This window comes from Bacillus rossius, chromosome 1 (genome assembly GCF_032445375.1).
Source record: "Bacillus rossius redtenbacheri isolate Brsri chromosome 1, Brsri_v3, whole genome shotgun sequence".
Classification (NCBI taxonomy): domain Eukaryota; kingdom Metazoa; phylum Arthropoda; class Insecta; order Phasmatodea; family Bacillidae; genus Bacillus; species Bacillus rossius.
This window is the reverse complement of record NC_086330.1, coordinates 38620999-38765177: the sequence shown is the minus strand read 5'-3', so window position 1 is coordinate 38765177 and position 144179 is coordinate 38620999. Positions and strand designations below refer to the sequence as shown.

Sequence of the window (144179 nt, the reverse complement as noted above, 5' to 3'; positions counted from 1 at the left end):
AGTAAAATTATTTTTTAGTCAATTTATCCTAAATTTTTATACATGTGGTTAGTCATTTATTTCAGCAAATTTAGTTCAAATGCTAACATAGAATACTATTGTTTTTATTGTTTATTTTCAAATTGCTGAAAAATTTGTAAATAAAATGTTTCAAAATTCAACATAATTTAGTTACTTGTAAATTCATCCCAGTATGTCAGAATTTTTGTATGATTAGTAAATAAAAAAGGCAACTGTTCTGAAAATATTAAGAAAAGTATTAGTTCTTTTACCTGCATTATTACTTAAATTCCCTGTGTTTATTTGGTTATTTCTGAACACAATTAAAAGTTTTACAACACCCTGACGGAAAAAAAGTTAACTCAGCTAGTTTAATATGCAAAAATTCTCGTGAGTTCAAAACACACTGGCATAAACGCATGCATAAACTGATTATGTAATTATTATGAAATTAAATATAAATTTTGAAATGATTATATTGAACTAAGATTATTTTACATGATTCGTTTCATAATGTTTGCTGTGTTTGCAGTTGTGCGTCGCTATCGTGTGTGCCGTGGCTTCCATTGCCTTGGCCCGACCCGAGCCCCCGGTCAACCAGTACTTGCCGTCTGCGGGCAACTACGCCACCACCAGGGAGGACTCCTTCGCCCCGCCCCCAGCTGCGCTGTCCTCCACCTACGGCGCCCCTGCTAGCGCGTACTCCTCCCCTTCCACCACCTACGGCGCCCCTGCTAGCGCGTACTCCTCCCCTTCCTCCACCTACGGCGCCCCTGCTAGCGCGTACTCCTCCCCTTCCTCCACCTACGGCGCCCCTGCTAGCGCGTACTCCTCTCCTTCCTCCACCTACGGCGCCCCTGCTAGCGCGTACTCCTCCCCTTCTACCACCTACGGAGCTCCTGCCGCGGCCTCCAGGTCGACTTCCAGCTTCTCCAGAGGTTCCAGCAAGTCTCTCTCCAGGGCTGGAGGTCTCTCGCGCTCCTATGGCGCCCCAGATGTCGCCAGAACCAATGCCATCTTCGGCAATGCTCTAGCGTCCACGTACGGCGCTCCTGCTGCCCAGTATGCGGCGCCCTCGCCCGTGTATGGAGTCCCTGGATATGCTAGATACAACCCTGCTGAAGACGACATGTCTGTGAGTTCTCAATCAGCATATGATATACTATATATCTTTCAGAATGGTTAAATGTTTATAATACTCAGTATTTAGGTACTTCACAGTTCAAGAACTTTCAAACATACTATATTCTATAGAAACAGCGTACAGTATAAATATCCTGTAAGTTCTGGGAAGCAAAGTGTTTAGAATGCTGTTATCCAATGAAAAGAATCATTAATTTAGAGCATTGTTAAAACCAATTATGCATTTCTCTTTCTTGAGTTAAAAATAATTACTTCGATGAATGGGAGAGTATACTTTAACACATCTAGCGTTACTTTATCACATATTCTGTGACGTGTGTTAAGTGATGAAAAACCAAACTAAAATTTACTTTAGTAACCTTAAATTATATGAAACAGCCTCCTTAAAATTATTTTAAAACTGATCATTTCCAAGCAAACGCAATTTACAGATGCAAAATTGGTCCTTCAGTATGTCTTTCTCGATACTTCTCAAAATTTTAATAGATTTATCGTCTTAGTAACCTAGTTGATAAATCCACAACTTGGGTCAAATCCATTTTAAAAAGGTGGTTTAGTTAATAATGATGCTTTTTTTGTTCTTCTCAAAAAGTTTTAATATTATGCTCTGTTTATGGCATGTTAAAATACACTTGAATTTATTTCTTACAAAATATTGCCAGATCCTTTAACAAACTGAACTTATGTAATATTTCGAACAAAATTTTTAGATTCTGCGAAGTATAGCACATAAACTATCAAAGCGAATATTTGAATTTTTTCTCATTTAAAAGAAAAATTACTTTAAAATGTTTTTGCTTACCACTGTCGAAATAGTACATCAAATTTGTCGAAAATTCTTAGTCAGCGAAAAAATTATAAAAAATCATTGCTACAGATAAATTTAAAGATCCTGCATCAACAAGTTTCGTGATGAAGTAGAATAAAATCTTTGATGATGATACACGATGTGAATCTGAATCAACATCCCAAAGAACGTTGAGTATTTCATTAAAAACTTTGTGAATGTAATATTGTCAGTTCAAAAGTGTCAGGATACACTTACTCCCTTTATAATGCTAAATTATTTTGACAAATATATTTATGTACGTTGTAGTCGTAAAATATAATTCAAAGAGATATTTAAGTGAGTGTTTTTACTCAGTATAGGCTATATGTTCCCACGTTCCTACCAGTAATGTTGTTGCAGTGAGCGATGGGCCGTTGTTGTTCCCAGGAGCCGGCCAACTACCAGTTCTCGTACGGAGTGCAGGACGCCGAGTCGGGCAGCGAGTTCGGCCACCTGGAGAGCAGGCAGGGGGACGCCACCTGGGGCTCGTACAACGTGCTGCTGCCCGACGGCCGCAAGCAGATCGTGGAGTACGAGGCCGACCAGGCGGGCTTCCGCCCCATGATCCGCTACGAGGAGCCCCTGGCCGGCTACGGCCGGGGGGCGGGCGGTCCCTACTAGAGCCCTTGCTGCCGAGCTGCGGGCACGGCGAATAACTATTCTCGAACGAACACGATAAACGAGTCTTATTGGGACAACTGTCAGTTTATTTGTATAATTTTTTAAAATTACAAAATATATATGTACTAAAACTAATGATGACCCACATAGATGGTCTAGTTTGTAATAGCTAAGCTAATTTCTTAAACTTATTTCTGTGCCTAAATTATAATATTCTAAACTGTCAGATATTGCACGACTTTCCAAAATTTATGGAGGGGGAAACGATTGTCATTGAAAGGGCCGTTTTTGTATAATAATTTTATTCACTATATATTTAATGTATATTTGGTGTGAATGTATTGAATATTAATATTTATTGAGTTGAATTGTCGAGAAAATATTGAATGTGTACATTTTTTACCGTGTGTTTCAGAACTATATTTGATACAATCCTAATGTATGTAATGCAGTTTGTATGATGTTGTGAACTTGAAATTTTTTAATAAAATACTGCAAATAGATATGATTCTTTAAAAATTAAATTTTTACATTATGCTTCCAGCAGTGCAACATATAGTGAAAATCCTTCGTGCATGTAGGATTAATACCTGAAGAGATATAACACAGGATATTCTCACGTATAATGATATGCCTTTCAGTTTATAGTGAAACATTTTCTTAAAATATTTATTAGTTAAATCAATTTAACATATTACAGCACCTAATATCAAACAGCCTTAGTTTAAAAGAATGTTATTAAATCTAGAGTGGTTGAACGTCTTAAGTCCCTGACCGTTGGATTGGTCGTAATGATCGAGGCAACAGAGGTCTTTTCCGCTGGCCTTCATATTCACCTGACTTAATGCCGAGCGATTTGGGGGGAGGGGGGCTTTTATAAAGACCCTGTCTACGTTCCGCTGCTACCAAATTAAATTAAGAAATTAAAGCAAGAAGATCTGTTTTAAAACTCAGAAAACAAAATGTCACTACAGAATTTTTTAAAAGTATGTATTGTTTTTGTCAGAAAATATTTAAAAGGTAACATATCAAGTCACATGCAGGAAATATAAATAATGGATAAAAATGAAATATTAGTGATTTGCTTTATGATTGTGAATTTTTTTCGAAACATGAACATTATTCAAACACTCTCCAAAATCTTATTCATAGTTTACTTAATCTTGAACATCGTGGCGAGTAAAATTATTGAAAACCAATGTTTGATTATTAAAGTTCAGGTTAGATTTAAACAGGAATGTTGAGAGGGAAAATTAGCAGTGGTTTATTTTTAAAAATGGCAAATATGTTTTTATTTTTTTTTTTAATTTTAAATAAATAATATAGTAAATTTTATTTGACTAATATATGGTTTTTAATCGATGATTTTATAGCTCAGTCCCTTAACAATAAACTCTAAAGTTGCAATATACGTGCTTATGTACTCAAAGAATATATAAAATCACCTGACAAACACATTTGAATTGTAATATAAATATGTTTTCATACTTTATGGTTGTGCTCACGTTTTCCGTCTTCCACCACACTGTACGTGTCAATTTGCTCGTTATTGCAAAAGATTATATAATATATATATATTCAGTTGTTTAATAGACAATTGTAGTTATAATCATATATATTTAATACAAGGGATTTACAGTGGTTTATTCTATCGCATTACTTGAAAATAAAACTGACTAATCCCTACCTAATTCAATAATTCCATTGATTTTGTCTTTCCTTCGATGAAAATATAATAAACGAAGCGCAATAAAGCAGTTGGATCATTGTTTAAAACCATATGGTCGTTAGAAGCACTTTATTTGGGAAACCCATTCTTAAAGGAGTTCAGTTACACAACGCTTTGATTGTTGACTAAAAGACTTTCGCGCCTGGTTATCATGCAACCCTTGATGCACGGAGAGTCCACCTCGTGCATACCTATCTGGAAACGTTTGTTGTTCTTACTATAGAAATGGTGTTAAAATATTTGCAAATTTAAGCCTTTTTACCCAACAGTAATGAACCCTGTGGCTATGCAGTTTATGCAGGACGTCTATCCTTATGCCATATGCTTTGAGATTATATATGATATAATACAGAAATTGTAACTTCCACAGAATAGGCTATGTATTGCTTTGAAACAACACTTTAACTGTGTTCAAAATCAAAATTTGATTAGGAGTAATTAATACAAGTTAACGTGAAGGTAAATAATTTTAGCATTCGAATATGAAGTGGCGTATAGATATCATTATACATTATGTAAATAAAAGAAAGTTCCAGTTATAAAATTTAATAGTATCTTCTCTAAGAGTTGTAGAGTTTGGGTTCAAGGTCATCATTAAAATTTAACTCAAACATTTTAGATAAGATCATGCACGAATACTGATTTGTTAAAAATGGCGACTCCTGAGCGTAAAGCTTTTTGTGTTTCGCAATTTTCTAAGAGTGAATCTGTAATTTCAGTCCAACGTACGTTTCGTTTAATGTTTAATTGTGAAAGTCACTGACCGTTGGATTGGTCGTAATGGTCGAAACGACAGAGCTCTTTTTAGCTGGCATTCACGTTCACCTGACATAATGCCATGCGATTTTTTTTCCTTTGGGGCTTTATAAAAGATAGTGTCTGCGTTCCGCCGCTACCTAGTGATTTTCCAGAGTTGCACAGAATTGAAGTGGCTATTGCTTCCATTTCTTTGGACGTGTTAACTAAAGTGTGGGAAGAATTGGACTTTATATTGGATGTGTGCCGTATAACTAAAGGTGCACATATTGAATATTTTTGAGAATAACCAGGCTAGTTGCTTTCAACTTGATGTATGATTTGTTGTAAAAAGTCTAAATTTAACTTTTATAATATACTATTAAAACTGGGACATCCTTTTATGGGCATACTGTATCTAAAGCGACTGTATTTTGAAACAATATACAAACTATAACAAAATGTCAACTAAGGTAGCTATTTCATACGTTTATACCTCCAGCTGGAAAACCTGTTCATAAAGGAAAATATTATATATATATATCCTTACTAGTCCTTTATAATATTATAAATACGAATGTGAGTTTGTTTGTTTGTTATGCTTTCAAGCGGAAACTACACAACCTATTGTCGTGAAATTTTGTGCGCATATTTTTAAGGGTATTCTAAAGAACATAGGATACTTTTAATAAGTTTAAAAAAAATTGAAGGGCAAACAAATTGATATTGGTATGTATGATCGTCCGACTGAGAGTTTGAGTAAGTTAAATGAAACTTAACGCCATCTGAGGTTTCAATAATTCAATAAGTAAATTAGATAGTTAACCAATCTAATACTGTAATACCAGCGGTCAATTCACTATTCAATTTTATTTTTCTGTCACCGCCAAGCAATACTTAAACTTTTTTTTAATTTTTGAAGTTAGGTGTATGTTTATTTTCTTCGGTGATGATTGTTTGGACGTTGACGCTGAAGGTTATTTACTTTTAAGAGAATTTTGTAATTTACAATAAAATGATGTGGATCTTATTACCCAAGTTTTCCCGGATTTGCAACTAAATTTGAATAGTGATCAGTGGTTGTGCGCAAGAGCAATATTGGTGCCAAAAAATATATCGTTAATAAAATCAACACTTATATTTTTAAAGAGGTGCAAGGGGAAATGAAGGTGTATTTGTCAATAGATACAATAATCACTTGAACTTTCGGGTGAACCCTCACATAAACTTCAAAAAAAAACTAAATGTATAAGTCATGCTTATGCGAAATCTTGATGATCCTCGACTGTGTAATGGAACGAGGCTTCGGATCATGCATTGGGGCGGAATATACTTTGTGCCACCATTTAAACAGGTGTCGGAAAAGGGGAAAGTTTTATCATAACTCGTATTTCCAATATATACCAAATGATCTACAGTTCCAATTCAAAAGAGTTCAGTTTCCCATCAGGCTTAGTTTTGCTGTTACCATCAACAAAGCGCAAGGGCAAACATTGCAGGTAGCAGGGGTGCATTTGGAAAAAAACGTGTTTTTCCCATAGCCAACTATATGTAACCTGTTCGCATGTGTCCAATGCCCGAAATTTACACATGTTTTCACCGGACAGAAAAACATATAACACAGTATACAGGAGCATCCTAGAATAATACTCGGACTTAAGCTCGTTTAAAGAAAAATTAATTTACTATACGTTAATACTTTGAACTTTTTTAAATGTTATTAATTAAAATTATTTTTTTGTAATAGTGAAACACATTTCAATAAAGCATGTTTTCAGTTTTTTAAGCTAAATTATATGTTAGAATTTTTTAATACTGATGATCACAGTCACGCTATAAAAAAAACAATTACCATATTATTTTATTTGCAATGATCTTTGATACTTATTTAAGGATATCAACGCAAGCAAAATCTCGGGTAAAAGCTAGTGTACCTATATATACATATATATGTATACGTTTATTTTCTAAAAAAAAAACTGAAAACAATTATAAAAAGAGGTCGTCTAAGTTGCCACTTTTATACAACTATATAAACTTGTGCACTAAGGGACATGTTATATATTGTTTTGAACAATAAATATTATGTTCTTTAACACAATTTGGAATTATTTTCATCTAAGACTAAGCCTTTTTGTATGCTTCGGAAATCTCGCTGCACAATTGGGACTCGCAATGTCATGGTTTATTAGATTTGCTTTTTTAAAAATTACTTTTAATATATATTTCCATGCACAATCTATTGTGAATATTAAAACGAATTGCTATAGTACATAAGGAAGTGACGTCGATGCAGTGACACGGACAAAAAAAAAGAGTTACCACCTCGCAATGAACTTCGTGTTCACTTCTTCCGTGCTGTTCCGCTGTTGGTAATTATCTACAATTTATTTGCGATCAGTTAAAGCCCAACGTTACAGATAACAGTTATAACGAAACACGCACCTTATTGAATAGTTTCAACGGGCCTGTCGAAAAACTGTCAAAATTTGACCACTAAAATATAATAAAAATAGTTAATTAAATACAAATTATTGTTTATTGTTATTGTTTAAATGATACTAAAAAAATTGGTTGTCTGTAAGTCGGTTTACGGACGATAGTTTAACGTGACTACGTCATAACAAAACAGTGATGAAATGATTGCATACTTTTATGAATAAAATTGAATCATTTTTACTGAATCATCACTATTTTGTATGGATACAAAGAAGGAGTGAAATTAAATCTACAATTTAAATGATAAATTTACTTTTATTTGTACTCATTAATTCAAATATGCATGTTTATCACTTTAACGAAGAGATTATTTTAACTATAACTTTTATACATGTTTGCTATTTAACTTCTATAATCTGTGTTATTCTGTTAAGGATAGGACGATGATAGGAAAAGTAGGAAACGAATGGGAGTGTTTCAAGTTTAATGTGCCTCGAAAAAGTCAAATCGATGGTTGTTACGATCGAGTGGAAGAGATATAGATGCGGCGCAAGCGTACAATGAGCGTAACGGGACACAGCGTAACGGGGCAATGTGCGTAACGGGACACTTTTTCGTGCGTGCAACCGGCGTTCATCGATTTATTAGACGTTGTCACATCAAAAATAACACAAACTACCTCGTATACTGTACTAACTGATGTACCCGCGCTTCATTACGGCGGTCTACAGAACACTCTCGCACTGCTCGTTACATATGCCCTTCCTCGTGGGTACGCCATTGCCGCGCTTTGAACAAAAAAAAAGTAACTGATTATAATTTTGATAATCACACCAGGAAACAAAAGTTATTAAAAATAAAATTAACCGGAAGAAATATAGATCAAAGACGCAATATGGTTTTTAAAATTTTCAAATTTGCATTTATTTTACAAATTCCTTTTCGATATTATGGCAATTACTATAATTACAGAAAGACTGAATTACGATTTGAAAGCGAATGAGGCGTCAACATTGACCCGTTTCCATGGAGACGAAGAAAGCCTCGCCAACAAAACTACAGCCGTTGTCATGGAAACGAAGGAAGAATCAACAATGCAACGACCGTTGCCATGTAGACCGTCGGGAAAACGTGGTCCAAAATCGTTGGGGAAAAAAATTAAACTAAAAATAAGAGCTAGTATTTCAGTACTCGTCATTGATGTGTAAACATCTAACATCGGTAACGAACAAATTCATATGTTCTCATGTTGTTCATGCTACAAATAATAAAATAATACATAATTCGAAAACGAAATTTAAGGTATAATTCTTTAAAGTTATTCCGAGCGTGATAAATATATGATCAAAAATATTCGTTTTTCAAGTACATGCCAAAATTTATAGATGCAAATCACACATTTACTTTCCGCATCCACCACTAGAATTCTCTGCCTGAATCGTAAGCGTTGCTTGCCATCATCATGCACAAATAGTGGCACGACTCAGACAAAAGACTTGAAAAAATAGTAAACCCCGTCTTTGGATCTAGATTTCAACCAGGAATTTTATTTAAATACTGTTCATCTTGTTAAAATACACTAACAATTAATACTTTATTGTGTCCGCACTCGTTAGGAGTTATACTTCTAAGGCATTACTAAAATATTAACCTGAAACATTTTAATACACATATTATAACACTAAGCATATGTTTGTATATTTTTTTTTATGCTTAAACGACTGAAATCAGTCTTTAAATACTTTCTACAAACATACATTAACCTTATCGAGCTGGTTCCACATTATTATTACATAATATTTTATTATTGTGTTCTTAAAATGTTTCCCAGTGACGAAGTATGAACCACGTCAAAAATACACCTTTACGCATTACAAGCGCGCGCTCTGGCGCTGTGCTACAGAGGCTGATACCATATTGCACACAGAATATGTATTATAATATTATAATAATCGTAAAACCAGTGCTCTTATGTATTTTAAAACTTCTATTTACTTTTTATTATGGCTATTTTAGTTTGCCAAATATATTTCAGGGTAGTTTCACTATCAGACAATTTCGTTTGGCACACCAAAACGTTTCGTATGTCCCCTATTGTTTACGAAAGTGACTTTATAAAGGTTTATATATTTCTACATCTGGGTTCACCATTCTTGTGACACATTTCCCTTCATTGACTTCCAAAAAAATCTCCTCTTACGAAGGCATTCCTCTAATATCGAATCCTTCGAGTAATAAGTATTCGATGGTATTGGCCGGATCCCTAGTTGGAATGCATCGTTACGCACAAGAGTCACGCATTCGTGCGGCAAGCGCCCACTAGCGCCGCCCGCGGAGAGTTCAGAAGCTCGTCGACGCGACCTTGAGGCTGGTGCGGGGGTGTCCCGCTTGGGGCGCCACCCTGGGAAGGGGAAGGGGGGGCAGGGTAAGGACTGCGTGACGCGCATGCGCGGCGAAGAGGTCGCGCCGGGCGGTGGGCAGCGACCTCGGACGCTCCCTTCGATCATTTTCTTTTTTCGGCGCGAGGGGAAACGCCGACGCGGGGTCCGTTGGTCAACACTCGCCCCTCGTCCTCGGCACACGGACGCCTTCACCGTGGCGTCATGCTGGCAGCTCGCCAGGTGGCTTCGAGGGTACAGGTCGCACCCGCCGTCAGGGGCCGACGGAGTGGCTGAGTCACGCCCTGGCACACGGACCCAGTGGCCGGGCACGCGGCCAGGGGGAGGTCCACCCTCCCTTCAAGGACTTACAAACAAGCCTATATTACCTACACAAGGTTATTCTGATCCCTAGTGGACTACAATTATTTCCTCCCCGTTACAGCCCGGCATGCCTCATACACAGAAGCTATAGGAGTTGTGTTTCCAAGCAGTCGTTTTATTTTTACGTGTTACTGTAAGCATGTCTTTCACTCAAACTTGACACGTGTGTTAAACGTCGGAGATCTTAAAGTCTATCTACTATTTCGTGAGATTTTTATGTAATAATCAATTTTTCTTTTAGAATTCAATAGTATAAAATAACATAATGAACATGCTGGATTCCCTCCTTCACGAAACCCTGGCTACGGCCTTGCAGTGGCACGACAATGTTTGTACCGCTATCGCTAAAATTGCGTAATTACTCGCCAGTAATGTAAAAACTTCTAACCTCGGTAGCAAGCAAATTCATGTTTTCTCATGTTTTTCATGTTGGAAATAAAATTATTGACCAGAAATACTAAAATACTGTCCATCTTGTAAATATTCATTAAAAAGATAATAATATACGGTATACGCACCTTATAGAAGTTATATTTCTATGACATTACTAAAATATTAACTTGATACATTTTAATACACGTATTATAACACTACATATATGTCTGCATATTTGTTTTTGCTAAAACGACTGAAATCAGTCTGTAAATAATTACTACAAACGAAGCTCGAATTTATTGAGCTTATTCAACAGTAATATATAATTTTATTTTAAAAAAGTAAAAATAACATTCAGTGACGAGATTCTAACCACGTGCCATGAGGATAACAAGCGCGCTTTACCGCTGTGATACAGAGCCCGTTTACGTATTACAAGGAGAATATGTATTATAATTATTGTAATGCCAGTTTTATCAGGTACTTTAAATTTTGATATTTCTTTTTCATATGACTATTTCAGCTTACCAATTATATTCCGGGGTAGTTTCACTATCATAAAGTTTCATTTGGCAACCCAATTGTTATACCCTAATGTTTACGAGAAGTGACTACATATAAGTTTATGTTGTTACACATTTGTCTGCCATCTTTGTGTCACATTTCCATTCATCGACTTTGATTCCATTTACACGAAATTACTCCCACCAAATGCCGTATACCAAGAGTTAATATGTTTACACATCTAAAACTTGTACACTCGTACAATGGCTTGAATACTATAGAACGTACTTGATGTATGTTATGTTGCCTAAATACGGTAGAGAGTATATATACAGATTAGGGATTATTTGCAAACTTATGAACTTTTTTATTTTATTGGCACGCGAATTGGATTTTGAATTACTAAGCAGCAGTTTAAAATTAAATATAATACCAATAGAAGCATTAAAAATTTACATTATTTTAAGAAATTATCAGTCATAATAGAATAATTATCTTATATATAAAATTCTCGTGTCACAGTTTTCGTTGCCATACTCCTCCGAAACGGCTTGACCGATTTTGATGAAATTTTTTGTGCTTATCCGGTATCTATGAGAATCGGCCAACATCTATTTTTCATCCCCCTAAATGTTAGGGGTAGTCCACCCCTAACATTTTTTTTTTAATTTTTTGGACAAAATTTTTAATTTTATTTTTTTTATAATGTGGCATTAAAAAATACATACAACCCTAAATTTTCACCCTTCTATCACCAACCCCTAATTTTTAATAGAATTTTATATTTTTCAACCCCGGTCGATAGCTGATCGATTAACACTTGATCAACCTTCCCCACCTACAGCGATTTCATTACCTGGATGAACACATAGACCACATATTAATATGAAATTCCATCCCTAAGGGAGTGAAAAAGTTATAAGTTCATTTTATAACAGAAAAAATCATAGGTCATAGACATACAAATAGTGAGTGAGTGTCATTTCTTTATGTCTACCACACGATCATACACATAGTAAGGTCTGGCAAATTCATATTTTTCTCCTTGGTGAGACCAGCCCGCTTAGTGAAGCTCGCAGCGGCTAGCAAAATAAAGGCGCTTATAACAGTTTTGTTCTAAACTTCGTCAATAGATAGAGTTGCCTTGAATTTTAAACGCACCATCGTTTGATGCGTTTGTCATGTCTTTAATTTTCGTTGGTTTGTGCCGTATGCGTTCCTATACCATTCATCCGATTGCGATGAAATTTTGGTGATTTGTTATGCGCATGCCCGTGAAGGTTTCTGAGACGGTATAACTATTTTTCTATAGTTGTAGCATGAATAGTTTTAAAAAATGTGTTTATTTCATTTTATATAGCGGCATTTCGTCTGTTTTTGTTGTATAAGTGCGCACGCATGACACAATTTATTTAAATATAAAAGAGAGACAGACATAGAGTGATATATATAGAGTGAAAGAGAGACAGATAGATAAGTTGAGATAGAGCGAGGTATAGAGAATGAAATGGGTTAGATAAAGAGATATACCTATAGATGTAAAGAGCTATATAGAGACTTATATATAGAAGATATAGAGATAGTGGGAAGTATATATGTAGATATAAAGAGATAAATAGAGATAGAGAGATACATAGATGTAGATAGAGATAAATATGTATAGAGAGATGGATAGATGATTTGTATATGTGGAACTACTTCAAACATATTACAAAACAAAACTGAATGAGGCATTGAAATGCATGCCGAGCATTAACTAGATAATTGAATCTTTTCAATATTAGTACTCTCTTATTTTTAAGCTTCTTTAGAGTCTAGACTACAATCAGACCACCAATTTTTCGTTATATACAGGTAAATAACTATACACTGGCAGAACGTCTGTCGGGATCTGAAAGTGATATATATTGTTTTGCAAACTTGACATTCAAATTAAGAATACAATTACTAACTATATTCGATTTCGATAAGGTCCTCTTCACCCTGTGTTCAGCCCGGGCAAAGCCGGGTACTGCAGCTAGAAATTCCCTAGAAATAATTTATATGGCAAAACAACGTTTGCCGGGTCAGCTAGTTATAGTATAAAGTATCGATAAGTAAATAGTATATCTATATTTTTCTAACACGTGGCTAGTGGTTAGCTCTTGCAGTCTCTGAATAATTGAAAATGAATAAAAAGCCTTGAGAGCTTAAAAATAACTTATTTTGTAACAGCGAATAATAATTACAATTGACGATGCAATTGTTAGTTATGATCACTGAAATTTGTTCTTGATGATGGACATGACAAGACGGTTGGTATTTTTGCGAACCAATACATGGTTCGGTACCATAAAATACGGTACTTATTATGCCAACCAGTCGGCGCGCCCAACACAACTTCAGAGGCCTCGTCAGCGCGTGCTGTGCCACGCCCCTCCGAAGCGCAGTGGTTGGACACATGTTTCCCGTCCCGGAGGAAGTCTGAGTTCGATCCCCAGGGTCGGCCGGCCTGATCTCGAGTCTTGCCACTGTGCGCCGACTTCATTCAATTACTCATTGTGTTTCTGGTTTGAGGTCACGATGGGTCCCGATGTTCCGGCAAGCCTCGATGAAGCCATCTTCATCCGGCTGAGTGTTTACTGTACATAGAGCCCTTTCACAGACACTTGAACGTCGAAACAAAAAATATTCAATAATGAACTTGAACAATGAAGTACACAAGAACATACTAAATACTATCACGTGTAGGAAATACGTAGCTGGGAGACGGCCCGAGAGTACCCAGCAGCTGTGTCCACCAGGAGCGGCGGTCAGCCGGACGAGTGTGTCGCAGTGGAGTTTAACAAACATGCTTACTTGCATGTTTGGTGTATGATAACGAAGCTGTCTCAGCAGTGAACTATTATTTAACAATTATGTGCATCATGCATTGAAAATATATTTTTTTTTATTTAAAAAGTGCACAATTATATAGTAAAAACACACTGATTCCATTAGAAATTTCTGTACAAATGTTCACATTTGTAATTTAATTTAAATAATTTTTTTTTCAAGAAATAACTCTTTATCTTTTTTTATCGTAACTAAAGATGCAGCGCTTTGACATCGCTACGCTAACGCTTTACCGAGGGTGAGGAGTGGGGGCGCATAGTTCCCCCCCCCCTTCCACCCATCACTCATCGATCGCCCTACTCCTGAGCGTTGCAATTTTCGTTACGCCCAGACTTACCCTACCTGCTGTAAAGAAGTTTCGCTTTAAAAAAAATACGAGCATGTGATCAAGGATGCAGTCACCCGACCTGATTGTTGAAGCCGGCGATGTCCGCTGCACCCGCAGGTTACTGTGGTTTCAGTGCGTTGAAATCACCCGTGCGGATGTGAGCTGTAAAGCCGTGTGGGATAGCCGCTCGTGCGCGAGGGGCAGTGGAGCGACGGGCGCGCCTCCAGCCGTTCATCAGGCGAGGCCCTGTGGTAAACGGGTTCCCGGTTGCGAACAGCACGAGCTCTCCCGGCCAGCGAGAAGTGAAGGATGGGGCGCCGGCCGGTGGCGAAACAGGTGCGGGACGATGCGCTCGTAACTCACAATCTCCGTGTGCGGCCGCTCTGGATGCCTCCTCGGCTCCCCCCCCCCCCCCCTTCCACTTTCCTCTTCTACCAATTACACCTGTCTGCTCGAGTGAACAGCTCTCTAATTCACGTGACTGGCATCGGTAGCCGAGAGGAAAACTCCGGACCGATAGGTAATGGCACCTAATGCCTCTCTGCGCACAGCTGGGCTCATATATATAAATGATGGTGTGGTCAGCCAACCTCATCGATACGTGCATTTGAAAAAGCACACACACTTAAACAATTTAAAATAATGATTAAATGCTGGTGTTGGACCGCGGTCAACGATACTTCTGTGGTTAGTTTCGTCGTGGGCCCGTTTATATGGTAATAAGGTATAAAGTGATTTATATCACTGTGTAACGAACTTAAACTTTATTATTTTATGGTGGCTAATTTATTGTAACGGTTTCAAGTTGTACTTTTAGGCGATCAAAATAGTTTATTTTTCCTTTACATGATCGCCTTTTGAGACTGGCCTTGCGCATGTGATCAAATATAATTTTTCTACTTTATTATTTAACGGGTTTATCACTGAACAAATATTTGTTGTTGCATTTGTTAATATGTATCATGCTCTCGGAAATAAGATGACTTGGTATTTTCACCTTTAAACTATTCACGCAAGTCTAATGCGCTTATAGTTACTAAGTTACGATATAAGTAGTAGGCATTTTAATTATAAAATTAGGCCAAGGCCAAGTGATTATTTTAACTTGTGTTGTACCATATTTTTGTCTTGCACGAATGTTAAGATTATTTGATAACTTTTTTTGATACTTTTACCCTATAATTTCTCTTCTCCTTTGTAGCTTTGCTTGATTTTTTACCAGATTTGGACGACATTCTGGTCATAATGTTTCATAGTTGTTCAAGTTGTTTTAACTATGTTTTATTTAAAAAAAAAACTATTTAATTATGTCCGCAGGCTTTCACGGCCATTTTCTGAAGTAGCTTGGCTTCTGGGTTGTAGCCGCGTCCTTGGCGAATAATTCACCGACGTTTCCGTAGACATTACAGTTTCCTGATTATGGCGAATGCAATGTTGACCGAAAAGCCGGTGAATTATTCGCCAAGGACGCGGCTACAACCCAGAAGTCAAGTTACTAAAAAACTATTTTATTGTCACATAATATATCCTCGTCGGGTATCGCACTTCGGATGGTTGCGAGACGCTATGTGTAAATAAGGCAACCATTTCATAATCATGTGGGACTAAGCGTTATTTAATATGTATTTTTTCCACTTAAAATTAGTGAGTTTAGAGTGTAATGCAATATAAGTCAAATTTTATTACGATCACATACCAATTATTTATGGCCTACCATTGTCTGCGAGTATAATTTCCAATATCCCTTTATTTCGTGACAGTTGAACAACTTAAAAGCCTAAGTTGTATAAAGGTTATATGCTAGAAGTTTCTTTAGCACCTTTAAAGTAACTCACTAGGGAGGATTACAAAAATTTCCATAATGTAGAGAGAATTGTTAAACTAACATAATAAGGTAAAATTGTTCCTCTTTGAGTATCCAGTTTCTATCAAATTTTTATCATTAATATTTTTTAAATCAAATATATTTTGGAGACGGTACAAATTTAATAAAAAAAACATTCAACTGCATACTTTATTTTAATTTCTTACATTAAAATACAATTGTAAATGTTACACGGAACAATTGCCCTTCGGAACAATGTTTCACATTGTTTTGTACATATTTTCAATATCCAATATATTTTGGTAATTATACATCCCTACATCACAAACACAACCAATTCCTTTATTTATTTTAATATTTTATTCTAAAATACAACTGGATACTCAATAAGGAGCAATTACTCATAAGAACAACATATCTGCGTGGCATTAGTGCTGAACTCGGGCCCCGATATACCAACGCGCCAGTTTCTGAGAGGCGGGAGAATTTGAGGTGCAACAAAAAAATTATATTACTATGCGTAGCATGTTATCCTGTTCCATTAAAACTGTCAGATATAATTTAAATTCAGTTTTTGTGCCTTACAGCACCTATAAACGAATTATGACATAAAATAACAACAAAAACACACGATATACACATCAATGCGACAAAACACGAAACAACACAACACAACACACAGATAGATAAAGATTGATAAAGTTCAGTTAACCAATTGGTTACTTTGGTTTTCACAAAAATCTTAAACCGAAACTAAAATGGTGTATACAAAATAAATATGTTGATTACAAAAGTTTTACCAATGAATATTTGTAGATTATTCAAAAGGAGTTATAATTTTGTACACATTTTATAGCTTCTAATAGTTTTAAAAGTGTCACTAATTCTGTACTTGCAAGTTTAAATTCTTAATCTAAACCGAGTAATTATGTCTGCACCAACAAAAATATTAATAAAATGAAATGTTTATAATAAAAAGTACATCACTGACCGAACGTCTAAAAAAATATAAAATGCAAATAGGTTATATATCAATGTATCATATTCAAAATAATTTAAATGCCTCAAATTTTCCAATATTAACTAAAGAACTTTTTCTGCATACTTTCTTTTCAAATTAAAATCATTTAATGCAGAGAAAGTTTTAAATTTAATAAGACCTAAATATCTTCATGTGTTGCTAATAGTATTATCTACATGTTGGTGAAAAAAATCTTGGCATCCAATACAACTCGAAGGTCTTAAAAGAGGACACCGTGTTTAATGTCATTACTTACTATGTGATAATTCTGATTAATTAAATTAGTTTTTTTGACTGAAGGTTATACAATAAATGCTATCGTATTTCAGAGACGTTTGTTAACTTGAAAATCAGATCCGGACAGCTGAAATATCTCGTTGAATAGTTTCACAAAAATATTTCCCAATTATATTTTTTTTCCATCAATTCTGATTACAGTTGGAATATAATTTATTAAATATTAAAAAGTAGTTGAGTTAAACTACTACTTTGCGAAACACCTAATACCATGAAATTGCATTTGCAAATTTGACTGCAAAGAGTCTATAGGTTAGATAATTAAAACATATATACCACTCATTGCTTGACGAGGCCTAAAATTGACAATTTTTTAAACATAAGATTATGTTGGAAAGTATCAATGGCTTTGCTCATGTAGAAATAAATAGAATATTTTATTCACACCTGTATTTATACTGGTACACCCACACACACACTAAAGACGATATTCCTGATTGAAAACTATGTGGTTTTACAGAAATAATATTTTTAGGAATACAATTCATGTGCCAAAACCTGCTACCACTCACTGACTGATACACAATTAAAATATTTTTGTACAAAAGCAAAACATTTTTAAAAGTTTTAAATTTTTTTGAGCTTTATTTATAACATGTTGGAATGATAATGCTACAGTTACTAAAAACTAAAACGCAACAAAACTACAAAAAATATTTTTGCAAAACTCCGTTCCCCCGGAGAAACCCCCGGAATGGCCACCGCATGGGGAGCCCAAGAAAAGAAACGGGCTCCCCATTTGGAAGCCACCTGGAAGGTTTTTTTCTGTTCCACCCACCGTTTCTTTGGTAGCCTGACTTGTTACAAGGGATTGTATTCCTACCAGAGAAAATGCCACCATTTTGTCTGGGCAATCCGCCTTGGAGGAGCCGGGGCGCGAACCCGGGTCCTACAAGTCACAAGGCAGGCGCTCTACCCCAGAACCAGAGTGGTAGAGCGGATACTTGCAGTCTTCTTAACACTGACATGATGTTATTCCACGAGTTTACTGTAGTTTCGTGTGTCATTAACACGTGCAGTACGTGCAATAACATCTAACCTCGGTAACGAACAAATTTATGTGTTCTTATGTTGTTCGTTCAGCATGAATTATGTAAATTCATAACAATGAAATATAATTTGTATAACTTGTCTGCAAGTTTTTTTAGTTGATTTCCTGAAAACAAACTTACAGTCCAGCTGTACAATAATTACAAAGAAATATAGACTAGTAAAAAAAATATGCAAGACCTTGCTTGCACTGTCGAAGGTAAAGTTATTTTGAAAGAAATGTTAGATATAAGAGTGTGTTTAGTTAAAATATGTGTGTGCTTACAAGCATGAAGTTATTGTATAAACATTTTATTTATTTGGTTTTAAAGCCACACAAAAGTTAACTTTTTTATATTACTTTTGGCTTTCTTTTGCTTTACCGTGCTTAACGTGCACAGCTAATCCCTGGAAAGCTATACAAACAACTGTTTGCAAATAACTAAATATTAGAGGTACTGGGGCAACACGAAGCATAAATGGTAACACTATTTTGTAGTATACAGTTATTGTCATGTGAATGTACAAATTAACAAATATGCAAGTTTACATGAATATTTCTGTTCCATTCACAAAGAAAATTTACGGTGCCTAACGGCAAACAGAATAAATCAACGATGAAACTTAACAGATAAAAATTTAAAAAACAACGGCTTTACAGAGATGCACAGGTGAACCCAGCGATGTGAAGAAACAGTGATGACAGCACAGACAAACACCGTAAGCAACAGTTGAGCGAAAAAACAGATATTTTGAAAACCACAACGATGATAGCGCAGACTAACACAGTATATGATTCCTAAGAGAACAGTTGCGACATTTCGGGAAAGAGATCTTAAGGCACAAACAGACTGATGTTTGCCATGACATACAGTTTAATTAGTAATGACGTTTGTCCGAAACTACATCTTGAATTAATTTACCTATTATTTAAAATGTTGTTTGTCAGTGGAAATTTTATTTAATGAACTATACTGAATTTGTTGATATTCACATAGATACTGACTTTCTTTAAACCGATTTGTGTTGTGTTTGTTTTATGTGTATATTTGTTTACACTTCTGTTAACAAGGCACAGGTATTAGTGCAGAGAAGCTTATTTAAAAGAGGAACGTGTTTGTGCAACAATAAGTGTCAAGAGCGTAGCAAAAAAAAATTTGTTGTCTGTAAAGTTGGTTTACGGACGATAGTTTAACGTGACAATGTCATAACAAAACATTGATGAAATGATTGCATATTTTTATGAATAAAATTGAATCATTTTTATTTTAATAATAAAAGAATAAATACTGGAATTTATACTAGTAATCAGATTTTTAAACAACAAGAATAATTAACCTTTATTGACGAAATTGTTGTTGTAATAAGCAATGAAAACCACATTAACTTTTCACTTCACTTTATAAACAGTCGACGAAACAGTTCACGTGTAGATGACTAGTAATTAATTTTAAAAACTTGCGTTTAGCTATAAAGTTTAAATATAATTATGAACAAGTTTTCATATAAATAAACTATAATCAAATATCTATCATCAATTATATGAATCACCATATTTTTTTAGTCAATTGTAAAATAACCTATTATTACTGCACTCGCTGAAAGATGCTACTTTTTTTAATAATAAAAGAATAAAAACTTTAAATTATACTAGTAATCAGATTTTAAAATGCAACAATAATTAACGTTTATTGACGAAATTGCTGTTGTAATAAGCAATGAAAACCACATCAACTTTTCGTTTAAATATAATTATGAACAAGTTTTCATATAAAATACTGTAATCAAATTTCTAACATAACCTATTATTACTGCACTCGCCAACAGATGCTACTTTTTTTAATAATAAAAGAATAAATACTTGAAATTATACTAGTAATCAGATTTTAAAATGCAAGAATAATTAACCTTTATTGCCGAAATTGTTGTTGTAATAAGCAATAAAAACCACAAATTAAAATTCGTCGAGAATATTTTAAGATTTATGTCTTCCAGTGCTCAAAATTATATGCAATTGTGGCCCTGGGCACGAAATTTTATTTATAATTCATTAATAATAACGCCCCTCGCGATAAACAAAGGAAAATATGTATTAACGAGTGCCTGGTTCCCGTGGTAGCTGATAGAATGCGCGATTCGTTCTGTTTGCGTCTGTCACGGTAGATAACGGCACCATAGGGGAATAATATCATTTCGTTTTTATAATACGGTTTTATAACAAATACGCATCCCAAATACACCAAACTTATTTATAATGTTATACAATTTTTTTTAAACATTCTGCTAAAGATCCCGAGTGTAATTTGAATTATTATGTGTAACTGTAAAACACCATTGTTCGTTAAAAAGTATTTGAATATTCAACATTACTTTTAAATAACCGTACCGATTGTACTGAAAATCGGTGGACAATCGTTAAATTACATAATATTAATAATTCAAACGACGAAAACATGATTGAAAAGTCAAATCGATCGTTGTTCCAATCGAGTGGAAGATATATGTGGCGCATGCGTACAATGAGCGTAACAGGACACATCCGTGGTGGAACAATGTGCGTTACGGGACACTTTTTCGTGCGTGCAGCCGGCGTTCATCGATTTATTAGACGTTGTCACGTCAAAAATAGAACAAAAATTTTGAGAAAAAATAAGAATTTTTTTTTTTAACCTAAGGTAATTATTTTATTTTCGAAAATACATTTAAATGGGAAATTTTAGTATATACTTATAATTGCATTACTGTTAAAAATATTAGGCCTTTTACCAAATCCATTATAAATCCATTTAAAAATCGTTTAACAATGTGGAGTATACTGTAACTCATGTTTTATTTCAGTAGTTATAAAAGCCGTGTAGAACTGCAACAACCATTTATTAAAATTAAGTAAGGAAATAGACAAACAGCCTGGTCCTTTGAAAACAAAAAACCTTTAGTGTTTATTTGCATCATGTGTTGTTTTTTAAAAACTGGTAGTAAGTAAGCATGAGTTCGCACAGTGTTATGATGATTGCGGGTAGATAGATGTAAACTGGGGAAAGGGGCGGTTACAGATGATCCGCTGAGAGCGCCAGCTGCCTGGAGTCGGGGCCTGGTTCAACACGGCGTTGTGGTCTCGACGGCTTCCCACGGTCCTGGCCCCTGGGCTTGGGCAACAGCTGCGCCTCAGGAGCCCGGGAGCGGCGCGATGAGTGGACCGTGGACGTCCCCGCAAGGACGTGGGAACGCAACCCCCTCCACTCTTCACAGGCGGGATCGCGCTCGGCCGCTCCACTTTCGGAACGCACGCTCCACGCTCGCGGGTGAAAGTGGTGATGAGCGTCCCGTGGCCCCGCCCTGCGTTATTGTAATTACGTGTCTTTGGTTGCCTCACACTCCGAGGGTGTGGTCGGCAGAGGAGGAGCATCAGCTAGAAGGCAAGTCCGTCTGCAATTAGCAGACACCCCCTTCAGCGCAACTGCGATTCACCTTCCGATACGTCGCGACGAATGAAGTCGGAGGGGTTGTGACGTGACCGAAGACGTCACTAGCGCAGCCATGTCTGTTAGACGAGTTGGACGACTCGAGTGTCTTATCAGATATTATACATATAGGACGGGTTGTTATAAAAAAATAAGTTGGATGTTGGATGCGATCAGCCGAATCAAAATATTGCCCAGCTGAAACGTAAATGACATTCGTTTCCGTCATAACAATTCTTTTAAAATGGCGAAAAGCACATGGCTGATAAAAGAAGTCATAAAAGTTAAATAACTAAAATAATGTTAATATTAATGTCGCAGGGTAAAATATATTATGCATAAAAATGGAATTATGTTTCTGCACCTTTAAAAATTCTCTGAAAATATATAACATCAGGTAAAGAATAATTTTGTGTTTTCAATTTATTCATGATAAAAAAATTATAGAACAAAATAATAACGTGTTCAAAAATTACGTCCAGCAGTGTGATGCATTATTTAATTTCATAATTGATAAAAATTTAAGTTTGATAGTGTGACATAATTTAAAACTTATTTTAAGTCATCTGTCCAAATATATTTGATGGAAAATATTTGAATCAATTTTACATCCAATACTACCCCTCTAACTGTATAGACAAATATTTGACAGCGAAAACAGGGCCTTTACCACCCGATAACCCCCCTCCCCCCAACATAACTAAAATTTATTGCGGGTTACACTGTTAAATATCTTCACCTTTAATTTACGAAGAACGCTGGTTACAAATTATCCAGGGATATTCGTAAATTTACGGACAATGAGTTCGCTTACTCTGGACATGAATCCAATAGAATATTCTTCGTTTATTAACAAAAAAATTCAAAAACTTGTTAAGTCTACGGAAAGAATGCTCTTCTTTTGTTCACGCGTGTGTTTTGTCTTTGTTTATAACGAAACATGCAACTAGGACGTCAAAGTACGGTGTAGTTTCTAATAGTATTCTGATATTTTTTTTAATTACGATTAACTCTTAATTTAATGTGATTTCTAACAGTACGCCTCAAGCCAAAGCCCAAACGTCCAGTAATGCTGGGAGATTAGCCATGCAGGGAAGGTTCGCATGCATCATGTTCTCTGCTCGGGGATTGGCTAGACATGGCAGCGACCTCGTTAAATCTGTCACCGAAAATATCCGAACTTCGCCGCTCGCTCGTGCAACTTCGCGGTTATTATAAAAATCTTCTTTTTTTCTAATCTTTTCAATTTTACGGTTTCAGTGTATTGCAAAAGTTCTTCGCCTAGCCTTACCTAATCAAACTCTTAGTTGTGGTCTCCTAGACGTGCGAAAACTTAATTTAAGAAGAAAAAAAGTTTAAAACGAATTTTTTTGAGTCTTTTATGCCATATACCTAATCTAACCTACATTTTACAACAGATAAAAAATAAATAAATTATATAATATCTGAAGATGCACGAAAGCGTACTGACTCGGAGTCAATGAATATTATCTTCTGCTCCTGGCATTTTTTTTCTTACACTGCGAGTACTGTTATATCTAGTCTGAATTCACACAACGTACACATCGCTTGCGAACGTATGTCTGAAAGTAAAAACATTGGCATTGCATGTTGCCATTCTGATCCTCATGAAACGTGCATGACGTGCGTTGGGATAGATAGTAGCTCAACTCTCAACTTTAATTTGCTTTCTCGCTCGCGCTTCTTCTCCTGCACTGGTTAAGTAAGTGAGTGCAGAGGCCATTTTTCACATGAATCATTGCCAATTTTCCCTTTTCAACGAAAAAAAGAGAACTCTACTGAAATTAAGTTAAAATTCAGTATATTATATTACTTAAATTTTTTATACTGCCGTTTTTAACGTTTTAAAAAGTTTAATTTTGTACGTTTGACATTTAATATTTCAATATTATTTCATTTTTTTACAAAAATTTTATTAGTAGTATTGTACACTACTATCGATAAAAGCTCGTTCTATTAATTGAACTTGTTTAATTTTTTTCTAATGCTTCGAGTTTATGTAAGTAGTTACGCGTTTGCATGAACGCGCTGTAGCAAGTCACGGACGTAGGTACGTGATTATCCCTGAGTGGAGGTTGTGGGCGAGTGGTTTGTCGAAGGTCGTAGGCGGAATTGTGAATACGTTAACGTGATTGTGACGCGCGGATGTATTTATTGTGACGCGTGGATGTAATTGGACGCCTGGTCGGGATCGTAACGCATGGACGGTATTGTGAAGCGTGGACGGGAGTGTGGCGCATGGACGGGATTGTAGCGCATGGATTATATGGATACTGGTGGACGGGATTGTGACGCGCGGACAGAATCGTGACGCGTGGACGGGATTGCGACACCTGCGTGTCGGTCGTGCAACGTGAGGTGCGCTGCCCGGTTGCGTGGTCGCCAGGCGCACCGCCAAGACTACAACCAGATGCTCTGCCCCAGTTGTGAAATAAACCTGTTGAAACACCGCCTTGGCATTCAGATGTTGTATAAGATGCCAATCTTCACGGGGGAAAAAATAACTCAATTATGTACAGCAAACCTTTCAGGGTATGAATCTACATAATGCGTGTCTGTTTTAAAACTTAAAATTAACTCTGGTTAGAAAATGGTTAACGAACCAAACCGTAGATGTATTAAAGCTAATGCTAGAATTTCGTTTGACAGGTTGAAAGGAACTGGCTACGAAGAATCGTAAGAAGAATTTATAAAGTGAGGTATATAAATAAATATATTGAAAAACCAATTGTAAAAGTTCATAAAAACAAAACAAAAATAATTTTTCACTATCCAATTGGGAAATATGGATAAATGTTCCTTCTCGTTTTGACTTCAATTATTAATACAGCGAAGATTTCACGCATCAGTTACTTAACTTTTCACCTCCGACAGTCAATTCATGACACTTTTTTATTATTATCTAACTGTACGTCTCTTTGCCAGCGGAGTCATCGTAGGCATACACACACCACCGCAGTACGTGTCAGGGATACCAACTTTAAAATGGGTCATGACCCAGACCCTGCAGCAAGGGACTTTTAAATCAATTGCCTGTGGTTATTCTAGTATACAGTGGGAATCCCACAATCTGGAAGTCTGGATGTAACTCAAACCCGCGTCCAATGGAAATGTGAGTCCTGTATCTCGCCACTACGCCAACTCGCTCAGTGTGCCAATAAAACTAAAATATATTAATGTATAAGTTTTACGACTTTTACCTACAATATGCTTCGTTCTCTTTCTTTTACTTCAAGCATTGGATTTTTTTGGCTAAAAAAATATTTTTTAACGTCCAGAAAAATAATGGTATGTATCCTGATTATTTCCCGACTCATGCAAACATTAATTACGCTGTTTTTAAACTAATATATCACTGTTTAGTAGAATAAAGAAGGAATTAAAATTGGTGTGAGAGTTTTTACGAACTTTTAGAAATTATTACTATTCTATACAGAAAAATTAAGTACAAATCAGTAAAAACTGCTCCAACGGAATCTGTACTGACTCTCAGTGACAGGGTTTACTGTTTCATCAGCAATATGGCGAAGGAAGTTTCGGTGGTCACCTCTCTATTTGAAACCACTCATTCGTATAGAATGAGTCAAAATTCAACCAGCTTACTTCGATTGCAGATTCATCATGAGAAAATAAATTTAAGCATAGTATGATTTATGGTCTAAAGTGCTTACCTTACCTGGGATATTATTTCGAAGTTGAATCCAAACAAAATATTTTATTGCAAAAAATATAGGTTGAGTATTTCAGATGTAACACTAGGCGTTGTTCGACTGAACAAACTTTTACAACCACTACAAAATTTGGCACTATTGTAAAATTATTTATTTAAATTAATTGGGTGTAGCAATATATCAGATTTTTTCCATTTTATTTCAATGAAATTACTGCACGCAGCAACACGTTTTTCAATTATTGAAAAAAACTTATTTTTTAAAAAACATCAAGATTCTTAGCGTACCATCTTATATATTTTCTATACTTTTTCAATGAAAAAAATTGTTAAGCACAAATTGTTGGGTGAAGACATTTACTAACAAACAGACAACAAACACATATTTATTGGATTTCTTTAGTTACTGCAGACCACTCGTGCGCGGTCGACTTCTGCGTTTTGGTGTCGATACATTACTCATCCACAAACTGTGAACGTAAACAATATGGCTATAAAGAGTATAATATGTATTAAAGGGACAACATAATCAAATCGAAGATAACCACTAAAACATTGTTCCAGAGTTTATCTTCACTAGTCCAGTTTACCTGAACATGTACGTTACTATTAACCTATAAACATTACTACAAATTATTATATAGATATTACTTAAAACGCATAGCTACTCGGGATATTTATAAAATGAAAAATATTGAAAATTATTTGAATGGGTTTTAATCAAAATATATCAAAGTCTTTGCGAATTAAACTGGAATTTAAAAATCGTTCAACACTTCTTAAAAGAAAACTGGCTTTGAAATTATTTATGATTGTCTCTATTGTTGAAGTCGGGTGTAAACGTTAACACCGCCGGGTGTTCTGGCGGCCGTCGTCGTCGGTTGAGGTGTCGCGCTGCGGACCTCGGGGAGGGTTGTTGGTTCAGTGGCTCAGCGCCCCTCCGGGACCCGGGGCGGCACTGCGAGACCGCTCGTCGCTCGAGGGGTCGGACCAGCGAAGACACGTCACCTCTTACTCGCCCGGTCACTCGCCGAGCGAGTGTTGCTCGCCGGACCGACACACGAGACCTCTGACGTCCCGTCGACTGGAATCCCTGGTGCGGCTGTCGACTCCTCCTGCACTGTTATAAAACACAGTGAATTTCCGAGCTTTTAAACAAAGTAATGACCTTAAATAAACGATGAATTATTCGTAATTTAAAATAACTGAGCCTTGCAGCTTCTTGGCTCCGTGCACCGCTGCCAACAAGGTAAACAGGAACTTTCTTTCTGTTGAGTTACCAAGGTTTTGAATGTTTATGTCGTATACCAAGATTAATTTTTGTGGATTCGTGCTCAATGTAAGTGATTTACGAAAATAACTGTAAATTAACGATGATATCTGGATATTTTGTAAGCTTCGTTCTTCGTAAAATTAAGTTGAACATTTGAACAGTGCAATCTGTTTGGTTCCACTCGTCCGATTACTCGCTGAGCGAGAGTTACTCGCTTGTTAGTGACTTGAACCAGCTACGTCAGCTGTCTCGACATCCCCGTGCCAACCCCGCCGTCACCTCAGTGGTTTTTATTTTGACACTGGGCTCAAACCCATGACCCTCTTCGATCGGTGACGTCATCTTTCGAGCGGCGAGGCTTCGTGGCTTAGGCAGAGCTCCTCTCGATGCCCCTTGTAGCCGCAGTGCTGTCTCTTGCCACGACGGCAGGCGTCTCCCTTTCCCTCTGCAACATCTGCGGCTGTATGTACCGTCGCGTCGTAGAATCAACGGTCTTTTTCAACGAGGATATTCCTTATTCTCCTCCCTGATGTTCTGCGGGTTGCTTAACCACCGGGCATGAGCTGGGGTTCCCGCGCCGTTCGAAGCACAGCGGGTTGCGTCTTATCAGGCTTGAATCGCAACCTATTGTTCCCTCCTGGAGTAAACAGTTACGGGGTAGTGTAGTGGAGAACATTCGTCACAACTATGATATTGCAAATACGGACACCCTGTGAATACTTTTCTTTCAGCAGTACGGGTATTTGGAAAATTATTATCAGAAAATGTTACGTTTTGGGAACTCATGTTAAATTTTATTTAAGAAATCAGAATATATTATTACTTTTATTACCTAATTAAAATTAATTCACACACTCGTGACATGGGACTTCAAAGACCACATTGATGGAAGTTAACTTAAAGGTTGTGTTTATAAACTTTGCTAGAAGCTCAAGAGTGCAACGACTCAGCGATCAGCAAACGCAAACTCTGCAGTTTATAAAACATGCAAGTCACAAGACATCGCCAACCTACTACTTAATCTGTAAAATTGTTAAACATTTTCTTCTGCGGGCTTCAGTTCAAAATTAATGTTTTTTTTTCACGAAAACGTATTAAATTTTAAATAATTTGTTTTAGAAGCGTAATTTGAATTAATAGCGTCATTTTCTTTAAAATGTATTTTGCTTTCACTGTGCGATAGTTTAATACGTTAAAAAATGACATGAGTGAAAATATAATCGTAACTTCATACAAAAAAATGATGATTGCATCTTAAATTTTAACGAGACACTTACCTTCAAATATATAAGACGTAAAAACCAGCTGAAATGCAAGAAATTGAAAGTTGGCTGGTACTATGTTGCGTTATCTGTAATTCATAAATGGGTATTTTAATATGCCGTTAGTAAACTTTTTGAAACGTGCTCTTCTTGTATCCTTGCGTTTTTAGCGTAGTTTTTAAAACCGATCTAAGATTTAGGGTTATATTTTAAATATTTTTTTATTTGCCAATGTGATTATGTCATAAAGAGTACTATAGGTAAATGTTACGCTCAGAGGGCAACAAAAAGTGTAACAATCATGATTATGGCACCCAATGGCATGTTTGCAATTAAGCACACTTATATATTTGCACACGTTCATGCTTGCTCACTCGGATAATTGCACTCATTCTTATACCTCCAACTGTGAAGTTTCACTTGAAACGCGCGTTGCGACCACGCGTCCATGTGTTTATTTTTCATCCGTATAGAAAGGTTTAAAGCTGGCGGGATGTCCGATATTACCACTCGGGCACAGACCTGATTGATGCCGTAGTTTGGGCTCGAAACCCCCCCCCCCCCCCCCCGTCCCCCTTCGGCCCGCCTCTCCGCACGATCGCACTTGAAAATGATGGGCTGGTAACGAACAGTGGTACTACTTTCACTTCCTGGAAAGCACATGCACACATGCATAGGGATCAGAGGTTGCGCGGGATAGCTCGGCCGCAGTGCTCACAACAACCTCTCGAGTAATGGGAGAAAGTTGCGCTGCTAACGCAGAAAGACAGTTTTTATCCGTTTCAGAAGATTGTACCTTCCTTTACTAACACGAGCAAACGATTGCATCTACATAGACCGTTCAGAGCGTATAAAAAACTAGAGAAAGGCTCAGTACGGGTTCGCGCCGTAGATCTTTCGTGAAAATGTCTTGATAAAACCATAAGTGTTTCGTATTAATATGTAATTTAGTTACCATTATATTTAATACAACTTGCGTTTGCTGTAGTTCAGATCATACTTACGAGCCATATGAGACATGTTTAATTATTTTGTAAGAAACACGCTCATGCGCCTGCACTGGTACGTTGACGTCACAGGTCTGGTAGTTTTCAGCGATTTAAATCTGACGGTATTTTTTCACGCAAGAAATTTCAACCAACTATCACTGTAATGAGTGAATAGACGTTTTCACGTAAAAATTATATATTCGCAGAAAATTGCATCACATTTTCTCAATGAAAGCTGAAATATTCCTTGAATTACAAATGTGAGTTAACCTCTATAAACAGGGTCCAAAGTTCCTTTGACGTCCGTTCCTTAATACCACTGTTGTAATTAGGTCAATTCAAGCTAAACATATTCCAACAACTCTTAATTCGAGTTCCGTGCATCCGTATCTCACATTGCAAACCCTTTCACGTCACAATTTTGAGCGTACCAGAAATGAATTTCGTAAGGCAAAAATTTCTTTGGAAAGAGATTCAAGAGCGACGGGAGGATTATCAACGTCCGCCACGTTTCCCTTTAGGTTGACCTGGCCGGGGATCTATTATATTACCACTTACCCACCGTGACAAACCCTAGTATATTGGAGCATGGCTTCAGTGGTGCCCGTCCAATGAGATCCCATGACGCATAGCGATACACGAAGACAACCAATGAATAAAAATCGAGAGAAATGTGCAGTTCGAGTCCGCTGCGTAGATTTTTCGTGAAAACGTCCGGGTGAAACCATAATAACAAGTGTTTCGTATATTATAACTTGTTCCTGTATTGTCTTCCAACGATGCCTGCAACTGTTCCGTAGACGTGTAGACTCTCGCTGGCCGTTGTATGCCCGATGGGCCAGCTACGTAAACACTTTGCACCGATTTTTTTTTTTTTTTTTTCCTTTTCGAAGCTCTTAGGTTTTGTTTGGATTCCTCTCGACCCCAGTTTTATCTAACTCTGAGCATATTTACGAGTCATATGAGGCGACATCTTTAATTATGATATAATTTTCAATTTGGTACCGATTTTTCCTTATATTCCAGCGAAAATTTTTATTGTCTCACTTTGTGTCCTAGTAGTGTTCTGCAAGCTCTTCGCAATGACGCCCGATTCAATGTCCTAGTTAAACGCGTTTCCACGCTTCGCCAATTGATGACTTTACACAAGGCTAATTCCTAACAACCACGCGCATGCGTCGTCTATACTAGCACGATGACGTCACACGCAAAACAAATACTTTCCCGACAAACACGTACAGACATGATCTATCCGCTGTGTGCTCAAAAATTGTTGACGCATGATTAGTCTCGTGGTTATTAGCGATTTATAACTGATGGCATTATGTCACACTAGAAACTTCGACCGCCTATCACAGTAAAGAGCGAACAGGCGCTATCACGTCAATATTATCAACCAGTTTTTAGTTTCAGCCGGACCGAGTCTCATTCAGTGTAGTCGGGTGCGCGCCGACTGTCGATGCGAGGGTCGCGGGATGGAATCCCAAGTAGATACGCTTCAAGTCTTGTCACAATTAACAATATTTTTCAAATAAGCTTTAAAAGGTGACTCGGTGGTCAGGACTCTGTACTCATATTCCATAGTACACGTCAATTTCCCATTGGTTTCTCGGAATCACTCCTAGAGGATGCTGCAATGATTCCTGCTCCAGCTTCCTTAAACCGTGTTTTTGAGTTCATCCGTCTCGAACGACCTTGATCTTGACGAAACGTCACGACCGAGAATTTATATATATAGGGCCTATATGTGTGTGTATATATGTGTGTGTGTGTGTGTGTGTGTGTGTGGAATACTCGAAGATAAATACCAACTTTGCCAAACGTATCATATAAAATTATTTATTGTAATCCGATGTATTATGTCTGTATTTTATGAAACCAACCCAAAAACCTTTAATTTTAATAGAAATTAAAGTTGCCCAAGAAAAAAATTGTTACATATGTAATATATGTTGTTTTTTTATGCTAGTTTATACCCAGCTTCTTAACTTCCTAACTTTAGTGAACCTGGAAGTAAGAATTTTAATTTCCAGCCCAAATACTATAATTTTGTTTCGATGTTCCGTGTGCCGTGATAGAAGCATCGAGGCAGACGGCGGGGAAAGAGAGGGGGAGATGTCGGTGTGGCCTGGCCGGCTCCCAGCATGCCTCGTCACGCCGGACACGCGCGCGCTGCGCCCGTGTTGCGCCACGCACAGGCGACGAGGCGTCCTCAACCCAGTGCGCCCCCTCCCCCCCCCCCCCCCCGGACACACGCGGCGCGTGATCGTCCTGCGATCACACGGGCCGCCCGTCGGCGACTGTCCTCCCAAAACTGTCCAGCTCGCAGTCGCGTGTGTCGTGCACTCGGCGATCCATTTTCTCACGTGGCAATTTTTTTTACCAAGATTTCAAAGAAATACTAGGACTACCTATTGTAGCCGTTATTGTGGTGGGACTTTCGGAAAATTTTTGTATAGTTTTTTTTTTTTTTTTCGTTTCATGGTCCATAGACCCGAAAAACCATCACCAACACAAAAGTTTATATATATATATATATATATATATATATATATATATATATCACAATTTTTTGGACAAGACAACATAAGACACATAAAATATATTATTGGAAAATCTTGGTCGACTTAGTTAATGGGCAATACGTGACCAAAGGGGTAGAAATGGGGAAGTTTTATTTTTAAAAGCAGAAAAATCGCTGAAACTCCCATAATATGGAACAAAAGAATTAACATCCGTTTGATCGCATTTATAACTCGTAAGAGTAATACCAAAATCTTTTGTCTGAATACGTTTTTGATACGACCAACCATTACTGCAAGAGGTAGAATAAACAAGGGTTGGAGGACAAAAAAAAAACATAACTCCCTTCGTAGGCACAACATCAAATCATTTTTATCCAAAACATTGGCCTGAAACAATTTTTGATTGTAGATACCATTACTGCAAGGGGTGGAAAAAACAAGGGTATAGAAAGACAGAATGTCATTACTTTTTTTAATAGATATACTATTGAGTCCATTATAATTTATTTTAAAACGCCTACAATTTATCTAAAACCTTTGGCTGAAAACAATTTTTGATGAAACCAACTATTACCGTAAAAAATGGGGTTAAAATTTTTAAAAAAAATAAAACTTTTTAGTATAAAATTTGTCGGAATTTATTAATAACCATCTCAATGTGGCCTTAAACCTTTTTCAAAAATAAATTATACGACCACGTATCAGTGCAAGGGATGAAAAATATATTTGAAGACCAAAAATAATTGCATAACTACCTTAGTAGGTATAATATGTAATTCGTCAAGACATTCTATTCTGGAGACATTAAGGTAAAAACCTTTAAAAATATTTTTACTGAATGGAGTATGCAAAAATGTTAAATCGATAATTTTTTTAAAAATTGGCGAACATATAGGATGATATTAAGGCTACATTACGTTCTTAAAATCTTCCAGGAGTTTATAGAAGTGTACCAAATCTTTCCCGGAGAAATGTGTACTTCTAAATCTACCTACGCCTGTAGGCTGTGCCGAAAGGGATTTTTTTATGTGTAAACATCTTAGCTTTGGGTATACGGAAATTTGGTAGGATAATTTCGTGAATAGAATGGAAGTCACTGGAACGGAAATGTGCAAACCAATGCTGAAATCTGTGAAGTCTCAGAAATCTCTCAAATATGGTGGACTTGCGTGATTCATTCGTATATAGTTCTTTCGTAAACATCGCTGATTTTATAACGCGTATATGTATTGAAAAATTAAAATATAAACATTTATAGTACAACTATACTTTTTATACTTTATTTTATAATTCATAAGCATAAAAAGAAATAATTACTAAAAAATATGCATAACATTTTTACAATCCTAAGTTAACAATGAAGCGTAGATATAGCGCAGGGTTTGTCATACTGTAAAGACACAAGAAATTGTTAACCAGCTTGTAAAATATTACTAACAAGGCAAACTTAAAAAAACTGTGGCTGTAATAGTTCATGCATCCCGCATCACGCTCACGTGACAGTGATCGTAGATTTGATTCCATCATGCGAGCACCACGTTTGTACCCGAGTGATCTGAAAGACACTGTAAGTGTGGAGACAACGTTGCTTTTACGTGGGGAGATAATAACAGACAAAAAATATTGGTTTTTAACTTAGAATATTGAAAATTTTATTTCACTTAGACAGAGAACACACATTAAGAGACTTTCAGGGGTGATTACATAGTTTACACTGTTTATAATTTCTAAAAAAAAAATTATTCGATACTGGACACAAGTGACTCCACAGGGGTAACCATTTGCAGCAGCCAGTCACTTCTAGCATTCCACTTAATTGTATAATATGCTAAATGAAACTATAGAAATTGTTTATGCCCTAAAAACTTTTGGTACCTTTATCTCCCTTTTAAGCCCATCTTCTTCTTCGAATGGTGTAAAAACCTCCCGTCACTTTTTGTTACAAGAAGTGTCTCTCTTTCTCAACCCAAAATAATAATACAAGTAACATCACACGCATTTTTTTCTTCGAAAAAGTACTTTATATTAAAAATATATGCGTTAAATTTCCCTTTTTTTTTTTTTGAAAAAATCAAGTACGTAAAGTTTTATCAAGTAGTACCAAAATTTTTCTTTAAACTGTTGGAAGGAGTTGGGTTTTTTTTTTTTTTTTTTGGCATCTCGTGGGTAGATGAAGACAGTTACTTTTTGGGAAGAAGGATGGAATTGCATTTAAGAGTTCTCATTTCAACACGGAAATGGATAGTTTTTTAATTAGATGTAGACAAAAATTATCTACTTATTTTTAACGTCAGGGCTGAGAAAGAAATGTGGGGTAGTTTTTTTCTAAACAAATATAAGTAATTTTTCCCTTATTTTGAATCAAGTATCCCAAATTTTATCAAATAGTATTACAATTCTGCTGTATACAGTTCGAAAGAAGGATGGGGTTAGTTAATTTTGAAAAATAAAAATCAGCTATAGCCAGTAATTATTTATCTTATTTTTAACGTCAAGTGTGCAAAATGACCTCAAAAGGTACAAAGTGACCTCCCTCTTGTTTCGAAGTTTGTGTTCAAAATTGCATTAAGTCTGGAGTAAAACGTGTTATGTAAACAAAAGTATAAGCTTTCAATCCTACAAACGGATACTCGTATTTATACATTATATATGATAATGTATACACTTCAAAAAAATATTTTTATTCTGTTCAAATATTTATTTTTATTATTGTCAATTTAAGGTTATATACCTACCTAATGTAAAATATCTAATCCAACGGACTATGCAAGTTATTTTAACAATTAATTAATGAAATAACAAGTGAAAAGTTGTATAGAAATGTACAAATAATGTATTGCCTATAATGAGATTATAAACTTAGCCACAGCATTATCAGACAATATGATGACTAAAACAAATTTTGATTTATTGATATTTAACTCTGGGGATTACAGCATATTTTTTTTGTGATTATGCCTTTATGTGACTATAAAAATTTATAAAATTTATTTCAGGATAGTTTTGCTATGAAAAAATATTTATTTAGCACGCTTATAAGTTTGTACGTCCCCCGATTTTCATGAAAGCGAATAAATACAGGCTAATGCTATCACACGCGATCACCTGTATGGACGACTTTGGCTCTTTGGAGTATGTAAACTATAGACTGCATCACGTTCTTGGTGCGTGTGCAGATCTGTTCATTTACGTTGCATGCTGTCAAAGCGTCTAAAGAAGTATACATCCAAAAATTTTGACCATTTCACTTACTGTAACAAGTATAGTAACCTATTAAGACATTTACAAATGTACTTTACAGCTTTGCCCTACTCAGAACACGAACTCAGAATCATTTGCGCAGGAAACTAGCGTTCAACTGACTGATCCGTGGAGGTGTGCAAATCGACAACGACTTATGAAAGCCTGTCATAAAAAAATGTACGACATTTGAAACAATGATTCTATTTATTTATTTTAAGTAATGACGTTCTGTTTTAATGAAAGTGGAGAAGGGCAATGGTAGCTTCATAAATAAATAAAAGACATTTGCAAATTTAATAATATATTACTGTATTTTATGTATCCAAAATGAAGAGATACGTGTGCGTATAAACTATACATTTTAAAAAAATAGATGTGCTGTCATAACCGAATTCCTAATTATTTAATTAATGCTTATTAATACAAATTTCACTCGGGATAAAAACGTTTGTTTGTGAGACAGCAATAGAACTCCCAAGGCTCCCAAGGAGCTCCGTCCAAACCAAAGCTTTTAAGATAAGCAAAACTTCTAGCAGCCGCATCGCAATTGCCAATAAAATCCAAAACGCGTTACTGTAACTTGTGCGGGTTTCTGCATTCGAGGTGTTTACAATTTTGTCTGTCTCAAAGGCATTATCATGCTAGCCGCCTTAGATGTTCGTAATCAGAGTACTTGTAAAATATAAGGGTAACTAACGAAATACAGATTTTTAAAAAAAATTATAAACATTTAAATTCGTTTGCCGCACATATACAATGACAACTCCAATATTTTTCAATGATAAGCTTGTTGGCACTATATATTTGCCCACCAGGCGTGTGTCTTACTTAGTAAAAGTGAATTAAATAGGGTAACATCTGTGTCATATTACTTGACTCAAATTTTACAGTTCTCTAAGTTTAGTACCAGTGGTACCCGTTTTCCAGTTGTCAAGTGCAAAGCAACACACGATGGAAATCACATGACGTTGTTATCAAATACTGTTGGCCGAACAACTTTTGAGGACTGTCAAATTTCATTACATGATACAGGCTATAGATAAATTTTTTCCTTCGATTGTTACTGTTTTAAAGTAAATTAATAAGTGTTTCTTTAGATTAACATTAATTAGAACAGTTTGTTTCTATTAGCCATCCACGGCTTCTCTGAACTTGCCAATATACGTATAGATTCCAGGCGGGGCACGTGGATTTCCCCAGCTCCCTCGCAAATGCACTCTGTCAATGTTCCATTTCACTATTTAGGCCCCTCGTCTGTCCCTTACGAATTTGGCGTCGACGAGAAGATTGTTAATGCTCGTCCCTCAACGTGAGACAGCTGCACACGCGAAGCCTTCTTTTTCCTCTGGCTACTGCACGTACATTGGCTGAACTTAATTAAATTAGACTTCACTAATGAATTGCTATGTTGAAGAAAACATTATGTTAGTATTTACTACACCTCTGTACCCAGTATTACTTGTGGCATCAGTAAAGTGACACTGAATATGTTTAAGTATGTTAATATTTGTCTTTCTACGATAGTTAAGACTGTTGATTTTCATTTAATTTGACTATGAAAAAAATGTATATTTGAAGTTATTTTTATAGTATGTAAGATATGTTATATTAGACTTTAGCATGTGTTTATATTACATTAAATTATGAGAAATGTCTTAAATTTTAAAATTACTTGCAACTAGTTGCAATACACGGCGTTGCCCGGACTGAACACAGGGTGAAGGGGAAATTTTTCTAAATCATATGTATACCTTAATTGTCTTCTTAATTTGAATGTCAAGTGTGCAAAATAATTTCTATCACTGGCAGAACCCGGCAGACGTTGTTCTGTCAGTGTACAGTTATGTACCTATATATACATATACATATATATATATATATATATATATATATATATAAATGGATGGTCTGTACGTAATCTAGTCTGTATAGAAAGAAGTGGAAAAATGAAAGATTACTGATGTTGAAAATATTCTCAAATCTAGCTAAAACTCGGCATGCGTTGCAATGCCTCATTCAATTTTTTTTTCCTTGTTTGAAGTAGGTACACATATACAAAACATCTTTCTCTATATCTCTACATATATACATCTATATCTCCATCTCTCTTATTTATATATTAATCTTTATACATATATATACACCTAACTCCATTGTATTATCTATACCTCACTCTACCTCTCTGTCTTTATCTTACTTTATATATCACTTTATATCTATCTCTGTCCATCTTTTATATTTTATTTAATTCAAAAGTATCATAAGTGTGCACTCATACAACGAAAACAGTCGAACTGCCAGTAAACAATATGTATTAAACTTATTTGTTGAAACTACTCTCGGGCTACGTGTTTATATCATACGCTAACTGAAATGTCGCTGTTTCAGTTTAATTCATTTCGATTCTGTAATGTATGTGCACCAATACACCAATAATATACACACGATTTTTTTTTCCTAACCTAAATTAAAACTAAGTGTGTTTGGGAGGGGTCTGGATTAGGGACAGACTCTAAGTGCGTCTCAGGCCGTAGCCTATACGCTCTAATCATGCAGGGGTTAGACATGCGGGAGAGGGTGCATGCATCGTGTGCTAGGAGGGGATTGGCCAGCCATGGCAGCGATTGGCGCCATGACTAACTCCCCTCACTGACTATACTAGACTAAAACTAGATAAGTTGGGCCCAGGTAAAACCTGCATAGACACAGGGAAAACCCTGGGCTCTGACATGCGAGATACAAAATTCCATGCATTAATATCAAGCAGGAGGCTTACGGGAAAGCAGAAGGATGGATCTGGAAGAAGAGTTGGACAGAGTAGAAAAGAGTCTACCATGCGGGGGGGTTGGGGGCTTGGACATTGTTGTCCGCATTGGTTTGGGTGGCACTGGTTGTTTCGGGGGCGACTTTAGTCGTTTCCCGCCAGGCTGCCAGAGGGGCTACCCTGATCAATATACACACTGCCGCTTAACTGTATGAAATACACACATTTGTTGAAACTATTCGTGTGCCACCTATTGAAAAATAGTTGTACTGACTCAGAAACCTTCGCGGGCATGCGCATAACAACTCACAAAAATGTCATCGCAATCGGATGAAAGGTATAGGAACGCATATCGGTCAAACGAACGGAAATTCAAAACGTGATGGATCCCCCAACCGATAGCGTGTTTAAATTCAAGGCAACGCCATCTATTGACGAAGTTCAAAACTGAACTGTAATTAGCGCTGTTAGTTCGCTAGCCGCCACGAGCTCCACTAGGCGAACGGGTCTCACCAAGGAGAAGGATAGGAAGTTGCCAGACCTTACTATGTGTATGACGTGTTGCGGACATGGAAAATGACATAGTGAGTTCACTGTTTGTAAGTCCGTGACATATGATTTTCTGTTATAAAAATTGAATTTACCCGTTTTCACTCCATTAGGGGTGGAATTTCTAGTAATATGTGGCATGTGTGTTATTCCAGGTTATGAGCTAGCTGTATGCCAAATCTTATCAAAATCCGTTCAGCGGTTTAGGCTTCAAGGAGTAACATACACACAAACTTTCGGTTTTTTATTATATTAGTAGGATTAATTTATTTATTTTGTATCATGCTGTAGTTTTTGAGGCGGGAGTGGACCTGACCCTGCGGGGAAGGTGATTGTTCCCTGAGGTGTCGGAGTTGTTGCCGGCTCCAGTATCCGAGACATGATCCAACAGGTTCACGGAATGGGTGCAAGGATGCCTCTCCGCACCAAGTGGCAATCCTCTGCCTCCACGTGGATACCGCTGTTGGGGGTGAATCGTGATGACCATGCTGGGATGGATAGCCTCAACCTCTGGTCATAGCATCGCCTTAACTGAATAGGACAATACCGTGAGTAACCCTGCCGCAGTACATCCTCAATTGCATGTATGGTACCAGAAATGGTGAATTGGCTGAATCTGCGGGCAACAGCAGATGCGTTTGAAACCTTTCTGAGGGTTCGACTGCCGAGCCTCGTCGTTTCGGCTCCAACGGGCCCCATAGTGAATGGATAAGGCCTATGGTAATGGACGGACCGAGAAGGGCGCCGCTGTGTTCGGGAGCACCTGGGCTTATAAAAGAGCTGTTAACTGATCGCCTATGTGTGATACGTTCCCCTAGTCCAGTGGTCAGGGGAGGTACCGAGGTAACCCCGAGGCCCTCCAGCATACACGCAGTTGGTCTTTCATTTCTAGCCAGGGCTTCCTGCGATCGCCGCCGGATGAGTTCAGGCACTACCGGGCCTTAATCGGCTGTAAATCTGCCGGGCCGAGGTACGGCAGGTCGGAGGGTAATCCGAGGAGACGAGGACATACTGTGGAGTAACTCTGAAGAGTGGCAGTCTGTTAGCAGCTGGCGAACAGTCTGCCGAATCAACGCAGAGTTGGTAGTAGTACGGGAAGAATCCATGAAAGATTGAACGGTGTCCCGCTGATGTTTCCTCCAAGGCCCTGGATTCTGATTGGGTAGGACTCGTACTTGGTAGTTGTGCTCCGATCACTTGGAGCAGGCTCCAAGGGTTCCCTAGCCTGATGCGGAGTCGACGTGTTGAGCGACGACACAGCTCCGGTAGCTAACAGAGGTTGGATAGGCCTCCACCGGACCACGGGTTCACTGGGTGTTTTAAAGGGGTCCCAGTGTGTTGTGGGAAATTGGGGAAGGCGCCAGCAGTGCTGGTAAAGTCTTAGGGCTCAGGAAACACCCAACTGTCTGGTCAGCTGAGTGAGGTAGAGGGGCTGAGGAGGCGACTATGCTGAGTTGGTGGCCCCAGTCGCTGGTCGGTGCCGAAGCTCTAACACCCTCCCGATCAACAACAGGGAGCGATCCCTCACAGTTCTGTTTACTAAAAGCTCTGGAATGTATATCAAAAAGAATTGAAATGTTACTTCCACCATACCCTATTAGGGCGCATATGTGGGAGGGGAACGCGAGAACGCCGGCCATAAGGTCGGAATAATCTGTAGTTTATGAAATACGTTTTTCATATTCTTATATTTATAATAGCTTAATTTTTTTTATTATCATCCCATACTTCACAAACATTTTTTGCGTTTTATGTGGTTGTCAAGGACTTTAAAGTCGCCAAACAGAATGAGTCCATCAAATAAATTAATGAAATAATTGAATCGCACGACTGAAAGTGGCTGGCGCATAGGGGTCATCGGGCTCTTGGTTCACGAGGCGGTGTCGCCCTTAGCGGTTCCTTGTAGACACAACGATGTCGCCTCCGGGGGTGACGGGGGGGGGGTGCCTCGGGAGCTCCGTGGCGACACGTGGCGGCCATTGTTCCGAGCGCGTGACGCAACTTCTGCGCGTCCCAGTGTCGCCGGCAGGGTCGCGGTGACGCCCGGCTATATAACACGGTCGTCACCCCTCCCGAGTGGTCAGACGACGCAGCGCTCTCCACGCACGCACGCAACATGAAGGTAAGGCCGAGCGATGAGCAGGGAAGCTCAGTACGGGAGGGGATCACTGCGAGTTAGAACTCATAGCAGCAGCATAGCGCCGTGCGAGCTCCACCCCACCCCCCTCCCCGGCCGCACATACTGCGCACCTCACACACAAACTGAGTCACAGGATCGATCCCGTCCACATTTCAGGCTGTATTGCTTGATTTTTGAAGAGTAAATATCTTAGCTCTCGGCATACGGCCATTTGGCAGGAGTAATTTGGTGAATGGAACAGAAGTCGGACGAACGGAAATATGCAACAACGGTGCTGAAGTCTTCAAGATGGTGGACCCCCTTGCAGCAACATAAACCCGTGTGTGTGTGTGTGTGTGTATATATATATATATATATATATATATATATATATATATATTGTCACTTTCGTAAACATTAGGGGACATACCAAACGCATTGGTATGCCAAGTGAAACTTTATGATAGTGATGAAACTACACTAAAATAGTCATAGCAAACTAAAAATAGTCAGAATAAAAAGTAATGACAAGTTTTAAAATATGTAAGAAAACAGTCATTGCATGTTCTCCTTGCAAAATTTTAATATGATCGGTAGCACAGCGGTAGAGCGCGGTTGTAAATCTCAAGGGCGAATTTTTGCTCTGGTTCAAACCTCATCATTGGAAAATAAATATTTACCTTTTTAATAATGTTATTTATAATGTAATACTAATGTTGGATCAGCTCATTACGATTAAGGTTTGTTTATTTGAAGTATTTACAGACTGACTACAGTCGTTTGAGCAACAACAAATATGCAAACATATACAGGTACTTTCTGTTATATGTGTTTTAAACGTTTCAGGTTAATGTTTGTATAATGACATAAACGTATAACTTATAACGTATTACGAAACTTTATAATATTCACTTTTCAGTGAATTTTAACAAGATGGGCAGTATTTTAATTAAATTACTTGTTGAAAATCAAGTCCAAATCCGGAGTTTAGGACATTTTCCAAGACTTTTTCGCTTTTATCGGAGTTGTTTCTAATAGTTTAAAATTCCCGTTTGTTTCGAGCTGCTGTCTGCGCGTGATGGAGGTAAGCAACGTTTACAATTTAGACAGCAAATTCTAGCAGCGGGTGCAGAAGTGCGAAGGTGATTAGCAGCAGGAATTTGTTTACTTGAAAAGCTAATATTTTATTTATTAGTGTATTATCACTCTCGGTATTATTTTTAATAATTCTACTTTTAATATCGTGTCCGAGTTTCGTATTATAAGTTTATTTTCATTTTGAACAAAATGATAACACAAGAATTTGCTCGTTACCGTGTTTAGATATTTACACATCACTGGCGAATACTAAAAGACTTACATTTGTTTTCATTACATTATTTGTGAGGTAGTGGAATCTTTAAAAGAGCCTAATTTGACCTACAACTCAAATCTAGGTAGTCAGTCAACTTTCTTGCCGTGGTATTAATAATAAGAACCCACATTTACATTAGAGGTCCCGTCTCTTGAACTGTATTTCAGTGTTGACGTAAACGATTACTGACATGCCGCTTCAATCACATACCCGGTAGGTCCAGCATTGGTTCTTAAAAAAATAAAATAATAGCACCAGGCCAGACCCAAGAAAGCTTTAAGAAAGTCCATAATGTACGAGGGGTCCTATCATCTTAAAGCTTTTCTGTGCATAGATAGGTTTTCGTGCGTGACAGTTCACAAACAAATCCTGAACACATTAATGACTCTAGGGCAACATATATTAAGTGAGCACTTAATACCAAATACCAGCAAGGGAAAAAATATTGAAAAATAAAACATCTAATATATTTCCAATTTTACCACTAAAAATAAAATTCTACCCACCAAAGCAGGTAAAGTGTTATCTTGTATTAGTAGATATAAGATAATTAATTATTCTGTTTGCTTCATTGTATAGTTAATTACAACAAATCATATGCTCGAATCATCTACATTTTAAATGTATATTAATTAAATTATACCTCCGTTACAATAACTAAAAAAATATAAATACATAAACCACAAATAAAATTAAACTAATGAAGAAATATAATATCTCATCTGTGCTAGAAGATTTTCAAACAAAGTTTTTCAAAGATAGTGTTCGTAAATGTATTACCATTTAAAACAATAATACCGCAATAGTTATCCTGCACTGAAATCCGCCCAACCAAACGTCACGCAGGTCCTGGCCGTGGTACTGGCGCTGGCGGCGGCGGCGGCGGCGGAGCTCCCCGCGAACTACGGCTCCCCAGACGCCCAGGTGGAGGCGGCGCCCTACCCGCCCTCCGGCTGGAGGCCCTCTGGCCGCCAGTTCCAGCTGCCCGCCAGGCAGTCCTCCAACTACCTGCCGCCCCCGCAGTACGGCCCCCCGCAGTACGGCCCCCCCGAGGAGGAGACCACGGAGCAGCCCTCCACCACGGAGCTGCCCACCACCACCGAGGTCTCCACCGAGCAGGTGAGTCGCCTGCATGCTGCCACGATACCTCGGCACTGGCTCGACCACGCCCAACTGCTCCTTCCATTATACCAAATAATAACTAACCTCATCCCGTACATCTGTTTGCATAGTTTGTTTCTTAAATAAAAAATGTCCACGCTTCAAATGCTTCACGATAAGCAAAAATTGGAATGGTTTGCATACTTACGTGATGTTTCTCCAATATTTGGATGTCGCCAAGCAGTTTACTTGCACGTCCATATAAACTAAAGACACATTGCAAATCATCAAGCTCTAAAATAATTTTAAGTATTAAAATTCCAACCTCAGATGAGGCAGGAAGGGACGGGAATGACGGGACAGAGTGCGCTGACGCCGTGTGACAGGACGGCTCCGACGAGCTCGCCGACGGCAACAGCGCCGCCGCCCGCCGCCAGAGGCTGCAGCAGAGGGAGCGCGAGCAGCTGGACAGCGGGCTGTACTACGTGCTGCTGCCGGACGGCAGACTGCAGCGGGTCGCCTACACCGCCGGGCGCGACGCCGCCCTCTCGCAGCAGCTCAGCGCTCAGGCGCCTCAGCAGCTGAGCAACGGCTACTACGCTCAGATACAGTACCACGACGTGGAGCCGATCCGGGCGCCCATCTACCAGTACTCGGCGCCGCTGGTCAGGATCCTCAAGTGACCTCGCTCCTGTCGAAGACCTGAGATGCCTATGCGTTAAATTGAAGATAATTCAACTAATTTTGTGATAATATTTATGTTTTTGTATGAAATAATATTCACATGGTTATGCTTAAATTTTCATCAATTTATATTTATCTAAATAATGTGAAAAATGTTTGTTAGAAACGATAAATAGCAAGCATTAAATTTTGTTTATAGTCATTCGTATCTTATTACACTATATTGTACTTTGTAAATTAGTTTAATATTTGTAATGACGATGCTATATATTTTACCATTATACTAAATTATTTTTACCATAACTAAATCCCAGTTTCTTATTTTTACTAAGTAATATCCTAGTTATTGTATTACTTTCAAAAATAAAATTGTATTTTTGTACACTTGGGGGTTCTTTTTTTTTTTTTTAAGCTAAAGGCCAAGAGGAATATCATAGGTTATTTATTCAAGCACAAAAATTTAACTACTGAAGCTTTTTGTTGTTAGTTTTACTACAGGATTTTTATGTTTAACAATGTATGATATATATTTTTTAATGTTATAGTTAAAATATATCATTGTGTATGGAATCCTTAAATATTATATATACATAGTCTCTCAAATAATCAGAAATTTATAAAGTTAAATATTATAATTTTTCAGAATAGTTTTTAATTAATTGTCTATTTTTATATTTTAATTATGATAATATCCAGGCTAACCATATTAAAATTAGTAAACACAATTCTTTGGAGTGTACTATCGCAAAGAAAAGATTTAGAAATCATTTTTCAAGCTATAAATAACATTAAAATTCGTTTTGTAACCGAGTTATTAAGTTCTCGCGATCTATTAAAAATATTCATTTGATACACAATTATTAAAATTAGAGAGGAAGATTTTTCAGTTGTAATCAATTATTTTACAAATATGTATCACTGTTTAAAAAAGAATAGCCTATGTATTCTATTTCAAATTAATTATTTTATTCATACATATTTGTACCTACATTATTAAATTTAGAGCTTTTAAAAAAATACTTTTGATACCTTGCTTTAAAATGTTTCAACATTCAATTCATTAAAATTGATATTTTTTGGAATCCTGACAAATCTGTCTTAAATATTTTAATTTTATATAAAAATTAATTTTTCGTAAATACTAATATTTCCACCTACAGACTTTTTATTACAATTTAGCCGCCAGTGAATAGAGATACAGAGGCAACGCCTGGAATTCACTCTCCCTCACGACGCTGCTGTGAGGCAGTTAGACAAATAGTCCCCACTACTTGCAAACCTCGCGTTAATTCTTGATGCGGGAGCCAGTGCCCCGCGTGTCTAGACCACCCGCCTCACAGCGGCGTCGTGAGGGAGAGGGAGATCCAGGCGCTGTCCCTGTATATCTCCTAACTGGCGGCTGACTTCTTCTAAGAAGGCATTGAGAAGCTTCTGTTACGATATTACACATGCCTCGTTCGTTTTGGTGATTATGTACAAAGATAATTAAGACCTTGCTGACCTTTTGGTATCAAAATTATAATGTTATGTATTTTTTATATATAGCACATCGGAGGTTGAAAAAAACCGCCCCCGTATGTGTTCAAATTATTTGTTACCAGTACACCCACAGAATGTCACACACAATCATGACATAAATTATTGGAGGAAAAAAGGTGGTTGTCTGTAAAGTCGGTTTACGGACGATAATTTTACGTGATAACGTCATAAGAAAATTTGATGAAAAATTGCATACTTTTTAATTTTTAAATATTATTTTCAGTTTTTGCCAATTTAATTTAAATTATTTGTTTAAATATAATCACGAACAGTTAGTTATAGAAATAAAATGAAATCAAATCAATGTCAATAAATTGTTAATTTGAAATGACGAAATTTGACAAATAAATCAAAATTTCTAAATTGATGCTTTTAAATCGTCCACCTTAACCTGTTTGATATTATAGAAGATTTTCTCGCACGGTGGTTGGCCGGTTCAACTTGTCATTTTATATACATTGTTATGACATGTGTGAGGTTAAACATTAATTTTAATCTTACATTAATAGCTACGCACGATCATTTTTCTTTATTTGAATACTAAATAAAAGCAGTTAACTTTTTATACGATCGTTCATATGAGATAATAATTGTTTAGTCATATATTGTAACATAACCTATTATTACGGCACTCGCCGACCGATGCTACTTTTTTTTAATAATCAAAAAACAAATATATGAGATTACATCGCTAATCAAATTCTTAAAATGCAAGAATTAATTACTTTTTGCCGCAATTGTTGTAATAAACAATGGAAAACACATTAACTTTTCACTTCACTTTATAAACAGTTGACAAAACAGTTCACGTGTAGGTTGTGTGCTGCCGCTGTCTCTCTTCTACTCGGACGCATCGGCCGATGGAGTGGAAGAGAGATATATGCGTCACAAGCCGAACGCTTAGGCCGATCGTGTCTCTCTATCGCTTGTTCCACGCTCTCGCTTGCACGCTCGGCTCAGGCGGAACGTGACAATGAGTCATGCTTTTACGTGCGTGCAGCCGGCGTTCATCGATTTATAAGACGTTATCACGTCAAAAATGTGAGAGAGTTTTATAAATCTAAGGTCATTGGAACAAATAATGTTTTCGAGCCCCCTTCCCTATTATTCAATGTACAAGTTTTAAAATCCCACAATAAAAAAATCCTAATTTCTCTATAAATTACTGCAGCCATTATTGTAAACGTATTACATTACTTGCAAGTTTTCCCATGAATTATATTAACAATAAACTTGTAATTTTCATCCTATGATGGTAAAACAAAGCATAAAATATATTTCGAAATACAAACAACCCCCCTCCCCACTTGCTCGTGCTTAGCCCCAGAAATTAAGCGATGGGCCCACCCCCCCCCCCCCCCTCCAACGACTTTATTCACTTAAAATCCCTGCATACAGTGAAATCCAATGAAAAATAATAAGTGAAAGTTGGTATATTTACAAATATAAATTTAAAATAAAAACTTTTGTTTTACCATCAAGCAGAGTTCAGTGAAAAGTAGGTATGTGTTATTTTATCAAGGTTAAAAGTGTGGTAAAAAACCGCAACAGGTAATTTTCATTTGAAATAAACATTATCACATTCGAAATTCCAATCATAAATAATTGTTTATTGCTAGTTAAAACTTAAAAAGACCTGAAATTGTATTGTATTTATTGCTTTGCCTAGTGATATTTGAAAATTATGACAAACTATTTTTTTCCAATGTTATAACAATTGCATGGGCCTTAAAATTTCGAAATTTTGCTACTTTTTAGAAACAGCAAGTAACAAGTGGCATGTAACTATTTGGTGACAAATATCGCTGCCCAACATAAAAAGCAATGCTTATGTAGAGAAAAATTTGAAGTAATTGTGCGGATAAAGAAATTAAAAGAATTGTGAGCGAGTCTTTCAGTACTCGCCTCTGATGTGTAAACATCTAACCTTGAAAACAAGCATGTTGCAAATATACTTATAATACGAATTTCGAACACCAGATTTAACGCAGATTTCTTTAAAACAATGCCGAGCGTGATAAATATACTAAAAGTATTTATTTAAGGAAAACCAGGTAAACTTTATTCCCTTCTTAGAACTTAATTATGATTCTGTTTGACAAGATGGTAATACCGTTTTAGAGGTTATTCTTCTTCAGGTGCCTTGAGAGAGAAATTTTGTACGCTCTAGAAATTCCATGAAATAAGCGCCCAATACACAGTGTAAATCTGACAAGTAGAAAGTCTAATGCGCATGCATGCAGAAACAGCTATAGCCACGAGGGATGTACTAAGTGTATTTAAGTGCCGAAGTAAACTTTATGGTAATGAAACTATTCTATAATACATTTTGTAAACTTGAATAGTTATAACAAAATACAAAAGCAAATTTAAAAATTAATTATTATTAATTAGCCAGTAAAAATAAAAATGTGATGGAACGAACATTGTTTCAAAGATATTTACGATTTGCTTGTTCTCTAAAGCATTACAAACGTGGCGCTATCTTTGAAGTATTTTTTAAACTAAAAGTTAAGTTCATTAGATTGAGAATTTGTACTTTATTTTCTACAAGAAAATATTCTGAAACACTGCCCAGCATATTAAAAATCACTGAACACTTTATATTTTTACACTAAAATATTAACCTGAAACACTTTAAAACAAATTACACATAAGTAAATGTAGGTATATTTGTTTTTGCTCAAACGAATGGAATCCGTCTGTAAATACTTCCCTCAACTAACTTTAACCTTATGTACCTTATTCATCACTGGTGTTAGAAGAAATTATTTTATAATGTTATTAAAAGAACACTTCTTTCTAAGAATGTTGAACCATGGACCTCATTCTCACGAATCACACGCCGTACCACCATGCTACCAAGACCATGGGGAAGAGATAACCAGAATATGTATTAAAAACAAGTCAGTTATTTTAAGGTCATTTAAATTTTTGGATTAATTTTGCTATTTCTATTTTAGTTTCCCAAACATGTATATTAAAGGGTAGTTTCACTATCACAATGTTTCATTTGGCACACCAATACGTTTGGTATGTACCCTAATTTTTTTTTTCCAAATTTAAGGGCTTATGATGTTACACGTGCGTCCACCATCTTTTCGAGGTTTCTGAGACTTCTGCGCAGACGCGGCACCGTTGCGTCGCATTTCCTTTTTAATTATTCTTACCAAAATGCCGTAACCAAGCGATGAGATGTTTGAATGTCACTGCATATTAAAATTCGATTCGAACTGGCTGCGTCCCTCGAGCAGTGATGTCCGTGGTGCTGTCTCGTTCCGCTGGGGGCTGCTCGCTCGGACACTCGCCCCCTAGCCCCACTCCTGACGACCACTCCTCACTCGCCCGGCGAGTGGAGCGCCAGCCCGCCGACAGCTCGCTGGTTCCTCGGCCCGCGACGCTTCACGAGACTACAAGCTTACAAGCTGCGAATTACAAGTCACGAGTAGATATTTTACAAGTGTTTCATGAACAAAAATTGTTTTGACTTGAGAATCGTAACTGGAGTATCGATGATAATTCTACACGTCGACTCACGGCTGTATTTTATTGCCAAACCAAAAATGAGCGATGGCAGAAAGCAAACTGGAAATAATATTATGATTCTTAACAAAATAAAAGAAAACAAAAGGTAATTTTGTTCGGTGCTTTCTCAGACACGCTGACGAAAGAAAATAAATGGTTGCATTGAAAGAGATTCGAGTTTTCGCAGCTTCGTTAGAAATTATTCCAGGAAGTGAAGACTAGGTTTATGTTCGGGATGTCGTTTGGCAAAATGTCAAGAAAAGTACCGAGGTAAGGATATTCTATGAAATTAGTTTTATACGCCTTATGTAATAGAGTTATAATAATGAAATCGTAACAAATTTGTGAATTGCCTGTTAATACAGTTAGGTTATCATTTGACAGCTACCTAACCTAAATCAAACCTGCACCTTTCTCTTTTCTACAGAGTAAAATATATAATGCTAAGAAGACAGGTGCTAAGGGTGGAAGTGGAGCGAAACTGACAGACATCGACAATATACTTCTGGATATTGTTGGAAGCTCTTGTGTATAGCTTGGAAGTTGCAGAAACGTAGGCCAGGTCCAGCAAAGTTACTGTCCAAGGTTATATCACAAGCTGCAATAATGAAGCAATTATGTTAGAAGCAATTGTTGGCACGGATGAAGGTGAGACGGCTGCAGAGGCCGTCGTGGGTTGAAAATACTGCGGAAGTAACAAGACAATGTTTGTATGATAATGAATTTCCACTAATGCTGCAGTCATAAGGTCATCTGTATTGTTTACGCAGATTTATGTAACAAACTTGGTACTAAATGTGCTGTATATTTTCTCATGTATTGGCAGAATGTATTCATAAAATATAATTCAGTTTAGGAATTTTTATTGAGTTATTTATATTTACATACACAACGTAGAAATATGTTTTATGCACTGCATTTTACAAAAATAAAACTTTTGTTGCGGAGTGCACATAGGGGTTGTTGCGAGCAGGCATCTCCGGTCCTCGACAGGAGCGAGGTCACTTGAGGATCCTGACCAGCGGCGCCGAGTACTGGTAGATGGGCGCCCGGATCGGCTCCACGTCGTGGTACTGTATCTGAGCGTAGTAGCCGTTGCTCAGCTGCTGAGGCGCCTGAGCGCTGAGCTGCTGCGAGAGGGCGGCGTCGCGCCCGGCGGTGTAGGCGACCCGCTGCAGTCTGCCGTCCGGCAGCAGCACGTAGTACAGCCCGCTGTCCAGCTGCTCGCGCTCCCTCTGCTGCAGCCTCTGGCGGCGGCCGGCGGCGCTGTTGCCGTCGGCGAGCTCGTCGGAGCCGTCCTGTCACACGGCGTCAGCGCACTCTGTCCCGTCATTCCCGTCCCTTCCTGCCTCATCTGAGGTTGGAATTTTAATACTTAAAATAATTCTAGAGCTTGAATATTTGCAATGTGTGTTTAGTTTATATGGATGTGCAAGTAAACTGTTTGGCGACACGCAAGATATTGGAGAAACATCACGTAAGTATGCAAACCATTCCAATTTTTGCTTATCGTGAAGCATTTGAAGCGTGGACATTTTTTATTTAAGAAACAAACTATGCAAACAGATGTACGGGATGAGGTTAGTTATTATTTGGTATAATGGAAGGAGCAGTTGGGCGTGGTCGAGCCAGTGCCGAGGTATCGTGGCAGCATGCAGGCGACTCACCTGCTCGGTGGAGACCTCGGTGGTGGTGGGCAGCTCCGTGGTGGAGGGCTGCTCCGTGGTCTCCTCCTCGGGGGGGCCGTACTGCGGGGGGCCGTACTGCGGGGGCGGCAGGTAGTTGGAGGACTGCCTGGCGGGCAGCTGGAACTGGCGGCCAGAGGGCCTCCAGCCGGAGGGCGGGTAGGGCGCCGCCTCCACCTGGGCGTCTGGGGAGCCGTAGTTCGCGGGGAGCTCCGCCGCCGCCGCCGCCGCCAGCGCCAGTACCACGGCCAGGACCTGCGGCATTACAGATCAGCCAGTTGGAACGATTTAGTTGTTTTAAATAATTGACTTATTTATCATTATTTTTTATATTACGTCGATTCTTATTTACATAATCATTTGTAGATATAAAAAAATTCATGTCGGTTAACTTATGCACCTTTGTTAAATCATTAATTTATTGTTTTCGTAAAAAAACTATTTATTTTAAGGTTTCAAGCTATTAGTTTTACAATATCTACCAGAAGAAAATATTAATATTTTAATTTTACAAACGAATATTCTTCAGAAATATATAAACCCCAACTTTAAGAGGGTCTTAGTAGAATAAGCATCCAAAGAAAATGTCACTTTCTATTCAAGACCTTCAGGCAATTATTTTTTTAGAATGCTTTTAATGGAAGGAAAAGGTTTTCAAGAAGATTGGAAAAGATGATGAATAGAGCATTCCGACAAAATACGATTGGCTTTTGTCAATGTTCGTCATTTCCATCATGCAATTTAATATGACAGTATAGAATTTAATAAATGATACAAAGTTGCCGGCTATTTAATGTTAAATTAATAAATTTCAATGTTATTTTATGGAAAATTGTTTTTATAAAATAATGTATGTCTAACCATAAACTTTACTAAATTTTCACAACCGAATAACTGCAGATAATTAAAGTATTTCTTAATTGCAAAGAAGAATCTTATGTAAGGAGTGTCAACAATCAACATGGTGGACTTAAAAACCGATCGTTATTCTCATGATTTTGTAATTCATGTTCGATCTAGACTTTACATATTTTAGTACATAAAATGTCTGTATTGCAAACTTTTTTTCTCAATTTTTTTTATTTTTCGTTTTCAGATACTGTTTCAATTAATCTTATTTTACAGTCATAATTCAGAATATATATCTACAAATTGTGTACATGTTTAAATAAAGTTTGGAAATCGGTTGATCATGGCTTGTAAAGCCCCAAAATATAATATATAATATCTGCAGAGAGTTAAAGAAAAAGTATGAGTATTTACGTGTATTTCCTTTTAGCAAAAAAAAAAAATTCAGTTGTTCCACAGTATTTAGTACTGTGTGGTTACAGTTGGTTTCTCGTGCAAGCAGGTAGCGAAGTGCCTGGTGCGACTGCGAGCACTCACCTTCATGTCTTGAGAGCGGTGACCACGGGGATTCGCAGACTGACCACAGGGCAGCTCTGGCGCCGGGTTATATAGTTGCAGGGGAGCGCGCGGGCCCGGGCCGGCGACACTGACCCCCATAGCGTCCGCGCACGTCCCTCTGCGCACGCGCGCAGCGAGGCTCCCGGGTCACGTGCCCGCTCGTCCGGCGACTCCGCGGCCCTCCCTTGTTTCACGTCTCTAGGTTGGCACTTCAGATCTTGTTTCGTTCTCATTAATGTTTACTTTGTTCATTCTTTGTGCTCTTTCAGGTTTATCGCTTAATTCAACGTAATACAATTTGTGGTTTTGTTTGTTTAATTTGAACTTCAGTTTAAATTCCTTTTTTAAATATGTTTTATAAGCTTTTAAATTATATTATAATATGTGTGAGATGGTATATTATAGGCGTTTACACAACTGAGAGTTAATTTTAAAAAAAAAAGCATAATATTATATGTTTATTTTAATTGGGTTTGTGATACGGGTATTACAGTGAACTTACACCCAATTCTGTGATGATTGATTGTGTGCATTTAGAGTGGGTTTTAAATACGTTTGTTGATTGTTTATTTAACGGAAACATATTGTCAATTTATGCTTTACGTGCCCAGGTGGGGCGATAACGAGACTAAAGCCTACCCGATGTATTTTTTTTTTTTAAGGCATTTTAGAATTATGTAAAAGTATGTACAAAACATTTAAGAATTTTAACATTTCGGTAACGCAAAGCCCCTTGAGTAATTTCCTATTTGATATTTTTTGAGGTTTTGCACTAGCCCGGCTCTTCAGTATTTAGCGGAATTGTTTTTGTCCTTTTGGCGTTTCGCGAGAGAAATCGAAGAATAAATTCTCTGGCATTTTTGTTTCTTTTGTGACCGTCCAGAGTGTCGGGTACGTGGCCTTTCGTAACTTCTGCTGCTCGTCGTTCGGACACGCGTCCCTGGAGACACGCGTACCTGCTGCAACAGTCACGCCACCGTACCGCAAGAAAATATGTAACTTATATCGCTAAATACTGGGATCACAATGGGCGCGCAGTATCGCGTCATCGCGAACAAGTGGTTCTTCACCCGACTGGAAAATAAAAATAAACAAGAATCGCAGGTTTTTCGCAGCCATGGTGTCAGCTACTGCTGTCCTGAAGATGGCGACTGCAAGGTCAACCGAGACGTCGATGAAATCTTAGCCTCCGACGTGGCTAAAACCCACAAGCCAATCAGCTCCATAAATAAACTATTATATAGTCTAAAAAATGTTTCTGACCATCATATGTGTATGTACACATATGCCATTAATGATTACGAGTGTTTTTATCGACATGTTTGAGGGAAATACATATAAAATACATGTCATGTTTGTGCGGAAAAATCACTGGGCGTGAACATATTTCAAAGACATTAAAGATAAATTGATTAAACACAACCTTTATGAATGTAATAATAATTGTATTCCCGAAGAACCAGTCTCACCAACATCCGAATAAAAAATCATGGCTAGGATGTTGCGCCCGTCGTGCTATTGCGAGTTCAGCACAGTGGAACAATCATATGATATTTTTATTGCGTCAGTGCAGTGTACAGAACACCGTATTAGTAAGATTTCGAACAAAGATTACCTATTGTAGCCGTTATCACGGTCCATGATAACAGCTACGACAGGTATCATGGTGCGATTTCCAGGTCTTTTTTACGCAGTTTTTCGTTTCTCAAATGTTTATAAATATAATTTTTATGTACATTATAACTACCCTTAATTTGCATAGATTCCTTCCGCGCTGATTCATAAAATATAGTACTTAATTGAAAATCTCGGGTGAGTTTGTTAATGGGCAAAATTCGACCAAAGGGGTAGAAATGAGGAAGTTAAAAAAAATCGTTATAATTCCCTTAATATGACAAATATCACATCTGTATGAAAGTATTATATATTGTTAGATTAATACAAAAAAGTTTGTAAAAATTAATTTTCGATATGACCAACTATGACTGCAAGAAATTAAAAAAACAGGGGTCAGAAAAAAATTATATCTTTCTTTGTTGTGACACCATCAAATCCGTGCATTTTTTTTTAAACCTTTTAAATATTATCTAAAACTTTTGTCTAAAAAATTATTTATGATATAAACCATTGCGGCAAAGAGTTGAAAACACGGGTGCTTCAATCCAAAACCAAATTCATACTTTCCCTACAACTTACACTATCAAATCCGTTCTTATTAATTGTAAAACAATTAAAGATTATATATATAACTCTTGTCGGAAATAATTTTCATAAGACCAACCATTACTGCAAGGGGTAAAATAATTTTTCATGCAACCAACCTTGCTACAAAGTGTGGGAAAAACCAAAAGGACAACCAAATGCATAAATATCTTATTAGATAACTATTAAAAACAGTCTTATCTATTTTTCAACATTCTAAATATTATCTAAAAAAATTTAACATAAGTAAATTTTGAAACGACCAACCATTTCTGCAAGAGGTGGAAATAACAAGGTTTGAAATACAAACAATGTTCATAAATCCTTTTTCGTGCAAAAAAATCCTAAATATTATCTCAAACTTTTGACTGAAACCATTTTTGATGAGTCTAACTATTACTGCAAGGAGTTGAAAAAACCTCGATTCAAATAAAAAAAATTAAACTCCCTTACTTCTTATGCTACTCAATCAATTCGTTCAAACCTATTGTAGATAATCTAAATATTATCTTAACCTTTGGTCCAAAATAATTTTTCTACGACCACTTATTTTTGCAAGAGATGATATTTAGTGTTTGATCAAAAATATGTATCACTAACGTAGTAGGCATAGCATGAAATAAATTTTAGATTATTCAATGCATCCAGCATTTCATAAATAAATTCTAAACATTTTCTCTGTCTGGTATATGAGAAAGCGCGTGATCTATCTTTTTGTGGTATTGGAGAACATACAAAAAAAATGTGTTCATTAAGTTCAAAAATGTTCCAGAAGTTTCTAGCATGTTCGAGAAGTTTCCTGAACGTTCCAGATTAAATAGGTAATTCCAAATTTACCTGTGCTTTCAGACTTTGCCAAAATGTTTTGTTGTTGTTGTTTTTGTTGTTGTTGTTGTTGTTGTTGTTAATCATAGGGATGAGTTAAATGTTTTTAACGTAGTGTAGGGTGATCTATAATCTAGCTTTGTTCAAATTGGCCGAGTTCAATTTGTGAAAAAAATAACGGACTCTGCGTAAATGTTAGTTTAATTTGATTTAATATTTAACGCTAAAATTTTATCGAACAATCTAATTATTTCCTTCGTTAGGACTAATATATGAGTATACCTGGCTATGCCAGGCTATATGGATAGTGAATTAATTTTAAACATTCTCTCTATGATCTAGTGGCTAGCGTGTCTGGCTGTTGGGCCAAGGAACCCGGGTCTGTTTGAGATGCTTCTTTCACCTTCATTCCGCAGAAGGCATAAGTACGTCACAACTATCATAACGTGGTGTTGCCTGTGCTGTGGATAAAATGGCTTATCGTGAAAAATTAATGCTGTCTCTATTGCTGAGCAAGTTTTGGTTAAATAGAAAATAAAATGACAACCTAAACAAATAAGACACAGAAAAAATACACAGGATGCTTAAAATATTTAAGAAGTACTATAAAAATAATGGTTTAAAAAACCCGCTTTATATAGAAAACCAAACTAAAAAATAGAAAATAAATTCTAATAAATTTGAATTAAGAATAGTGTAAAAAATTTTAATAAATATAAATTAATAATAGTGTATATAAGAAAAAAATGTATTTTATTTTTAAAAAAAGCGTGGGGTGCTTTTTAAGATATTATCGAAATGATAATCCTTCTAATCATATATGTCAATAAAATATTTATAACTATTGACACCATGCACCCCACGCTTTTTTTTAAAATAAAATACATTTTTTTCTTCTATACACTATTTTAATTTATATTTATTTTAAAAATTACTCTATTCTTAATTCAAATTTATTAAAATTTATTTTCTATTTTTTAGTTTGGTTTTCTCTATAAAGCGTATTTTTTAGTTTTTTTTTAAAACTATTATTTATTTTCTACTTTTTAGTTTGGTTTATTTACAATTTAAAGTACTTAATACTTCTTTATCGGTGTATGAAAGAAATTTTATAACAATGTAAAAATACTTGATAGTTATTACATCAATTTACTATTAAAGTAGATTTTGAATAGATATTGTCTGCAGTTAAAATAAAATCGATAAATATTGTTTTATCTCAGAAGTGTCTCTAGATGTGGCTCAATTTTTTATTTATTACATGACTTTACTATTAAAGTAAATTTGAGTATATATTGGCTGCTTCTAAAATATATATCCAATATAGCGTGTTGAAGAACTACAGTACTCAATAATTTCAATATCCTGCTATGAAAATCAATATATTCGGGAAGTCATTGATGTTTATTCTAAGTCAGCATATCTGATGGGTGACCATTCTTTGTTTGCAAATGTCTCACCAAAAAAATCTCCCATTTTGTCCAGTCTGATTCCACTGTAAGTTTCATTTGCATGCAGTTGTACCAAACTACACTGGGGTATTCTAAGAAATGTTTTAAAATTTGTATTTCCTTTTTGTCTTCTTTGATTAGGAAACGTTCACATTCTTTGTTGAAATCTTTAATCCACTGGCAAGCATTTGAGTTTCTAACCGTGAATATTTCTTCAAGAAATTTTTCTGACAGTTTTTCCAATTTTTTATTTGATCGACTAGGTATTAGATCCCTTATTTCAGGGGTTTTTTTTTCATATTTTTACAAATATAGACAATATTCTCTTCAAGAAAGTATATTGTTCACAATAATCATAATCCACTCTCACTTTTGATTTAATTAAATGTCACAATATTTAGTAGGCTTTGTTTATATCACGCCAAAGACAAACTGAAAGAAAAGAGTTCGCACATGAGCGAAATAGTTTTCTTTACAATGAATTTAAGTATTTAAGTAAATATAAATATACCCTCCCCCATCACGCAATCACGAGAGCTCCTCAGCTGGAATGCATTGAAGTAACTTTCGATCTCCTTGGGCGAAGAGGATGGTTCCAGCTAGCAGTGGTTCGGACAGCTCCCTGAGTTGCATTGCGATCACGTCTCCTTTTGTCTGGGCCGAGCTGCGTGCTGTCGACAATTTTACGACCGTCGACGACGGCCTTGCCCCTGTTGGCAGCGCGTCTTCCATATCGGACTGTCGGTGCCTCGTGCCACGTCACTTTCCTAATGTGGAGGTTGATGTGCGATCATTACACCGTCCCGCAATTCGTTGATTTCCAAGCGCCCTTGCTTTGAACTGAGTGTCGATCGCTTCCTAAGATGTTTGTTTCACTCGCCATCTCTTTTGTTCTCCAGGAGTTGTAAGAGTTGGGAGCAAAAGAACCTAGGTAAAAAAAAAAAAGAGTTGCTAACTCTCGTATAGGCGAAGAGAACGATTTAGGTTTCTTTGTACTTTTATTTTACGTGGCCCAAATGCAGACGCCTTAAAAATAACAATTGCAATTTAAGATTCGTCTTAAGGAGAAACCGCTTAGGCAATCCTTAATATCGAGCCACAAATGATGAACGCTTGATCAAATTATGTTGTAAGTTAGGTATGTGTTTTTTTAACGTGAGATCGTCAGTACGAATATACCTCACATAGTCTGCAGTAACTAAATAAATACATGTTAACAAACCAACTTTATTAAAAATATCGTGAGATTTAAATATGCTATCATCATTGCCATGTGTAATGTCATACATAAATTATTCGATGTCTTAAAAATATGAACAACTGGTTGTTAAAAATAATAGAGAGAGTACCTAAGTTGGGCCCTTAAGCGTCTCGATAATGTTTAATTTAACAGATTTTTAAAACCACCGCAAAACTTGTCGCTTCCTAAAATGGCTTCATAAAAATAGATGGCGGTAACAAGACGCAAAAATTTATGTGAGGAAGAGAAATCGTCGAGGGAAACAAAGTCTGGGGGCAAAAATATTTGTCGGTTTCCAACCCCATTATTTAATCCACAAATTTTCAAACCATACAATCAAAAAATGAATATATTCGAAAGAATGTAAACGTTACTAGGGCCATAACTGAAAACATGTTCTGCACGTATCACATAACTTGTAAGGTTCCAAACAATTGGATATATTATTAATAGACTTGAAATTTTCATATTTCTATTAGGGCTAATTCATACATTAAAAAAAAATTCTCAAAACTCAATCGAGCCTCCCCCCTCCCCCTCGGGCCTCCCCACACAGATGGTACCAGGGCCCCTTGGATTTTTTTCTCTCTCTCTCTCTCACTCTCTCACTCTCTATCTCTCTCTCTCTCTCTCTCTCTCTCTATTTCTCTCCTCCTTCTGTCCTGCTTTTCCAGCATACCAAACGATGGCCCTGCGTATAAAAATTAGTAAACTAATAATTATGTTGCAAAGAAATTGGATGCTTTAGACAAACCACCTAACGCCAAGTAACTTAACTAACGCTCCACTGAAACGGATTCAAAAATGTGTACGAAACTTAGCTAATTATTTTTAAATAAAATGAAACTAATCTTTATATATATATATATACTAGCTAGTCGACCCGGCTTCGCACGGCTATACTAATGGGAAAAAATTAAGCCACATCTTCCATTTACAGTAATGGTAAATAAAAAAAATTCAGTGACAATTTATTACAATGCTGTATAATGTACCGGAGAGAAAATGAATAGCACCGATGGTTTCCCGATTCGTGCACGCAACGTACAACTGATGTACCCGTACTTCGCTACGGCAGTCTACAGGCAGATCACTCTTGCGCCGCTCATTATACATGCCCCTCCTTGTGGGTACGCCACTGCCGCGCGATGCCCGTTGCCATGGAGACGCAGAAGGCATGAACAATGCAAAATCCTGTTCTCATGCAGACAAAGTACCCACTGTTGCCTGGTTTTAACCACCCATGGGATCTAATTTTCGGAAAATGTCATCCTGCGTAACATAAGGAACATTACTGTGAAGTTTCAAGTCTGTAAAATATATATACTTGAAGAAAATGGGCAATTTTTGATATTTAAAGTACCCGCAAAATTTCAACGGTGATGAGGACTGCACTAACAATGAAATAGTCGTTGCCATAGAGATGAATGAAGCATCAACAAAGCAACAGCCGTTGCCATGGTGATTTTCTACCAAAAACTGGAAATTTTGATATATTACGCCCCCGAAACTCCCCTTGGGATCGTATTTCCGCAGAATCCGTTCTTAGTGAGCGTCTACATCACAAAATGAGTAACTATGCTAAATTTCAAGTCAATCGGGTGTATAGTTTTAGATATCTCGTGATGAGTGTGTCAGTGAGTGGTATTTCGCTTAATAAACTTCTAGCGCCTGCAACACACACTTCGTACGTGTACTGCATGTTGTATCTAACTAACCCCCTCCAACGCATTTGATTCTAAATTGGGCTTTTAGTAAGGATCCCAAATGTTATTGATAATATAATATAACATATAGCCTTCCTCGATAAATGTACTATCCAACACTGAAATAATTTTTCAAATCGGACTAGTGGTTCCTGAGATTAGCGCGTTCAAACAAACAAACTCTTCAGCTTTATAATATTAGTATAGATAATGCTTTGTTAGTACGTAAATACACAGTTTTCTCAATCACCGCCAACCCCAATCAACTTCCCGTTGGGGTGGTAAATACCCCTTGGTCTCCAGGGGGTAGTAAGAGAGTTTGGTCACGGTGGGTGGTTGTGGGTGTTTTGGGTGGCGAAAAAATTAAAACATATTTCTGTCCTTTTCTAACGCATGAGGACTTCTGAAAAGATCTCAAAATTTCTTGAATGGTCTAGAAAGTTCCAAAATGTGTAAAACAGTTATAATTGATCTGGAATGTTCTAGAAAGTTCTATAAATATCTGGAACGATCTAGAAAATTCTAGAATGAGTGCAAACTATTGTAATCGATATAGAATGTTTGAGAAAGAAGTTCTAAAAATTTCTGGCTTCGTCTAGAAAGTTCCAAAATGTCCAAAACTGTTACTATCGAGTTAGAATATTCGAGAACGTTCTATAAATTTCCCGAATGATCTGGAAAGTTCCAAAATGAGTGCAATTTATTATGATCGATTTAGAATGATCGAGAAAGTTCTAGAAATTTTCGGAATGATCTGGAAAGTTCCAAAATGAGCACAATTGATTATGATCGATTTAGAATGTTCGAGAAACATGAATTTTTCAGTTACTAAACTTTTTCTTAAAATTATTTTAATTCGTTAATTAGTTTACTCTATTAGATATAGTACTCTATACCTATACACCGCATGTTTAATGGCCGAATAAGTCTCCCAATATAGAAAATAGAAATCTATAATATCTATGTTAAAAAATGTATCCTTATATATTTTTATACCATTAAACATGCGATGTATCTTAACCCGAGCAACGATGGTTTCGCTGCTAGTTACTTAAAATAAACTATGATAACTGTGACAAATATCAAAGAAACTCTCTTGGAGTTAATATTAAAGTAATGTAGGCCGACATAATTTTTCATGGCAACGTTTTCGGCAAAGATGGATTGTATCAAGCATATATTGGCTATTTTGCGTCGTTGCAGTCTCATGTTAAAGTAAAGGCTTTAAGCCTATAAACGTTGGGAGCATAGATATGTTATTTGTTTTTTCAACAGTCAGTAATTGATTGGGGTGTATACAGGGATGATGATATCAGGATACATCTCCCTTCCATACTGCGTAATAGAACATTTTCCAGGTTTTCTTGCTAATCAAATCTTCATTTTGTAATTTTGTTTTTTAGAATATATTTAAAATGTAAGTTTTTGGCCTGACTATAGTTAGTAAAATTGAAATAAATGTATTAAGTGCTACTATCAAATGTCGGCAGACAGTGGCAAGTAATCCCGGAGGCAGGGGCGGCTCCTGAGGCGAGCAAGCCGGGCAACCGTCTAGAGCTCCGGGACTAGCGGGACCCCGCACCGGCCCGTTTCAATTTTACTTCCCTGTTTTCCAATTTTTCCGTCACAAATCTGTTTCAATTCATAAAAATAGTATTAGAAAAACTTTCAAATATTTTGTTGCCTCCTATAATGACGCGATCTTACCAGAATATGATAGTAATGATTCATAAGGTTGACCGTGGGATAGTTTATAAGAAAATAATATTTAAAAAAATAAAATCTAAATAAGCAAAACCAAGGTTGAATTTGAAGTTTTATATTTGCTTAAAAACGTTGTTAGAAAAATTTATTTTTAAAATTTTCCGAAAGATGGTCTGTAAGCTAATCCGTTTTAACACCCCCCCCCCCCCCCCCTCGCCCAGCACAGGGCTACCACTGCCGGAGGTAAATCATGGTTACGCCCTTAGTCGCATGCGTACGCAGAATTTTATTTTGGGAAAAGCCGGGTGGGGGACAGACCCACTTTGCCCTGTTTTCTTTCAAATTCTGTCCTCTTGTTGGGAATGATAGATTTTCTTAAAGGAGGGGGGTGGATATATACACACCCCTTCCTTGCAACTTCCGTACGCATCTGCCCCTAGTAACTGATTATATATATATATATATATATATATATATATATATATATATATATATATATATATATTAGTGACAAGCTGTTAAAAGTATCTCTCATGTAGCTTTTCTCAAATTTACATTCTCAGAAGTAGTATCAGTTGTACCCATTTCCCAACTGTCACTGCAATTTGCGAAGCAGGGCACGTTGTATTGTTTACGACCACCTGAAAGTCCCGATGTTGTTTACAAATACTGTTGACAGACAGTGGTATAACAAGGTGACTAGCAAACCTGCGATGACAAATTCACTGCCTTTTATAGATTTAAAAAAAAAAAATTGACAAATAATATTATTTATTCACCAATAACCGTCAAAAATTCGAATTCAAAAGAGCGGCCCCTAAGCATACCACACTTCGCTATCGCAGCAAGCAACAGGTTAGGAAGGGGGGACTAGTATAAAGCAAAATAAGTCTCTGCTTTTACATTAATTTTTCATTAACTTCATTATTAAAAATATTCAATATCATGTTTTCCTGACTATCTGAGAAATCCCCTAATTTTCTCCTGACATTTCCCTGTTGCTGAAAATTCCCTGACCATCCCAGGTTTTCCCATTTCCTGCTAGCCACCCTGAAGTAGTGCGTGCAGACCGTTGACACCACTGTTGTAAAACTGTCTAATTCGGGACAAGTTACACGACACAGGCCTCTCTCAAGCAGCCTAGGGAAGATGTTAACATCTGCAGGCAAGCGGCCGTCGCATCGTCTGCGTGCTGCGTGCTGCGTGATGCGTGTGTGAGTCATCGCTGGACATCGCCTCGCCGCGTCGCCTGGTGGGGGAGTGCGTGTGTCGCGCGGGCGGGAGGGGGCAGGCCCGGGGTCTCCCCCGCGGTATAAAGCTTGGCCCGCCAGCCCAAACAGCAGTCGTATCCGCACGCAAACACAAGCACCGCTCCGCATCAGACATGAAGGTAGGTGGAGACCACAGGTCCACTCATTTCTTTGGGCTTGAGCCTCGGGCTCACACGTCATTTTTTTTTCATCATTGATTTTTTAAAGTTTAACTCAATATCTACTTTGCATTTGATGGAATCCTACAAATAATTTCAATAGGTATTCACTTAGTGTAATAGCATAGGTGTTAAAGGTTACTCAAATGTTGTGTGCCTTTTTACACCCATGATATTACACTAAGCAAAAATATGTTAAATTATTTGTAAATTTAGAAACAGCCCTGAAAAAAATGGCGAAAATCAAAATAAAAAGTCAACATGATGTAGCAGACCAAGAACTTTGAAGGCGGAGAGGTAGTGACAGAAATACGCAGTGTTGGTTGCCACGGATTTTATGCCTCAACAATTATTATAACATTTTCTATTGCGATTTTAGACACTTCGTAAGGTAATAAAAAATTTTAAAAGGTACTTGAAACATCTTTGGCAAAAAAAAGTGAGTACCTACTCACCAGTGATGTGTAAAAATCTAACCTCGGTAAAGAGCAAACTCAAATCTGTTCTCATGTTGCAAATCAACTTATATTACAAAACTCGAACATGAAATTTAATGTAGAATTCTTTAAAATAATGTGGCGCATGATAAATACATCAAAAGTATTCACTTTAGGGGGGGAAAAACTGTAATAACATTTTCCCCTCTTTAAAAACTAACTATATTTCTGTTTAACAAGATATTACTATTGATATCTTAGGGCTAGCCAAACAATAGGAGCACCAAACACATTGCATGTAAATGCCTCAACGCTCGTGAATATGGTGGGATGTACTTCGTGTATTGGTGTGCCAAAGTAACCTTTATGGTAGTGAAACCATTCTGGAATACATTTTGTAAACTTGAGTTTTCATAACATATAATAGCAACTTTTAAAAAAAAGCATAATATATTAGTTAGGAAAATTACGTTGAAACAAACATGGCATCAAAGATGTTAAAAGTTCAGTCCAATATATACATTTAAACAAAATAAACATGGAACATTTTAGAACACATATAACACTAACAAGGGTAGGGTCATACACTAACAAGGGTAGGGTTAAGCCGGGGCTCACTAATTTGGCTTAAAACTATGTGAGTAGAAACAGATAGTTGCTAAAATATCCTAAAATATCTCACCTAAGTGGGCCCTAGGAAGCAAGGAAAAGCTCTTTAAAGATTTTAAAGTAAGTAAGGTATGAGGGATAGTGTTAATGAATTTTCGAATCAGCAGTGTGGCACAATGATCAAGTGCATTTTCTGGCAATCCATCAGCTCGGGTTCGATACCCACTGGTACCAATTTTTGTTTTTCATTTTCATTCTTTTTAATTGTCACAATATTAAACTATTGCATTGTATGTAGGTACTGAATCTAATATTTGATATTTTATTATTTGTTTTAATACAGAGATGTAATTATTGTGCAAATATTTTGGCATGTTGCTTACTTTAAACTACCTAGTGTTTAATTTAACATATAATGAATAAATACAAATATTATTTAATTCACAAACGCATCAAAGCCTACCCTTAAATGCACTTCCAACACCCACACTACCACCTGATCACAATATCACACAATGCTGTGATGTCACAGGGGTGGCCTAACCGTAAGGGGCTTTTGGCAGACTGCAGCTATTCTTATCCGTAATACTGGAATGTATCTCAGAACAAATATGTCACCGTTAAAATCTCATGTAATTCATCTTCATGGCAAATCCAAATGATGACAATAGCTGTTCTACCATCTTCTCTGCCATTTTCACACGCACTGCTGGTCCGAAAACATGCAATATTTTAGTGTTTTTAACAACTAATAAACTCAATAACATGATTTTGGTCTGATTTATAAAGGTGAGAAAAATATATCAACATATAAATGTTCATGTTACAAAACGAAATCTAGTGCAAGTGGTTTCAACAAATAAAAAACCTTTGCCATGGTGTATGTATTGTGGGAATCAAGGCTGAATTATAACTTGGCACAATGTAATAGTAGTTGATGTTTACAATAAATAATTCCAATACTAATAATTTTCAATGGAGTTGCTGAATTAATTTTATTTGTTTCCTAAAAAATTTATTTTTTTACATGGGTTGTTTTTTTAATGAAACTTTCCATAGGTAGGTTGTATAAGTCTTTCAAACAGACCATAAAGATCTAAAAAAGACACTGAATCCACAAACACTGGGTCCCTGTAGCCGCAGGTCCTGGCCGTGGTACTGGCGCTGGCGGCGGCGGCGGCGGCAGATCTCCCCACCAACTACGGCTCCCCAGACGCCCAGGTGGAGGCGGCGCCCTACCCGCCCTCCGGCTGGAGGCCCTCTGGCCGCCAGTTCCAGCTGCCCGCCAGGCAGTCCTCCAACTACCTGCCGCCCCCGCAGTACGGCCCCCCGCAGTACGGCCCCCCCGAGGAGGAGACCACGGAGCAGCCCTCCACCACGGAGCTGCCCACCACCACCGAGGTCTCCACCGAGCAGGTGAGTTGCCTCCACTGGCTCGACCATGCCCAACTGCTCCTTCCATTATACCAAATAATAACGAACCTCAACCCGTACATCTGTTTGCATAGTTTGTTACTTAGATAAAGGATTCCAACACTTCAAATGCTTCACGATAAGCAAAAAATTGGAATGGATTACATTGAGGGCATACCGGTGTTAAGGTTCGAATTACTGGTGGAAATAGTGGGCGCCACCAAGTGAGTGGGCACGTGGACCCGGCTCGATACTCTTACTCAGGGTGTTACGTGGCCCGTGTGCGGCGAGATATTAGCCCTCCTGATGTTTAATCCAGCACCTGTTCCTAACCGAGCCCGCTCTCAGCATCGGGCACGCTTCTAATTAACCGCAGTGGGCTCTTAGGGCGTCCCACACGCCGCTGACTAGGTTAAGGACCCACGTGGCCCCCCCGAGCACCAAGACACGTGACTCAAATAAGTTGGTTTTATTTACTCACTTTACACGCCCTTACACAATCCTTCTTTGATATTGTTATAAAATGCCAGAGGCACCAATCGATTTAGGTGAGGAGGCGAACCACGCACGTGGTCGCCTCAAGTCCTTACTTATTACACGAATGACTAAAAACTTCGGAGAGTATAAGAATTATTAATTAAACAGTCTCTCCGACTGAGAGAAGCCCCGAGGATAGAAAGAAAACGATTTGGATAAATTACTTAACAGAACTACTTCTCGGTGAAACAACGGTGATATCCTCGAGGTGTCTGCAGAGACGTCCGCTCTCGGCCGGCTGAAGAAGGAGTCTGGGGTGAGACAAGGGCTTGTGGCAGGCAGCATGGCGTCCTTCGCGCCGAACACAATTACCTTTACATCTCTGCGACTGCGTGCCCCGGGTTATTATTGAAAATAACATGAACTCTTTATAAAAATTAGCATATCACATCCATGACCAGACCATCTGTAATAATTACTTATGTGGTAGAAAATAGTTTAAATCAAGTTATATGCTAGTTCCTTTGTCGCCCTCTAGGGAGCGTCCTTGTCCGTGCTTGCACATATTTTATTACAAAAGCATCATAAATTAATGATTAAAAGGCACTCACATACATAATCGTCGTGACACTATTTTGGGACGAAAAGAAAAGGGTTACAATAATTATTAATACATATAGGGGTGCGGCGCACTGCAGCTAAGTGCCCTCTTGCCGGGCTACCAACACACGCACACACGCATGCACAAGCGGGAGGTTTGAACAGCGATGGTAGTGTTTGGGCGGTGGCATATCGGGCTCAAAGGGGGCCGCAGGCCTGGACGACGTCAACATACTTATGTGATGTTTCTCCAATATCTTGGGTGTCGCCAAACATTTTACTTGCACGTCCATATAAACTAAACACACATTGCAAATATTCAAGCTCTAGAATTATTTTAAGTATTAAAATTCTAACCTCAGATGAGGCAGGAAGGGACGGGAATGACGGGACAGAGTGCGCTGACGCCGTGTGACAGGACGGCTCCGACGAGCTCGCCGACGGCAACAGCGCCGCCGGCCGCCGCCAGAGGCTGCAGCAGAGGGAGCGCGAGCAGCTGGACAGCGGGCTGTACTACGTGCTGCTGCCGGACGGCAGACTGCAGCGGGTCGCCTACACCGCCGGGCGCGACGCCGCCCTCTCGCAGCAGCTCAGCGCTCAGGCGCCTCAGCAGCTGAGCAACGGCTACTACGCTCAGATACAGTACCACGATGTGGAGCCGATCCGGGCGCCCATCTACCAGTACCCGGCGCCGCTGGTCAGGATCCTCAAGTGACCTCGCTCCTGTCGAGGACCTGAGATGCCTGCTCGCAACAACCCCTATGTGCACTCCACAACAAAAGATTTATTTTTGTAAAAATTGTGATTTTTAAAGTTATTATATTTACGAAAAAAATAAATAAATAACTTAAATTCACATTTCTATTAACCGTTTATTGTTTGGTAGTTTATTTCAATGTTTTACAATTGAATCCTTCTGCACATTCACATGTTGACAAAATTAATTGTCATATTATTAAGCTTTGTCACAATGCTTCGACCAACATGACACAACAAATCTGATTAGTAGAGACAAGATTTTATGGGTTTATTTTTAGTCCAAATTCGTTTTTAAAACAGAGGATTTCTGTGTTAGGGTTTTTATTTTTATAAAAGCTGTTTTTTAATACTTTCTCCACCAAAAAAGAGGGTAAATTTTATACGTTTCATTTTAATAAATTTGTCTAAAACACATACATTTCATACAATAAAAATATATTAGTGAGCATTGATGGTTTAAAATTGATTCAATGAGAGATATATAATAAAGCAAATTTATTTATTTTTTCCGATCATACAATTAAGTACTAGTTTTTGTCCGGGAGTAACGGACATTCCCAGAATCTCAAGCATAAAAAGATTCCCTTTTTTATTATTTGAATCAAGTTTTGGTTAAATGATACTTAATGCCATAATGTAACTTGTATTTTAATGCTACATATGGTGAATAACTTGCATTTTGGTGTAATGTGATGTTTGGACATACTTTTCGGTGTTATTTCGGTTTTATTGCAACTCAACATACAATCTTGTTCCTACTGATTAAGTGATTAGGTGTCATACATCGTTCCAGCAAGACAGAGTTAATACAGTAGTGTAGGGTCGCAATACTACTATAACATTAACACGAAAAACTCTAATGGGTGTCAGCAAATCATTCTAAGCCAAATGCATCCATAAAATGCAGTATATAATTTGCCAAAAACAGATAGGTCTTATAGGAATCTTTTATATCATGTTTATAGCTGAAGTGCATGACAATATAATACTTGGTAGTTATCTATTGCATGAAATAGAATTAAGTTTATTTTAGATACAAGGAAGCAAGCTACAGATACATAGATTATGGACGGAAAATATTTCCTCTATTAGCTAGGCTAAACATTAAAAATAAACGTAATAAACGTAACAAACAGTTTTAAATCACACTATGTACAAATGTGAAAGTATACCCAAAAGAAAACCAAATTTTGTTTTTCAACATAAATATTGACCAAGTAGGTAAATATTTTTGAAGTTTCGTTCTGTGAGGTTTCCGTTTTGCTTTTCATCGTTTTGCACAACATGACGAAGTTAGAAATAGAATCTATTTCTTGCAGACCATCAGAACACATATTCTGTCATATTGGCATCACTGTTACCTTGTATTTCATTGGCTACTGATCATGCGATCCTGTCGTCTCATGTTCATTGTGGCCTTGTGACTCTAGCTTTACATGTGACAAAATATGAATTTACTGCTGTGTTCCACTTACATGGTGAAAACTTATGAATACAGTTACACTTTTAATACAACACTTTATTAATGTCAGTATATTAAAACTTAAATTAATTATGTATTACATTTCCAAGGTAAATATACAAAAAACAGTCTTTAATTTTGTATTTGAACAGTTCAAAATATTATTTTGCTTACCTTTAAAATATTTTACATAATCAACAAAAAATTTTAAGTCAGTTTTAACACTTCAACATACAATGAGTAGCAAATTTTGTTACCATTAGCATGCTACACACATAAATGTACAAGAAAAATTATGATTCTTGCTTGAAAAATAAATGACTGTATTTACTTCAGAGCTGGTTGTTTCATAAAACATGGTTTAGTTAAAATAAAACAACACATAATTTTCTTAGTGATATTTTACATTTCATGCTATAAACTGAGCGACCAGACACAATTTCATAAAAAAGAAGTTTTTACTGAAAATGTTTTGACTTTATATCCTGACAGCTCCAAACCATTTTGTTTCTTGAATTTGAACAATATCAGGAAGAAAATATTTACTCAAGCCTGAAAAACTAACAGCAGATTAGCCTGCATTAATAGTCCTTGTCTATGACTTTCTCGTAAAAATGTGGTGCGAGTTCTTCAAGCCAGGAAGGATTCACCACCGTCAACTCTCTCATGTATGCCTTGTCTGTCTGTAAAACCTCATTGAAAACAACCCTGAAACAGAAAAAAAATTTCAAATAACAAAATCTCACGATTAATACTTTCAGCTTGATTGTATCTATGACAATAACTATATGTGTCCACATCAGCATTCCATTTGCACCTGCAGATAATAATGGAGTTTGGAGTAGAGGCCACTTTGATAGATCTTTTCCAGTCGTGAAAAGCAAAATAAGAACATGCATAAAGTTATCAATGTCTATAACAAATATAAATATTCAATTATGTATTTAGGGTAAAAGATGATACATGAAAAAAACAAAATTAGAGCTTTCTCCACAAAGGTCCAAAATCACTTAGTTATCAACATTGTGGACATAAATTTAAAGTGTGACACTAGGGGAGAACTTGAAACAGGAACTTCTTCGTTTCTACATATTGAGTTAAGTTACGCCTTAGCATGTGCAGCAACTCAACTATGACAAAGACAATCATATACGTATTAATGTCGATCATTAGATATTATTCTCATTTATTTCAATTTTATGACCTAATAATTCAAAATATATGCATGTGGATGTGTTTTTGTGAGTTCACTTTTAAATTAAGTTAATTTTTGTGAAAATAATTGTTGTAAAATGACGGTCAGTTAGCGAAAGTGTTAAATATACGATAATAGGCGCCACCGTGTCTAGGGGACACGGACCCGGCTGAGACTCTATTCTCAAGGTGCGACGTTGCACGTGTGAGGACATGACTCATTTCCCCTTTCACCTTTATAAGACTACCAGAACCTGGCCCACACTATGCTGGATGCTCACGTGGGCTCTCACGGTATCCCACACACTGCTAAGTGCTCACATACACACACGTGGTCAGATGCATATGAACAACACAAGGTTTGTAAAACTGTTATTTATGTATTATACTGTGTTCTGTACACATCTCCCATACACTAGATATAAATATAAAAAATTAAACTGTGAAACGCCTTGCAGCACAACCGGCTTATGGATGGTCTGGACCACATTGTGGCCGGACTATAGGTTTGTGTTAATGACAAATTCCACCGAGAGGATACAAACGTAATTAATTAAACAGCCACGCCCCCGAAGTAGGCTCCAAGGACAGTAGCAAATGATTTGGATTAAATAAGGAACAGAATTACAGCGGTCAATGAAACACGAAAGATGAAGTTTCCCGAGTGCGGATAACGCTCTACCTCAGGTGGCGATGCGAAGCAACTGGGAAGAGACATGGCCGCCGAGGTGGTTCGTCAGAGCAATGGTGCCAAACTGCAAGTACCTTTAGGCGAACCCAACTCATGCCGAGATGTGCGTCGGTTAAACTCAAAATACTTCCTTAAAAATTATGATAAAATTAATCCATACTTAAATACCGTTAATAAATTTATGTAAAACAATTCTGGTTTAAATGTATTAAATATAAGATGGCCTTCGGCAGTCAGGGTTCATTGCTGTTATGTGGTAATTAAATATGAAAACTTCTGATTGTTTATAATAGCTAAAAGGACAAGAACACAATTGACTTATAAGTAATAGTTTACAATGTTAATTATTATTTATCATAAAATAAAAAGCTTACAATATTAATTATTATTCATCACTGGCTCGACTGCGCCCTCTTGCGCATGCATGTTGCCGGCGGGGAGTTCAAATGCCAGGAGGATAGGGGTGAGAAGGGGTGGTGACATATCAGGCTCTGTAGGGCGCAGCCCCAAACGATGTATGTAATAGCATACATAAAAATTTTACACTCACCATTTTGGCTGCTCCAGTGTGTAAAGGACAGATGTAGGATGAATATGAAGATCTTGATTACCCCTCACAGTTTTATAGACACCAGAATAGTGTAAATACGCAGCATTCGGGAAGAGACCGGCGGTTATGCAACGGCACACTTTCTCAGTGTCACCTGAAAAATCAAACCAGATTTCTGCACAAGAAACACTAAACACTTACCTTGAATATTTGTTGTTTTCTATCTGGAAATAATATTAAAAACAACCCTTGTGACCAATTCCTGACAGCTCCAAGAATTTTGCGTTCTCCTCATACCGGTCGAATAGATATAAAATTATGTGTCTAGTATTACCTTGTATTTGTTTCATATTTACAACACCAACATTCTGACATGAAAACAATTTTTTTTTATTGGTATAACTATTCTATATTAAATTAAATAAATTAAAGTGCCTCATATTTCCTAACAGAAGTGAGAATGTTTGTCACCAGATAACCAAATTCATAATTTAACTTTTAATTACTGAATATTATTGTAATGACATCTCTTACTGTTAAGTTATTTGTCACGTTATCTTCTGAGATGATAATTTAGAACCTTCGGGTAGTGATCTTTAATGTAATTGATATTATCCTGGCATTTTAAAAATTGTATCCCAAAACTTTACTTTAAACTATTTGGTACTGATATTTTGGCTACAATGGCTTATTGAATAGGTGTATAGCTTCACCCAACTGTAGTAACAACGAAAATAGAGCTGTTTCATGTTTAAATAAATAAACATTTTTGAGGATCCTGTTTCATAAAAATTCACTAACAGCATTTCTGAGATACAAAACAATTAAATTAGGTATTATCGTAGAAGATATGTTTCAACATTCAATAATATCAAATAAGAAATAAGCATGAACTTTAATTTTCTTTGTCTAAGAAAGATTAATTAACCTGTAAATGTGATTCCAACTTTATTCTTTATAAAATCAAAGTCTACTTAACACAATACTTGATCATCTCATCACATGACTTGCCACTAACGCTCTGTAGTAGGCAAGAGGTTACTTGTCGTGAAATTAGACCTTTTTCACTAGATGCTGCTGAGTGCTAACTTGCAGACGGCGTAATACAAACAATTGCTGAATACACACATCTGAAATATATTTCTGCCTAATATACACCATTCTCTGTCATAACACATGCCATTTTCGTTGTACTCAAGAAACAAGCAATGAGGGAAACGAATAGCAATTATGGAAAGGGAAAGCTATCAATTTTTGGTTTACCATATTATTAATTTTTTTGATTGTGTTTAATGTTACTTAGGTTCCATTGCCATTGTGTGAAATAAAAAATTCAAGTACATAGATGAAAACGAGCGCTACTTCAAATTTATGACTACTACTTTAAATCATGCCCTAATTCATTGGCATCTTACCGTATTTACTCGCGTTTTCCAAATTTTAGACTCCAAAAAAGGGGAGGGGGCCTATATGCGAATTTGGAGGAAAAAATAGATTTTTCTTTTTTCAGGTATGAAAAACTAACATTTAATAAAATTAAATGAAATACCACCACGACTTATTTAAACGCCAATTAAATTTTGATTAAATGAAACAGCTGGCGGAACGACTGGCAAGTCGTGCGTCTTTGTTCTAATGAGGGACGGTGGGGGAGGCAGCGACGCGGCAGGAGGGAGAGAAAGGCAGCGAGTCCGCAGGGGAGAGAGGCAGCGCTGCGGCAGGGGGGGAGAGAGGCAGAGGCGTAGCTTAACCTCCCTGCTGCCAGCTAGCCAGCCAACCAACCAAAGGAGTGTTAGAAATACCAGCTGTCGGCCAGCAGCGCTTGCTGACTACGTAGGTACCTCCTCCACCCACTTTCCTTCCTCCTTCACTTCCCCTCTTCTTCTCCAACAACACAAGCGCGCGAGTCCAGCTTTCTTTATCTTTATGTCATTTGAGATACGACTAACTGCGTATGTCTGTCACGCCTCACGACAGTCCTACTGAGAACGGACAAAATATAATACCAGTCTCTGTATCACTGCCGCTTACAAAATCACCTCCCGCTGCTCACAATACATGGCTTGCTGTTTGATGCATGCCAAGCTGCCCTGCCCTCAGATAAACCCAGAAAAACACGTTTTTAATTTTTTTCTCAAAAATGTTTACAAACCAAGGAGGGGGGGGCGTATACGCGGGCGGGGCCTTTACATGAGCAAATACGGTAGTTGAGTTCAAAAGTGTTCAAACGGGGCCCGGATGGCCTGCGGCACGTACCATCGCTGGACACGACGGGCACCCCGAACCTGAGCAGCAGCCGCTCCATCTGGCCCCTGATCTCCTTCGCCCTGCGCATGGCCTTGCGGTTGACGAAGAACTTGTCGCACCACTGCTTGCTCTCGCCGTGCTTGGCGTAGGCGCGGCAGGCGTTCAGCGCGGTTAGCAGGTCCCCCTCCTGCACCTCGAACATGCGGCGGGCGGCGCGCGCCCTGAGTGCGGCCTGCCCCGAGCTGGGCTTCACGAACAAGTTCTGCACCTGCAGCGCGGCCATGATGGACAGCACCTCGTCCGAGCAGCCAAACTCCCCTTGGGAGGAGAGTCAATACAGTGGAACCTCATTCTCATTAACAAAAACCCTGCTACACAAAACTCTCATCAGCACAAAGCTAGAAATTGGATAGTAGTTATAGTACTAAGTAATTTGTTAAACGGTTATAATATACCGTGATTTCTCGTATTATCGTCGCACATTTTATTCTAAAATCAAGTTTGAAAAGTAGGGGTGCGACGATTATGCAGAAAAAAAATTTTTGTTAGGTAAAGTTATTCATAAAAACAAAACCCGTTCATGGAAAGTACGTTTATTTAAAAAAAAGTGGAGTATACAAAAGCACGCCAAACAATCTATATTAATAATTCCTTAAACAAAAACCTTTCTTCAACTTTAAATAGAAAAACCAAAACTCTAACGCGAACGCAAGCCACTTGAATCGGACGTGAACTAACGTGTCGTAGTACACACTTGCCACAAAAGAATGCGGGCTATCAAATGTAGTTAACTCGGCACCTGACAGAGAGCGCGCGTTGCATCCAATCTGCAAGATATTGATATTCGACTACGTGCGCGCGCTCTATACGGGAAGCAACATAACCAAACATGAATGATGCGCTGGCTACATTTTTATAAGCTGTACGCCGCGGCAACGCAGACAATCAGATAAAGGAAATACCGTTTAAAAACGTCTTTAAAAGAAAATTTACATGTCAGACAACTTTGTATTTCCGTTAATTAAATAAACAAGTGGCAATGACCGAAATTAAATTTTAGATTATACCTACACCGCGGCGACGCAGACGATCAAAATAACGTTTAAAAACGTCTTTATAAGAAAATTTACACGTCAAACAACTTCGGATTTTTCCATTAATTTATTAAGTAAGTGGTAATGACCGAATAAATATTAGATTTCTACTTTAAAATACATCATTTATACGGAAAAGATACCTACACAAAGCGCTCAGCATCTACTAGCGGGACCAAAAACATCATGCAACGTTTACACGAAAAGTTTTTTTATTCCAATTTTAACAGCCTAAAATATGGTTGCGACGATTACGCGCGTGCGACGAATATGCGATAAAACACGGTAGTTATAGTACTAAGTAATTTGTTAAATGGTTATAATATAATACAAAGTTGTTTTAGAGGATGGTTAGCACCAAAATTCCATGAAAATGTAAGGGTACAATCAAACTAAAATAATAATGATGCCAAATATCGGTACAGTGTCAAGTTGGAGAAAAATACGTATAAATTACATATTCATCCAAAATGATAGTATGTCTTTTGGTAGGTACTTTCTAAACCTTTTCTTTAAAAATATGTAAAGTAAAAAATAGTTTTTGAGCCCCAGAAGAAGCTATTCTAAAATTGTATTTTACAATCCCTAAAAAAAGTTCATTTGGTGCTGTTTAATTGTGTGGAAGTTTCCTTCGGGAAAATTGAAGTTTATTAGGTGTATTTTGCATGTACTTAAAAAACAATAGTTTTTTTTTTTTTTTACATTATCTGAATTTGATTTTAAAATTATACAAAAATTGTGATAACATTTTGTAACAGTTGGTTAACACAAACACTGTTACTGCGAAGTGACAAAATGAAGGTATCTTTAGGTTTGTATCAATGAGATTTGACTGAATACAGTGCTTAGCTTGCACAGGATGTTCATTGAACTACAGACATAATAAAGTGAAAGATCTTCAATCCAGCATGTTCAGGAGCACGGCTATTAGGGACAAGCGACATTGTCAAATTATTGAATATCAACGTATTTTTAATTAGCATAGCAAAGAAAAATTAGCATACAGTACAATGATGTAGAAAACTAGTTGAGAAACAAAAATATAATTAATTTAAAAATTCAGATATTTCATTTATTTATTAATTTTTACATTTTGAAAAAAAGTCTTAAGGCAGAGAAAAGATATACAAAAAAACGGTATATAGTCGGTATTTCAAAGGCTTTCTTTTCAAACCATTTTCAATCACATGATTTCAATCATATGGATCACATTTTAGGGACTTTCGTATTAATTATAATTTAAAGGCAAAAAATGTATTGAATCCCAATTTCCACACTTCTCAAGGGACCAGACAAACTTCCAGTGTATCTGCGTTCCTTACGACAAACATTGCTCATTTAGCTCACGTAACAAGAAGTTAAACTTATTTTTTAAAGTACTTAAAATAAACATTGAATCTGAAACTTATTTTAGTTGTTTTGTTAGTACGTGGTTCGTAATTTATTTTTCCTTCAAATTATTCTACGAACGGGTTGAATCGTCACTGTCTAGATATTAACGTTAGTTATTTTGTAGAGAGTGGTATTTGGTGTAAACGTTATCGCGTGATGGGTGAGCCCGGAAGCGCGCACCTGACATGACGAGCACTTTGGAGTGCAGGGGACTGACGGGGAACTCGGCCATCATGGTGCCGAGGGGCTTGGTGAGCCGGCCGCCGCTGTCCAGTGCGTCCAGGGCGTACAGCAGCTCGAGCGCGGAGAGCAGGTTCCTGGCCGGAGGCGGCGACGGGAAGTTGAAGCGCAGCACGTTGTCGATGCCCAGGGCCTTCAGCTGCAGCACGGCCATCGAGAGCTCCGTGCGCTGCATCTCGGGCGGCGTGGCGGCGCTCAGGCCGCTGAACGCTTCCTCCGTGTACAGCCTGCAAGCGTACCCGCGCTCCCGCCTCCACTTCTACCGATCCTGGTGTGTCTTTTTTTTTTATTTGAATCTGTGAGAGTTGGCAATCCTGAGAACAAGTGAGTGAGAGAGGAAGTAGGTAGTGTGGAGGATGTGTTTGGAAGCGTGGTAAAAAGTCGAGTGTAGAAACTGAAGATGTTTGAATTGTAAACGTAGTGAATAAAGCGTTTGATGCTAACTGGGATTTCATTATTTATAATATTAACAGAATCAATTTTCGAAAATGAGTACCAAATTACTCACAAATATCAAATATTTTTCGAATTGAATTCAAACATACGCATGGTGAAACTTCGCAGGAGTACAAGCAAATTTGATCCAAAATACAGTAAAAGGAAACCATAATAAAGTATGTAGTATCAAATGCGAGAAAATCAAAAAAAAAAATCTGGGAATGGTTTTTCTTAGACCAGCAAAAATTTTATTTTTGAAAAATATTTTTTGTGATTCAAATTAATATGCAGAACATCCCATAACTCAACGTAAAGCCAAATGCAAGTTGGTATGCCAATTAGTGAGAGTTCTGAATTAAAAAAAATAGATTTCATGAAGTGTATTAGTATTTGAGTTATAGGCATTTTTCAAAAGATTTCAATCCCCACCCTGCATCAAGTTATTAGATACTGTAACTAAAAATTTAAGCTTCAAAATAATGAATAACCCTACTTTGATAACAATTCAAAACAAAATCAAACATGCTAAACTTTGGGGGGACTGTAAAAAAAATTATAGGTTAAAAAGTTTTACTTATAAATGTCCAAATTTAGCATAGGATTGCAGTTAAACAGAAAATGTAGCATTTAATTAATATTCATAGCAAATGCTATTGTCACATACTTGTAACCATGAATATTTTCAAATACATGTATTATGTTTATCATCGTATACTGCCAAAAGTCACCAAGTCAAAAAGTAGCAATAATGAGATGAAATAACTATTTGCCTAATAAAAGGGCAGAATTATAACTTGAAAAAATGACCAAGTCAGTATCTTAATCAGTAGATAAGGTATTAAAATGTTACTATTCTGACCATCTCTCAATAACTAAAATATTGTTTATAAAAAAATTGGTAACTAAACTTATTAAATTTTGCAACTTTTTTACTTAGTCACTTTTGGCAGTATACCGATGATATGTAGATACAGAAAAAAATAACAATTTTAATGACAATACAACAGACAATAAGAATAAATTTTTCAAGCAGAATAAAATTAATTGCAAGATTTAAAATTGGTAATAGTATCAATTAACAAGCTGTTTGCTGCCCTTAGAATGAGATAATTCTTTTTTTTTATTTGAAAAATTTTACATGTAAAATCAATTTGAAGTCAATTAAAACTCTGAATTGAAGTAAAAAGATATCCGTTTATCTTATGTTCCAACTGAGGAGAGTGAGAAGAATCGTGTTGCCTCACCTGTAAGCCTTTCCCGAACGGACCCTGCCCGCCCTGCCTGCTCGCTGGTCGGCAGACGCCTGCGACACAGGCACGACTATGAGGGAGTCTGTGTGCGCTTCAGGGTTGAACCACCGTAATTTCACAAATCCACAGTCCACAACTGTAAACAAAATCATCAAAAAAAAAAAACTAGTAGTTTTCATTGAGTAAAAAAAAAAACAAATACAACAAAAAGCCATTACAATAAATCTGTGTTATTTAATTCACAGTTTAATTACAGTGTACTGAGATATGTTCTTTCATTTATATTACTTTATGTTTGTCGATAATAATTTTAATTGAATCTTTAGGAAACATACAATAACTTTTGAAGATTTCCATCTGATTATTGTTACTGCGTAAGTAAATGAGAAAGACAACAAAAACAAAAGATCATGTAAAATTGAGGAAAGTGGATAACTTAAGGAAATTACAAACCTCAATAAAGAACGAACAGGCATCTGGTAAAACAACATTAGTACTTATAATGTACTCACCATAAACAATTCCTGGAATGGTGATGGAAGTCTCGGCTATGTTTGTTGCAACAACCACTTTGCGAAGACCTCGGGGAGTGAACCTAAACACCCTGAGCTGCTCCGAGTTCGGAAGGGAACCATACATCGGTAACACCAACATCTTCACTACACAAAACAAAAAAAAACAAAAAAATTCATTAGTTACAAAAACGTATTGAACACATTGATGTACACATGGTACTAACAACTTGCGAGAGTCAGCATGGAGGTTCGAGGCAAGTGGAGACATCCAGAGAGCCCATGATATGGTGCAGTGAAAAATTTATACTTAAACTAGATAATGCCCGGCATGCGTTGCAATGCCTCAACCAATTTTTTAAACGTATACTAAGCATCTCTCTTTATCTCTCTAATTCTCTATCTCTCTATGTATATCTCTATAACTCTCTCTATCTTTCTATTTATATCTCTATCTCTATATATCTTTCTACATATATATCTCTATATATCTTTCTAGCGGACCCGACAGACATTGTCCTGCCCAAATGTACATATGGCGGTAAGTATTTCTACGCTGGACATTTTGTATCTTCTCATTATACATACCCCTCCTCTTGGGCACGCCACTGCCGTTACCAAAAACCTTTCCCATGGTTACGCAGAAGGCAACAACAATGCAAAAGCCCGTTGCCATGGAGGCTAATTATCAACAATGCTTAGTTTTTTTGCTTTTAAAGCGTGTTTTTTTAGTTTTTTCTTAACTCAGAATCGAGATAAAATATCCAATTGGGAATCCAAACCATCCTCGAATCCCCGTGAACTCACACAAAAAATTTCATCAAAATCGGTCCAGCCGTCTAGGAGGAGTTCAGTGACATACACACGCACACAAGAAATATATATATAAAGATAGTATCCCTTTCACTGAGAATGCAGAGGTTCTGGCATTAGGATTAGGTCTCACAAAATGTACAGGAACTAACTTCCCTCAGCTGCATTGGCAAAACATCGTGATCTGAGATGAAGTTTTAGCTGGCTCTCTACACCCAAGAAAAACCATAGAACAGCCCACAAACACTTAAAATTAACAAATGCAAACCCTCCTGATGAAACTTCTATTACCTTAAAAATTTTGGAAGGTAATATATTTCTTTGTCATGCCAAGAAATTTTATGAATAACCCAAAATTTAAAGTGATAACTATTTAAATATTTTTTTTTTCAATCACCATGTTTTTAAAATGGACTAAAAAGTTTAAAATAATTTCTCCTAGCCCATACAGATTTATCACCCCACACAGATTCCTCACTCCATACAGATTGTCCTTAAAATTTGTGATAGTGAATTTGTAATACACACCTATGAAAATACTTGTAAGATTTAAAGTGAAAAATGCATGAATAGTTCACCTGAGTCGCTAACAATTATACTGCACTGCAAATTATATGAACTGTTGTGTGAGTTTTCTCAATGACAGCTTACAAGTATTTTCAAAGGTTTTAAAAATTCACAATCCCAAAATTTCAAGATAATAGGTATGGGGTTAGAAATCTGTATGGAGTTATGTATCTGTATGAGGCTAGGTTATATTATTTTATACTTTTCAATCCATTATAAAAATGTATATTAAAAAATTTAATTATATAATTTTTTTCTGCTTTTTAGTTTTGTGTGTGGATTGTCATCAAGTTCAGAATATTTCTAAAGTTTCAAGTCTCTAGCTCAGGAAGGTAGTTTAAAATTTGATTGCAAAATTTGTACCGAACAAACAAAACAGACATGAAAGCGAGTTCATAAAAACGTGGTAAAATAGGTAGCAAAGAATTAAGGAGGAAAGTATTAAATTATTTTACATTGATGTAAATTAGTGAAACAAAGAAAATCAGGCCAAGAAGAGGCCAAGTGTTTTACAGAGTTGGATCCAAGCAGAGCTTGACGGAGGCTCTTTCCCCTCCCCTTTGCCGCAGACTCCTGATCCGCCTTACACTGGAAAAAAATTAATTATTCTTAGTGGGAAAAAACTGTGTCTTAAGCGAGTATGGCACGATGGAAATTTCCTTGGAAGGTTTCATGGACGCTTCCATCACACTGGTACAGTACGTTCTAAGCAAGTTGTGGTACCTAGGGTCCACTTGCCGTTTTCACGGAAGTTTAAGTTTTCTGTCTGCACATTTTTCCAAGGAAGGATTCCAATAGTTTTGAAAATAAGGCAAAGAGATGCATGTTGAGTTATGCACTTAATAATACAACATATTGATAGACTGAATAGTAGTGTGATATTAAATACAAATATGTTTTATACATTTCACATGAAAACATCTTTATACAAAAAAATGTAATTGTTTTACTCAAATGAGACATGCATAATATAGTATCAAAATATGTGAGTCAAAAACTGTATAATGGGTTGTTTCATAGAAATATCCTTAGTTTTGTTGGAAGCTTGAAGCTTGTATGAAACTTCCCATCACATCATGTGGACTTTACACACCAACATACAAAAAAAGTATTCATGAGAATTTAATTCTGAAATTCATGGCATCTAAACTAGGAAATTAAATAATGAAATCTCCTTTATTTTTTTTTTACAATAACAATACTTACATCCATCTTCTTTCCTTTGTGCAGCATGGTCTTTTAGCATGCTGACAGCTCTATCTACTTCCTCATGGCCAGTCAGGAATGCTAACACATCTCCCATTGGCTCATGCAAATGTATCTTCGTCACCGAGTCAACTACGGCCTTCACATAGTCTGGAACTGGTTCTAACAAAAAATAAATAAAAAAGGTTCATTTCTAAATAGAGTAGAAACAAGTTACTGTGGAACAGTTCTGTCAACTCCGATCGACCAATGTAGCTTTGATATGCACCACAGGAAGATATTGAAACAAAAAAAAGGTCTAACTAGCTCCTCTACTGCTAGAAAAAATACAAATGAGAGTTACTGTTGAAAAAAGTATCTGATATAACTTGTGTAGTGGCATAAACTGACGGTCAACGTCAACAAATGTCTGAATCCACCCAAAAACATTCCAAGCCAAGTGGCTCTATCAGTGCCCTATTACTAGAAAAGATTTTGTGGTTTAATTTCTAGATAAATTTCATTTCTAAAACAGGAGATTAAGGTGTTACTGTTTTCATTTTTTATGAATTCTATTTATTCATAAAGATGGCATATTATTGAACTCACAAATGATTTATGATACTTATTTCATCAAAACTACATGATGCACTCGGAAAAAAAATCTGATAAATCTGCAAGTACTTGTTTGAAAAATATACCAACAAAGAAGTGTAAAAATGAGTTACTAATAACAGTTTTAAGATCAAAAAAGAGTAAAATAAATTCTTCCATTCTACTAAGTACATACATTTTTTTAAAAAACTTCATGTTGAATTTATTACATTCATTAAATTTAATATATTAAAAGATTACTTTTTGTGATTTGAATTTTTTGATTAAAAATGCTGATAATTTCATGATAGAAGTTGCATTTCGGTGGTTTATGGTTGAAAGCCTGCTCAGTCTTTAATAAATATTTAATATAAAAATACACAAAATTTAGTAAAGATCGCAGGCTTATGTGCCCATTGCCTGGAGTTACTTGGCTTCTGGTTGTAGCTGCCTCGAAGGCGAAGATATCACCGACGTTTCGGTTACCTAGAGTAGATAACTGCTCCCTGATGATGGTGACTGCAACATCGACCAAAACGTCGGTGAGATTTTTGCTTTCGACGCGACTACAACCCCGAAGCCAAGCAACTCCACACAAAATTAACCTCAGAAGTCTTTGAATCTATTGTATATTTATTTTCTGGAAAGGAGAGGGGGTGGCCTATGCGTCGCTGTACCTCCCTCTGGATTCACCTCTGGCTACACTAAGAATGATGAAAAAACTGTTCAAATATCAGAACCCATTGAATTTCGGAGGTTGTAAGGCTATTGTCCAATCATTTTGAACCCACACCGAGTGAAATAATGAAAAAATTAATAAATTTCACAAGCGAGATCAGTTGAAAGGCAAATCTGATGCAGAGTATGTGGCAGATCTGCTACAGCTCTCTACCCATTGTTAGAATGCCACAGGATCGCATAGTCCAATGGGTAAGGGATAGAGCAGTTCAGCACACCATGCTTTCTAAGGTCAAATTGACACACAAAGATGCAGTGGACTCGGCTACAGCAGCGGAAACAGCAAGTTGGGCTGTGCACGGTTGCGTGGAGCAATGAATGACTTAAGTGGGGGCAACGTCAAGAGTTAAGAACCCCCAAGAATTCATCAGACTGTAGGCACACATCCAAACCAAAATACCTTCAGCAACAGGAATGCACCAGACAGTAGACCCCAAAGGTGGGTGCCCGGAAGTGAGCCAGCATCAGGGTTGCAGAACACCGAGGTATGGTTTGCCATTTTCTGCATATGCTATCTAATACTTCTATTTCCTTTACTTTTGTCAACTGACATGATTTCGTAAATCTTTCACAATAACTTGGTACATATGTGAAAGCAGGGTTGTCTTCACAAATACATAATAAAATTTCCATGACTTTTCCCTGACTTTCATTCACCAAATTTTAAAATTTCCCTGGCTAATTTTTTAATATAATTTTCTTATTTCTGAATTTTCCGAAAGAAATTTTAAAAAATAATCCAGCCTCCACCATCCCCATTGCTGGCCTAGTTCACACTCCACATTCTTTATTCCACACAGAACCGTACATACAACCTATTATAGTGGGCATGACTATGCACTGAAAAAACCTGCATAACCACTATCTTTAGACATTTAACCATACTGTTAACTGGTATTCTATGTTAAGCTGCTAATGCAGATTATTTTTAGGTTATGTTATTTTGATGATTGTTTTTCATATAGTATCAGCCATCATTTAAAGAATTTTAATTACTTGAGACCCAACTCTTAATGACTATCTCAAATGTTGGTTAGGTTAATCTAATGTTAATGGGTTTTTTTTATTTTAATTTACCTTATTTCACCAATTTTATTGGACCTCTAAATTTGTTTGGAAACTGAAATTTCTCTGTTGCCAGAATATTAGGAAATCCCACAAATACGCAGACAATGGTACAGTTGTGACATTATTTGTCTTCTACCAAGGTTGTTTTTGTAAGTGCAATGCATTTTGGGTAAATTGTAATCATAAAAATCCAGCACATTTGCACATGACTGTTCACTAGTGTGGAAGAATGTTTGCAGAACGGTATTTTTGTAACCAATCAGGATGAACTACAAATTTTGTTTAAAACTTCACTTCCCGAACATTATGGAACATCCACCGTATTTGTTAATTTTAGGAAGCTGACCTTGGTTCAGTAGTTTCAGATACATATGATGGCCTCTTGCTACATATGGTAACATTTATTCTGAATGGTCAGTTGGCCCATGGGGCTTGCTTTTCTCTTGTTTACGAATATACGAAATGTTAGTTGCTTTGTACAGCCAGTGCTGCATCGTTTGCAACTCATATTCACAATATTAGGTAACCTGGAGACATATAATATAATGCTTGCTGGTAGGAGCCAGGCTGAAGAGCAACGTGTGTGCGTGTGTACGTGAGCGCGGGCGCGCGCGTGTGTGTGTGTATCGTATTTCAGTTAAAAAGTGTACAATGAAGTTTAACTGATGAATGTTTTTCTCGTAAATATTTCTTTGTAATCAAACAACAATGTTAACATGTGTGAACAATATTTGGAACTTGGTATGTAAGTTGGCTATCCTATTATTTTTTTTTATTATTTTTTTAAGAACACTAAATGAAGATACAATTTAAAACTAACACTAAATGAAGATACAATTTAAAAACTGTTTCTTCCATCTTAAATATTGGTGAAATCAACTTCAAAAATAAAAAATAAAATTAATATTTTTGTCAACTGCTGTGTTTCTTCATACTTCAAATGTTTAATGAATGTTACTGTCAGGTTTCCTAGCCAACTAATCTTGACATGTAACAAAAAATCTGATGAAAAAAATGCTTTCTAAGCTTGGGTGATAACAGACTGGACCATAACATTTCCGCACTCAAATTACTATCATTGGGAAATTTCCATAACAATTTCCAAGATCCCAAGTAAATTTCCTGACTTTCCCCTGACTAAATCCAACTTCCCTGAGCTTTCCCTGACTTTCCAGAATGTGGTCATCATGTGGAAGACACAAGTAACTCACGCTTAGCACAACCTACCGCAAACGTACCTTTGACGTAAAATATGTCCACAGGGTACTGCCTCCCATCAACACTCAAGATAGTAGCAGTGTTCTGATTCACATCTTTGGTACTGTTTAGGTTGAAAAAGTTCCTTAGTTCTTCAGCATCCACAGTTGCTGATGCCACAATCAGTTTCAGCGTTTTACGTTTCTGTAATGTAAAAAATTGTTTTTAGCAAAATCTTATTATTAGAACTCAAAATTTAATTTAAAACAAAAACTAAGTATTTAAGCAGCTTTAAAAAAAATTAAGGCACTTAAAATACAGTTAAATACATTTAAAGCTACTTACCTAATTAAAAAACATGGATAATATTTAACATAAAATGAACTCCAGATATAGCATTATACTGTTAATTAATTTCAATTCTTTAAAAATTTCAAAAACTTTCTTTGAAATACACACTTATATGAAAAACTCTTTTAAAGTCCTCCATCTACAGCATTTTTACCTCCTAATTATCTTAATTAAATTTTGAATATTTTTAAAATTAAAATATTTTTAATAACTACAAAACTAGCTAAATAAAAATTTAGGCTACAGCTTTCCATTCATTAATTTAATAACACATAATACAAACTACTGAAACACTAAACTGTTTTTATGTGTGGCTAATGATAATAAACAAAAAAGCAGTTTATGTAAATCACGGAACATTAAAAAACATGAATATGACTGATAAATAGTGGCATGGCATTCTTTATGGATATGTATTATAAGTTTGTTCCAGCATATCATCTTTACACACAACCCTATTCCTATAAAAGTCAGGGGAGGTAAAAAAAAATTGGGCAGCTTTTCACAAGCTACAGCAGGACCAGGACATACAAATACACGTATGCTTTATTCCTATAACATTCCTTGGCTCACGGCTGTGACTGAACATACACAAGAACAAACGGCAGGAACAGAAGTCTAACAGCATCAATTTGTTGAGTATGCAATGCTTGCCAAGCACATATATAACGTAAACCCATGTAAAGTAGCCAAAAGGAAATTGTAAAATTGTCTAGTAGTATTTACTATTATAGCAGGTATTAAAGAATTATATCTTTTATTTAAATAAATGACAATAAATCCTTTGATAAATTACAGTAAATTAACTGTTATGATTACTGGGTACAGTATTTACTCGCATATTGATCACACATTTTATTTCAATTTTTAGTATGAAAACATGAAGTTCAGTTCTTATGCGAATTTATAACTTTTGAGTTTAAAAAAAAACTCTCCTGTGCTGGTTTTAAATAAATATTTTATCAGTAAGTATAAATTGTTTAGTTAAAATATCTGAGCAGTGCGTGAAAAGCACTATGAATGGCGCCATTGTGCTCATCTGCCCGGCCGAACCAGCCGGCACCGGCGACTGACATGACTCTGGGCTAGCATTCAGCTGGAGATGGGGTAAATCTAAAAATAAACCGGTCTGTTTGGGTGTGAGCGTTCTGTGAGTGTGTGTGGCCATGTAGCGGTGTTGACGCAAGAATGCCTCCTCACTCCCTCCCAAAGTAATAATGTAGCCCAGAAAGCTGACAAAAAAGAGAACAGAGGGTTAATTTCTTCATTTTCATAACCTAACTAAAACTAGGTGTATTTGTATGGGAGGGGTCTGGGTTAGGGAATACTCTAGGTGTGTCCCAGGCTGAAGCCTTTACGCCTCATCATGCTGGGTTTCAGCCATGCAGAAAGGGTAGCATGTGAACCAGTGCCGTGTTTCTTTTGCACCAACGGAACTTGGAACTCTTAGTGAACACAGATATATGGTGAGACCCATATTCGGTGGGCGACTATTACAGCAAAAAAATGATCATTTTATTGCCCAAATTATACATGTGACCCTTATGCAGGTAAAAACAGTATATTTAACCTTCTTCTCTAAACATTTCTTACTTTAGCAAATAAACCATGACGATACCCAGAAGGAAAATACGCAGCACTGGTAAACTGTAAATAATACTTACGTGCAGTGCATTTACTACTTTAGAGATACATAGTAAAATTTTCTACAAAACAATGACAACATAAAATATGGGAAAATCTCAATGATTATACATAAAACCGGATGTGCGACGTGCCACGCACGTCTGCAATCACGAAGCCGTCAGTCCCTTTCTACCTACACGCGTACGCGGGTCACCAAGATAGCCGTCACTACCCGACTGCCAGCGCGTCACTTGTTTCCAAGACGACCACACGCCACATCCTCCGTTGCCCGTGACAACCACACCGAACACCGGCAAAGCCATCCGAGCCTCCCTGACCGGCCGCTACCCCCTGCCTACCCTCTCACCCCGCAGCGTTCCCAGCACGTAGGCCGACTGGAATCCCTGGAAGCGGCCGGCGATTCCCGGAGCCCTCTCCCTTCCGACGACACGCCCAGGCTCTCAGGAGGGGTATAACAGGCCGGCCCTTCGCAAGGAAAAGCGGGGAGGTAAAGGTCCTTACGGTACTCCATAACAAAATTGCAAAGAGTCTCTGGGCGGCACTCAATAGAGAGCTGGTCCGGAGGCTCAAGCAGGCATGATAAAGAAAGAAAAAGCCACATGGTGCCCGAAGTGCACTGCCGGCAGCCGAGCCTAGTCCCACAGCGCCGCTTCAGTATCCGAGCCTAGCTCACCGCTCTGACCTCTCTCCAGCTTCTCATAGTGTCCGGGTTAGTCACGCCGGACGAAGTGAGTGCCGCCCGTCACGTGGCGAGGCCCGAGTGCCCAACAGAGGTCCGTGTGGAGGAAAGAAACAGAGAGAGAGGCGTGCGCTAGTCTAGTCACTGCGATCGTACCTGGAGCGTAGTCGGTCGCGAACTTGTGAGTAGAGAAAGTTGGTCAGTTCGAGTACTGTGTACAAGAGAGACTGCCACCTGTGTGGGGTCAGGACAATAAACCGCTGTCTGAGAATTAGTGTGTACTCGTCTGTGGAACGTGCCAACCCACGGGGAAACCCATCAACCAACAGATCTTCAACCAAAGCCAGCATCACTCCCAGGAGGGCCCAGCAGTTGCAGCCGCTCCATCAGTAAGTAGACCACGACGACAGATACCCTTCTCGTACAGAGGTGAGGTTAAGAAGACCCCCCCCCCCCCCCAGCCGAACCCAAGCCCCAGCGCACCACCCCCGTCCTGGCCAGGCTTCATTCCTGTGGAAGAGGACTCTCCCGACCCGGCCCCTTGGGTCTATGCCACAGACGGGACCGAGCGGCTGCCGAGAGGAGAAAGAACACAGTAGCTTCACGCCCGTCCACTGTATACTTCCCTAGGCCTGTACCTACCCCAGCGCCATTTCCCAGGGACAATTAACCTTCTGCATCACATACCGACTCTGGCTCGCGAATCAACCGACAGCCACTTTCAAGGCATCCCTCGCTGGGAACACACCCCCAAGCTGATTCGGCCATTTCCCCCCACTCCACCCAGGAATTTGCACTAGCACCAAATAGAAGAATCGCTATCAGCAACACCCTAGGCAGCCATAAAAGAAGATTGTAAGCGTAGAGCACACCTGCCTAGCACTTTAAGAAAGGCGTTGACACGACAAACCATTAATAATGTTTTAGGAATTGTGCAACAGTAGGCAATTATTTGTGTTATTGATACAATATTTTTAATGAATAGAAAGAATAATTTAGGCTATACATTTTATAATTTACTTTCCATAAACAAAATTTACTTTAATCCTTCTATATCGTGTATTCACACCATTACCATCACATTTACACCATCACAATGTTTTACGTTCAATATCCTATGAAATAACTTACACGGAGTATTTTTTTCAGGAGCCCCATCACAATGTCTGTGTAAAGTGTTCTCTCGTGGACTTCGTCCAACACAATGACGCAGTAGTTCCTCAACAGTGGATCGGCCATCATCTCTCTCAGCAGAATCCCCTCGGTCATGAACTGCAAAACAACAAACATCACTTTCATTCACAAATATCTATTCAATTCTTAAGTATTCTAAAAAATTTAAATTTGAGGACAAATATTTTAATAAAAATGCTTCAGGAAGTTCAATTCATAAATTCTAGCACCAGCATCTGTGTAGTTGACAAGGACTACATTATTTGGGGTAGATTTTTGACACAAAAAGAAATTGTTTATGTCGTAACTGTGTGAATATCTTTTTTTACCTTAAAAATAAAAATTTAACTTATAGTTTCTTCAAAACTTAAAATTCTGTTTGTTTTGCATATATATTAATTTATTTCTGGCTCTTGAGATCTTAGTAGTATGCTAAATGGTAAGGATACTTGAAACAACTTCTCAGTAATAAATTACAAAATAAACATTTCATACTATGTATTTGACAATCATATACAAAGAGAGAAAACGTAATTATGATATGTAAAAAAAATATACCGCCCGAATAATGTTCGAGTGTCAACTTTTAGAGACAAGATTTTTGGTTTTATTTTTGGTCAAATTTCATTTTTAAAACAGAAGATTTTGGTGTTATTGTTTTTATTTTATAAATTACTGTTTTGTAATACTGATTCCACAAAAAGAGTGCATTTATATGCTGTAATTTTATAATAAAATAGTTTATAGTAAATTAATAATTTAAAAGAAACATTCAGAACAATAAAAATTAATTGGCAAACATTTATGGTTTAAACATGATTCAATAAGAGATGCACAATAAAATTAATTAAATTAAATTTTCTGATCTCCGCACTTTGGTACAATTTTTGTCCGGAAACAATGACATTCCATGAATTTCAAACATTTTTATGATTTGAATTAAGTTTTGGTTAAACCTGTTTAATTTTTTAATCAATCTTAAACAATAAACAATAAAATAATTCAATAAATGTTCAATCAAATTTAAATCTACCAAATCAAATGTCACATTAAATCCATCGAAAACTATGAGTTTTCTTTATCTTCATTGGAGGGGAAACCGTATTTCAGGACATACTCGCTTGGCATTTACTTTGCGAAAGGCATTAGTCACAATTCCTCTTAACTTAATAAAATACTTTAATGTACCTAGGATCGAATTGAATAGGTTCGTCATCCTGTACAGGATGTCTGGTGAGAGATAAATTAAAGGAGATGTTTAAAATAACTTAATACTAATTTGCAAATGACTTTACATTTTATTTTTAAAGTTAAAGAAGCAAAATCAGTCTCAAAGAACATTTACAGATCGTGATTAAAATACGACAACAATCTCATCCGTAATTAACTACTGAACGACCATAAAAGAGAGAGAGAGAGAGAGAGACAGAGAGAGAGAGCTTCACTAATCTCTTCTCTAATCCTTCCGAATACGTTACACCATAATTTATTATTAAAAATAGGAAAAGATAAATCAATACACATATTTTCAAATAAGTATAACATTTCTTGATCCATTACTTTAAAACTAACATATGGGCCTCTCCTGCCCTTGCCAACCTGAACGAACATTACATTTTCAAAATATGACTTTAAAAACTCGTGACCACTGATGAAAGGCATAGCCTCCGCCAGAGTGAGCTTAAACTTGATTATATGAAAAACTAACTAAACGACTTGTTACCACAGGAGAGAGACATAGCCACCCCCTGAGAGAGCCCCGAGATTACAAACACTTTCGCTTAAATTCCCGCGCACTGCCGTGCCTACCATAACAAACGCTGGTTATTGAAGCCAACTAACCAGGACAGCTGAGAAGGCTACCCCCTCTACCCAGACGTGCAGGCCACACTGCACGGCCTGTTACGACAGCGCACCCAAGTAACCGCGGCCAGTGGCTGTGCCAGCGCACGGCCGAACAAGCAAACTACATAAGAATGTGCACTCTGCAAGCCAGCAGCGCGCCGTGCCGGCCCCATGTCCCGATTACTTGGTCACGCCACTTGCGCCGACGAGTGAACAGAGCAGCCAGCCCAGAGTCCCATCAGTTAAGTCCCCAAATTTGATTTCAAAAACCCTGCAAAATTTTGAACCATGACAATATAACTTGCATTTCAGCGTATTAACTTACATTTTTATGTAAACAGACTTAAACAGTGTACTTGTATTACACACAAGACTCATACTGAAAATGTTAAAATGCCAGGAAAAATTCCCTGTAGGACTGATGCAGGATATTTATCTGATTGATCAAAATAGATCGCCACTTAAAATTTAGCATTTCATGAAACCAACCTTGATTTTCGTCACATTCGGTTCGAAGCATTCGTCGAACCTGATGCTGTATCCAACGACCTGGCCCAGGAGGCAGCCCTTCTCCTCTGCAACCCTGGTCGCGAGAGTCGTGGCGGCAACTCTCCGGGGTTCCGTGACCCCTATCACCTTCCCGTCGCTGCCCCAGCCAGCTTCCAGCAGGTACTGCACAACAAAAATAGGTGAATTACGTCTCGACATCACCTAGACATCTAGGTCATCAGAGATGGGTGAGGATGTCGCAGAGCCCAGATGCATCCATTGAGAAAACAAGGATGTGACGATAAAACACATCAGCTCACTGCAACGTCCACCATGTTTTCCAGTTGAGAAAAATCAGACTTTGACCCACGGGGCAGGGGCGTACGCAAGGGAGTGGGGAACGGGAATATATTCCCCCCCTTCCTAAAAAAATCTTTAAAAAATTTAGAAAAATCTAGTACTTCCACCAACAAAAGGAAAGAGTTTTATTATTTATTTATTTATTTTAAGGAGGGGCAAGGTGTTAGACAAAAACAAAAACAAACACAAAACAAACTTTCACAGAAATGCAAAAAAAAAGTAAAAAAAATATAAAAAACATAGACAAAGACAAAATGGACTTACAACTTGAAATAGTAGCTAATGCAAATATTAAAAAAAATTAAAGTAAATAATTAGGACCAAAAAAGCAACAAATGCATTAATGCAATACAATACACTACATCCACTCTTACAATAGTTATTAACTAAGATAGCTATTGGATAGCTGGGTCCTCTTTTTTCTTAAATTATACAAATAAAAGCATTTGTGTCTACAGTAGTTACTATTTTAGTAAACCAATTTAATGAAACACACAGACACTAACTAATTTTTAATTTTTTTAATCATAATCAAAAGTTCACAAATCTATCTTAAATGTTTCAACATACCAAAAACCACTAAAATTCAATGAAAAATATTTTCCACTGAATAGATTTATATTAATAAAAATGTAAATATGTATTAGTGTAGGTAAATTACACAACAAATGGATTTTAAGATCATTTTACCATATATCTGATGTTAACAATATTCCTGAAACACACAAAAACAATTTACAGAAAGAACATGAAAACACGTGAGTAACTTGACGAGTCAATTTGACTGATAAATATGTTTTACTGCACAAACAGGTGCATACCTGCAGTTGGCCTGCATATTAGGCAGAACACATTCAAGTGAAACCAAGCATATTGCAGTTACACAAAATGTTGCTACATAAAAGTGGAAAAATGTAGTTAAAACCAACAACAAATTTCTTATTCTCAGTAGATTTGTGATTAAGGCTCAGTTTCACACACCAAATTGGCTATATCATTCTTGTCATTATATTATTCACAGGCAATTCGAGTAAATTTATTCCAATAGCTTATTTGCCTCAAATTTTCTAACCAGATATTTACTAAACATTATTTTCAAGCTGTAAAACATCCCGCATGTTGTTGTAATTATGGACATTTTGTGTGTCTTTTTAACATATTAAGATTATATTTAGTGAATATCTGTTGAGGAAATCTATACTAATATTATAAAGCTGAAAAGTTTGTTTGTTTGTTTGGTTGTTTGTTTGAACGCGCTAATCTCAGGAACCACTGGTCCGATTTGAAAATTTCTTTCAGTGTTGGATAGTACATTTATCGAGGAAGGCTATAGGCTATATTATATTATCAATAACATTAGGGATCCTTACTAAAAGGCCAATTTAGAATCAAATGCGTTGGAGGGGGTTAGATACAACATGCAGTACACGTACGAAGTGTGTGTTGACAATGCCGCAGGCGCTAGAAGTTTATTTCCTATTGCCTATTAACATTGTTGCCATGCAATAGATGCCTTATCATTCTTAATTTTCCCATACAAGAAAAAAACACCCGTGTGATATTAACAACGAAGCAATCAGTACCCTCATATAGAATACATAGAGATAGTGTGAGGTATGTATGTAGATATAAAGAGATAAATACAGATAGATAGATACAGACATATATAGGACTATAGATGTAAATAGAGATAAATATATATTTAGAGACATGGATAGATTATTTGTATATGTGTTACTACTTCAAACATATTACAAAACAAAACTGAATGAGGCATTGCAATGCATGCCGAGCATTAGCTAGATAATGGAATCTTTTCAATATTAGTAATCCCTTATTTTTCAGTTTTTTTTTTTCTATATTGCTTTATAGAGTCTAGATTACATACAGACCAGGTAAATAACTATAAACTGGCAGAACGTCTGTCGGGATCTAAAAGTGACATAAATTATTTTGCACACTTGACATTCAAATTAAGAAGACAATTACTAACTACATCTGATCTCTAAACAGTTCCTCTTCACCCTGTGTTCAGCCCGGGCAATGCTGGGTACTGCAGCTAGTTTGAGATTAAAAATAAAATGAAAGAGTGTTATTGTAATGAATTTACAGAACAATTAGAAATGACAAGAAACTAAATAACCTTTTACCTGCTGTAGTTTAGTATCAGGTCATCCGAAAAATTCACTCTTGTTCCCATTTGACGCTGTATTTAATAATCTAAAACTTTTATATGAAATACTTTTATTATAAACAAGTTATTTTCGAAGATATTTGAGATAAATTTACATTGAAACAAAAATTTTTCATAAATGTGAGAAACTGGTCCAAATTTGACCTAATAAAGTTTGGTGGCGGATGGTACACAAAATTCAATCTTGGTTTCATTCGACTACAATTTAATGTTATGCAACTTTTATTTCAATTACATTTTCAAAACTTTGATTAATTTTATAGATATAAGAGAAAGCTGCAAAAACACCCCTTTTGGGGGTACATTTTTACCCCTCACCACTTTTCCACAGCTCCCACGAGAGGGAAAACCTAGGATAGTCATATTGGGTCACAAATGAAGCCATTAAAACAAGAAAAAACTTTTTTTAGGACTTTTGTGTCTAACGCTACTGGCTTATATGTAATACTAAGCAAACAAAGAATCAACTAATATGTTGGCTAATAAATTTGATATTGTACTCTTTATTTCAAATAAAGATGTAATTGTATCAAATATCCTCAAATAATGGAAGGTATTTGTATTAAGGTGAAATTATTTTATTGTTCTAAGCATAGCTTTAATCATAGTAGATTAAACTGTCAGTGTCACTATGGTATAAACATAGATAAAATTAAAAAAGATGAAATGAAAAGAATGTAAGTGCGATTTCATTAGGCAAAATATATACTCAAACACTAAAACAAATTTTAATAATCCGATACTTGATCTTAACTAAAGATTAAAAAGGCCTACCATATCCACTTTAAAAATATCATTCTCAAATGGTTTTGTTATGAAATAAATCTTTTAAGCACCTGACAAATGTATTGTGTCTGTCTATTTAGTAAAAATGTTTGAAATTAATCACATTATGTTCTTTAAATGTTAAGATTTTAGAAATGCTCTGAAATTGCGCGAGCGAAACCACCTAGTTGTAAAATATGTGTGTAGGGACACCTGTAGTCACTAGGTTATTTTTTTCTCTCTTCTCTGTTTGATATCATAAAAGACACACTAAGAAACTCTTCAAACATGTAATTTATGTTCAGTTTCTAACCTTTTTCTTTAGTGTATTACTTATGTGATATGAACTTTTCTTCATAAAACAAAACCTACCCTATTTACACCCCCTTAGGAGTGGAACTTTAGAAAACTGTAAAAAATTGTTGATGTTTATGGAATATTAATGGTTCATACACAATATCTTACCTCCTGCTTCATAAGCTTCAAAGATATTTATTATTATGTTAAAATTAACCCCTTTTCACTCCCTTGGGGATGGAATTTCATAATAATCCATTAGGCATGATGATTTAACAAATTGACATACAGACAGAAAATTTAAAAATTGCTTTTTTGGCCCATCAATATTTTATGCATGGGTGCCACAGTATGTTTATGAGGCACATGGACCCAGCAGAGACTCATCAGGAATGAGACTCAAATTTTCCTACTGTAATACCTCAAACCTTCTAAACATGGTCCACTCAGAGATCCAAAACACTTGCACGATGATCCCACCCCCCTGCGGTGGGCTCTGATGCATGCCACACACCTGGGACCACAAGTTGTCGCCATGTGGTAAGGAATATTATGTCTCACAGTTAACACGATTTATTCGACATGATCTGTTCACACACTCCTTACAAATCCTGCCTCGCAGCACGAATCTGTATAAGTTGCAGTTGGTAAACCTCCTTATTGCAGAGACAAGTTTCTCATGCGTTAATTTAAAAAACCCATAATGGTTAAAAGTATAATAATTAAGCTATCTGACTCCCAAGGCACACCCTGGGTATAATAAATATTAATAAATTATTTTAGATTGTGAAACTTTAATAAAACAAGTGAACAGTCACTGACGGCAAGCGATCTGAAGTCCCTGGGGTGCAGATGCTTCCTACCTCGGGCAGGGATAGCTTCAAACTGGGCCGGATATAGGAAAATGGCCAATAACCAGGGCCCTTCCCACTGATGACCATTGTGTGATACTGGATCCATGCCACTTACGTTAAGAAGCTTATACATAAAAACCCTTCACAGTATATAAACAACTTAAGTTCTTAAAGTCTCTTTACTATTAATTAATATTTAAAACTATGATGTTTTAAAATTGTATTCAGGGATGTTCTAGTCCAGCTGGCGATGACAGAATTATAACAAGTTGGTTAATAGGTAATTTGTCGTGGCTGAAAAAGAACAAAGAATAAAAAGAAAAATTGCAATATTTTTATGATACATTCATGAGGGCATCACACTGCTTTTAATGACACTCAATTGCACCCTCTTCTGGGCTGATGGTGTGCTATCCATATGCCGGAGCACCCGGTGTGCACGTCACATTGCACACCAAGATAGAGCAGGAGAGGTTATGGGGCTCAAGTGGGTGTAGCCCTGGACCATGTCATATATTTGCTTGATCACAATTTGATACTGTGTTTAAAATTAAGGCCCCCACCTACCCGGGCACACACACAGAGTGCAGAGCTTCAGAAGAAACGTCGCAATTTGAAAACTGCTATCCGAATGGTCTCTGTTTACGAAAAGCATTTAAGAACATGCTGAGGGCGGATGGGTAGTTCTGTCTAAGTATTTCGTTTTTGAACCGTATTTTTAGGAGAGTGAAAATGTCTAAGCCATGAGTTATCAGAGTTATTTTAGAATCTCGAAAGCAACAGAGGGCCTTGCATTACACTATATCTTCATTTCTTTGCCATCTAATATCATGGTTACCCGTCAAATTTTAGAGTTATTCTATGCCCAAAGAGAAGACTGCACGCCAGTTAAGAGACTTGCACTCAAGAGGCGACACTGCGCTATAAGCACCAGCAAGCGTCGCACTTATCATCTCGCATCACTAACACATATACCTCCCTGACCACGTGAGCCCCTCAATACATTGTTGCTCTTACGTTTAATTATTGTGTTACGGATTATTAACGGATCACAAGTTTATAAATAAAATATGTATCAAGTTTAAGACGTTAAGTTTCTACATAGTAGCCTATGTAAAATTACTGATAGCTACTGCAACCAAGGTTTTATCATTTCTGTATTTTTCCCAGTTATTAAGACACTTTTAAAATTTTGTAGTTTTGTCTGTTTTCACGGTTATCCTAGTCTGCAGGAACCTTACCTGATAGCATTGCTTTCCAGTGTAGCAACTTGAAAAGAACAGTCCTGTCATTCATTACTACATTTTCCTGCACCTGACTTATTTACTGCACAGCAAAATATAATTTATTAATGACAAATAATTTAACATGTTTCATCACCTCTAGAGTGAAATGACAGAATAACCTATTTCTCCACAGTAAGTTCAGTGTCTCTATAGGGAAATAACTTTCACTGAGTATAATGTAACAACACTCAATTTTATACAGCAACTTTCTTCGAAAGATATAAAATAATTTATTTTAGTTAAATTTTACCAACATTTTTGTATTTGCTTAATTTAAATTCCATATTAGGCCTTATGTTCACTTTCACTATAGTATTAAGTTTAAAATCACCAATTGAAATAGGTATTTGTCTATTGTTCTTTAAGATTTATCAAAGCATAAAAATGACACTGTCTGCAGTGGCAGATAGAGAAATTTTTTTTTCAGGGGAGATGGAGATTTCAAAGAAAAAAAATGTTTAATCTAAACGTGTATTTAAAAGAAATGTGAGCATGGAATTCACGCACAATCCACATAAAAATGAACAATAATGATAAACTCAAATGCACAAATCAAATACTCTTTTCCACATGAATAAATAAATTGTAGATTCATTAAATTAATTAAATAAAGGAAATATGGCAGCGTCAAACGTCAGCTGTTACAAGAACACAAGCAGCGTTACGAGAATTCTGCAACATCTCAATTCTACCTCTCCCCTGCCGTCTCCCCTTCTGGCCGTAACAACTAGAATATAGCATGCTCCGCTACGTATCTATCCCCTCCCCCTTGCCATCTTCCCAATCGACCTCATTGCCGCTGACACACTCTCCTGCTCTACCGGTTCCTCCACCACGTACAAATTTCCCTCAAGCAATCAGAATTTTTGTAATGCTAGAAAATTGTTTCCCCCTCAGTAAAGAAGTTTCACTTCAAAAAAAACTTACATTCATACTGACAATAACAGACATATGGGGCCACAAAAGTAGATGAGGGCAACATGGCATCCCCTCAGTAAAATACTGACTCACCCATATTTTGGTAAATTTTTCCATAACTTATTGGGTGGGGGGATATATCCCTCCTATCCCCCTCCCCATTCATCCACCAATGACTGCCTGAATGAAGGTCATTCTGGTGCAATGCTGGTCACCTTTCAAGGTTCATATTGATGTGTAACATCTTAGCTCTTGATATACAGAATGTGGTAGAAGTAATTATGTGAATGAAACGGAAGTCAATTGGAACGGAAATATGTAAACCTGGTGGTGCCAACTGTAGAAGTCTCAGAAATCTAAAAATTATGGCGGACCCATGTGATTCATCTTTATATATTAACTTTGGCGAACATTGAAGGTTGTACTTGCACATTCGTGTGCCTATCTAAATTTTATAATAGTACAACCATATTTTAATATTTTACTTTATAATTTATAGTCATAAAATACATGACAAATTACGAAATACACATTACAATTTTGACAATCTTTAGTTAAGGGCGTATGTCCCGTTCCAGGTCATGATTTTAGATTTATATTAATCACTGATCAACTTTTAGACATTTTCAATCGTTTAACTTTCATGAAATGAAAAATATATATAGTTGCATACTTTTTGCATAATTAGCTGCCAAAGTTACATTTTTAACCTTTTTGGGTTGTACAAATAAGGAGAATTTAATTTATTGCAGAACTGAAACTTTTTAGGATTAACTGCTATGCAACTGGCTACTTCAAGAAATGGTTTGCATTTCTTTCAGAAAATATTAATTAATTTTACCTGACATTTCAAAATTCTCAAAATTTGTATGATCTTGACAGCCAAGAAACATGAAATGAGTTTTTGTGATAGAAATGCAAACCATTTCTTGAAGTAGCCAGTGGCATTGCAGTTAATCCTAAAAAGTTTCAGTTCTGCAATAAATTAAATCCTCGTTATTTGTACAACCCAAAAAGGTTAAAAATTTAACTTTGGCAGCTAATTATGCAAAAAGTATGCAACTATATATATTTTTCATTTCATGAAAGTTAAACGATTGAAAATGTCTAAAAGTTGATCAGTGATTAATATAAATCTAAAATCATGACCTGGAACGGGTCATACACCCTTAACATTGAAATTTAGAGCTATTACAGCGTTCCTCATGCTGTAGACACACAAGAAATTGTTAGCTTACATACTATATTCAATGCTATGTTGAATAAAAGAATTTTGTGATGACATTTCTAATGCTTTAACTTTGTTTAATAAGCTCAGTAAGGTTAACGTTTGTTTGCAGGAAATATATACAGACTGATTTCTGTTGTTTAAGCAAAAACAAATATACATACATGTATTTAAAAATGTTTCAGGTGAATTTTGTTTTAAATATACCTACTGCTCTGCAACTTTTGGTTTAAAAATACTTAAAAGATAGGACTGCATTCATAAAGCTTCAAAGAACCAACAAAATGCCTTGTTTGTTCAAACAATTTTTTTTTGGCTGGTAAATTATAGGGAATTTAAAATTTGTGATTATATCTTTTTATGACTATTCAAGTTTCAAAATGTATTCCAGGATAGTTTCACTACCATAAAGTTTACTTTGGCACACTAATATGCTTAGTACCGCCCATGATGTTTGCGAAAGTTCATATATACGGGTGCTTGTTGCCACACGTGGGTCTGCCAGTGACGACTTTGACTCGAGGCTATAGCAGTTTCTACATGCATGCGCATTGAACTTTCAACCTTTTAAATTATAATGCGTAATGTGCGCTTAATTCATTGCAACTCTGGTACATACCAAAATTTCATCCTCAACACGCCTAAAGAAGTATAACCTCACAAACGCAGGCAATGATAATTTTGGTCTAGGGTAAATGTCACTGGTTCAGGGTTGAGGCATTCAAACCCGCATTCAGTACTCCTGTTTTCAGCTAGCCATGAGAAATAATTAATAGTACCAACTTGTTATACAGTATTATAGTTAAATATTAAATAGGGTAAATATTTTTACAATTTTCCTCTAAAATGAATACACTTCATACGTTATTTTAAATTTACGTTAAATTTTGTTTCAAAGTTTCGTACATTAAGATTATTTGCAAAATGAGAACACAAGAATTTGCTCTTACCGAGGTTAGATGTTTACACATCACTGGTGAGTACTGAAGACTCACATTCTTTTTATATCCTTTCCTTGTTTTGAAAGTAAAATATAAACTGTATAAATTATTTTTGAGACTGCCCTGTTTCTAATGTGTTAATTGTGCTTGTTCCAATGAACATAACATTTGAAGCTCAGTCTAATCATGTGTTAGGAAAAATTAATTTAAATCTTCATCAAGAAAATCCAGATACATTATGTATTTAAGTAGAAGTCAATACGGTACTCAAAAAACTTTACAATAGTGGTTTATTGCAAGACATTTCAGACCAACATCACACTGATGAAAACCAAACCAGTTCTATTGTTTACGAGGCTGGATCATTTTATGGATTTTCCTAGTGCCTCCCACAACAGAGATGCGAAAGAACAAAAACTATTGGCGATTCAGAACTCAGGAAAAACAAATTTTCACTTGATTCAAAAAACACTGCTTCTCTGCAACCATTCAAGCATACTGAGCACTGTACCAAATTAAATGATTAAGTTGTAAATCATTCACCAACCATAAGTTAAAGGAAAACTTAGGTTTGAAGAAAACTATGGTACAAATATAAGCTACAAAAAATATGTGGATTAACTCATGTTTACTTATGCTGAAGTTTATGCAAACCAATTATATGTACTCAAAGACCCCAATGAAGTTGAAACCTAAATTACAAATATATATGTTCATTTAAACCTCTAAGGGAAATCTTTTAATATTTTATTTTGTAAAATTTCTAAACGTATAATTGTTATAACCAAAAATCATAAGCAAGTTGAAAAATAGTATAATTGTGTTATTCTGTGCTGTTGTGTTGTCAGAATACCTGTTTAATTTCATCGCTGTGTTTGCATGGGTGGCTGTATTGTCGGTGTGTTGTTCAGATTACTTGTTTGGTATCATCATTGGGTTCCTCTTTCAGTCACTGTGTTGTCCAAGGTGGTTGTTTGCCTGTATTTACTGTTTTTGTTGCAATTGTCTCATCATTTTCAAGCCCACTTTGTTCGTCTGTGCAGTGATATTGTTTTAATTACATCCACAGAATTCCCTGTGCTATCTTTGCATTTAACATTTCATATCGACTGATTTTGACTTGTTTTCTGTGTGAACAATTCATATCGACTGATTTTGACTTGTTTTCTGTGCATTTGTGTTATTAATCTTTCTTTGTCCGTCCTTTGAGTTTTATCTTTGACATAAAGTGAAAACTAGAAATGTCTAAAATAATATATAAATCTATATCTTTGCCACTGCAAGAATCATTCAAAGAACGTAAAATTTTGTAAACCAATTATTTGTGTGTTTGTCTCTGCCTGAATTTAAACTTAATTATAGCTCAAAAATTTCTCTTCATTTCAAAACTGCCTTCATTGGGAGCTCAGAGGAATACCACATCATAATGTAGGATCATCAGGATCATGAATCAATGTAGCAAAAACTTTGATGGCTAAACTTTTGCAAGCATTAGAGTACATTACTACAGTATTATTTTTTTCTTTAAACTATCAAAATTACAATTCTAATGCACACACCACAGCTATTTCTTTTTTTATAATGATAGAACCCTGAAATACATGGTTAATAACTTCAAGTAGATGATTCTTTTTTTTACAAAATTTCTGTTTACAACTAGTACAACAGTTAGTTAAGAGCAAATTTTGTAACTGCTTGCAAACTTTTAAGTATAAACTTCCGTAGTTAAATATTATACCAACATCCTGCAGTATGAAGTTTATTTTCATGAAACTAACGAAGTATGCAATCTTATGCCAGTAATTTTATATTCATAGTTACTACACACAATTTAATTTGAATAAAGTAATAAATCAATTTTTAATGCTGCATGGAATTACTTTGTAACATATTTTAGGCTACACTAAATCATGGCTTTAGTACCTATTTTTAATGTAATATTTTTCTAAAATATTAAAGGAAAAAAAAGAATGCAAAGGTGAAAGATTTTTGTACTTTCTTTATTGCCATAATGATGTATAAATTCATTGCATAATAATCACCAACAATGTTGTTAATACAAACTTTGGCATAACAAATCCTAATAAAAAGCTATATAATGTATACATCACCAAAAAAATTATTAGAAATCATTCATTCAGATCCAAAACAAAAATATTAGTTACTTATGAGTGAGATATGTAGTTCACTCACTAAAAAAGCTGATAAGCTTAGGTATAATGCAAAGTTGACAAGTTACATCCATAAAACAGATATATTTTTTTTTTTTTGGTTTTAAATAAATGATTGTAATACTTTTTTCTCAGTAAGCGCAGGGGCGTAGCCAGGGGGGGTTTTAGGGGTTCAACCCCCCCCCCCTTAGCACCAAATCTTTAATTAATTTCTTATTCATCACTCAAACAAATTTCATAATAAAATTAATAAAATTTTTACCATTACAATATTTAAATTTAAGTACCAAAAACTGCTAAAATAGCACTATTTTACACCTTAAAATCCAAATTTTCCCGGGGGAGAACCCCAGGACCCCCCGCTTTAATACGGGGAGGGGCCATGCTTCTTAACACCCCCCATACACAAATCCTGGCTACGCCACTGAGTAAGCGTAAAGCACTGCCTTTAGTCAATACTGTCACAGAACATGGATTAAACAAAGTACTCAATAAGTGAAACCGCATTACCAACATATAATTCCCAATTTCACTTTGATGTTGAACAACAAATGAACCTTTTATATATATTATCTAATTAATCATTACATTTACCTAAGTGAATAAAATACTGTTAACTGTACAAATAATAACTCTTCCAAAAATATTTCCAGACTTTTTTAATTGGTATACTTAAGAATAGAAAACTCCAATTCTGATAAATTCACAATTTTGTTAGTACTGGTACCCACAATTGTTCACCACAATAGTTTTTACAGCATGTAACACACACAGTTTCAGAGATTCTTTAATTTAGTTTCAGATAAGTAAGAAAAGTGTTGTGGAAGGAAAGTATAAGGTGCGAACATTAATTTTGCATTATTGATAATGAACATTGTTCATTAAACTAGCTTATAACTGGGTGATATATGACACACACCATAATGAATACATACAAAAAAATTAATTATTCTTCACAATGAATTCATGAATTTTAACTTAACTAAGGTTATTGGACTATTTTTGGACGTGACGTCTAATAAATCGATGAACGCTGGCTGCACGCACAAAAAATTGTCCCACTACGGATGTGTATGTTGCGGACGGTACAGAGAACTAGGCCGGCACGTGGTGGCGTACTGCTCAGGTTTCACCCCGCCATGCTGCAGGGATAGGCGGGTCGCGCCGGTTGGGACACGCCTGTGCATGTCGCCACACACAGCTTGGCTTGGGGCAGACGACAACACAACGGGGTTCGAGGTTATTGTTGTGCACCGCGCCACGGGATTATCTTCGCAAGGAAATGGCGTTCTTACAAGTACGTATTATTTTAATTATTAGTGTAAATCAGTATATTTAAACAGTGTTGTATGAGTATTGTTTTAGCTGTGTAACTAAATATTTATTGTGGTATGATACTTTTTACGCTTTAGTTTGACATTGGTAATTATTTGTCATAAGTTATTATTTGATCAACTAAATCACACACCGTATTATAGTTATGAGCCCACGAGCGTGTAAATATTTCGAGTCGAACAGAGAATATGCTAGTTAAAAGAAATTCAAACAAATATTGTGCGTGGAATATTATTAATTTATAACATCTGAAACATTTGTTTCCAATATGGCCTCGTGGCTGTGGGGTTAGAAACGCTGACTACCAATCGAGAGGTTAACAGGTCAAATCCAGATGGCTGATTTTTTTTTGTACTTGTAAAAATAAATACGGCGTGCACGACACTTCAAAAATAATAAATATATTTGAATTAATGAATGCAAATAAAAGTAAATTTATTAATTAAATTGTAGATTTCATTTCACTCCTTTGTATCCATACAAAATAGTGATAATTCAATAAAAATTATTTGATTTTATTCATAAAAGTATGCAGAGGTAGATTTTATCATACAAAAGATAGAAAAATTTTAAAAAAATTTCTTCCTCAAATAATATAATATTTTTAATGCCTAAATGGTTTGGTTGCAAAAACCTATTACGGCTCAGTCTCAGGCCGAATATGATATTTCATTTTCTTCTGGATCAATCATTTCATCAATGTTTTGTTATGATGTCACGTTAAACTATCGTCCGTAAACCGACTTTACAGACAACCAATTTTTTTTTTGTGTAAGCCATGTTTTTCAAATGAAATAATACAAATATTTTATTTTCAGTATGCGTATATTTTTTTATTTAGTCTATAGTTTGAAACTGCACAAAAAGACCTTTCTAAAAGTTTCTTGATATCTATTTTTTTTTCTCACCTAAACAGCATAGCACGACTCTGTGCATTTATATATGTCACTAGCACAAAATATACAATTGAATTAAAGGTATTTGTTTATATTTTCTTAAGTTTTTAAATATTTTATGACTTTTCATACAGATCTCGTAATTGTTTCAGACTAAAAAATTATTATTTTTGTGTAAAGTATCATGTATTCACAACTTAAATCAAGCCACAAATAAAGTGGTCAAAATTTAAATAACTAAAACCTTTTCAAATATATAATTAAAAAACAAAAACTATAATTAATAAAACTAAATTCCTGAAAAAGCAAATTTGTTGCCCTGTTTTATAGGTGTGGTATTCATTCAAAACCACTTAAAATCTCAAGAATAAAATTCAATGTTATGGTTATAAAATCAATAAAATACATAATAGTTACCAGTTTGGGAAACTCATTTACTAGTAAATATTAATTCAAAAAAAAGAAAGAAATATGTTAAACAGCATGTCTACCTAAACCAATTTCAGGACTTTTCAGGACATTTTAATAAAATTTTATAACAACTATTTTATGTATATTAAATAAAATTAAACATAATTCAAAATAGATCTACTATTTGCGGCAATATATCCATTTTTATGCTATAAAGTTAAAACCTCTTCAAAGATAATTTCTACATTATTTAAGTGAACTGCTGCTGGAAATTAATGACTTCCTACACCATTAATCTTTATTTTTAAATTTTTTGTGAATTTTCTAACCAGTCCAATTACGTTCCTTTTTCATGACTTTTGAGGCCTAAGATGTTCTGTTGTAGGTGTTTTCAGCCAACAAATATTTTTTCACAAAAAGTAATGAACAAATAAATGGGAACCAGAACATGTAATATACCTATATTTATTATGTTTCAATACATTCTAAATTTATTAAATTTTTAGTATTAAAACAATTGTATACTGAATTACATAATGCAACATAAAATTAATTCACACAACCGCCAGCTTAATACCAATGCTAGCTAAAGAAAATTCAAGACAGTTTTTAAACCGCAAAAAATTGGAAGCATGAACAAAATACATTTATTACTTATATGAAACATAAACATATTTTTAGACAAATAATTTACAAATGTTTTACCCTGAGTAATGATCTTGAAATAATAATAATAATAATATCTTTAAGGCATAAAAAATATTAAATATATTACAGTTAATACCAAGCAAACACACACTAATGCAAAAAGCAGGTAATAATCACTTTATAACAAAATATGTCTAAGTTATAAATATACTCAAACAACTGTTCATTCTCAAAAAAATACCTGCAATATTGTTCCTTCTAAACAAAAATGTCAATATCTTCTGTTTACTGCAAAAAAAAATATTAAGATATATATTCTGATACTGACATGTATGGGCAAGTAAAATTGACAAAAACATTATAAAATTCAGAAAGGTTGTGTTTAGGTTCTTTAAAATTTGAATTTTTGGTTATTATTTAAGGGACTCAAACCCTAAGTACACAATTATTAGTTTATGACATGAAAAATGAATTTTAAAGTCTTATTTATAAGGTGAAGCAATTTTCATTTATGTAATCTCCTATATAAATAATTAATCTAAATTTAAAGTGGAAGGCATAACAATGGAAGTCTACATGTATTACATAAAAAATTACACCTACCTACAAATCAACTGGCAAAACAGTGAGAGAAAAAACAAAAAAAAACACAATTTAAAACTATTTGTCTCTCATCTGTAAACAATTATTTCGAAGGCCAAAAAATATAACTTTTAACAATATAAATATTACATCATTTTTTAAAAAAAGAATTTCCTCCATTCATTATTTGAAGGGAAAAAAAAATAAAACTCAGCTTCATTACCAACACCAGCACCAAAACAATATTAAGTCAACAGCCCATAAATTAAAGAATCTATGTTACTATGTATATTGTGTTCTGATCACTTCACAAAACTGCTATAGCAAAAAAATCAGAACATGGAAGCACGAAATAGGAAGGACAATAAAAAATTCTGTATATGATATATTTCAAGTTATCACATGGCAACAGTATTTTAAGTGCCTTCAATGAGTTGATGCTGTGTGTTCGGAGCAAGCTGCATGCCATAAACTGTACTAAAAAGTTAAAAAACTATTAACTTTTAATCTCCATTTTGTAATTGCAACAAAAATATTAAAACTAAATGTTGAAGCACACATTTATTTGCTCTAACAATCAAACTTTTATACTACCCATGACATGGTCTCCCCGTACTTCAATAAGTTATCTTTGCTAAAACTTTACAAAAGATGACAATTCCATTGCCTTTTACTCCTTAAGAAAACATTAATCACACAGTTTCCATCCTATCTTGCTTAAAAGTTTCAGTACCTTATTTCACATCATGGTATAGGCACACAATCTCAGATACATACTCATATTCAGTTGCATACGCGAAATATTTTTCTGTAACTACTATACATAAATGAGTGTGAATGTGTAGGAATTATTTTGAGAAAATGTATTTGTATTTTTAGAATTGTTTACATTTTGGATGTGCATACTTTGTAAACATTTGTGTGTTTAAGTGTAAGAAAAGACGGCTAGCTTTAACTTCACCACATGAAGCGAATAAAATAATTACTGCTTCAATTACCGTATTTACTCGTGTATAGCGCGCCCTCGTGTATAGCGCGCACCACGATTTTTGCAACTAATTCCAAAGAAGAAGAAAAAATTGAAATTTTTTTTTTCCCCCATAAATAAATTTTACTAACATTTTGTGGTACCTGATTATTTAAATTGATGTGTGGTGATGCGTCAGGAAAATACATAAACTCTGCTGTCTAAACGGAAGATAATGAAGCGCTATATCGTCACAACTGGTACGTGGAAGGAAGGAAGGGAGGGAGGCGTGCCGCGCTACGTTGCTAAGCTGGCGCGGAGAACTTGATGACTCACCGGTGAGGAATGGCGGAAGCGAAGAAGTTGCCGGGGGGGGGGGGGGGGGGGGAACTGGTGACAACATTCTCTCTTTTTCTCTCTCTCTCTTTTTACTAGCTTCTGAGCTGGCTTTTATGTAAAGGGGGGAGGTCTAAAAATAAACAAGACACCTGCGAGCTTGCGCGCGCACGTGTGTGTGTGTGTGTGTGTGTGTGTGTGTGTGTGCGTGTGTGTGAGTGAAAGAGAGGCCTTGTTGCTTGTGCGTATGTGTGGGGGCTGGCCAGAAACGTCACCCGTCACCCGGCAGTTAACGACTTCCACTCCTCCCCGCCTCCCCCCCCCAAAAATTTTTTTTCCCGTGTATAGCGCGCATCCTTATTTTTTTCCTTTACTTGAGGGGAAAAAAGGGCGCGCTATACACGAGTATATACGGTAGTTATCTTCTTATCTAAGATTAAATTAATAAAATTATCCATGAAAAGTAGCACTTAGAAACTAACAGCTAACAAATCAAACATACTACAAAAATTATCCTGTGTTCAACGTTAGTTTAGAATTAAAAATTATTGAATAGTATAAGATAAAAAGAAAATTTTGTAATGTTGGTTTCACTTTCAGAAATGTACAAGAGAAGCAAAATATTATGTATGATGTAAAAACCAAAATATAAACCCTTCAATGTATAAATTTTTTCTTCACTAAATAAACAACTCTGAAACTAACAAGACCGCATGATTGTTTCAGATGGCCTACACAATAATTTTTCTCGTAAAAAAAAATTTATAAAAGTAAATGGGCATGAATATGAAATATCCCTGTTCAAACGATTTTAACTTAAAACATAAACACTGTAATATCACTGAACTAAAAACTTAACAAGGAACCCATCTAGGTAAGAAAGATTTAAATAACGGCAGATTTGTGCAACATAGCCAGTCAAATTTTCGCTATTTGATTTAAATTTGTGAAAATTTTAAACATTTGATGTTCGCTTCGCATCAAAAAAACTAGTATTCACACAGATCTATTTGAGGGCATAATACAGTGTAATGTCTTTAACCTGGCCCACTAGAAACCACCGCCATGATGGATTAGTCATTTTTCCGGATTATGGGACATCAGTACAGTTTGACTGGGAGTACCAAATCTGAAAATGTAAAATGTAACCTGCTAGAAAACAGAAAGCACTTTATTCAAATGAAAACCTACTCTGAGTGAACAAAAAAAAAAAGCCAGCAGCACAGTATTGCCATCTGTCGCCAGGAAGCCATCTGAAGAAATCTGAACACGACCAGCTTGATTGGCGCCGGACTACAGAATGTATCGGGTCATAGAATTGTACCGATTTGATTATTAATGGAACTACTACAATACTTGCTTTATTTTGATAACTCATCAATGAATGCTGGTTTCATTTTATGAAGGCATTTCAATCTACAACATATTTTTGACAATAGGCATCACATATTTTAATTAATATGTATTCCAAAGCATTATGCAGGGGGGGGAGGGGGGAGGTTCAGTTTCTAAAGATATTTTAAGTAAGGTTAGCTTGGTTAAGTAGGTTTGTTTACATATGTTTTAGCATTTAATTTCATAATATTTCTCTTTGCTTTCAACACCTCTGTATAGTAAACTGTTCTAGAAACCTTACGATAATTATGGTTAGAGGATACAGGTGACAAGTATTACCTTCCCTTGAACCACGGGAAAGATGGAGGTTAAGGGCTCCCACGTGATATTTCTGTAGCCACTCAAAAAGCAATATGGATTCAGGAAAGTCATTTGTTATGAAAATCATTTAAATTTTATACATTATATAAGTACTGTGATTAGACGAGAAGCCATTTATGTAGGGAAAAAATCGTGTCAAGTGAACATTTTCCCTCTCGCTCCTCGAGAGGATGGTCATGTATGTCATTTTGTCTCTCAATGTTGTTCGGTTGTTCAGTTTTTCGGTTGGGACGAGTTGCATGGTGGCTCACAAAAAAATTACAGTGTGTAATGTAGTTAGAAGAATTTTATGTCCCTTTGTCCAGGTCAAGCCGGGAACAAACCTTCCAGAAATTATTTTGAAGTTTGCTTCACCAGAGACTTCGGTGTATACCATTGTTTTGAAGACACTGCCAAAATTTATTAATGCTTATAATGTTTATTTCAAAATCTTCCCATAAGTTACCAAGGAAAGTTTTTTGTTCAGAAAATTTTCTGGAAAAATAGAGTCTCATATTTTTATGGAAAATTTTCCTTTTTTCCATTACCAACATATATTTACAAAACTTAAGCTAGGTTGATGTAATTTACACAGTAATTTCTTTTCAGCAGATGGTACTTACTGTTTAAACAACAATATTTTTGTTCTTATCAGTTGGTAAAGGGTAGCATGGGTCCTACCCAACTCTTAAATGTTAAGTGAGTCATTATTAGGTAGTAAAAAAAATTTTGTTCTGTTTGTATAAAGTTGATAAAACTTATTTGTGTGTTTCTGTGAAAGAATAACTTAAAATATTTTCTGGTTTCACATAAAATTTTAAGGTAAATGACGGGAAAATTGTTGTCAAGCGAAAAACTTCTATTGTGATGATTCTGTAGAATGTCTGGATTTTTCATGGCAATGTAATGGCAGACATTGTACATTTTCGTTGAAGAAAAATAAATTTCAATTTAATTTAAGAATTTTTTTTAAATTCCATCTACAAATAATATGAAACGCAAATGAAATTTAACCTCAAAAGGCAAAACTATTTATTTATTTTCTTGGTTATACTTGCAAAATCCAACATGTCAAGAGTATTAGGAACTGCAACAGTGTGGAATCGCTGTCTCTAGCAGGGCCAATCTGAACTGTTATGAGTGAATCAAGTTTGTCAATACAAATAATTGTACCAGTTTTCAGTCTTCAGTGAACAGCATTCACATAGTCAAAACACAAAACCACCTAATTCAAAAATTTAACACGGAGCAACACAAAAAATCATAAACTACTTTCAACTACAACCACCATTAGACATTATCAATAAAATCCAAACAATCAGAAACAAAGTCTCACAAAAAAATTAAAAATTAGGTTACTTAAACGCATAGTTTGCAGAAAGGTTCTACCATTTTCAAACTACAAATAGGTATTTGAGGGAAAGACTATCCTACCTAAAGACTAATAAAAAATAAACTTCAAAGATTTCCAACACTGTCTGTGACGGCAGATTACCATTTTACCAAACAAACTGGATAAAATTCATTACATTCCACAAGTTACAAATAATTACAACAGTATGTAGTTCAAAAAACTAATTCAAGGGGCATGCAGAAAACCTTCAGGAAACCCTAAGATTTTTTGTAATAAACAACTATTTTATTAATACAAGTATATATATATTATAAAAACACAAATTCAAAATGAAAAAACTTTTATCAGAACAGTCATTACAATAACCACAATAAGAAAAAATGGCCCTAATATCAGAATAAATTATGAAAAAACCCACAACACAAACAAAAAATAAACACCTCTCCCCTTACTATTTGTTCTACTGTTTTATCTTCCAAGATTCAGCACAGTAGTGATACTGTGCTACGCCCTATATGTACATTAATTTTTGGTTTTTTTTTTTTTTTTGGTGCTTGTTAAATACAATGCTATTTTCCTGATAGTGTACTTGTACTATTTTGTCTGTAGCTAATTTCCAAACTTTTATATTAACTTCTTTTTACCGTTCATTTTAAATGTGTGCTGGACTGACTGTTTCATGCTCCATGCAGGGTAGTAATAATTTTTCAGATCCATATTTCATCTTAGCCAGGGATTCATCTAGTCTACACAGTTCAGAATCAAACATGTAACATTTTCTGTCTAAAAATATTTAAATTGAGCACTACAATGAAAACAAATTTTCTAACTGATAATACATATTTGTAATTTGGTACTGCCATTAAATAATAAAAATTCAAACTTAAAAAAATTCACTATTAGTTTTAGTGTTCACATCTCATAAAAGGACTAAATTACTAAAATAGGTGAATAACTAATTTAACTATCATTATTACTAGTAACTTAATCTATCCAAATGTAAATTCCTTCAAAAAATTAGCTCAAACAACATTTTTCATTAATAATGTATTGTTAATTAGCATAAACAATGTAATGAGTAATGAGTTCTTAACTTAAGGCACTCTTTCAGTTTCGAATTTAATTAACTACTAACAGCTCTAAACTTTATGAAATAATTAGAAGCTTCAAAAGTACATTTACTATAAACATGTATTTATAATTTGTTACAATAATAATCAACAAATCCACAAACTTCACGTAGATTCTGCCCAAAATTAAAACTTATACCCAAAACTTCTTAAAAAAAAAAAGCACAATAACAATTTAGAAAAATAAAAAAATAAATTTTTAAAAAGACTAGGAAGAATAAAGTTTTAAAATAATTATGACAAGAATGGCACAAATATGTAATACCCAAGGCAAAAGTAAGCATGTACAATATCAAAAAAATTATCATTCTTGGTAATGAAATAAGTTCACTATCACACATCCAATACACTAACACAAAACTGCTGGATAGTAATAACTAGTAAGTTGTATAATTAATATTCAAGGGTACTGTAACATAATTAACAAACTCTACAATACCATAAATTCTACAATTATTGCAATTGATCATAATAACAGAGTCAAAACCATGCATTTCCGCTATAAGGACAAAACACCATACCAAATTAAGTAATTAATTAGTAATACTAGCTAAATTTAACAGCACAAAAGTTTCAACTTATAATATCTTTGAACACATCATATTCACTCAAACTTCTTAATGTAGAACAACAATGGAAGTCAAAAGTATTTAAGGATTTTCCAACAATCACACAAACTTTACTTCCTTGTCTAATAGCAGCAAACATTCAACCCTGAAAATAGATTTTTCTCCTATAACAATATGTACACCAACAAATGGCTTTGATTGTTGATGTTTACGCATCACATAAAATTGTATTCCTCATACTGAAATAATATCATTTACAAAAATGCATAAATGATTATATTTACAGTTAACATTAAAATGTAATACCATTATTTTCAAATGCACACACAGATTCTACCCTGAATTTTTTTTTAACTCTACACAGCATGTACATGTTCTCAGGAAATTTATCAACTGAAACATAAAATAAAGTAAATTTGTGAAATCTACAGTAAAGTAGATTAAAATAATATATTTATTATAATTTGTGACACTTTAACTTTACAAAATAGTTATTTTTTTCAAAATGCACAATCATTTGTAATTTACCTATTGCATTAAAGAAAAAAAATATTTTTCTTCATACCTAACATATACTACAGTGGTTTCTAGCAGACCTTTTCTAAGAAGTTACATTACGAAGCAAAGACGAGATAAAAACCAACCCACTAACAGTTCTAAAGTCCATTGTATTAAGCGTGATGCTATGATGGCAGGTGCCAGTATGCAGTATAAGAATACAATGGCAAGACTAGAAATACAATTAAAGTGACTAAAAATTTTATTTTTAAATACTGGTCTAAAAAAAACATAGCATTCAATCAATACAAAAATATTGATTGAGAAATCCAATGGCATTACTACAATGTTAATTAGCATTAATCTATAAAAACAAAAAATATCACCATCACAGTAGAAAAACCTTAGCTAATTTGTTTTACTAAATTAAATTAATATGGAAAACCAAAAAATATAAAAAAAGATTTTTAAGTCAAATCAATTAGTTCTCCTATTCTAGTATCACAAAAAAATACATTATATTATTAATGACAAGTCACATAGATATTTTTTCAAAACTTTAAAAGCGTATACTTTATTAGTTTCAATGTTTGTAAGGTGCTTCTTTATAACTGAAAAACAGTAACATTTTGTATAAATATTATCATGACACGATATTTTAAAGTTTGAAAACGATTACTAAAACACATTTTTGTTTTCAATAGAAACACTAGGAACCCTAAAAATGTATCGTTTAATTAAGGAAGACATTACTTTGGATAAAGCAGGGTACCAAACTGTTGTGAAATGTAATCTTAGAACAATTATATACATATAATATCTTACATAAAAAAAGAGTTCATTTTTGGAAGTAACAAGTAGTAGTAGTACAAAATAGGCAGGTACCAAAAATCCACAAGCGATTAATACTGTATCATCATAAATCAAAAGCACAATGTTAATAACAGAGCACTGAAACACTTGACTAATAAAAACTTTGATCATGCATCCATTAGAAACAAAGTTCAGTAAATGCAAATATATTGAGTTAACACTAATAAAAACCATGCTATTTTCTATACTGCAATACATATACAAACAGGTACAGTATACATATAAGCAAAGTTTTACTGCTTCCATATCATGATACCAATGTTATCTGAAAGTAGACATGATGCTAAAATTGTTCAAGTACATAATTTGTTTGGCTATTAGTATGTTTGTATGTATACATGCATACATACATACATTTGACCCTCTCATTAGACTTTCCAAAGTTCAAAAGTAATTTTTTTAACACATTCAACGTATCTTCCAACTAAGTGACTTCCTCACTGCCTAGATTTAACCCATATACCTTGCTCCTTTCACTACAAAAAGATTTCACTGTCAAAAATACAAAAGTAAAATAAAATATAAAGTAAAAAATTCAATAACTACAAACTTTAATTATTTAAATGCAATTGGTCTACCACTGAAAGTGATATCCACTACTTAGAAAAAAATTTATTCAATTAGTTTTGCAAGAAGTAACAAATAAATGAACATGAGAAATTAATATTCCAAATTCCAGACAATCCTGAAGGGATGCTCTTGACACAAACTTAGATTCATGCAAATGAAATTATACAGAACAACTTAATAACCAGTTATCTTCTAAGTTATGTATAATCACTGGCAGATCTTTTGTTTTATGATAGTTCAGAAAGACAGTCACAATGAAAACTACCATGAAAACTATAAATAAACAAGAAGGTGAAGGGATTTTGTTTAAAGCTTACAACAAATTCTTCAGAAGCCTAAACAATTTTTTACATGTTACCTACTAGTAATACCAGATATCTCGGTTGTTCTCACGATTGAATGGAAGATTAATCAAAGGCAACGAATGTATCAACTGTTCATTATTTGGTAAATTAAAAATGTCTTCAAATATTGTGGAAGGCCATTCGTAATTACCATTTTACAAATAGCTAAGGTATAGCAAACACAACTAACCCAGCATAATACCACAACAGGTTCAAAATGAGGCAAATGTAAAGTTATTATTATTATTATAATTAAATACTTAGGTAGCACATATTTCTAAGTTTGATCTCACCTTAATCTGAGTTATAATTCACTACTTCATAATCAAAATCACACGAACAAACTACAACCAAAATATCTCTTGCATTCCAGGTATCCTTTTTACAATACTGTTCAATGTAAAATAATGGTAAAGCCTTGTCAAAAACTAACATCCTATTAAGTCATCACATTTAGGCCTATGTAAAAGGAATCCCACAGTAAATTACACATTCCATCACATGTACTCAGAAGATACATTTAAGTTTAAACCAAACACAATTTCAAAATATGCTACATACAACATTTATGCTCAATAACAAGCAGGGAGTTATTTTAAAAAGACCTGAGTTTGGGAAATGTCAGTTTCACACTGAAATAGATACACAAAACATGAATACACAGACATACCAAGCTTTATATTTTCATTACATCAATATAAAGATATTTAAATATTATTAACTGCAACATTGGATATTTATTACTGAGCATATTTTGAATATGTAAGCTAGAAGAAAAATTTGAAAATACAACCGAGACTTAAACGTATAGATTGTGTGTCAATATTTTAACACAAGCCAAGTTTTAAATTTTAGTTGAATGTATCTGAATTAAAATGTTATTGGTTCGAAAGTCCATTTTGAAAGCATTTTGAAAAAGTGTAAAAACTATAAAAGAATTATATTATTTTTTTACAAATTCTTTAATACTGATCACATGATTTTTTTTTTAATTTGTCAAAATTACTCAGTTTTGACCCCACTGCATTAACCAAGGCTTCAAACTTATTGGGTTTAACCATTTCAAGATCACATTAAAAGTGCTTGTTTCATCTTGACACTTCCACTTTGGGGATAGAGTACTCTACTAGGTGTTACATTTCATATAACTATGTACATATATACAGTATATGCTTCTCCTAATTTTGTGGAACCCTAAAAAATGAAGGCCAGAGCATCACACAAATCAACCATTAAACTTTATGAGATTAAATACTAAATCACATAATTTCAATTAGGACAGTGGTATCAAGACATAGAAGCAGTAATACAACATGATTTTTTATCAGCAGAGATTCAATAAAGTGGGTACAAAAATGGGTTTTCATTAAATTATGACGAGCATTACCTTGTACCTCAGATCACATTCTCTAAGTTCCAGTTTAAATTTTGATTTTTAAAAATCTGATGATAAAAGTACATTAAGAAACATGTTGAGCGTTGCAGTACTGTTGCATCAGAGGTGTGTGACTACTAGCCGCCTGGTTGGCGGCTAGGCCCGACATCACACGCTCATAGAGCTGTCGCTCATCGTCTTGTGGATGAACGCCTGGACCTCGAGCACGTGCATCTCCGAGATGCAGATGAGGCTCAGAAGGACAATGAAGCCAGCGTACTGCACCGCCCGCAGGAACTCCCACAGCTTATCGCAGAAGACGGCGACGAGGGTGGTGTGGATGAGCGCGTGGGGGTTGAAGAGCCGCCACAGCCAGGCCACGGTCCACATCAGCAGCGACCGGAACGCCTGGATCTGGCAGGCCGTCTGCTGGTCCGACACGTTCCTCCGCTCCAGCAGGTCCTGGTACAGGGCGATGTAGCGGTTCCAAGCGGTCGAGCTCAGCAGCATCTGGGCGCCCAGGCACACCAGCTTCTGGACCACCTTGTTGGACGCCACCTTGCCCTTGTAGGGCGGCCCCGGCCCCACGTCCTTCGACGCCTCTGTCGTGTGGGGCAGGAGCGCCTGCAGCTGAGTGTACCCCCTCCGCGGGGGGTTGTTCTTGAGGAAGACCAGGCACCCGATCAGCAGCGCTATCGTCCCCAATCCGTCGCACATGCCATCCACGAAAAACCCCACGGACCCGATCTCGGAGCTCGCCCCGTAGACGTTCCTCCTCTTCCTGGCGACGTGGCCGTCCAGGTCATCCAACATGCTCCGCAGTTCAAACAAACCGACGCCTATTCTCCGCGACGAAAGGGAATCCGAGGCTATGCACTTGGCGGAGGCTATCGCCACCAGAACGTGGAAGGCACTGATCATGTTTGGTGTGATGAATTCGATGTTGTGGATGCCCAACGCCTTGTCGATGATGATGGCCATGGGGCCGAACAAGTAGTGATTAGGGTGATCGAGCATGATGGATTTAACGGTGACATCGCACAACGGAGATATGTCGCAGGACAAAAAGAACTCTTGGTTTGAGGCGGACTCGTTTTCAGTGTTGCGTCGAATCGGATAGTGCTGGATGCGAAGGTAAAGGTTTGTATCCATGTAGACGAAGTAAATCAGTAAGATAACCAGACATCCAAACAGTATCTTGCTCAAAAATGATGAAGGCCCAACCATCATGATGCCAGTGTTTTATACCTCTTTACACGTTTAAATGGGTTTGCTTCCACAGAAAATGGCACCTCACCTAGCAAAACAAATAATACTGTCTTAATAAAGCAAGTCAGTAAGTTATTAGTTAAGCATATACTACCAAATGGTTAAGATGTATTAAGCATATGTGATAACTACTTTAGATCTGTTTACTATTTGTTAACAAGGCTGTATTTCTAAATATATATCTCTATGAGTACACATTACTCTTTGACTGCCACTCTTGAGGCTGTCCTGAATCTGCAGAGTAAAATTAATACTCATGAGTGATGGGTAGAGCCAAGATTTAACAAGTTTCATATTCATTTTTTTTAATTTTAAAGTATCAGGCATATATATATGTATATGTGTGTGTATGTGTGTATATATATATATAATAAACCACTCAAATATCAAAACAAGAAAGGGTGTTATTAGAACTAGTAAACCTACAAAAAAATTTAAGCATTGGAAAAAAATTTTGATTTTTTGTGTATGGTTAAGTTTATTTCTGGTGACAACATATTTTCAAAATTAAAATTTACATTTTGTAACTCTCTTATTATTTCAATACAATTAACTAGAATTTTATTTTTATATATATATATATATATATATATATATATATATATATATATATATACACACACACACACACACACACACATACATATATACACACACACACACACACACACACACATACATATATACACACACACAACAAACAATTTTTAAAACCAAAAAAAATTTTTACTTATATAATTAATTCCTTATGATGTTTCTCTGTAAGCCTTTAGTGATGTCTGTAGGGTATCATGTAATCAGCTGGACTGCTTTTATTTAATTTACATTGAAAAAAATCATACATAGGGACTATAATTATATTTTTACTTAGTACTAAATATTATAAGTTTTTAAATAAAATCCTAAACTAAAAATTTAAGAAATTAGTTCTATATTTTAATTGACAAAATGGGGTAATTGAGATGAATTTTGTATTTGGCTTTGCATTTCGGTGTTATGCGGTGCACTGACTTCCATTTTGGTGTTTGGCAGTGTAAGGACTTCAATTTTGCTGCTATTTCAATTTTATTGCTATTCACCGTAAAATCATACCTCTAGAGATTGGTAATGAGTAAAAAGCAAGCTTGTTAAAATAATGTACTGAAGCTAAATTCTAACTAAAATAACAAATTGAATTTAGTTGCAAAGTATTTACACAAACCGCCTATTGCATCACATGAACTTTTGCCATGCCCTGTACCAGAAAAAATCTATTTTTTTTTTCAACAGTTTGCGTATTTTTACATAATTCATACAGTTGAAACCTATTTTTGAAATGTCCAGCCGCTCCATCTATAATGTACACTATTGAACTCAAAAGTTCTAACTGGCCAAATTTTGAAATTTCCAGTTTTATAATCTCTAAAGCACAGAGAACGTGAGCAGTCGTGAGCTGTATCATCAGATACCACAAAACTTTTTATTTCCGCACCAAAGTATGAAACACAGGTGAACAGTGAAAGCTGATCAGTTTTCCAGTGGTAAGTTTGGATTTCATCAGGCAAAACAACCGACCAGTTCTCAGCAAAATCAAAATGCAAAACAAGAGTATCTTTTTGTTGGACAGAACTTCTTGCTTCAGCTATTCCTTCCCTTTGTATTTTCCTAATTTAACTGTGAGGAATAGCTTTCTTAACCCAATGCCTTACATGTTTCAGAAAATTATTAACAGATACAGTTTTTTTTATAAGGTCACCATGTTCCCAAATCGCCTTTCCCCTTCATCCAAGCCAAAATTTACAACAGTTAATGTTTCTGTGCCAGGACAGTCATCACACTCCTCGAGCCAACAATCTTCATTCCTCATTTTGTCACACAAACACTTCAGTAGAAGATCTTCTTCCTCAATTTTTTTATTTGTTGTATATCAAAGAGCTACACTGATTAGTGGCAAGTTACTGCAGTAAATACCAGAACACACAGTCTGTTCTGGCTGAATTTTCACCCACCTTGGCTGTAAGGCATAAAACTTTGAAAGACCCATTTTTATAGAAGGGTAATATTTTTTGAATGCTTAATACGCCTCTTTTATTGACATTGTCATGAATCTTTTAACCTTTTTTTACTTTCAAACCATTACCATCTTTAATGCAAATAACATCTTTTTTGTTTGGACTTTCCCTTGAACAGTCTTTACTATCTTCTAGTTAATATGATAATGCTAGAGCTTGTACCTGTGTAGGTAAAGGATGTCCATTGTAGGATTCAGGTTGAGTATAAATTCCCTTATTTTTTATAACTGTGCGACATTTAGCAATGAGGTACTTCGACACTGTAGGTAATTTTTCCTTCAATTCAGTTTTACAAAATGTTTGTGGTACCAATATTAGTAGCTGCACTTTTCCATTGTAGTTAGAAGTACGAAGAGCTAAGTCAATATATTATTAGAAAACCATATACTACAATTGACACACACAGGCAATCCATCTTCAGACTCACTCGAAACATGCACGTGATATATGTCTTGTAACTTTTTCACAGCTACAGTTTTTAACTCGTCGACTAATTTTATCTTCTTTTTCCTCGCATAAAATTCTCTCCTATCCAATCTAACCTCTGAAGGGGATTTCAATGGTGATACTCCTACATCTAATGTTTTGATGAGACTGCTATTTAAAACACAAGTTCATCATCCGGAATAAAATTCTCTGATGTGGGTATTCCTTCTGCAGGTTCTTCAGCAAGTTCCAGAAATTTATTTTTATAAAAAGTAACACAGTACTACACAAAATATAATTTCTATTTACTGAGTCAGATACATGCACAAACCTTTGAATATCATCAGCTAAATCATTCACCTTACATATCCTCACGCATTTACTTTTGTACACACTTTTTTTGTGCCTTTTAATGTAGTCCACACATTTAATTCTCTCGGTACTATGAAAGTCAGACATGATTTAGTTCATTAGCTGAACATCACCCATCAACACACATAACACAACTGTAACAGCAAAAGTTTGGGAATTCCATTGTAGTCTTGTAGATGATTCCCCTTGTGGTAACCAGGGAATTCCCTTGAAGCTACCAGACCTGGGAATATTCCGATAGGGACTCCCCCTTCATATTTCCCAAGGTTTTCCCAATTTCAGAACCAGTTACAAATTATATCTCATTTTTAGAGACCAACAAAACTTATTTGTATATTGAGCGTCAGACTTTAGAAAATGTAATAAATTTACAATTTCGAAAAATTCTAGAAATGGTTACAAGCAAAAACACACTATCCAACAAAGTGCATGCTATTAACAAAGGTTATGACTACAAACTGACCAATTTTCAGATTTTTAAGAATTGGATTTTTGAGTAATTGTCAATCAAAAATGGCACTTTTCTCAAATTTTGCAAAATTTAAAGTTAAATGTTAATAATTCTATGCATCAAAGAATTAAAAACAATTGTTTCTTTAAAACTACTGTAATAGGTCTACATACTGCCAGAATTACGTTTAATGAAAATTGATTATTCCATGTAAAAAAATTATTTTTAAATTCAAAGAAAAAAAAAATCAAAAATTTTGTCAAGTTTTTGAGTTTTTCCCCCTTAAACACATGGGGCTCATTGGAACTATACCACTCTGTAGTTAAATATAATAGCTACAAAATAAAAAAAAAATCAATGGAATCCATTAACAGTTTTGAAATGCCGCTCACTTGAAAAATGAACTTTTTTCCAACTTTTTGAATTTTGAACCAACTTCTAAAGCCTATAACATGGGTTAAAAAAAATTTTGGGGCGAAATCCTTTCAGCACACATCTTGTCTTCACTGGTTGTAACTGCTGTAATTTTTTTAAACAAATCCAAGATGGTGACCTGACACACTCCTGCCTGTTTTGAAATGGAATGGCTCTCCTGAGGTTTTTTAAATGATTATAGGTTTTTTTTCAGCGGGCGTAGATGATCGCTACTGAAAACCTTCAGCAATCATTGTAACATCTACTTACAGAAAAACGAAATCACAAAGCACAGTCCACATGCAAGATGTCCGTCATTTCTTTAAGCAGTAGCAGGTCAACCAACCTTGGAGCTTGAAGGAACCAGTGCATTATAGAACATTGCTATGTGGCGTTGTCAAGTTATGAACTAGCCTCATACCATGATTTTACAACACACGTTTTACAAAAATTGTGCACAATTTATGGGTAAATACAGTATACGTCCGGCCAAAAACAGAAAAAATTGCAAGATGAGTAAACTAAAATGTTTATCATTACATCCACCATATAAAATTTTTACCATAGTGCTCAACAAACAATAAAACTATTATCTTTGAAAGATTTGTGCAATGGGAGTGCTTGACTTGATGTAAGCTTTTGGACATACGCCATTGCTAAGCACATGTATGTCTGTAGAAGAAAACTACAAAATAAAACCAAAAGACAAAAGCACAATTTTTTTTTGTCTTTTCGTTTTGTCATGTTTTTGTCTCATTTCAATTGTTGTGCTGAATTTTTTTTAGGTTCAATATTTTTGTGCTGTCATCATTTGTGGGGGTTTTTTGTTCTCTTAGTCCATTTTTCTTTGTTTTTCTTTGTTTGTTGACCATATTCCTGTTATGGAATATTATGTGGTGTTTATATCCTGTTGACAACAGCAATTTTTTGCTTAATTTGTGTTTTTGTCTTTTGGTTTTTTTTTTGTAGTTTTCTTCTACAGACATAAATATGCTTAGCAATGGCATATGTCCAAAAGCTTACATCAAGTCAAACAATTAAACTGAATTAGCTACTCATATTGCTGTACCAGTTGCAACACATCTCACGCAATCAGATCAACAAATGACTAGTGGTTTGTTTTTGTTGTATATTCGTCGTCGTTATGCCTCAAATTAGAGAAATAGTGTACAGATATTACAGCCTCACAAAGGATACGAATGCAAGCAGATGATTGGTCGAAAAATATATCGTAACTGCAGGCTGCAAAGGTTTCAATAGTAATGTTTTTTATTGTTTTGAAACAGTTGTCTAAAAGTTTAACTACAAATAAATTTTGAGGGTGTAAAGATAAACTTTATTACATTATTTTATTGCTGAAATGATGAACGTTATATGCGGGAACAATCTATAAACGCAAACATTTTGAATGGGAAAAATTAGCACAGGGATATATGGAAGTGATCAAGGGAATACAAATTTAAAAGTTATCAACGGGACAACTTATTTTGTGGGAATGTCTTAAGCGAGTTTTACTGTACTTTGTTTTAAAACCCCTCTTTACCAAAGGAAGCTATAAAAAACAGAGTTGTTCCAAACTTAAGCAAGTGGCCAGGACGAAGTCCGTTTACAATGGTTTGTTGCACGAAAATAAGTGATTTTGTTGTTTAAATATCAACTTGTTTCATTATTTACATGTCCTACAAACACACTAATACCACAGAAGGGCTAATCCAAAATTCTTTTTGTTTTCAAAAACAGGCACAAAACACTAAATGACAAGGCACAAAACAGAAAACACTGAATGACAAGGCACAAAACACTGAATGACACATATGGTTTATACAAATTCACAAACGAAATTCATTGTCAATAGAATTTTACAGAAAAGTTACTACACTCTTTATTGATAAATTAATTTCTTTCAGTAAGATGTTTATCAAATAAAACATTATTACCATGATTGTGCAAAATGTTTGCTTGTTGGGGCTTAAAGAAATCATAAACAAAGAATGGCGCCTAGCTTTAGCAGGCTAAGTACATTTCAGCTATAATGTTAGTAGCTTATTGTATGAAAATAAAAAGATTCACTGTCAAAATATAAAATAAATTCTATATTGACATGTTTTCTAAACAAAATTTCCCACAGAAGCTCATTTTCAAAGCCTCGTTTTTTGCAAAAAGAAAACAAAAGCATTGACGCATTAATTTTTAGCAAAATACGAGCAAAATTATTTATTTTAAAAAATATTTTATGAGAAAGATAAATTTAGTCAGTACAGTAAAACGTCTTGGGAATAATATCAAAATAAAAGATTAAATAAGATCAGACTATATGTAAACATTGAGTTGTAACCCATCGTGACGAATAAAATTAGTGCTAAATGTGTGGGATGTTTATCTCGTACTGTTAAGTCTGAATAAATGTATGCACTTTTCGATTTAGAAAAAAAAAGTAATTTCAGTCATCCTCCCTTCCCAAAAAAAATGCTTGCTGAAGCACCCAAGGTTGAAGGATCCAAATAATTGCAAGCTCCACCAATACAGACTTTGCACAAAGCCCAAATATGTTACTTTGTAGAAGTGTGTCTTAGGTTTGTAGATAAACTTTTCTTTTATAAAAACTTGACACTCGAAAGAGGGATGAGGACACTTAAGCCGAGGTCACACAAAAAGCTACGTAATGTTCGCCATGTTTGTTATGTTCGCTGCACCAGGTGGCCAGACAGGATAGTCTAGTTCGCGATGTCGGAGACGCATGGTGTGGGATTGGAGTTATGATTCTGACGATGATCACAGTATCTGAACGTAAAAATAAATGGGTTCATAAATTTAATTTAATAACAAAAGAATATGATGAATTTCATCATTTGATGAGGCAGTATCTAGCAAGAACGAAACAAAATTTATGGATTATTTCAGGATAAATTCAAATCAGATTCCTAGCATTCCCTTGGAATCAAATACCAGACATTGTCATACATATCCTGCCTTCTATGTTCTTCAATTGTTTAGTTCCATAAACATGGATATTTTCATAATCTTTCAATCAACTTTTCCATCGACTTGACTAAAGCACAATACTGAGAGCAATTAAACTTCATAAAAAGCAAACACAGATGTACAGCACAATTCTGTGCGAAAACAGATGTTTTTGTTTATCTGCACATGCGCGAAGTTACTTGTGGAGCGTACATCGCGAACATACCGCCCTGTGAGGCCGTAGCTTTAAGAGTGGCTTGTACAGTAGTTTAGTGCACTTGACTAACTTGCAAAGTTTTTGATAATATTTTACTTACCTGACTGGGAAAGTGGGCCTTAGAATCCATGGCTTGTTAGGATTTAAGAAATACTATTACTACATAAATATTATAAGCATTCAGGGTTGCCACTTTTTTTTTTTAATTTTGAACTCACATTTTGAGTTTTTCTATGACCAGCTACAGATATTTTCCTGCCAAGTTTTAATGTTTCACTAAAAGAAAACATATCCAGCTTCAGGTTAACCACCCCCTCCCCCACTTCTTGTCTACTTGCCCTCGAAAATGCCCCTTGAGAACTCCACACAAAACAAACTGCTTGTTCGAGGACCAGTAAAATGTTAACTAGAATTTCTAACAGATACAGAGTATGTGCGCTGTAAAAAAAATTATCAGCTTCAGGTTGACCACGCTACTGTATGCAGGTCTACGATAGAGATGTTTGACAAATGGTTGCAAAACTCATATTCAAAAATCCACGATTTCCCTGATGCTCAAAAAAAATTCCTTGCTACCTCCCAGTTTTCCGGAAAAGCGGCAACCCTGATTTAAAAGTAAGCTACCAATACTGACAGTATTGTGCAATGTTGCCAACCTGCGGTACTTGCGTGCTCTTCCCGCTGCCTGTCTCCCCTACGAGCACTAGCACCTGGTACTTCTCCAACAGGTACAGCACATGTGAGCGGTTCCTGAAAATAGGCAGCCTCTGCCGCTGCTGCTCCAGCGAGAAGGACAGGTGGGGGTTGTATATGAACGTCGTGGCATTGTTGGTGTCCACGTCCGGCTTGTCCTCCGACCACGAGCTATCCCCTGCGAGAACACTGCGCTGCTCACACACTCTTTGTCAGTCGGGACATTATATGGTGAATTGCTATAAAACCGAAGTAACACCATAAAGCCTGACAAAACAACAATAACACCAAAACACGAGTTAATACAACAATTAAAAAAATACAAATAAAAAATATCTTTTAATATGATAAATCAATTAATGTTATTAATTTATCATGAATTTTGTACCAAAATGTATGAACTAAATGGATTGGAAAAAAATTAATATTATGGAGTTTGATATTTTTACATTTTAATGATATTGGTACATTTTTCAACCTATTTGCTGAATTTTTTTTTCTTAATACGTATATCTGTTCTATACATGCTTATTACTAATGAATTTATTCGATAAGTGCATCAAGTCAGTCCAAATGAGACTATTTTCATGAAACAAGTATTAAGATATTTTTTAGTTTCATATTTGTTGAATAATAAACTATTTTTATGAATAAAAACAATATATGAAAATAAAAACAATAAGATTTAACTCAAACATATTAAAAACAAAATAGGCCTACAAATAATACCATAAAATCCTGTCCCTATTTATCAGTAATCAAAGCAACTACACGTATTAAGAAATTGGTTATCGCTCTCCCATAACAACTTTGATGCACAAGCAGTAGTTTGAATACAACATTGCACAGAATTGGTCGTAATGCTTCATTTTACTGATTTGTCTGCCAAACTCTCCTTGCTGACTCGGACTATGATGTTATTGTGGCACGTGACCGATTCTGTAGGGTCTGACTGAGATAACTAAGTTACATCTACCTGTTTAAGTAATAATAATTTGGACTAATTATTAATTATACCATTAAGCTGTGATACTTGTTAATGTAAAAATGTGATGGCAGTTTAGCGCAAAATTATGCTTAGCTTAAATACACGCCATACGAAACAATTTAGCAAGTCGCCGTAACTATCTGCATAACTCCAACAAGTGATCTTACAAAAGGCCCCCAGCAGTTTTATATCCAAGCAAGACTGCAGCCAAGGTATATGAGTAGGAATCTCAGAAATAGATTTTCACCCCCGTCTGTTTCCAAATCTAGAACAAAAAATGTGTGATTATGATGTAATTAAATTAACTTCGCTAAGCCATTTTGGATTCATACAAATAAGAACTAACAATTATTGACCAAAGTAATAAAACAATTTAATTTTAGAAAACAATTTTAACCTTTAAAAATATTAATAGTCACATTCGCCCCTACTTATTGAACCAAGAAAGGACTTTCAAGCTATGCTTCAGATTGAAAATGTGGTTCATTTGTCTTCTAAATATTCATCAACTTCATTGAAATTAGTATTAGCTGTTATAACATATGACAGTTATCACGATGATAGAATAATATAAAACCTAGAGAAATACCTAATAACTACGGAAAATATTTTATGGTTTCATATCATTTATAATTAGGTTTTAAAACAGGAATTTTGGTGATATTGTTTTATTGTAATAAATTGTCTTTATTCATGAAAATAGTGTATTATTCAACATATATGAAACTGATATATTTCTTAATACTTATTTGACCCAAATATTTGACTTACACACGATGCAACTTATACAATAAAATCATTACTAATAAGCATGGCTAGTAGAAAAATTATATGAAAAATAAATTAGAAAATTTTTGTAAGGTTGAAAAATGTGCCAAAATGATTCATGTAAAACATGTTATTTATAACATATGAAACATCCTACAATTTATTATTAATTTTTTCCCAATAGATATAGTTCATAAATTTTGATACAAAATTCATGCTGAATAAATTATATTCAAATGATTTTACCACAATAATAGATAAATAAAAACTTGTGTTATTTGAGAGAGTTCTGTCAAACTGCTGATTGATTTCACTTATTTAGTTACATTTTGGTGCTAAATAGTTTATTTATTTATTTATTTATCAATTTGTTACATACATGCCTACCGACGGCATAAAGCCATGGGTGGTAGGCACAATAAACATGAAAAAAAATACATAGACAAAACAAATACATGAAACAAAATGAATAACATTGAAGACAATACTATAATAATGCAATTAACTTGCATTTTGGTGTTATATAGTGTACTATTGACATATTTTGAACTTATATTTCAGTTTTATCACAATTCAACATATAATACTGTCCCTACTACTAACTGATAGCATCTCGAATAAGAAAAACATAACAGTAATTAATGATGTCTACAAAATTACTATCATGTTTTAACAAATATAGGAGATAAAATACATAAGGTTAATAGCAATTTTGACTAATTTAGGGACTGTGAATTCGAACATCTCATGAGACACTACATGCAATAATACTGGGAAATAGTTGCTTGCTCATTTCAATGCTTAAAAAATACTATGGCAACAGATCATAAAAAAAATTTAAACATCTAAAACTACAAAACCTTAAAAAAATAAAAGGCAGCAAACTCTTCAAGACAGCTAAGTATTTGAATTAAGATAGCTCCTCTATCTATATATTTTAAACCTTAAATTCCCATGTACTAAATAAAATAACCCATTGTATTTCTCAAAGTTTCTTCCATATGACTTACATAAAACATAAAGCTATTAAATGTAACACAATAGTCTGTTAAAGTATTTCAATAAAAAATTATTGGCTAATCATAAAAAATATTTCTGTACGAAAGTTACCAAAATATACCTGGCTTCAAGAAAACTGGTTTCACACTAGATGAGAACATGCCTTTGTTGGATTGTACATCGAGCTGTTTAATGAGATTCTGCAAAAAAACAAAAAACAATCAATTGTTTAAGTTAAACAAGATAAGAAAGATTAAGTTGACACGAAACTTCATATTTCACCATTATATTTTTTAAAAATTAAGAAAAATTATAGTTTACACCTTGACACATATCATAAAAAACTAATTAAACAAAACAATTAATCCTACCCAACTCCTACTAAGATAATACAAATGTGAAAGTTTGGATGTTTGTTACTCAATCACATCTTTAATACTGATTTGATATGGATAAAATTCGAGGTAGCCCATATTTACAATAAACAAATGTTTTCAATTATATGGATCACTATTCAATATCAATCACTAAGGTATATGATTTAAAAACATATATAATTATATTTGTACGTAGCTTTTTTTATCCTGTGGAAATTTCATTGCATGGTGCGCACGCGTCGTAAAAATTCACTGTCATAATTTTTCAATAATGCACCTAAAGAAGTTTAGCTTCAAAAAATTCATAGAAGGCACAAATTATTAACAAACAATAGGTGTCCTTTCTCTATGTCCACCATGCAAACCCAGTGAAGCCATGAAGTCGTTACAATAACACAACATTGTGATCAGTGGAAGACAACTCAAATAGCCAGTTATTTTTTTATTTAAATTTGAAACATGTCCATAAACAGTTTGGGAACTTTGTAGGTGGGCACGACATACAAAAAGGTACACAGGACAGTGTAGACCCAACTGGCATGTAAATTGCAGATCCTAGGTAGGCACTAAGTGTGGGTAGGCACCACCTGCAAGAAGAGAAGTAAAACAGATAGGCACTACCAGCAGATAGCAAACTGACACTAGCAGGCACTGCATACCTGCAGGGACTACAGCAGACAAGACTAACACAAAGAACAATACAATTCAAAACAAGACAACACAAGAACAGGCAGATAGATAACTATCAAAATATAATAATATGATTTACAACAAAAGAAAAAAATCAATTTAATTAGGAACCATTTTTTTTTCTGCAAGAAAACTTGGTTAATATATAATGCAAAATGGAGGTAAGTAATAATAATTAAAAGAGAAAAGAAAACCAGCAAGTTTACATTATAAGTTACAAAGTCGATAACCATCATATACAAAATTGTGGTAAGAAATAAAGATAGTTATATATTTCCTATCAAACAAAAATGATTGAAATTTATTATTTGAGTAAACATTTATTATTTAAATAAACAAATTATATAATTTTTTTTTAAGCCTAATCTGTCTGTCAAACAGATTGACATATTTATCTACGTTATTGAAGTTAATTAATTAATCTGTATACAATATCACTGAAATTTTTAGACTACAAAGTAATGTTTGAGTACGACTATTAAATTGAGGTACTCTGAGCCCAGAGTTTTAAAGGAAATGATGACAGTTTATTTTTGAACTAGTAGCTTTCTGCATTCAACTAAGGGAAGTAAGAAAGGTTTTTGAGTGATGATTTTGATTAATAATTTTAAGTAATTTATATTGTATGTTTTCGATTTTATCATTGTCGGAGATGATGATGTTCAAACTCATGAATATATCATAAAGTTTAGTTCAAACTAACTTATAATAAAGTGTAAGTAAAGAGTCTAAATCAGAAGCATAGTACCTAAATAATGTATTTAATCAAAAACAGGGTTCTGTGAGAGCTATAAACCAAAAAGTTAATTTGTAGATGAAAATATAATTTAGAGTCAAGTAATGCCTTGATCTTTACTATAAGAAGTATTTGTTATAACTGAATTCTCACACTTGTAATCAAACTGAATGGGATATTATTTCCTCGTGTAGGATATAACTTGTGTTTTATCTTTATTAAAAGTAATCAAATAAGAACTACACCAATTAGATACTTCAGAATGTCCTGAAGTAGCTGACAGTCGTAATCAGTAGTATTTCTTGCTATGGATATTAAGGTCCTCAGTGAATAACAGACCAATGTAGTAATTTAACACCTAAGTAACGTCATCAATGAAGATATTAAACAAAAGGTGATAGAATACCTCCTTTAGGGACACCAGAGGAGGGCCCTTGATATAAAGAGGAGTTATGCTTGTTTATTGAAACAAAAAAGCATCTGTCTTTAAAATAATTAGAGAAGCAGCCTATGCATTTATCACAAACACCAAATCTTAAAAGCTTTTGAAGTAATAATGTGTGGTTCACAGTATCAAATGCCTTGACAAGGTCGAAGTAACAAGCATCATATAAAGGCAATATTTACGCTTTATAGAAAGTAAATATTCAATTTCCTTTAATATTTATTTAGTTTAATTATATTTTTTCCTTATGTTTATTTGTACTCTATGATTAACCCAGACAGTAAATTTATTTCGTTATCGTTTGTCTAAATATTACTCTATGTTTATTTTTTTTATTTTAAATATTGTCAAAGTTGGCATAGCAGTATTTTTTTGAATTAACGATTAATTTAAAGATGAACACGTCAGAAATGGTCAGTAATTTTATTATCTTTTGTTTTAAAAACAAACCAAAGAAAATTGTTTACTAGTGACGGGAAAATATTCTTTTAGAATGAATTGAGACTTGATGAAGACAACAGTTAAAACGCAACGATTCTGAAATTGATTTATAATTTAATATTTTACTGAAGATTGGAAATGGTCATTACTGCAAATATTAGCTGAGTTTGAAGGAAAATAATAATTTTAATCTACAAAGATTATACACCAAGATTTTTAAATAATTCTTTAAGAAGAAAAGTCATCGTAAATCTGTATTCAAGAGACCGCCAAATGCATTTGATATACTATGAATACTACGAAGATAGAATACCGTTTGTAAATACAAAGAAAGAAGAATCCTATTGAAAATGAGAAGTCACAGTTCGAGCCCGGGAAGGATGAACGTCACGCAATCCAGCCCAGTCGCAGCCCATATTCGGAAGGATGGAGGCGTTGCCACGCGTATTCCTGCCGCACGCTAGAGGACGGAGGAGCAACCCAACTATCGCAGTCCTTGACAAGTCGAACTAAGGAGTCTCCGAGAATGAACTAAGGAGTCTCCGAGAACCTACACGTCTCGTGGGTATACTGCACCAAGGTTTGGTCCCTTACCCCATCAACCGAAGACTTGCTGTATAGAAGTCCTAGAACAAATTACAATTTAAGAAAAACGAACATAGTTTTACCAATCTAGACTCCGTAATATTATATTGAATATTCCCATGTAAAGAAAACCTATTAACTTGTTCATCTTTAGATTTAAAATCAAAAATCCGGAATCGCGATCCCGATCAAGTATAATGTAGTTTAGATGGAATTTTGTATTGTAATAATGTATTAAGTTACTATTTTTTGCTGACTAGTACTGCTTGAAACGTACCCAGTAGTCCACGCTCTACCGTACTGAATTTAGTTAAAAATAGATAACTTCCAATAATTAACATTTGATATTAAAAATAATTCACTCAAGTGAAAAGAATTGTTAGATGCTTGAAGTTGATAGTCATATCAAATTCCATCTGTAGTTTAGAATAGGATAGTTTAAGTTAATTTTCTATTAAGTGTTATTTTGTGTAGGTCAAAGTGTATTGTCACCGTCGTCACAAGCACTGCACATGAATATAAACAGTACATTTGGATTTGATTACACTTTATTCCAAGGTCTAAAGTCACGATATTAGTATTTAACGTACTTTTTAAACACCTTACCTTGACTTTTACACTCAAGCGTCTTAATACAATTCTTAATACTGAGAGAGTTAGGCTAGAGTAGAAGAAATTATTAAATAAATTAAATAATTTCATTTTTGACACTAGTTGACTCTACAGTTTTGGCGCTCAACTGTGAAGCTCAAGTAATGGTAAAATTGCAGTTAAGACTATGTCGGCAGAAGAAAATAGGACAACGTACTTCCTCAGAGGAAACAAGAATAATATCGGTAGCAGTTCTAGTTCTGGCGTAGCTGACGAAGAGAGGTTAGTGACCGAAGAAATGGAAGCGCGCACTAGTTCAGGAATTTGATATTAAAACCAGATCTTCAGAAATATTAATTTTGTTAGTAACCGTTCTTCATTATTTTGACATATTTCCAAAAAAAAATTTAGGGGATTTCTTGATATTATTTATCTTACATGAAAAATTGATTTTGTCTCTTTTGAAAATGTTTTTTTTTCTAATTTTTTGTCAGTAAAAGGAAAAATATATGTAATACAAAAAGCTCTTGTTTCTTTAAAATAGTTTATGAATATGTTTCTTTGACTTCATACTTGAATAAGGTCACAGAAGAACCAGTGAGCGTATTTAGAAGACGAGCAGTCGACATGTACCCAGTTAGTGTTTAAAAACTGGATGATGGATAGTGCTACTTTAGTAAACTAGTTCTTTTATAAATTCATAAAAGTGTTATTAAACATGATTTAATGTTAATTAAAAAGTTTATTACAGACAAAACATATATATTAAATTATGTTAGTAAAATATTCAACTTTTTTTTTTGTTAAATGTGGGTTTTTTCATAATCGCTTCTATAATAATAGAGGAAAATTAATTTAGCAAGGGTAAATTAGTCTATATTTTCAGTGAAGAATATTTTTTCAACACAAGAGAAACACTATCAGCAAACCAAACTGCACTGACCTACTACTAGTAAAAATTTAGCAATAAACAAATCCTCAGTGTTTCATCCATCATCCTCAATGTCGTCTTCCTCGAAGCACTCGTTCTCTTCGACATCCTCATCCTCCTCCTTGATGCCCTTGTCCTCCTCCTCATTCTGCCCTCGTCTTCCTCGAGACCCTCATTCACTCCTCATACTTCTTCTCATGCTCCTCCTCCACTTCATCCTCCTCGACACCCTCATCATCCTCGACACCCTCATCATCCTCGACACCCTCATCCTCCTCGACACCCTCATCCTCCTCGACACCCTCATCATCCTCGACACCCTCATCCTCCTCGACACCCTCAACCTCCTCGATACACTCATCCTCCTCGACACCCTCATCCTCCTCGACACCCTCATCTTCCTCGACACCCTCATCATCCTCGACACCCTCATCCTCCTCGACACCCTCATCCTCCTCGACACCCTCATCCTCCTCGACACCCTCATCCTCCTCGACACCCTCATCCTCCTCGACAACCTCATCCTCCTCGACACCCTCATCATCCTCGACACCCTCATCCTCCTCGACACCCTCATCCTCCTCGACACCCTCATCATCCTCGACACCCTCGTCATCCTCGACACCCTCGTCATCCTCGACACCCTCGTCCTCCTCGACAACCTCGTCCTCCTCGACACCCTCGTCCTCCTCGACACCCTCGTCCTCCTCGACACCCTCGTCCTCCTCGACACCCTCGTCCTCCTCGAACCCTCGTCCTCCTCGACACCCTCGTCATCCTCGACACCCTCGTCATCCTAGACAACCTCATCCTCCGCGACACCCTCATCCTCCTCGACACCCTCATCCTCCTCGACACCCTCATCCCCTTTATCCACCTCATCCTCCTTGAAACCCTCATTCTCCTCCTCCACCTCGTCATCCTCGACAACCTCAAGATCCTACTTCTCCACCTTGTCCTCCTCCTCATCCTCCGTCTTCATCTTCCTTGTCATTCTCCTCGACATCATCGACGTCCTCCTCGTCCTTCGTGCCATCATCCTCATCCTCACAGTCATTTTCCTCATCGTCATTATCCTCTTTTTCCTTCTCCTTCTCCACCTCGTTATTCTCCTTATAATCCTTCTCCTTGTCTTCCTCATCCTTCTCCTCCTCATCCTTGTCATCATCATCACTCTGTGTGATGAGGTCTCATTAAGGGTAGATGTACACAGGTGTGGAACTGTTCTATAATTCACAATACCAAGAATAAAATTTTTCAACATTTTTCGCACTTTTAAATATTTAAATACCGGTATTGCCAAAAAGAGTACACCAGGTGGGACTGTACTCTACTTCACAATACCAAGAAAATTTTTTCCACATTTTATAGACATTAAAAGATTTAAATACCGGTATCACAAAATAAAGTACACAGATGTGGGACTGTACTCTACTTCACGATACAAATAAATTTTTTTCTACATGTTACACAATTATTATTTGAAATACCTGTATTGCTAAATACATTATACCATAGGGACTGTACTTCACTTCACAACACCCACAAAAATAGTATATGCATGTTTGAAATTATTACCACCCTGAATTTTTTTTCTTTCATTCACCTACTCCTATGATGTCCTTTACTTCCCCTGCTTTCCTCCTCCCCATCTAACCATCCTCAATTGTCGATATCACATTCTTGAATTTTCTCAAATATATTGTAAAATCATTTGAACGACTGGTTAGGAATGAACGATAAAAATGTTGTAAATTAAACTAACCAACTGTTATAACTATTTAATCTAATTTTTAATGTAGATAGCTAACTGTTCAATCATGGGCGTCGCAACCGGGGGGGACGGACACGTCCCCCCCAATAATAAAAGTCTTCAATTTCGTCCCCTTCAATGATACATTTAGTTTCGTAATTATATTAAAAATATGATTTCTGTGATATAACCCATATGTTGCGCATGGTGCATTTAGTCCAATCGTGGTAATGTGAGCACTTTTTAATTCGATCTTCGTGTAAAATCAAAATCAGGTCCGATACCGAGGAGAGATACTATAATAATAGTGAATATAATCACTTTATTACTTTTGTTTGTGTACATGTGCGAAATATTCTTAATACTGCTGCGGCATTTAAGTGTAACATTCACGTTTCTCCTGATGTTTAAATTAATGATTTTGTGTGGATATAGCACCAGCAGATATGTTAACTGTGTTTTTACAAATTTGTTCTCTGAAAATATTTTTTATAAAAAATAAATTATATATTGCAACCAACTATAATTAGAATATTTAGGAAAGAAAAATGCCTATAAACCACCTTTTTGCACCTACACACCCCAAATTTTCCCGGGGGAAGACCCCTGGACCCCCCCGTTTTTTTTCCAGGGGATGGATTATTCCTCAACAACTAAATTCAACTGAAGTCCCCCCCAAAACAAATCTTGCGACGCCCATGGTTCAAACAGTTTAAAAGTAGTAACCTAACCTAAACGATCGTTCACTCAATTTTAAAGTACTAATTTCCCACTCTCATGATTCTATGCTATTTTAATCCGAAGAGCCGCAACTTTTAAAAATATACATTTTGGAAATTATATTATAATTTTTAACAGAAAAATGGCTCTCCTTCAGAATTACCTTTACGTCTCCCGGATCTTACGTGCTCAACATTTTCATGACTGTTTGGTAAATATTTACTTGGGTGGTATTTCCGGAAAAAAAAATGTTAAAAATCCGAAAATACCTTTATTTTATGCTCTTCAACTTCCTCTTTTCATTAAAAGTGGCGGAGGTAAGAAATTCCAAATACTTTAAGAGATATCGAATTTTTTAATTTTGCAATACAAGACCTGTGGAACCATTCCAGCGGCGCCATTTTTGTTATTTTGCCGTGTGTTCGTGAATACGTGAATCGTGAATGCGTAATTAATAAAATGGTTGATTAGGTCAGGTCAGTTACATTAATACTTTCAAACTAAGCCGACATTAAAAATTATTTTGTGAATTAATTTTAATGGCTGTTTAGTTTTAAAATATTTATAATGTAACTGACCTGACCAAACAAACCCGGACAGAGGGTGAACAGTAAACTAAAATGGTCGATTAGGTCAGGTCAGTTACATTATAAGTACTTTCAAACTAAGGTGATATTAAAAATAATGTGAATTAATTTTAATTATTCTTTAGTTTTAAATTATTTATAATGTAACTGACCTTACCTAACAAAACCCGTAACAAAGGATGTACAGTAACAACTCACGTAAATTTTTTTGTTACTTATTACTTGCGCAACAATTTCAAAATAACAAATAAGACTTTAAAATTAGAAATGTTAAAAACTCACCTAAGTTGGAGGCGGTAATTAAACACCGTTTTAAACAATAATTGAACTACATAATCACGTATTAGTTCATTTGAATTCTGGCCTATCACGAACAATCACGTGACATTATTATCCAATGAAAAAATAGATACTAGTACGTAAACAAGAAACAATGGTACACGCACGCCACAGGAATGCGCTGGTTTTGTGCTGAAATTTTAAAATTCGATATCTCCTAAAGTATTTGGAATTTCTAATCTCCGCCGCTTTTAATGAAAAGAGGAATTTGAAGAGCATATAATAAAGGTACTTTCGGATTTTTAACATTTTTTTTCGCAAATACCGCTCAACTACATATGAAGAAATTTAAAAATTCGATATCTCCTAAAGTATTTGGAATTTCTAATCTCCGACGATTTTAATGAAAAGAGGAAGTTGAAGAGCATAAAATAAAGGTATTGTCGGATTTTTAACATTTTTTTTTCGGAAATACCGCCCAAGTAAATATTTACCGACTGTTTTAACTCAAGGGTTCAAATATCAACACATCGGTTTAGTTGAGAGAAATTCACATCTGAGTATAATTTAAGAGCACTGAATTTTACTGTACCTTTAGGTATTGCAGCTACGTAGACGTTGAAGAAAACACAATCTAAGTGGTAAATTGACAACACATTAAACCTTCACTCTATATAAAAACTTCAAAATGTTCAATACTTCCAAATACCACACAAAATACAGCATCAAGCAACAACTCTGTTACCGCCCCACCAGGGGCTTCAAAGAATACCGAGCAATCACTAGATAGCAGCCGTATGAAACTACATTGGCAAATACATGCCCAATCTTTCTAGTTCCCTGTGTGTCCGCTAGGACTACATGAGAGCGCTGTCGATTGTAAATAGAACAGCAGAGCAGCATTCAATGGTGGACAATATTAGTTTTAATGGCGGTTGGCGAGTCAATAGTAATATTGTAATGTAAAATACTCAAATCTTGTTCTAAACATGGCATTATTTCATCTACAAGTGACGTCGTCCGACCGACGACCATCCCTAAGCCCGACCTGCACCCGCCAGTATACTCTCCCGCTAACAGAACGCACCCCTGGCCGTGGCCCACCCGAGTCGAGCAAGCCACCGAGCCGAACGGCCAAACCAGACATTATTATTATAAAGCACACTAAATCCGAGTGGACTAGAGACGAACCACACCCATTCCCCCTCAAACAATTAATTACGAATTTTGCGACCTTAAAGTCTCTTCCAGACGCAGTCATTTAGTTTTTAACGTAATGAGGTCAAGCTTGGCGCGGCAGGGGCCGACGCGCCACCGGACGCCATGCCAGTTCGGCAGTTCAACTCGACTCACGGACCGGGACGGACCTACGTCCCACGGTGAGACCACAACCATTGTCTTCATCGCAAGTAACGTCCGGTAAATATAGTCATTTAGCATAAACCAAACCTTTTTCTATTCACCTCTCCGTGCGTGCCCGGTCCGTTTTTTACGGTTCAGGACCTAATCCGACCGCGTAAACGCAAAGACGCCCCGCACCACACCTGGTGCGCAGGGTCGCTCTTCAGCATACGGCACGGGCCGCCTCCCGCAAACCACAGAACTTTTCTTAAGGCCACGCACCTTCGCGCTGACCACAAACCCGCAAGGGAAACTTCGCCAAGTTTAGTGGCGGTGCGTGTACCACCCCAGTGGGCACGGCACCCGCGTAGAAACAATCGCTTACGGGACTGGCCGACTCCAGTCACCCACAAACTCTGTGTGCCACGTCAATTGTGCGCGCCTAATTTTCATTGAGTGTACTTTGTTAACGTAACTTTGCGCCACGTCATTTGTGCGCGCCAAATTTTCATTAAGTGTACTTTGTTAATGTAACTTTGCGCCACGTCATCTGTGCGCGCCTCTCATGCATCAAGTGTACTTTGCCTGCATACCGTTACCCGAGTAACCAGTGCCACGAAACATTGAACATGTACCGGCCTGCACCTCGCAACGGACAAGTAGCCCTCAGGGGCATGTCTGTGCTCAGTAATTGTATGGTGTGACGTCAACCCCTTGAATAAAGGCACGTCGCTACTACGGCAATCCCACGCATTCTTCTTTAACGTAATTTCCCAGGCAATACCGCCGACGGTTCTAGCGGACCACGCTGGGGCAACGAACCACGACCCCCCCCCCCCCCATAGGTTAGACACCGAGCTAGCCTGGCGCCCTCCTGGAACATAAAACGTTAACCAGACCAGCCACCCCGCTAGAACTCGCGCCCGGACTCGAACACGAGACCGCAGCCGACGGCACAAGGTAGAAAATGTGCGGCAAGTGGATGCCATAAGGGCATAATATTCGTTGCTAGATAGCGCTTCCAATGGGCTTATTATCGTTGCTTATTATGTACAGACGATTTTGACTGCACCAACATCAAAAAATCATTCACAATTAAAGCTAATTTTAAATATACTTTTAGAAATTGGGCTTGCAATCAAACTGTAATTATTCAGCATCCATTTTGGCTCTTAAAACATTTTAGTTTTGAAAACAAAATTACAATATATTTTTTTTTAGTTAAATGTGGAAATAAAAAAGATAACATCGTCAGGTTGTTACCCTTATTTTTTTCTTTTTCAAATTAAGTATTTTGCCTAACTTCATGGTTTTTGTAAATTCCTGTCTAATGTATTTAAAACTATAATTGGATCGTAACTATTATATAATGTGTAACGACTCAAATGTGAAGGTATCGGATGACCTTAAACATTTATGATTTTAAACAACCCTTATTCATCTGTAAGCATTGTTTATTAACGAATTGTATTTCACCAAATATTTACTTCTTTTAAGATAGGTAACCCTTGCATAACTGTTTAAATACAAACATTTATTTTAATTTTGTCTGTCCATGTTTGTTAGATGTATAGCTATCAAATTGCTAACTAATTTGACACCGCTCAGTCTGCCTCCCTGTAGTAATTAAGTCCTTAAGAAAATATGTGAGTCTCGGGGATCGGTTCGGCCACGTGACTGGAGGCAGGGGCGTGCCAACTGAAAGACTCCCTGGCTTGTTAGGGTATCCTGGACACAGTTGACGTCGTCCGACCGAAGGCCACCCTAAAGCCTGACCTGCAACCGCCAGTATTCAACCCCGCTAACGGAACGCGCCCCTAGCCATGGCCGACCCAAGTCAGGCGAGCCACCAGCAACCAAAGTAGAACCCGGCCCCCTAATAAACAGACCGACATTACAGCCGACCACGTTGCAAAAAAAACACAGAATATTAAACAATATTACGTATAAATTAAAAGATGATTAACGAAAGTGCGACTTAGGAGTGCCCGGGTACTCACGTGTGTAGGGGTTAACGCAATAGGGCCTCCCGAGCTGTTATGGCCACTCGGGACGCCTGAAGAAGAACACAAATTTTCTGGAGGATATTTGATGAATTTATTACGGCACAGCCCTATACATAGTGCTGCCCATTCTGGCCATAACGGTTGTCTCAAATCGACTAGTCACACGCGCAGCCCACTTCCTCAGTGGCGGCTTACGATTTTAATGCATGTGGAGGACGTACTTATACACATGATGCGGCGGTTACGAAATAAACTCTAAAGTGACAAATTATACCTTGATGAGCAAAACAATTCACTATTACACGCTACTTATTATACTGGGCTATCGGCACGTAGGCCCGTGTCTCCGGCGACTCTATGTGATTCCTAGATGTGTCCCAGGGACTGATTCGTTAGTACGTTTGGTGGCACGATACCGTGCGGCAGTTACAATTAAACTCTAACATGACAAATTATACTTTGACGAACAAACACTATACTCCCCACAGTACTTACGAAATACGTTGAACACTCATCTTGGAGCACTGATTTAATTAAGTGAAATATCTAATGGTAAATTGAGGCCGACCGCGGAACTGATTAACAGATTAAGAAGAGATTATACTATCAAAACTACATGTCGGTGAAAACCAAAGTTGATGGTGCCGCGTTGCGCGCAGGCTGCCAGCCTCTCCGAGCTCCTGAAGGACACTGCCAGTGTCGCCGCGCGCGACCCCCCTCCCCCGCCAGCCCTCCCGCGTAAACGTGTGAATTTCGTGGGAAACTGAACCGGCCAGGTTCGGGACAAAGCGCACAGTGAAACATGATTTTGAAAGGACTGAAATATTAATTGATGAAAATAATGTTTAATAAAAACCTGTGGAAAAATATACATAAATTAATTTGTTGTAGTGCGGCGGAGGGATATGCCACACCCAGCCCGATCCTTCCACCGACGTAGCACTCGTTGCCTGGCCATCGCCTCGTCGCACGTACTACACTTTGCTGCGCGCACGAGCGTGTTCGGTGCACACGTCTTTGCGAGACGTTGATGAGGTATAGCGGTCTATGCGACATAGAGGAGCATTGGCGGTCGGCGTCAATGTAATTTTTTTTTTTTTAAATTTAATACTGTGCCGTCGTCCGGGGTCTCGGGCTCGAGTCCCGGTGCGGCTCCTAGCGAGAATGGCTGTTGTCGATGTAGTGTTTCCGGGTGGGCGCCAGACTAGCTCTGTTTCTAGTCGAAAGATGGGTCATGGGGTCGGTTGCCCTGCGTGGCCCACTAGGACCGTCGGCGGTGTTGCGTGGGCTATGAGGAATTCCCTACTTGGCGGTGGTTGGGAGTCGTATGGTTAATTGATTAGGCGCTGAAGTAATGCAACAAATGACGTGCGTCGTTTATTCATGCGACTGTGGGTTTGGTGTAATACCGTTGATTACACACCACGTCGTACAGAGGGTGACGTCACACAATTACAGAAGTTACACAATTACACCGAGTTAGTCTGAAAAGTTACGTAATAAGACGTGGCACAAGTTTACAAAAAATGTTACGTGATGGGGTGTTGCACAAGTTTACTGAATGTTATGTGGTGGCGCGTCGCACAAGTTTACAAAAAGAAAACGTTCCAGATTCAAGGCGTCGCACAAAGTTATTAAATATTACGTATTAGCATGCCACTAGGCGGTTCTGAGCCTGGTTACTCAAAAGAGGGGTGAGGGCGATTAGAGGCGGCCAACCCCGTATATCAATGTCTCGAGGCGGTGTTCGCGTCCACTGTAGTGGAGCGCGGACCGCAGCTAAATTCGTCCAAGTTCCCTTACGGGGTGGTGTCAGCGCCGGGGCAACTGGCTTTAGTTCAAGTTCTGTGGTTCGGGAGGCGGCCCGTGCCGTATGCTGAAACTACCCCGCCGACCAAGTGTGGTGCAGGGGGTTTTAAAATTTATGCGGCCGGATTAAGTCCTGGACCGAAAATTGGACCGGGTACGCACGGAGAGATTAGTAGAAAGAGGTTTCGAGGAAGTGACTATAATTACCAGAAGTGAATTCAATGCAGACAATGGATGATGTCTATCCGTGGGACGTGCGTCCGCCCCGGTCCACGAGTCGCGCTGTACTGGCGTGATGTCATGGCGTCCGGCCGAGGCTCGGTGTCCCTCGCGCCAGGGTTGACCTCATTACGTTATTTTCTAATGTGACACGTTAATAAGAGATTTTAAGGGCGCTAAATTCCTACATTAATTATTAAGGCTAAATTAACATCACTCGTCCCTTCTACCATTTAGAGTTAGTATGTTTACGAATTATGTCCTTTAAATTATACGTCACACCAGCGACTGTTCGTCTCTTGCCGGACTGCTCTGGTGGGGGTTATAACGAAACACAAGGGGTTAATAATTATGTCACATGGTTTAATTAACTAATCTAGGCAGAAGGCCGCCAGAGGGACACTCACACACGTATCGACGTATTTACACACGTGATTGCCCGGGCGCTCCTACGTCGCACTTTCGTTAATCAACTTTTAATTTATACGTAATATTGTTTAATATTCTGTGTTTGTTTTTGCAACGTGGTCGGCTGCAATGTCGGTCTGTTTATTAGGGGGCAGGGTTCTACCTTGGTTGCTGGTGGCTCGCCTGACTCGGGTGGGCCATGGATAGGGGCGTGTTCCGTTAGCGGGGTTGAACACTGACGGTTGCAGGTCGGGCTTTAGTGTGGCCTTCGGTCGGACGACGTCAAGCTTGCCGTCGTCCGGGGTCTCGGGCTCGAGTCCCGGTGCGGTTCCTAGCGGGAGTGGCGGTTGCAAATGTAATGATTCCGGGTGGGTGCCAGACTAGTTCTGGTGCTAGTCGGTAGTTGGGTCGTGGGGTCGATTGCCCTGCGTGGCCCACTAGGACCGTCGGCGGTGTTGCGTGGGTTCGAGGACTTCCCTACTCGGCGGGGGTTGGGAATAGCAGGTTGAAAGAAGCGTACGCTGAAGTGATGTAATAAATGACGTGCGTCATTTATTCGGTCGACAGTGGCTCTGGCGTAACGTTGCTGGTTACACGCCACGTCGTACAAGGGTTGACGTTACAAGATACAAATTACACAATTACACGCAACTGAGTCTGAGAGTTACTGAATTACCGTAGCACAAGTTTACAAAAGGAATGTTACACGAGGTGGCGTTAGACAATTTTACGAATGTTACGTGGAGAGATGCGTCGAACAAGTTTACAAAAGAATTGTTACACGAGGTTGCGTTGCACAAGTTTACAAAGGAATTGTTACACGAGGTTACGTTGCACAAGTTTACAAAGGAATTGTTACACGAGGTTACGTTGCACAAGTTTACAAAAGAAAATGTTACACGAGGGTGCATTGCACAAAGTTACAAAGAAATGTTACAAAGTCACTAATTATTCCGTATTATCGTGTCCCTAGGCGTTTCTGAGCCTGGTTACTCAACGAGGGGTGAGGGCGATTGGAGGCGGCCAATCCCGTAAATCTGCGTATTGAGGCGGTGCTCGCGTCCACGGCAGTGGGGCGCGGACCGCAGCTAAATTCGCTCAAGAGTTCCCTTACGGGGAGTGTCAGCGCCGGAGCGACTGAGAATTAACAAAAGTTCTGTCCTCGGGAGTCGGCCCGTACCGGATAATGCACCTACCCCGCGGACCAAGTGTGGTGCAGGGGGGGGTGTGATATTTATGCGGCCGGATTAGGTCCTGGACCGAAAAGCTGGACCGGGTACACACGGAGAGATTATTAAAAGGGTTTGAAGAATGACTATATTTACCAGAAGTGAGCTCGGTGTGGACAAAGGATGATGTCTCTCCGTGGGACGTGCGTCCGCCCCGGTCCACGAGTCGCGCTGTACTGGCGTCATGTCATGGCGTCCGGCCGAGGCTCGGTGGCCCTCGCGCCAGGGTTGACCTCATTACGTTAATTTCTGATCTGATAAGTTAATAAGAGAATTTAATGATGCTAAATTCTTATATTAATTATAAGGCTGAATTAAGGTCATTTGTCCCTTCTATGAATTGAAAGTTACTATATTTAAGAATTATTATGTTTGAATGTTTTACGTCACACCAGCGACTGTTCGTCTCTTGTCAGATTGCTCTGGTGGGGTTAATGACGCAACACAAGGTTTGAATAATTATGTCATAAGGTCTGGTTGATTGATTCAGGCAGAAGGCCGCCAGGGGAACACTCACACGCGTATTGCTGTAGTTACACACGTGAGTGCCCGGGCACTCCTACGTCGCACTTCCGTCAACCGACTTTAAATTACTACGTAACATAGTTTAATAATTAGTGTTTGTTTTTATACGTGATTGATTGGAGTGACGGTCTGTTTATTTGGGGGGGGCCGGGTTCTACCTTAGTTGTTGGTGGCTCGCCTGACTCGGGTGGGCCATGGCTAGGGGCGCGTTCCGTTAGCGGGGTGAATACTGGCGGTTGCAGGTCGGGCTTTAGGGTGGCCTTCGGTCGGACGACGTCAAGCTGGACAAGGAAAAAGGGGGATAGACGAGAAGCAGAAATGGGAGATCGAAAATGTAACCACTGGTAACAAACAAACACTAAACTTATTTAAAACACATATCAAATTGCTTCAGCACTTCATTTAGGATTTATATAAGATTAAAAATGCGAGATTCCCGAGAATCAGCTATTTTATACACTGTGATCTGAACAAGCACTTGCTTGAGACGTGTCTATTGTTGTCTTGGCAAAGATGGTCTTATTCGTGTTCTTAAGCAAGTTCTCAGCGACTATGAAACATGCTTATGCGATGGTGTTCTCAAGCAATGACTATGAGACAAGAGAATGCACTCTCGGAAATAAGAAATATGGGACAATCATAAGATGGTCTTCATCAAGACTGTCTTGTTTGCTATATCTTGACTCAATCTCAAGTGCTAATGAGACTAATTAATTTTCATATCGATTACAGAACGAGCACAATGAATGTGAAAGATGATGAGTTTAATGATGGTTGATAAATTTCACATCACCATCAAAAAAATTAAATCTACATTCGTGACAAATAATAAAAAAAACACTCTGTGGCATTCACAATAATAATGCATAGTCTCTTTCTCAAGTTCTCTAGTGCTTCGGTAGTGTAATGGTTAGAGTGATGGATTTCGGCAGTGGCAGTTCGACTGCACACAAACACTACGCCCCTCACTGCCGTGGCCCACTACATTCCACCTACCACCCCCTTCCCGGCGGAGGATCTCACCAGCCTTCGTCGGGTCGACTCACGAGTGATGCTAGCACGTGACTTCAATGCTAGGCACACATCCTGGGGCTGCCTTAGAAGCAATTATAGAGGTATTGCCCTCCACAAGTACCTAATGAGAAGACCACTAACACTCCATGCCCCTGACACATACAAAAACTATCCTCATTCCCATACTGGCAGCCCCAGCGTTCTGTACCTGGTGGTAAGCACCCCACTACCCAGAGTCCATGCCCTTACAGTCAGCACCGATCTGACATCAGACCACCACCTTGTCATGGGGATCATAGACAGCACAGTCATCCCCACAACCACCAACCTCACCTTTAACTACAAGTTGGCTGACTGGAAAGCATACCGGACAGCCATTGACCAGCAGCTTGACCTGCGCCATAAAGCCCGCTCAAAGGAAGAACTTGACCAACATGTTCTTCACTTTGCAGGACACCATTTTCACCTCTGCTGCACTACACATCCCCCAAGTCAGACCTCACCCACTGGGAGCCCCCTTCCCAGATCACATCAAACAACTCATATCATCCCGCAACAAGGCTCGGGGCCAATGGCAACGGACCCACCTGCAGCTGGACAGGGACGTCTACAATGAACTGTTCCAACAGTGCAGAGTGGTCGTCGCTAAATGGACGTGGGCGAACAAAGTCAAAAAGCTTCCAGCTCTGTCAATCGCGAATGGTTCGGTGTGGCGCTTTGCACGCAGTGTAACTTCTGCTAGGTCGGCGATCCCGCCTGTCGAGGTGGTTAGCGGCATGGCGGAGTCGTTGACTGACAGGGCTGAGTGCCTGGCCGACCACTTTGCCAACTCATTCACCCCAGCACAATTTCCACCTCATCTATCAGAGCTTCCCACTCTCTACACCCCCCTTCCATGCCCTCTACCTGGCGCCATCAAACTGGCCACGCCCAGGCAGGTGAGGAGGGTGCCGACACCAGACCTCTGTGAACGGCCTGGGGTATACCTGACGGGCGCTACTGGCATCGCGATGCTATTGTTGTCCGGAGGGGTGCCAGGCTAGCGGGCTGCTAGGCCGTTGATGTTGGGTCGTGGGTACTCTGCCCCGCGTGCCCCGCCAGGTACACGGCTTGAATAACCTGAGTGGTTTTCCTTTGGCTGTGAAGGCCGCTCGGCCGTGTGGAGGACGGGAGTTTACGGAAAATGATTGTACACGTGTTGGTGAGAAATATATTTAATTTAAGAGCTTCACCGGGGGTCCGCGAGGGTACACAGTACGCTCTACACGTCCGCTCCGCGGTTCAGTCCCGCTACAAAAACTCTTACCAACACTTGGAAATGTCTAGCGGTTACACAA

At 36.5% G+C, this 144179-nt stretch overlaps 6 protein-coding genes across 6 annotated transcripts in view; 4 read left to right on the top strand and 2 right to left on the bottom strand.

The window, feature by feature from the left end:
* LOC134528342 (pro-resilin-like) overlaps nt 1-3112 on the top strand; it is a 3864-nt gene extending 752 nt beyond the window's left edge. The window contains exons 2-3 of the mRNA XM_063361897.1: nt 533-1135; nt 2360-3112. Of these exons, the coding sequence (XP_063217967.1) occupies nt 533-1135; nt 2360-2593 (837 nt within the window). The 3' untranslated portion in view covers nt 2594-3112. The remainder of the gene's footprint in view (nt 1-532; nt 1136-2359) is intronic.
* Nucleotides 3113-40352: 37240 nt separating this feature from the next.
* LOC134528331 (uncharacterized) lies at nt 40353-43913 on the top strand. The gene is made up of 3 exons (XM_063361872.1): nt 40353-40390; nt 42588-42860; nt 43229-43913. Exons 1-3 carry the CDS (start codon nt 40385-40387, stop codon nt 43523-43525), a joined length of 576 nt encoding a protein of 191 aa, XP_063217942.1. The 5' UTR covers nt 40353-40384; the 3' UTR covers nt 43526-43913.
* Nucleotides 43914-49436: 5523 nt separating this feature from the next.
* Nucleotides 49437-51699, bottom strand: LOC134528323 (uncharacterized). Its single transcript, XM_063361860.1, has 3 exons — nt 51662-51699; nt 50258-50530; nt 49437-49888 (listed from the first exon to the last, which is right to left on the bottom strand). Exons 1-3 carry the CDS (start codon nt 51665-51667, stop codon nt 49592-49594), a joined length of 576 nt encoding a protein of 191 aa, XP_063217930.1. The 5' UTR covers nt 51668-51699; the 3' UTR covers nt 49437-49591.
* Nucleotides 51700-62150: 10451 nt separating this feature from the next.
* Nucleotides 62151-66648, top strand: LOC134535020 (uncharacterized). Its single transcript, XM_063373851.1, has 3 exons — nt 62151-62200; nt 64423-64701; nt 66194-66648. The coding sequence occupies exons 1-3, from the start codon at nt 62195-62197 to the stop codon at nt 66488-66490; spliced, it is 582 nt and encodes a 193-aa protein (XP_063229921.1). The 5' UTR covers nt 62151-62194; the 3' UTR covers nt 66491-66648.
* On the bottom strand, nt 66628-135061 carry LOC134535012 (probable ATP-dependent RNA helicase DHX35). Its single transcript, XM_063373839.1, has 13 exons — nt 134884-135061; nt 126278-126356; nt 123365-123579; nt 89951-90133; nt 87575-87715; nt 83808-83970; nt 80191-80352; nt 77605-77751; nt 77087-77228; nt 75345-75631; nt 72688-72996; nt 70432-70585; nt 66628-68704 (listed from the first exon to the last, which is right to left on the bottom strand). Exons 2-13 carry the CDS (start codon nt 126315-126317, stop codon nt 68578-68580), a joined length of 2070 nt encoding a protein of 689 aa, XP_063229909.1. The 5' UTR covers nt 126318-126356; nt 134884-135061; the 3' UTR covers nt 66628-68577.
* LOC134540587 (uncharacterized) lies at nt 131328-131806 on the top strand (the record flags this gene model as incomplete). Its single annotated transcript, XM_063383810.1, is given in 2 exon segments — nt 131328-131700; nt 131703-131806. Coding segments are annotated over 2 exon segments (477 nt in total), but the record flags the coding sequence as incomplete, so codon positions are not given.
* Nucleotides 135062-144179: the final 9118 nt, after the last annotated feature.

Coding starts and splice junctions, on each gene's coding strand:
- LOC134528331 (XM_063361872.1), top strand. Junction 42,861..43,228: donor CCGAGGTCTCCACCGAGCAG/GTGAGTCGCCTG, acceptor GCCGTGTGACAG/GACGGCTCCGACGAGCTCGC.
- LOC134528323 (XM_063361860.1), bottom strand. Junction 49,889..50,257: donor CCGAGGTCTCCACCGAGCAG/GTGAGTCGCCTG, acceptor GCCGTGTGACAG/GACGGCTCCGACGAGCTCGC.
- LOC134535020 (XM_063373851.1), top strand. Junction 64,702..66,193: donor CCGAGGTCTCCACCGAGCAG/GTGAGTTGCCTC, acceptor GCCGTGTGACAG/GACGGCTCCGACGAGCTCGC.
- LOC134535012 (XM_063373839.1), bottom strand. CDS start 126,317: ATGTTCTCATCTAGTGTGAAACCAGTTTTCTTGAAGCCAG. Junction 77,229..77,604: donor CATTCCAGGAATTGTTTATG/GTGAGTACATTA, acceptor TTTTGTTTACAG/TTGTGGACTGTGGATTTGTG. Junction 70,586..72,687: donor GCCCGTCGTGTCCAGCGATG/GTACGTGCCGCA, acceptor TTGATTTTTCAG/GTGACACTGAGAAAGTGTGC.